Consider the following 113254-nt stretch of genomic DNA (forward strand, 5'->3'; position numbering starts at 1 on the left):
TTCTTTCCTCAGAAGTGCAAACATCCCTGCCCTCTGATGAATGCAGCCCCTTGTGATTTACAGAGAGTGAAGGGCTCCCATGTCATGGAGGCTTTTCAAAAGGTCATTCACTTTTGGGCTGAAATCTGTGTCATGGTAGAATTGCGCTGCAGTGTGGTTAAATGAATTATTCAGACCATAACCTCTGCTGGTTGGTTGAACCAGCTGAAGATTTTTGTGTGCACAGGGCTGGCGTACTTGGGCCCCCATCAGTCTCATCCACCTGGAATGGGAGATTTGTATGTGCTTTAATATTGATATCAGACATCAGGATACACAGAGGAACGGGTGCGAAGAGAGCAGTAATGTTGTAGGCCTGCACTTGTACTGTCCATCTGCGGTATCATTTGTGGAGCAGAGAGGGTGGTGTTGTCATTTGAGTTTGACTTGCACTGCTGATGGTGCAAGGCCACTTGCAGTGCAGTTCCCAGGCCTGTCCCGCTGCTCCCCAGGAAGCAGAAGAACAGTCATCGCCCACACATGCTGGAGTGCGGAGGGGGAGGGTTTTAATTTGATTCAGAATGGACACTTGCCCACATCACACAGGCACAATTGGCCACCTCTCTTCATGCTGGGCTTGGGCAGTGCGTGGCATGGCACATTCCACTGCTGTGCCAGGGGATTGCACAACTTGTGGCTCTGCTGGCTAGCCCACATCTCAAAGGAGCTGAGAGGACCCATTGACTCAGGTTTGTCCTTTACTAAGTATTATTTCCCAATGCATTTATGTAGATGTCCTTCCTCCACATTCCAACCCAGAGAAGTCAGAGGTGTTCAGAGGCTTTGAAAGAAATTTTGGACAGCAAAAATGAGAGGAAATCTCGTGGGTCTAGAAGTTGCCCTTATTTTGCATGTCCTTCCTTGAACTTCTTCATCCTTTGTGATTGCAGCCATGAATCAATCTAGTATTAATTTTAATTAAACTCTGGCTAACTAAGTGTGCCAAGAAGATTAAGGAGCAAAGCACAGGCTATCATTCTGCCAGTGGCTGCTCCCAGTGCAAAACTGACTTTAACAGAGCCATCTGACAGACAGGAAGATCTTTGCAGTAATACCACATGGAAAAGACTCCTTTGACTTGTGTTCTTCACTATTAGAGCAGTGTATACGAACGTCCTATGGGTACTTGTGTCCTTCACTGTATGGTAAGCAATCCACAAATTGCTTTAATCATATGCATCATTGTTGTCTTCCTGATGCCCAGTTTCCCACCTAACAAGTAAGTGTTTGCAGGATCGTCACGGAAGAGAGTTCATCCTAGAGAAGTGGTCCTGGAAGGGAAGTCTGCCTGCCAGTAAGTTATATATTGTAGTATGTAAAGCTGGCAGTCGCTTACACCTCACGGCTCACATGGTGATATGTCCGGAGTCCCTCACCCTGATTTTTCCTGGTGATGTCTTTTGTGCAGATACAGATCTGTCCAAACACAAATTCACAAACACAAAATCAGCTTTTGGCACAGGTGAAGAGACAGTGCAAACCCACTGTGCCCACACCTGGTCACTGGATGAAAACTCCCCTCTGCTTGCAGCCCTAAGCAGCAGGCAGGCCCAATGGAGCAGAACCATGCCTTAAATATCTGCGAAATCAGGTGGCTTTCTGATGTGAAGCCAACTGATTGTTTCCCTGCCAGTCTGTGGCAGTCTTAGGTGTTCCCAAAGCTGGGAGCTTGCCGGCTTTGGGAGCCAGCTCAGGCCATGGAGCAAGGGAAGTGCCACCCCCAGTTAGGGACACAGGCCCTGGCAGTCAGTGCCTGAGCAGGGCAGCCTGGGGAGGCAGAGTTCCCCACCCAGTGTAATCATTTCCCCGCAGTGGAGCCAGGGAGCAGGTTTGACTCCTGAGGCACATGGAGATGGACATCTCCAGTAAAAGGGAAGGAAAATGTGGCTCCAGTCCTCTTGGTGTGAAGTGATCTGGTTTTGCAGAGGAGGTGGGCGCCTGGGTTTGGAGGAAGGATGTTAAGCAGCAGACATTCCTGAGCTGGTTCTGGTGGGGTATCCCTTAGGGTGGTGCCTAGTGACTGAAGGGAGCAGCTTTTGAGCAACCGATATAATGAGTGATGAAAATATAATTGCCAGCTCATTTGGGCATAGTAGCATATTTAGAGAAACTGCCAGACAAACCAAACAAGGCGATTTTATCAGGTGAAATCTTACCCTATTTCTCTGTTACCAGAGGAAAAGATGCTCCCCTGATCTAGCTGAGTTTTTAAATGCAGTGGTGTTTGTTTTCTGCCGGTGCTCACAGTTCCAGTTTGACATAGCACTGCCTGCTCCATGGTGTATTTGGGCTGTGTATGGGTAACACACACCAGTTATTGCCATGGGAGACCAGTATCATTGTTCTTCCTGCTCTTTATCTAAAACTGCATTTTGTTGGTGGTGAAAATGCATTTAATAAGAAAACCAGAAGTGTTACAAAATGGGTGTGGAACATATTGAAGCATGTGAAGAAAGTAAAGAGCAAAGAAAGGGCACAGTCACTGCAAGAAGTACAGATCAAAATCCAAACTGTTCCAGCAGCTCAACTTTTCTTATTCAGAAACTATGATCTTCTAAGCCTGGAATACAAAGGTAGCTTTCTTGGATTCGCTCTAATAGCTGTGGTAGTGGAGACTGCATCTTCCTTTACTTTTGAGCCTTTTATTGCAAGTGGATGACTGTTCCATAGAGGCTGAAATCCAGAGGTGATGTAGGCTAGTGCTGTGTGCTTGATTGCCCTCCTGACCGATATATTTTGTGAATGCTATTGTTGAGTGTGTGTCATAGGTACGCCTGTGCCACATCTGGAGTTATTATCAATAGAAGAAAAGCCTACTTGTGCTGCTGGGTTATATAAAATGGAAAGAGCTTGAAACGCATAGGGTGGTAGCACTGCCATTATCTTTTTAGCTTTATGCTTGTGTGAAGTAGAGATTTAAGATTGCACTTATATCAAAGAGCTCTAGGTATGAATTGAGGATACTGGGTTGAACTTCAGATTGAAGAACATTAAAGTTGCTGAATTTCTGTCTGAAAAGCAACTAATAAAATAAATGTAAGTAATTATGCATTGACTGTAAAGTCTGAACTGTTTGAACAAGAAGAAATCATTTAGCTCAACTCAGTAAGTAAGCGTGTTAATAATGGAAGCTTAAATAGCTTAAATGGAGTGAGGCTTTTTTATTTTTAACTAAACTTGACCTGTTTCTAATCCATCTCCAACTGGCATATGGCAGCAATAACAGTATAATAATAATAATAATAATATAATCCTTGATATGTGTTATAGGCCTGCTAGATTTTGCCACAGTTCACCCTAAAACTCTTTTCTTAGTCCTGCACCTATGAGAGCAGAGATCATGTCATTTCTAATAATTCTAGGCTAGTGACAGAAGTTCTCATTTCCAGTGTATTCCAAAAGAATTTTACTGAGGAGAAAACTTAGAAATAGTAACTCCCATCTTCACAACGCTTTATCAGTGTTAGTAGGGGCTTTCCCATACAAGAATACCTAACTAGTTATTATAAAATAAATGGTAATGGTGTGTTGAATTCTGAATGCCTTTGCAATGAACGCATTGTGTTCAGTGTTATAGTTACCTTGTGGAGGTCTTTTCTACATACCAATTTCAGGACTGGGTCTATTAGTTTTATTCTGGAATGGAGTGAATCAAATAACTGGAAAATATGTGCTCTATTCTGATATATGATATTTAATCTTCTCTAGTATCCTCTGTATTTTATCACTGTTCATCTGGTGCATTTAGGTTTCAACTTGTCCTTCTAGAGACAGATAATGACAGGCTGCTCAAGAATGCTGCATTAGACTTCTCAGTATAGGCTAATTATGGCCCAAATTGAAGGCCATTGATTAATTTTGACTGTGCCTGAAATATGCTCCTGCATTAGCAATGAATTACATACCTGGTAAACCCATGGTGCTGTAGCAACATCTAGAAGTCAGTTCTTTAAGGATAAAGAGTGAGAACAAAACTCCATTTGGCATGGTGGTAACAACAGGTAGTAGTGGTATGATACATGAGAAACAATTTAAGATACTGACGGGCATGCACCAGCATCATGACAACATTCAAGGCAATGTGCTGCACCCAGTGTATCTGCTGCTATGAGCCTCAAGGGTCTCTCTTGTCCTTAGGATGGGTCTTCTAAAATCTTGAGAGCACTCTCTATTGCATGTAGTGTTTCGCACGTTGCTTACGTAGTTTCTTCAAACGAAACAATCAGCCCTCTGCAGTTGGATGTATCACCTTTCACTGCAAATCGGCAGATTTCCATCTGAAAAACTGACTGAACAAGTTTCAAACTCCTGGGCTATACCTGTTCCTTTTCCCTAAAAAGACTGAACACTCTGCTCCATTTGCTGACCACTAAATCTGAAATTAAGATCTAAGAGCCTGAGTATACTAAATGTCATGGTACTTCTTATCAACGCATACCCAAAGCTACTTCTTCATGCCCACTTTAGCCAGATTGTCTGTAATAGTAAGTAGGAAAAAAATTTTGCTCCTTATTTACTAAAATAACGCTGGCAAGAAAATTGTGTTTTGCACAATCACTTCTCAGTCTAAAGCACTTCTAGGCTAAATATATTCTTCTAAGATATGTGCTTTGGGCATCTGTTTTCATGCTGTGTTCTCTCTGCAAGTGGCACAGAAGATGTCTTTCTTTGCCATCACTGCGTGCAGTGTGGGTAGATCTGAGAAGAGAATTCTGCCTGAAGATTTCTGTTGTCTTTTTGTTCACTCGAAGGATATAGCTCTAATTTCTCCCATTTGTAAACAGCACACAAAGTGCAGTCATACGCCTGGCTGGAAATCTCAGTTATACCTCCCAAGCTATTCTAAAAATACAACTCAGGCCTTGCAGTCCCTGAAAATTAAATCCAGTGCTCCAACATGCAGGGTAGCTTAAAAGAGCATGCTTTATCACTTTATCAGTTATTTAACAGTTATCGCCCCGCAATTATTAGCAAGAGAATCACTATTGACAAGGGCTTAGTTCCTTCTAAAATGTTGCCCATTATGTGTTTTATGAGGACATAGGAGCAAAGGTCTCTTCTACTACTATTCTGAGAAGATTTTTAGAATATATGAACAAGTTCTCTCCCTTCTCTTCTTGAAGGAAGGGATGCCTATCCACTCCCTGTGGAAATCATAAGCAACACTAGTTTTATGATAAAAAAATACCGCCTTGTTGTTCAGTTTGATTTTGACAAGTGTCAGTCTTATGCAAAGTTTAATGTCTCACCTTCACTGGTTAACAGTGCGTATTATTCCAAAAAGTTTTGCTCTGTCAGAAATGCTGTATTTGTTTTTAGCATTGCAGTTGGGCTCTTGTCTGCTAGATAAAGTGTTCATTTGTTTACAGTTGTCTAAATGAGGAAAGGTCACAATACAGAGCCATTAAGGTGCCTTTGTAGCCGTGAGCAGCAGAAAGCCTACATAAAAGAGAAAATGATCCTTCCAAGGGTGACAAGTAAGCACTATCTCAGATGCCTGGCCTCTGCCAGTCAGCCTCAGGATGATGAGTCTGTCTTGTAGATACCCATATTTCTAGCACCCGGTATATAGAATGCAAATGCTTTTACCTCCTCCTTTCATTTATTGTGCGATCTCTTAATGCTGCAGCCTTTGTGAAGCAGGGAAGCTGTGCATTCAAACCGCTGCTTCAACCTGGTCAAAGGAAAGCTTGTATTCCTCCTGGTGCACATGGCCTGGACATTTGAAGTTCAGTCTCAAGATGACTTGGTATAGGAAAGATCCATGTTCAAAAGAGTGGGCTTCACATTCTGATCCAGAAAAGCAGTCCAAATAAAAGCAAATAGACCATCCTTTGTTGTTGCTAGTGATAGTGCAGAAGCTGGTCCACTAAGGTGCCTGGGCCCAACAATCTGAACAATAAAAACCAAACTATCCTCACAGAGTACAGAAGTTCTTCCATCTCCCTCTCTTCCCCAGGCTGTCAGCACAGCCTTAGATTTACCTGGCTTGGGTCACAGCCAGCTTGCCCTCATTCAAGCCCTGCTCCTGGCAAGACAGTAGGTAAGCTGATCAACTGCTCCAGCCAACTCCAGCAGCTGAGATCTGAAAGAAAAATACACAGCTGAATGTTGGCCATCTACTTCAAGATCCTCATGGAGGGGGGAGGAAGACGCCTTCCTCAGAGATCATTTCATTGCTCTCTGGCCCCAGTATGTTTTGGTCAGTGATAGCAAAAGTGCCTGATGTCCACATGGACAGTTGGTTTTGCCTGTGGCAAGCAGGAAATTACTAAATCAATTGGTTCAGCCCCTCAAGCTGTAGGTCCTCCTTTCACCTATTGAAACCTATTGAAAAGTTGTGGCTTGTCCATCCCCACCACAGGCTGTGACTGGTTGTGGTGAATGAAAGCTCCTTTTTGAAGAGGAGGACTGATCTGACTTCTGTGGAATTAAGAGATGCTCTGCTTGCTCTCAGGGGCTGTGATGAAACCCTGAGAGGTGTGATGAGACGGACATAAGCTGCACGAGGCCATATTCTACCTTATCCCACCAGAAGGGCAGGTGTTGCAGGTCTGGTTGAATCAGGAGGTCTCTTACGCCAGTCTAGGCACCAGCGCTGGGTCCTGGGTGTGCGTGGGCTTTGTGCTGGGCAAAACTTACTACCTCCTAAGTAACAGTCATGTTTTTAACCTCTTTTCTCCTTTGTTTCTGCCACTGTCCCTGAAAGCAACTGGGCTCTCGGCACCATCCATCAGATGTATTGAGGACTGACTGCAGCACCTATGCTGGGGCTCACCTGAGAGCCCCCAGGAATAGTGGGGTGGTGAGATGCAGATAGCTATGCTTGCTGGGGATTTACAAAAGGCACGTGCAAAGCCTGTTCCATTGTCATCTTTAATAGGGAGTAAAGGTAACCTGACCCCTAGAATGAAACCTGGATTTTCAGTGAAAATATTCACTGGGGCTTCTTATCACTTTAAGTATTTCAACCTGTCTGCAGGTTTTTATACTAACTCTCGTACCTCAAATGTCCCAAGAGGCTTGTTCCATCTGATAAGCCTTTCCTCACAAGAAGCTACATATTTATTTACTGAAAGGAAGACAGCCAGAACTGTTACCAAGCAGATACAAATGCGTGCAGAATTAAGAAGAGACTATTACGACTGATTGTGTAATAGGATGATTGATGGACAGGTAACATTTAGTCAACTGCCTGCTTGGAGAGTTGGAATGGAGAGCACTTTACCCCAGCATTTTCTGAAACATTGAAATCACAGAGGCTGCTTCTGCCAGGTTTATGGATCCCCAAAGTTACTTCTTTAATCTCTCCTCTTTATCACAAAACTGATCTGCCCGGGGAATATAAGTCTTGTTTTTCCTAAGAAAACATGCAGAGCTAATGGGCAGTCACTATTTAAAAGTGCTCAGCATGGAGATGGACAAAACCCAGCCCTTCAATCTGAACCAAGGCGTGAAGTCACTGTTAATTCTTTGCAAAACTTACCACCCACAGAAGCATGGAGGGCTAAAGACTCCAGTCAGGCAAAACTCTTTCTTGGTCATCAAGACCAAGACTGTATTCAAATGAAACATCTATGGGATTTATATTTGTCTGTTCCTCAGCTGGGGCAGCACATGAACAGCATTTCATAAGATGCTGTTAAAGGATATGCCATTTCCTTGTGTTATATATTGGACTCCACATCTTAAAAAACAACACAGGATGAAAAAAAGAAAAAATTGGGGAAGTAAACCATTGCCTCCATACGCAAATGGGAAATAATTTAATTATGAGATGAAACTGCCGTGCAGAACTGCCAAGAGGGCAAACAAATGAGAACTTAAGCAAAGGGAGAAAATTGTCAGTCTTTCAGTGCATAACCATTTTGTTCTGAACAGCTGCAATTATGGAAATGTGCAGAAGACTGTTTCACTGTGATAAATCTGCAGTATGTCAAGCAATATTTGGAGGTTCATATTTAATTACTGTGCCTACATAAATTAAACAGTGGAAAAAGGTTGTCAATGCTGGGTTTTAAAGTAGGGAAGTAGATCCAATGCCAAAAGCAACATGGTTAACATCAGTAACTGAAAGAGAGAATTTCCCTCTAGGCTAGACCTTGTGATAAAGGAGAGATGTCATTTATTATGCACCTTCGAACATGTCTGTCGAGGTTAAGAGGTAAATAAATACCCAGAATGATGATTGTCTGGGTTGGTAATGGTTTTCTCAGCCACATATTTACTCTGAGTACAGTCTTTGTACTCCAGGTTACTCGTAACTCTTGATCACAACTTGTTGGGTTGTTTTGTTTATTTCCCTCTAGAAATCGTTTTAAGGCAAATAACTTGAGAAAATTCCATGCTCCAAAAATGGCCAAGGCAGGACAGAGCTTCAATGAGACCATGTTGTAAAGTGTAACCCAGCCATCTAACTGGTCATTCACCCTATGCCCACAGGCTGTGGCTGTTGGGTAGAAGTGGGTTGCTGTCCAGTGAGCAGCACACCATTTGGCACAGGGAAGCCTGTTTGCCAAAGCAAAACATGGGCTTGCTTGCCCAGGATAAACAAAACAAGGACAGTATGTGCTTTTATTTCAGCATGCACAACTTAGACCAGCAGCGGCATTCATAACCCCTCCATGTGAATGGGGAAGGATGCTCTTGTCACCTTAACATGCTGGCCCAAATGACATAGGGGCAAATGCCAGTCCTGATACTGCTGTGCTCTGCAGCCTTATGTGATATTTTTTTGCCTAAATTGCTCATCTGTAAAATAATCAGAGTATTCTTTCTGCAAGGATTACCTTTGCAAAGTACTTTCAGATGTAATACCAAAAGGGCTATGTAAATACCAAGTAATAAATAATACTAGACACCAGGCAATATCACACTGTAAAATGCAAGATTATTAATCACTGTGCCTGAAAACCCCAAACTGCATTTCTCTCAAGGACACAGGATTTTGTAGGATATATGAATGGGAGCGGTTCCTTAAGAAGATGCTCTGTGTGAAGTGGATTGTGTGCCACGCTCTGCTGCAGTTGTCATGGTGAGTATTCATATTTCCCATAGCAACAGAACCGGTAAATAACTGCATAAAAAGCTGTATTAAGTGACCAGGGCACAAGTTAATTCTCAATTCGGCATCCTTAACTTGAGCACTCTTCTGCAGCTGAAACACTCCACTGAGAAGCAAGCTTTTCCTTTGGTTTGTGACATGTTTCCTCTTCATAGTTTCACTATGATTCACCCACTGGTTGCTACACTGGTGACATTATCTGCACCATGTACGTACTACTCCATGGTGGCTGAATTAACTGAAGATGATGACAGTGCAGCAGACCCACAGTAAGTGCTGGTTTTGTAGCACTTTGTGCAAGTGCTGTCTAGTGCAGGTCACCCGAAGTTCTGCAAGTGAAAGGACTGAAGCTCTACAGGAAACAATGCCCTGCTTGGTTGTTTTTTATTATTTTTAGTTTTGGAGTATTTTTATCTTGTTCTTCCTCAGTTGCAATGATTTGTTATTTTGCAAAACAGCACCACCAGTGTTAAGAGCAGGCAGACGTATTAAATGGACAAGGAAAGGATGGAAACTGGGAGGAACTAGGAGATGTCACTATAATAGCAATGATGCTCCGAAGCAGGACAGGCTTTTGCTTTAGTGAAAAGAGATTTGTTGTAAGCCAGCATTTTCCGAAACAGTGGTTTGCAGTGCTCTGAGAAGCCCTGGGCTCTGCTCTGCAGAACTATGTTTGTATGCTCTGCTAAGTGCAGAATTGGGTACAAAGGTGGACAACATCTGTGAGAAACACTGCAACTTCGCAGAAGTTGGTTAGTGCAAAACAACTAGGAACCAGTTTTCGGGAGGGGATCCAATCCATTTCCTATTTCTGCAAAATGCCCTGACTTTCATGACAATCACATTCATTAGCTCCTCTCTCCAGCCCCAGTCCTTCATTCACAAGCCCTGACCAAAACTGTTCTTGATATTCCTTGTTAGATGAGGAAACTCCAACTGTTTTGCATATTCATTTCCATAGACACAAAAATGTGATCAGTCACTTACAGCTGCACACTAGGAATTGATTTCACCAGGTCAGTCAGGGGCTTGTTTCTACTTATTACGACTGACTTTTACAACACTGCTGGTAGACGCTATCTGTCACATAATACTATTTTCCAGCATCGTAGTTAATTCATTGATGGTGTTCAGCACTTCCCCTGTGCCCAGAAAAACCATGTGCGTTTCTGTGAGTACAGAGTGCAGTAACATCCCACGCAGTTCTGAATATTTTTTGACACATTTCTGTATCATTTAGTGGTGAAACGTGATAAAGTCTTGTAGACTTGTGTTTTAACTTGCTTTTGTTTAGGTATGAGCACAGAGCACAGCATCGACCACACGTGATGCTTTCTATCCACCCTGTTCCCAGTGTGTAATCTCTGTTGAACATCAGGCACTTGTTTTACGCATTCATGAATTTGTTTAGAATTTTTCTGTGTCTTTAAAAAAGGCAGAAGAAAAACAGTGGAAGTTACCCAAGAACCCTATTGACCTTGGTACACTTGGGATGAAGGACACATGTTTTCTTTCTCATATATCCTAAAAGACCATTAAGGGAAGTGTTTCAAGAGCTGTGCACTGGGACCTGTGCTCGAGGCTCCTGTCCTTTTTAGTGTCTGGGTTGCGTTGTCAGTGGTCCCTTGTGACAATCAGGCTGCTCAGTTCTTCAAAGAGCCACTGGCATAGTTTGTGCTTATGAAACTACTGCTTGACATTTATAATCTGGCTGACTGACAAACTATGCCTGGTCTTTCCTTGGTGGTTAAGTACGTGCAACTGTTTGTGGTGAGTGAGTCTGCCTGGTGTCAGATACATGCACAGATATATACGTATTGTTTTTTCAGTCTTTGCCAATCAGGGTGTGGTAGAAGGATGTCAACCCTGTGGTCTTCAAAAGCAAACACCCTGTCTGCTTTCTATTGGGTCCTTCCACAATCCTCAGTAGTCCTGATTTTAATGTCTTCTACAAGCTGCAGTGCTGGGAAAGGACTGCACTGGTCACTTTGCCTTGGAGAGGAAGATTTTATTTTCCTGACAGAGTAAAATTGAGTGATAGCTTCTCTCACCACTCTGTTGCATGTGGTTTTGCAGAGGGAGGTCTCCCCATTAGCAAAGCTGTGCAGGAGCAAGCCATGCTGTGGAAACTGCAGTGCTTGGTGCCTGCAGGTCACAGCCATCCTAATGCCACTCTCCGTCCCAGTTACCCGGTTTCCAAAGGAGATTAGGATGTAGTTGGGAGCCCTCTGGCTGCAGACCAGCCCAGGTAGAGTGAAGGAGAGGAATGTTAGTAGCCAGGACACAGGTATGGATGGAGGCAGCTTCTGTCCCAGCACGGCCTGGTACACCCCGCAACAGAGGTGTCCTCCATCACCAACATGTGTGACTCTGGGGTCTGGTTAGACCCTGGGATATAGTGGGAAGATAAGTGACAAGGACAGCTTCCTGCTGTGTTTAGCTAGGAGCACATTGCTTCTTGCTTGGAGTCAGACATTGCTGATGTTGCCATGATGTTGAAAACTCCATCAGGTGGCAATGTTAACATTACATTTGCTCTGGGTAAAGGCCAGAGAGGAAAAGTGAAGACTTTTCAGTGCAAGGAATAGCTGACCTGCAGAACCACTGTGCATAGGATCAAGTAACTAAGAATGGGCAAGTACCAGGGAGATTTACAGGGTAACCACTTTGTATGAATAAAGCTTAGCATCAGCAGAAGTATAAATAGGAAATATCTATGTTTATCAATGTGGATTTAATATGCTAATTAGTAACAACTGTGATTTATTAGGAGGGATGCACTTGCAGATGATAGACAGTAATTCTGCACTGACTTGCCTGTTCTTCCTCTGTGCTTCAGCGATGGGTGATCCTGCAGCTATTGCCATTTCCCAGTGCTCCCTCTGCCTATTTGTCCTCTGACTGCTGAATTCAGGGTGATTTTGGCCTTTATAATAACTAAGTTTCTATTTTATGTCTCTGTTCATGAGGACACTCAATAGCTGATTATACTAATCAGAGGTGATTATTGCCTGTGCCCACTTAAATCATACTTAAATGCAGTGGCCTGAATTTGTTCTCAGCACAGTCTCCAGAAGATATGAAGCTAGCACCAAAGAAAATTAATCCATAGGTATATTATGCTATGGGATCAAGCTAAAATGTGGTCGAAGAGCTTTAGAGTCAGTGTGTGCTCTCACGGAAGGATATGGGCAGAAGAAGGTAGCCATGTTCTTGTTTGTGAAAGGGTTTTTTTTCCCTCTTCTTTGAGTTAGCCAGAATAACAGATCACAAGAATCCTTACCAGAGAATACTTTATTGCAGTTAAGAGACAACACTTTTTCCTTTCTAAAAATAATAATTATTGTTGAAAGTGTGAGCAGCTACATTAAAAATATTCTTTCACATTTCTCCTGGTCAGAGACCTGACTTGGGCACCTCTCAGCTTTTCAAGTAAATACATTTATCTGTCCATGCTCTTACTCCAGTACAAGGAAATACAAGGCCTTAGATACACACAAAATTTGGACACCAATCTTGGTTCTACAGCAACCATATTAAGCCACTTTATGCAAAATAAAGTGCTAGATGATGGATATTAAAATATTCCAGTTGGTTCTCAAAAGCTTAGGTGGAATTTTGTCCTAAATGGTGATTAACTCATTTATATTCCTAATCCTTTTAAGCAGTTTCATAAAGATTCGAAGTGGCACTCAGAGATGCTGGGTAGAACAGCAAGTAGCTCCTTCCAGCCCACAGGGATGCAAGATTTTATGCTAAGTGGGAAATCCTGTTCACACTGGAGTAAATGTGGTTTTTGCTCTGCCTCTAATGGAGTTTCTATTCCTTTTTCTGCACTTAAATGAGAATGGGATTTTACCCATCTTCTCACATGTTTGTGGTGCAAACCTGAATTTTAATTTTGAGTCTTTTTAAAGGGGAAAATGAAGGTCAAACTGTGTAAGCCCAGAGGACAGGATGAGTCTCCAGAGGGAGAAGGTCTCTAATAGCTGTCAGGTGTTGCTTGAACCAGAGATGTGAGCTCCAGGCAAACAGTGCAGCAGCAATGCCAGCAGTACTCTGGGGTGCTGGAGAAGCTGCTGTGCAGCCTGACTGCAGTTCTTTTACAGGTGGCAGAGTTGTGCCTGGTCAAAGTGCAGTTTCTTCTCCCCAGCACATGCACAGGGGTTGTTCGGCATGAGGAGAAGCTCATAATACCACAGAAAGGAAAACGCACTGCTGTTTCTGAGAGTTTTCAGTAAAACTCTAGAATTCAAACATAGGGATAGATAAGGCATTGCAGGGACAGAATTTCACATCGACAAACTCTTGGGCAGTATATTCTATGTTGCAAGCAAATATGGCTAAAATATTTAAGAAACTTCAACTATATTCTTTACATTAAATCCAATAATTATTTATTCATTTCCCAACTTTGATTTTGTTAAATAACCAAAATATTAATTCAGAGGCAAGGATTTAATTCATGGAAAATTCTGTCCTTGGAGAAGATCAAAGTGAGTCCTGTGGTGTTAAGCACACACCCCTACAGTGCTTGGGTGTGAAAAGTAATGAAGCGTGTGTTTCAGTCAGCCTGTCCCTTCTTAGTGTTCCCATGCATTAACCTAAGCCCCTGCCCGAATATTTTCAGTGCCAGGATCAAGGACCTACGGAGATGTCCACACTGAGGTCTGAAAGGGTAACAAGCAAAGGGATGAGAACACCAGTAGGTTGTGATGGCAGTGCCTGCTCGCTCCTCTGCTACACCAAGGCTACAGCAAAAGACTGAAAGTCTCTTGGGTGATATAAACATGCAAGATAAGTGCGTAGACTGGAACACAAAGGTGAAATGGCCCTGTTTATCAGGCACAATTAAAGTGAATAGAGGATGACTAATGCAGAGGCAGTTTAAAATCTTTACATGACACAGTGTCAAGGCAACCCCATTTTGCAATCCCACCGGCACAATTAATGCTGTGTCACTGCCATGGACAGCATTGGGAATGGGGCTCCCACCGCCTCTCCTGCATGCCTCCACAGTGGGAGCTGGGTGGGCTCCACCACTGCAACCCTCCTCTTGCTGCCACATCTCGGAGCCATAGTGAAACCTGCACAGGACCAGTAAGGGTGGGTTTTCCACTTTGTTGTTTCTAGCTGGTGAAGGGTCTGGAGCACAAGTCTGATGAAGGCTGAGGGGAACTGGGGTTGTTTTGCCTGAAGAAGAGGAGGCGCAGGGGGACTTTATCACTCTACAACTGCCTGAAAGGAAGTTGTAGTGAGGTGGGGGTTAGTCTCTTCTCCAGAGTGACAAGTGAGAGGCACTGGAATAGGTTGCCGAGGGAAGTTGTGAATGCTCCATCCCTGGTGGTGTTCAAGGCCAGGTTGGACAGAGCCTTGGGTGGCATGATTTAGTGTGAGGTGTCCGTGCTCGTGGCAGGGGGGTTGGAACTAGATGATCTTAAGCTCCCTTCCAACCCTAACTATTCTATGACTCTATGACAAGCAGTAACAGCCTCAAGCTGTGCAGGGGAGGTTTACGCAAGATATTAGGAAAAAAATTCTTCCCAAGCAGCTGGTCAGGCATTGGAACAGGCTGCCCAGGGCAGTAGTGGAGTCACCATCCCTGGAAGTGTACAAACCCCTTAGTGGCATGGTTTAGTGGTAGTCATGGCGTAACGGTTGGACTTGATCTTAAAGGTCTTTTCCAACCTAGCTGATTCTATGGTTCTGTTCTCTTTCCTTTTGCTCTGTCATTCCAAGCCTCGCGGTTACTGCTGTGTGAAAAGCAAGAATGTCATGCTGAATTCAAGACGAGGCTGAGGTGTCTGATCCTGTACCGGGGCTGGTTCATGGCTTTGCACTGCCCAAAGCAAACATTTCCTGGCTATGAATTTTTGCAGTATGTCATTTAAAGGCTAGTTTGGACAACCCTTTGCTCTGGATGAAAGATTGTGCATGGGAGTGTGATTCTGCAAAATACAGCCTAAGCTATCCCTGTATTTCTTCATTTAATTGTGTTACTCCTTAATGGTGCCTGCCAGGCTGCAGGATTCTCCAGTCCACTGGGTGAGTGCAGTAGGGACAGGCTGTTTCAGATAGATATGTATAGATCAATATAGAGATAGTGTTATATTCTTTGCTGTTCTTATTTTCTGGCTCAGACCAGTTCTCTCTTGGGTTTATTGCTTCTGGCATGTCTTTGCAGCACAGCATTGTTAAAAGCTAATAATATAAACAAATCTGAGGCTATGCCAACCACTGCCAAGTACAGCTAAAGCTGCCCAAGGCCGCAGCTTGCTGAGCAACGTGTGAATTTTGTTGTGCCAGAAATGACGGTTTCCCCGTTCTTTTTAACTTTTGAAGGATCTTAGTGGAGAGTTTGTTCTTCCAAAGGAGATAATTAAAGCAACTTACATGGAAACTCTTCCAGCATTGCTATAGGAGGAATAGCCCCTGCATTCTCAGCCTGCTGTCTCTACCTGCCAGGGTCTGCAGGGGAGCTGGTTGAAAAACTTGCAGTAATACACAGTTTGAAGTGCAGTTAACACATGAAGTGGCATTTCTGAGTGTTTTGCTTTATTAGAAGAGACTGCTGATGCTGTTTGCTGTGCCTGTCAGGCTCATGGGACAAGGGGTGGCTGTGGAAGTGTCCCAGGTGCGACCTGGCTTGGCAATGCTGGAAAACCCAGCCAGCTGCCAGCACAACCTGGGGCAATGGCTGTGGCACTTGGTGCTTCCAGGGCAACCTGCCCCAGCCCAGCCCCTCTGGAGTCACATCCTGCCTGTGCTGTCCACAGCACTCATCTGTGGGTGCTGGATCTGAAGGGTCTCAGCTGCAGAGTGCGGTGCTACCCTTATTCCTGATCTAATCCCCCAAATGCATACCTGCAGGCTCACCTACATGGTCAATGGCATCCTCTCAGTGACTGGGGTGACAGGGCTGCACTGCGGGCTGCAGAGACCCACCTGAACTCAAGTGAAAAAAAAAAACAGAAATGCTGCATTTGACCCCAGTTTGTACCTTGCCTGAAAGAGGGCAAGAAGGACTTTTTCCCACATGAATGAGGGCAGGGCTGCTGTGTTTCATGTGACAAGGCTGCATGCCTCCAATATGTGCTATAAGTGGGAAAATGGAATTTGCCACTTGTGGCAGTCAGCTCAACCATGCTATTTGCTTTGTCTCCAGTAAGAAAGAAAATAAGAAATACTAACTGCATGCAAAGGTACCCTTTCTCTTGTCTCCATCAGTAGCAGCTGATGTTCCTTAGGGTTATTGCTGTAACAACGTCACTTCCCTTTCCTCAGTGGCATCAGGTTTATATTAAAAACCTCATAGAAAAGCCTTTTGTCCCCTGTCCCCTTTTTGGTTCTGCTTTTATCCCCCGTGCTGTGCTTTGTGGTACTGGCTGAGGGCTGGGAGAAGAACAGGAATTTTGGCTGAACAAAATAGTCAGGAGTCAGGTATACCAGCTGTGGGAGGTGATGTGCTCCCAGAAGGAGCAGATCTCCCAGCATAGGTTGAGGAGCGGCTTTCCAAGAGGAGCTGAGGAGGAAAAAAATATCCCCCCTAAAAAAAATACCCGCCCCCCCCCCAAATTGTAAGTAAGGAGAGCATGTGAGTTTGGAAGGGGGTTACATGATGCAGCTGCCTGCAGCGGCCCAGGGCCTGGGTCAGGGACCCAAGCGATGCCCTCAGTCCCATGCTCCCCAAGACACCCCAACCCTGGCACGAATGTGCTTTCCCCAGCGAGCACTAATCATTTCGCCCCACCCCGGTCCCCTTGGCGGTGCCTTGAGGAGAGGAAGGAGGAGGCTAGAGACCAGCTTGATGCCACAGCTTTTGGTATCTACTGCTTCCAGAAACCCGTGAAGTATGAATTGCATCCTCATCCATCAGCAGTACCTGATGGAAGGGTGAAACTGTGTCCACCCGGAGCTGGGCATGTTGTGGTGGGAACTGGGGACAGAGCAACCCGCTGTCCCTGGAGAGGAGGGAAAATGATTACAGCAGAGAAAGGGGAGAAAAAATGAAGTCGTGTGAGGAAGGAAACAGCAAATGTTAAATCAGTGACTCATGGCATGGGATGACTAATCCCGGCAACGCGCTGCTCATGTCAGGCATGGAATTTGCGCCGAGCGCCTCGTGGGGAGAGCAGGAAGGTTGTGGCACCTTACCGGGGCAGGGAGAAAACGGGAGCACTGGGGCCTGACTACCGGGCAGCCGGGACCGTGCCCCGCTCCGTGAGCGCCCGGGAAAAGCCGGGGAGGTGCGGGACAGGACAGCGGGTGCCGCTGGGCTCCGCGGCCGAGTCCAGCCCCGCGGCCCGGTGCCGGTGCCGGCGCTGACGCCGGTGCCCGCGGAGCGCTGGCTATGACCTACTTCGGTCCGGCCCCTCCCGGCGGACGGCACCGCAGCTCCCCGCGCGACCTGCCCTGCCCGGGCTGCGGGCGCGCGTTCTGCGCGCGTTCTGCGCGCCCTCGGCCCCCGCCCTGATCGCGTTCCCTCCCGAGCTCCACCGGGGCGGGGGGAGCCATGCCCGGGGCGCGCCGCAGGCGGCCGGCGGCTGCCGGTGTCGGCGGGGGGGTGGGAGGAGCGCGCCTGTGCAGTGCCGGGAGGACGGGCTCAGCCCGCCGCGCGTTACACAACCGGCCGCTGCGGGAGCCGAGTTTCACAAGTCCCGCCGCGCCCCCCGGCACCCGCACCCGCCCCGTGCCAGCCCGGCCCCTTGCCCTGCCCGCGCTCCTGCCATGTCTCCTCTGCGCAGAGGGAACCCGGGGCGGGCGGTATCCCCGGCGGCCGGGGGGGCACCGCGCTGCGGCTGGGCATGGCACTGAGAGCGGCTCCGGGACGCGCGTCCTTCCAGGCGGTACGTACGGAACCTCGCGGAGTTCGGGGGGGGGGGGTGTCCGTCATTCGCAGTCCGCGGGGAGCCCCCGCTGCAGGGCCGGGGGCGCGGCACCCTTCACTTATCCCTGCCCTCGCCCAGCACCCGGGGCACGTTCCCGGTTGAGTTTTGGAGAGGGAAACGTGCGGCCGCGACTTGGGTCTTCTGACCCCCCCCCCAAAAAAAAGCCGAACCCGGGCTGCGCGGGGATCGGTCGGTGCGGAGCCAGGCGGGGACCGGCACCGGCGCGCCCCGGCCCCGTGGGTACGGACCAGCTCGGGAATAGCCGGGGACTGGGCACAAATGAGGGCTTCGGGGTGCTTGGGTGGGGGGAACCCGATTTTCTGTAGGCTAACATGGGCCTGAGCGCCGTTTTGTCGTTCTGGCTGGAAGTTCTGTCGTTCTGGGAATGCGTTTGTCTGAAAACGCGGCAAGGAAAAACCTCCTCACAGTCTTGCGCCTAGAGATAGCATCTCAAATCCAGGTTGCAAAGTTACTTCTGCCACCGCGGTTATTGTGTCATTTGAGTTTACAGACCGTTTACATTATAAGCGGGGAATTACGGAGGCTTTGAAAGTCCCCCGTCTGTTTCAGTTGTGTATTTGTGAATGGCAACTCCAAGACTTGGTTCTTAATGGCAGAAATTGCAAACTGATTGATCTGGGTAGCTGGCACTGGAAGCATGGGTCACAGCTGAGCCCTGCGTGATTCATAACTGAGGTGTTATAAGAACTTGTCTTTGTGAAATGCCACAGTCCCTAAAAGCAGGAGGCTCCTGAGCCATCCGCAGAGCTAGTCTCTCCCCAGTGGATTTTGGAGTGCAGCACAGCAGCCCTTTTCTGGGGAGCAGAACCAGCACCTGAGTGCTTGCTGATCCCTCCATGAAGTTGTCTTCTTCAGCAGGGGAGTAGAACCTGGAGATGGTGCACCTGAAATCAAAGCTGTGAAGATGTCCCATGCTCTACCTGCTGTGAGGTGCAGTACCACCCAGGAAGAGAGTGTTATTTATTAATCCAAGTTTATTTTGTCGTGTGCAGTGAAAGCCGTGGCTCTGATTTAACTGATGAGATAAAATGTTCTGGTGTATAGATGGGGAAATGTCATTTTTAGGCAGAATGACGGTGCACCCCTTATGCTGGATTGCTGCTCCCTAATCCCTGGCTCTGGAAATGGGTATTTGCCTTAAAGAGACAGCTAGCTTTTAATGGTTTTGATACGTAGGTTTTACACTCCTCATAGGTTCTTTAAGGCAGCAGATAATGCCAGGAGTATGCAGTGTGAACCCCTTGTACTGAACAGACTTCAGTGTGTGCTGTTTGGGTTGTGATTTTGTGTCATTTTTATAAGCTTCCTATGCTGCAGTGCCTCACCATAGTTATCCAGTCAGAAAAATACGTTTGGATTTGGGGTTTTCTAGATGTTGTATATATAAAAAGGTAATTTTCCTGTAATGTGTTAATCAGAGTAAAGCAGCATGTCAGTGATGCACCGTGGAGGAGCACAGCACCCTGTGCACTGATGCGCCGCAACAACAGCACTAGGGGCTCTGTGGCTAATGAAGTTCTGACAGGCAGTGAGCACGAGTGAGGAGAGGAGGCTCAGGAGCAGAGCCAAAAGTGGAAGTTTGTGTGAAAGGGCACCATTCTATCTCTTGGGCGAAACATGTTTGCTACTGAATCTCTAGATTTTTTGTGGAAGATGTACTAGGAAAAATGCAAATGGCTTTAGGAGTGGTTGCTTGCTGCTCATTTATTCTGTTCATTCGGAGCTGTGGATTAGTTACTTGATCTAGAGGGAAAAGTAAAATTGGCTTGAGATGTTTTGATAAGCTGCAACCTTCAGTGAAATTTTGGCATGTGATGGTATGTGATGGTTCCTGTGCTTTAGCCACTCAGACTATGTCTGTGTTAAATTATTTTGCTGGTTTAAGAAACACTCAAAAATAGCACAGGGTTAAAGATTAAAATTAGCAAATGAGTAGTTCGTAATTAAAGTCTCATGGTGTTGGGAGCAGCATTACATGTCAGAGATACTGATGTTGAATCCAACTTCTGCTCATTAGTAATATCAAAAATTGGTAGCTCAATAGAGCTACCAGTCTAATAGATATTTAGATTTATTTAATTTGGAGCTCAGGCTCGTCTATGCACAGAAGTTGCATTGGTTTGCCCTAAATTATGCAACCTCCCAAGATTCACATGTAATAATCAAAAGGTTTTACTGCCAACATAGCTCAATCCTTCAGGACTGGGGGAATAAGCTGTGTGCCTATACCAGAACAACTGAATGCAGGCTTGTTCTGGAAGAGTTACAGGTTCTAGTGGCTTTAACCAAAATAGTAAAACCTGTAAAAACCAAAATAGCACAGACCAGCCTTTGCTGGTGGAACTAAAATGGTACACCACTTCAGTTCCAAATATCTGTTAATGAAAACAGGCAGGTGCAAAAACTGCACTTACTTGTTTCAATGTGGATGACACCATTCTTCTTTGACATCACTTTGTTCACCTAAGGCCAGGCTCTGCTTGGTGTGCCACGCATCATCCCATGCCCATTGGCACAGCCACAGCCGGTGGGGCTCACCTGCCTGCAGCCGTGTCATGTTTGTCCTGTTCTGCCCAGGGTAGGCTATTTTTCTTCTTTTCCTTACTTCTCTGCTACCTTTGGTGCACAAAGGGTTGTGCAAATTCTTACCATGTGGCCTGTATGCTGAACAGTTCCCCTGGATGGAAGCCCTGCAAAACCCTCTTTATTATCTCTCCAGTCTCACTTGAGCCCAGGTTTTAGGTGAGTTTGAGATAGTGGTGAGGCCTCAACAAGTGCTCTGTGCACAGCTGGGCTTACTGGCTGCACATCTGCTCGGCCTCAGAATCACCAGCTTCAGTCAGACTGCAAAGGTGTGTACAGTGAGGGACTTTGACCTACTTCATATTCCATTATTGGCTTTGGCCTTGTCTACATGGGGAGATTATGCCAATTTAGTTTAAGTCTGTTTTTAAAGTGATTTGATTAACCTGATGTGACCTCATGTAAAGACATTCTTATTTTGGTTCAAATGAACTTCTTTGGGTTCAACCAAAACCTGCACTTAGTCAATGTACACAGAACTGAAATTAGATGTACCTAAACTGAAAGGAGAAATGATGTCTCTAAATAATGACACAACTTTCTCATGAAAGCAGAACCTTCTGTAGAATCTGGAACAGAGTGTAATTACTAACAAACCTGCAGAAGACTGAAAGCTATTCATAGCAAAGTTAAAAAAAAAACCCAAAAAACTAAGAAAACAAGCAAAACATAAATATCTTAGGAAGACAAATGAGAAGTGCCAGTAATCCCAGTCCTGGAATACTGAAAACAGTGGCACAAGGTTTGCAGGGATTGCAGAAGGCTCTCCCAGGGCTCTTCAGCTGCAGAAGAGGGAAGCATTTGTGTCCTGTACATGGAGTCCCAGTGCAGTCTCAAAAATAAAGAGGCAATGCAGGGAACTATAGGCCCTGCTGGTTTGAATGCAGTAGTACACAGTGTCTCATGATGTATTTCGTAAGGAAGAATAATTAGACATGGAAATAATGAGGAAGCAGGCTAAATTACAAGAAGATTTTTATCAAAGATGGATTGTGCTAGACTAATCTACCATCTTTTTTTGTATAGCAGATTATTTAGGTGGGGTAGGGCAGGAATTTAATTTATCTAAAGCCAAGCATTTGATACCATGCACACAGGACATTATTGCTTAAAATAAAGATGGTGATTCAATACAAGAATTGAAAGGTGCAAAAGGAGCTGGCTAAGGAAAAGATACAACAGTGGCAGGTAAATACAATTGTCTGAATGGAGAGAGGTATTCAAAGAAAGTCATTGGGATGGAAACAGATTAGTGCTGTTTCTCCCTCGGGACCAGGCTCTGCTGAATGGAGCCACTCTGACCTGTGGGTAGGGTCTGGGTGTGTGCCCAGGAGCTATGCAGGGTGACACAAAGGTGGGAGGTATTGTCAGTAAGGAGGAGGATCAGATATCATACAAAAGGAATTTAGATGACTTTGTTGATCGGAGCGATAGAAGTAAAATGACATTTAATTGTGCTGAGTGCAAAGTCATGCAAAGTTTTAATCGTGGAGACCAGTAACAAGAACTTCCAGTGTGAAATAGGAGCTGGTCAACTGTCCATGACAGAAGGGAGAGATATGGATGCACTGGCTGGTCAGGAGATACCTGCAAGCAAGCAGTGAGATACAGCTGTGAAGGAGACCAGTGACATCCTTGGATACCAAAGGAAAACAATATGACAGATTCAGGGAAGTGTGGTATCATTGTACAAATCATCATAGAGAGTGTTGGCACAAGGGCTTTCTGTTGCTCATGGAGTAGCCCATTGGCATGTTGCATAGCTCTGGACATGCCAGTCAAGAAAATGTTAAAATTACAGCAGTAAGAGGGCTAGAGGTGTGGTTATACAAATGGACCTTCTATTGTATGGAGTGAGGTTAAAGAGCTTAATTTCTTTAGCTCTGGCCAGATGAATATATGAGAGAACAGGTTACAGTAGGTGTTTTTACACATAGTCAGGACTAAATACGGAGAAGGCAGAAAATCTAAGTCAAAGGATAGCATCTGCACAAAATCAAATTGTCTAAAAGTCAGCCATGAATAAATTTGGATGGGAAATTAGAAGAAAGCTTCTAGCTATCTAAGGATTGGAGTTGTGTAATAGTCTTTCAATTAGGATGGTTTTGAGATAGATCTTGATAATCTCATGAAAGAGATTGTACAATTAAATTAAAGTTCCTGGAGATAGGAAATTAAGTTTGCAGAGTTAGTCCTTTGTCTCCAGTATAGTCGTATTTTTAACGTAAGGGTGAAAGGAGAGCAGACCTGGTTTTGTTTGCACTATTAACCCCATGCATCAAGGCTTCTGCTGTTTTCTTGGGAACCAAGGCAAGAATGAGTTTTCCCTGTTGCTGCAGATTTGGATCTCTTTCTCTCCAATCTTTGCCCTCCTCTCAAGCACTAGAGATTGGAAGTGTGCGCTGCAAAGACTCCTTGTAGCATTAGATGGGCACGGTTGCCTACAGTTTTTTTCTGTATGTTCCCTGGTTTAACCTGTTAGTCAGATTTGGGACCAGAGACACATTTTCCCTTCAGGTTGTGTTGCCAGTAACCATACTGCACTTCATGGTATGTTTTCTGGGATCTGTTGCTGCTGTTGTTTCATGAACTTTGTGTGGATACAAGGATGCACAGTACTAACAGTGCTCTACACCTGCCCTTTTCTGTATCACAATACGGTTTAATCTTTCATGCTTCTGACGTGTATCACAAGTTTGTTGTACAATGTGAGGACCCGTTCTGGGGTTCCTGGTGTATCTCAGCAGGTTGAAGAGATGTCACAAAGTAATAGTGTCATTAATAGTGAAATTTTCGAAGACTGGAGTGTCAGCCTTGATGTTCTCTTTCGACCTGATACAAGTTGCAAAACTGGACTTAAAATCAGCTCTGCTTAGGTGCTGTTCAGAGCCAATTGTGCAGGGTAACCTCTAGAAGAAAGAAGTGATTGCTGACCATTAAGGATTGGTTAGTAACTTTAAAACCATGATTTTGTTCTAGTAAAGTTGAATGTATAATGTGCATCTTATTGCAAAAAAGAGATGAGGAAAAAAAATGACAAGAAGCAAGCAGGCAGGCAAAAAGGAAAACAGCTTGGGTTAGCCTGAAGCAGAGATCACATACCTGCTAAGCTGCCTGAACAGAGAAATTGAAATATGGAAAAATGACAGTGCAGATGAGAATAATACTGAGATGGTAGTGAGGAAGCGTGTTAACCAAACTCCATGGAGCTGTTGAAACACATCGAATCATGAGACTGTGACTTGTATTCTTAGGCAAACACAATTGTATAATTGATTAATTTCCTGTCATTTCTTTAGTGCATAACATGCATAACACTGCAGTAACCAGGAGGCTTGTTAAACATTACAGAGAACACTGTAAAATATGTCTTTGCTTAGGAGGGAGGGAGGGAGGCAGAGCAAGGCCTTGGAGCAATAACTCTGGAGGACTGATACACGCACAAACACATGAGCGGTTGGAAGTGGCCTCCTGTCGCTGGTGGTTGATGAGCATAAGGTGGTTTGCTAGTGATGTGCATGTTCTGGAAATGTTTGAAGAGGTCTCAGTGGCTGATAACTGCCCTGAACACTAGTGCTGCCTGAGCTTTGTGGAGCACATGGAATGGGGACAGCTATGCCACCCTCCCACTGGGTCCCTAACAGCCGGGGATCCCGAGCACTCAGGGAGAGAAAAGGGCTTGGTGTTTCCTGTGCCACTGCTTACATGGCATGGAGGGCTGTGCCACCCTGCACATCACCCTCGATCAGCTTCTGGGACCTCAGTCCTGTAGGACTGCTTCTCAGAGACCTGTTGCATGGAACAGAAACATATGGAATTCTACACTGAGTATCCTGGGCTTGGCCGATAGCTGTGTTGTACCTGCAGCTGGCACCTGCACTGTGCCCTGGCTCTAGGCAGGGATTTAAGCAAACTCCTCTGTTCCCAACAGCACTGTCACGGCGCAGCAAATATGAACACTGGGTCTCTGTCCCCTACAATTAGTGTTCCCTCTCACCTATAGTTAATCTACATATCAGTGTGAGGTGCTTTGTTGAATGCCAGCTATAGGCAGATTGATTAATTGATTGAGTAATAGATAAACACAAAGATATTCGCAGGTATGTTTATTCTTGTTTACAAACTGCCCAAGCTTAGGCAAGATTTCTGAGTATGTAGCAATGGCAGGAATCATACCCATAAAAGTGCTAATCTCTCTTGCTTCATCTGTTCAGCCCACAAACACACACATACACACATGCTTAAATTAAATTAATAAGGTTTGTTTGTTCTCTTCTGGGCTCAGCCTACTTTAATGTTGTTTTAACTCCCCGCACAGTGTGGCACGTTGCTTCAGGACAATAAAGTTTTGATCATAAGCAACCTACTAAGTAAACCTTTTTGGTAAATAAATGAACAATAGATGAGCTGGCAATAGCTCCCATTGCCATTAATTATTTTGCATAGACATGACAACATGATAGGAAGGTTTTCAAGCAATGCAGAAGCTTTATCTGAAGGGGATGAGATGAAGCCCTGGCCCTGATGAAGGCAAAGGTTCAACTTCCATTATCTTCTGCACAGTGAGGACCTCTCAGTGACAAACAGAAGAGCCAAGCAGAAAAATAAATGTCCCTGGTAGTCAGCCCTTGGGTTTAGGCTGTTCAAGGCTCTACTGCACAAACTGCAAACATGTTTTTATGTACAGAGAAGGATGCTGTGTGTTTGGTCCACTGTTGGATTGTCACAGCAAACGCAGCAATTAGAGAGGCTGTAATAGCTGGGGAGGGTTACACCCCTTGCTGAGGAAGTTTGGCTGTAAACCTGTTTGTCCTGTCTCTGAGTGAAATGTACGCTGGCACGATTTACAGTGAATTCAAAATATTCATTCTGATCAAACTGTTTCCAATCAAATTGTAGTAAGTGATGTATTAAGTGTGTGTTGAGTCATGTGTATTAAAAAGGCAGGACTTTGGTTGACTCCTGATATACTGATATATTTACTAAAGATGAGTATCAACAGTTTGCTTTTACTCTCAAGTAGGATAATTTGAATGGCTTCATTTTGGTGCAGGCTTTTAATGGAAGGGGGGCAGTAGGAATTCTTAATAAAACAAACTATTTGTGCTAATCTCAACACCTACATTTTCTATGTAATCTTGCTTATTGCAGAGGGCTGAGCCTTGCCGTTAGCGAAGACTATGTGTCAACATAGAAAGAGCGAGTTACTTTATTTTCTTTCAGTCCTGAGTACTGGGGTTAGCCTCCCATATGGCAGTGGTGATGTGGAGCTGTGTGACTGCAGAGGGAGTATGCATACTGTCCCTTGGGTGCCAGCCCTGGGACGGACAACTCTCATTGCTCATTGTGCTGGAGCATGGACTTATGTGAAGCTAAATCACTTTCTTTTCTGGGGTATCTTCACATCTCTTGAGACTTGGCTCTTCAACTGTAAGACCTCCTGCTGCCTATGTTTCACCAGGCCTGGAGCAGAAGTTTGATATCTGGGGAAGTTTGCACAATTTGGGAATCCTCACTGAAAATTTTGTTACGTGGGGAAATTGTTTCCAATTCAATTTTGGTACTTTCTGGAAGTAATTCAGAGTTTGGAAGGATAGAGTCCCAGAAGAAGGTTGTTAGAGTAGGAGAGTGTATATGATATATATACCAGGGCTGTTCTGCAATAGTCCTGATATACTGTCTGGGAAAGGCAAAGATCCATTGTCTGCAACAGGAGAAGAATAAATGCAGTGGACTAAAGTTGTCACTGAAGCATCTGGAAACAAGAAATGAGGCTGAACCAGGACTTTGTTTTATCCAGGGCACATATTTCAGATCTGGAGCTGAATTCCTCATCTTGGATATATTCATAGTTAGAAAGGCAGCTAGTAGAGCTATCAAGATTTAGAGTGTTAGACTGGTTAGTTTGTTGGTAGTAAGCTGTTGTGACTAGCTCAGAATATCTGTTTTTGCCTGAGGGATGGAAAAAAAGACTAGTGCAAAGAAGAACAACTTCTGTGTTTTGGTTTTTTTGGAAGTAAAGCATATGAATATTAATAAGTGATCCAGCTGGAATAGCATCTTTCTTTAAAATTGTCCTTAGAGATAGTGTACTACATTAACACGGATTTGATTGCATGGTAAGTAAAATTTTATAAATATAAATCATCATCTTATCTCAAAAGCTGCAGTGCTATGAGGAAACTACTCTGGGATTTTCTAACATAGTCCAGTTTGAATTGTTTGAATAAGAAGAGATATCAGTGAATAAATCAGATAATGAGCTGCTTTACATAGAAGGCATAATGCCTGTTTATTATGTATAGAAGTCCTACGAGAGATGAATTGTGAGTTTAATCTTCTTTGGATTGTGTTTGAAATCTACTTTTATGAAGCTTTTCTGACTGTTTCAGAGATTACTGTTCAGACACTTACATAGACTTTGTTTATGTTTGATACACAGCTCTACAAGGTCCTTAGCAGGCAAATGTTCATTTTCTTCGGTTGTTCTTATTTGGTTCCTTGCCTTTGAAGTAAAATCTGTAGCGCTCATAGGTGTTGCCAAAAGTTTTCTTCTGATCTTGTTGCTCTCGTCAGAGCCTGGGAAGCAGTATTATCTCCATGGGTGCACGGTACCAGAAGGAGCAGTAGCACAAATCATCTCTTTTGTCATCAGTATCTTTGACACAACATTGCAGAGCTTTGCAGTTGACCTGAGAGAGACAAAGATTTCTCCCTTGCAGAAATGAAGAGTATGGAGTTTGGAGCCATTGCAATAAATACTTACTGCAATGCTTTTTTTTGTAAGTTCTCATGATAGGTTTTCTGTGAAAAAGAGGATTGCTGGGTGAATAAAATCAGATTAACTAAACATTAGATTTTTCCCTGTAACAGTGCATTTTGACTGACTGTTTACCCATAGACCAGCTATTTTTTGAGCAAAAATGTAGAATTCATTTTTGTGTCTTTTCAGACAAGAATATCATGGTTTACTAGGGAATCATCTCAATCAGCTTTACTAGCAGCTGGTTTTCCTCACAGCTTTGCAACACTTGCAGCAGCTTTAGTAAAAAAGCCATGATGGGGAAACATTGCTGGAAGGATGATATGTAACGCCAGAGTCTGGTGGAGCAGGACTGCTGCTCTGCATAGAGGAAGCAAACATCTGTGAGATATTAAAAACTTTTGACAGGGATAGTAAGATAATTCTTGAGATAATTTCATGTCAAGCTCTGCTCTATCTCCTGCCAGGCTTCCTAAACCCTAGGTCATGAGGTGGAGAAAATCGTGGGTTAATTGTGTCATCCTTCACCTGTAGAAACAGAACTTCCTAATTGCAGTCAATTGCCACTAGACCCAGATAGCTTATTGTCACCCTCCTATTAAAGATGACTGTTTCTGAGACATTAACATTCATGTCAGATCTCAATACGGATCAGAACAGGCTTAAATCATCATCAGGAACAGATGTGAGATACCTAATCAGTTATTTCCTAAGGAAAATGAGTTTGATTGCATGAATAGTTGTAAACATTTCATTCAGCAATTCAGCTACTACGGCAATGGTAAACAAGCTTCTGAGGCTGAGGAGAAGCATTTTGTGGTCCTGTACCTGATTTCTTATTCGTTTAAACTTTTGTGTAGAAGAAAGCAGCTTAGGTACTTGATTACCCTTTGTGACAGCACTGATCATAACCAGGGGCTCCCTCTGAACAGATCCAAACCTGCTTAACCCTAGTAAACACAGCAGCTTCATCCTGGTTTACAACATGCAGCATTTGTCCACAGGGTAAGCACAAATCTGCAGATTTTTCCACTGGGACATGATCACAGCACAGGAATTAATTTTGGCTTTGGTAGCAAGATGACAGCACCAAAATGTCCATCCTCTGCCTCAGTTTTTCACCTGCCCACCTGATGCCAATCTTTGGTGGTGAGCATAGTCCTTGGCTGGGAGCTGAGCCAGGACTGGGTGCTCTGTGCCACTGCCATGAGATTGCTATGCGATAACTCTTCTGGTTCTTTGAAGCTTTGGCTCTATGTACACAATAATTAACAACATGGCTTGAATTTCTTGCTTGTTTTGCACTTCTCACTTCTCGAAAACAGAACTGAATTAAGTTGGAAGAAACTTTAATGTGAAATCAGAATGGGTATAATACTAATTTCTGTGAAGTAGGTAGGAATTTTATTACTGGTCTCTTGCAGAAGGGCTGAAGAGAGGAAAGGAAGGAGGAATTAAGCTTTTCTCTTTTGCCTAATTGCATGTTTTAACTGCTTGAGGTTTGGCTAAACTGTTGTATAGTTTGCTTGTGATTTTTACGAGACAAGCACAAAAGCAGTGCATGAAAGGAGGAGGCTGGGAGTGCTGATGATATGTGCCTCTCGAACATGGTGTGAAATTCTGAGGAACCTGGGACTGCCAGCTAAAGGTCATGGACATTTTTAACTTACGCTGCTGGCTTCATGCTACTGAGTAGATGTTCGCCAGGGAGCTTGCTGGCCTTGGTGGTATTACGTAGTCGGATTATCACAAAAGCAAGCTCCCTTTTTACCCATGTCTTTTTTATGAATGTACATTACACTATGGCTCTTTCCATCAGCTGTTCTTAATGTGTGTTTTCTTAGCCAGCTAAATTTTTTGTGTTAAATACAGTTATGGATGTTGTTACTATATGGGTCCATGGCTTCAGGTGCTTTGGTCACAAAAGCCCTAGGTAATAAATTCATGTTTATCCTAATTCTGGAAAGCACAAATAAATCCCACTATTTTCACCCAAGAACTACACAGATGATTAAAAAAAGAGGCATATGCCAGTGGATCTGGCTAAATGAAGAGCTGAGCTCTCCCATGCTCTTTTCACTCCATTCCAGGTAAGATATGATCTCACACTGCACCCTTATCAGCTGGCCTAGTCTCTTACTTGAGAACGAGGGCCCACAGAAATGTATAGGTACAGATCTACTGTCCTTGTCAGCCACATCCGTACAGCCAGCATTGCTCAGCAGAATGGCAGTATCCATTGCTGCTGCCATTAGCTTACTTAGTAGAGGAGAGTTATCCTTTGGGAGAGATGGGCCCATGTATTTGATTTACTGGTTGTATTGAAGTCTTGATTTTGGCTCATACTAGGAGGATTCTTAGTACTGGGCTCTTGCAGATCTGAAAAGAAGTGTATTTTAAATTCTTTTGCATGCATGCACAATTGTAATCCATCGACAGCATTTAGAGGTCCAGAAAAAAACATATGTCCTGAATTTCAGGAATGCCCGTCCTTGTAGAACATGGCCAGTTATTTGTCCTGTGTTATTCTTCTGCCATCAGTGAGAAATCCACTGCAGTGGGTGACAAGGGACTGTGCGTTTTGCAGCACTGGGCAGAGAGGCTAAAGAGACCAGAGCCTCTTAGAAGGCATGATGCTGTTGGATCCATTCCCTTTCCCCTGAGTGCTTGTGTTTACTCAAATCTGTTTACATGAACATTGTCTGTGAGGAAAACATCTTTTCTGGCCTTAAATAGTTAAAAAAAACTCAACCAAACCTTCAAGAGAATCCCCGAAGCAAGTGGACATTCAGTCACACTGAGTCATATTTTGTTGTTATGGCTGATTATCCATCTGGCCATGCAAATATACTGCAAGGCGGCGGGGGGGGGGGGGGGGGGGGGGGAAGGATGTGTGTGAATAGCTTATCTAAGACAAAATGAGGCCTTCGTGCATAATATGTGAAACAGTAATGACCTAGTACAAAAGCATTCCACCGACTGACATATTTGTAGTCTAAAACCGATAACAAAGTAATAAGAGGGATCTGTGGATGTTTATCTTTTCTTTTCTTCTTTCTGAAGGAAAGTTTTGCTTTTTCATTCTGTTTCTAGTGCATATCAATGGTACCTTGCAGAACGGTGAATATGATTGCAGTTAATTGTTTAAATATGCTTTTATTCCTGAAGCTCTCAAAACAAATAACCATCTTCTGAGGAGCTAGTTGAGAAGTGATGGGAGCAAGATAGTGCAAAAGAGAATATTGGATGTCAAGTTAAAAGTGCTTCAGAGAAGAAAAAGAGAAGTGTGTGTGCTGGGTTTTTTAAAGCAGGAAAGAAAACCACTGATACTGTTAACAATACCTGTAATGTAAATGGCAGCAATTCTTCCTAAGAAAAATTTGTAAGCTTCAATAGTTAAAATCCATCCTTGGTGTAACAGCAATGGAATTACACTTGGATCAACATCTTTTCTGATGCATAAGTCTTCTAGTGTTACTTAATGCAAATACTGCATTGAATGACTTTGTCCAAAATGCATTTGCTGACTCTATTTATCATCTGCCTTCTGCGTAATAAACAAGAAGAGACATCTGTGGAGGAGGTAGCCACAGAAAATACTTTGCATCACAGTGTGCAAGTGGTGCCATTATGAGCTATTCTCAGCTCAAAGAGCTATTCTTTAGCGCAGCTAAAATACAAATGTATATTTGGTATTTGGGACCTTTTGCAGCTGTATTACATGTTTGTAATTTGGGAGGTAAAACAGTGGGTGGAAAAGTGCCACTTCATGACAACTGTGAATGATTTGGGAAATTCTGAGTAATGAGATGAGTTTTTCTCATGATAATGCTCAAGTCTAGCCCTTAATCATATACTTGAAACAAGTGGGCTCAGAGCTTATGAAAGGTGTTTACTTATTCAGCTTTAAGGCACAGGCCAAGAAATAACTTGATCGGATTAGCCGAGTTTGAATAGGAACAGCAGCAAATGAGTGAATCAAATGAGTGTGAACAATGCTGCTGTGCTCTCTATTAGAAAAATACCTGCCAGCTGCCGTTGTAGAGTGTAATCCTGCAAGATGCTGACGCCTCCGGTTTTCATTGCCTGAGGGAGCTGGACCAGGGCACTTGAGGCATGCAGCTCCCATTACTCACCTTAGTCAAACAACGGTTTTTCTCAGAAATCCTTCTTTTCCCTGTTATATAAAGGCTGATTCTTTTCTACCTCCTCTTTCTTGAAAGGCTCTTGACGCTTACAGGGACTGGTGCATTGCTGGTTATTCTCAGCTGCAAGATTACAGAGATGGCAGTGTAAGGTCAGTGGGGCATGAACATGGCTCAGCTGGAGAGCAGATGTGAGCAGATCATTTAAGGAAAGCAGCTGAAATTCTCAGAGCCAAATGAGGATAAGACAGATTTCGAAATGTAAGGTCTTCATTTAAATTCCTTTTGACTTATGTGCGCGTTATACCTGGAATGCTTCAGAATTAAATGCACCAAGAAGGAAAAGAAGTTTCTTACGCTTGAACTTGGACTCATGAAGCCAAAGACATAAAATGAGGTCAGTTAGCTCAGCTACGGTGAATCCTTTGATATTCACTTCACGGATAAGTAGATAAAACTTTAAGCTTGCATGGGAGACTTTGAATTTTAACTACTAAAGCTCTTCTTCATTTTCTCACAGGTCTGTTACAGACTGGACATAAGGAAGCATTTCTTTGCTGAGAGGGTGGTCAAACACTGCAACAGGCTTCCTAGAGAGGTGGGTGATGTCCCAAGCCTGTCAGTGTTTAAGACACATCTGGAAAATGCTTTTAATACCATGCTTCAATTTTATTTTCAGCCCTGAAATGGTCCAGCAGTTGGCCTAGATGATCACTGTAGGTCCCTTCCGACTGAAATACCCTGTTCCCTAACGTAGTTCAGCTGTTCAGAGAGCTTGTGCTGTTCTACTTCTGCTGCAATACCCCTGCAGGTCTCCTCAATGTGCTTTCTTATTTCTTCTGTCTCTGAACCAGAGGTGAGAAGTGGTCTGGCTCTGGAAAATTCATTGCTTTGATGATTTGGTGTTGAGATTTGGGTTGAAGTCAAGAAGCTGAACTCTGGAAAAGGAGCTGAATTCTTCTCTGGTATGGAGAGGCTTTCAATCTGATTCAGACCTATCTCTAATCCTTATGTTGTAGTATTTCCTTTTTTTTGAATAGCTTCCTTATGTATTGAGTTCCAGAAATTCCAGGCTGGTGATACACATGGCAAACAGATTGCAACAGAGAGCAGATTAAATTACTCAGGTCTAGAATTACTGAGGCAGATTTTTTTTTCTTCATATATTGTTTGAAATAGGAGAAGAATCATCCTTATTTTAATTTTTATATTTATATGAAGACATCTGAGATCAAATGATTCTGAGCTGCCCTTCCCTTGGGCAGCCAGTGCTCACTTGAGGAAAAAAACAATGAACTGGTTTTTTTTCTCCTCCTTCATTTGAAACTCAGTTCTTACCAGTGCAGTGTATTTAAGGGAGTTCTTAGACTATAGTCTTAGATGCTTCAGGAAGCTTATTGTAGGAGGGAAGACTTGACTGAATGCCAATAGACAGAGCTAATCGTTGGGACATCTGGATTCACTTCTTAACTCTGCTGTGTGACCTTGGGTCAATGATTTAGGTGGAGCTTTTCCAAAATGTACATTAATTGTAGGTGCTTAAACTGGGTTTCAGCATGATGGAAAATTAGGCTGTAACTTTCAAATTCAGCTTCCCAAAATTGGGACACTTGTAAAATGAGAGAGAGTAAAATGTGTGCCCCTGTTTCCTCACTTGTACAACAAGGATGGATAGCTGTTTATGGAGTGTAACGGGGCTTCCTGATGTAAAAGCATCTGAGGAGAGAAAGGATGACAGTGAGCTGCTTGCAAAGCATCAACAAAGTAGACATTGTTCAGCAGAAATCAAAGGATGCTGAAGCAGAAACCTTCTAAGTCCTCCCACTCTACCAGCCAAAGTGCTCCCCAGACTGTGTAGAGGACCAAGCAGATGTAGGGAAGCACAGACATCACAGAGCCAAAGATAGCCTGCTGTCTGCAGACTGTCTGTACAGCTCCAGCCCACCCAGCTGCCTTCCCATGTGTTGTCCAACAGCAGCAGAGGAGCAGTTGAGTTGCCATTTGTTGGAGCAGAGATCTAGGGACATAGCACTGAGTGTGGACAGGGCAGTATGAGTGTAGCAAGCCACATACTTCCAGGAGACTGATTTGTATGACATGCAGTCAGTCTGTGCATGCCTGGATGTAGAGGCAGCCCTACTGTGCAGGTATGGATCAACTATGCTAAATGTCTGGTCAGGTGATGAAAGAGTCCTGATTGCATCAGGCTGCTTTCATTAAACAGGTTAGGGAGTTGGTAGACTCCTCTGGCTTTCATGGGTGATAGGAGTATGCGTCACTTTCACAGGCACATCCTGACTCCAAGATGGACTGTGGTTGCTGTTGGGCTTTGAAGTGAGCTGGTGTACGTTCACAGGGCAATGGGCCAAGTCATACACAGCATTTTTCTCCTTATTGGAGCAGAGCAGTTAGGAAGTGTGGTCCTGGAACCATCTAGGACCTACTTCTGAAGCAGTTGAAGGCCCTGCTTTTACTGTGCAAGGCAAGCGGTCCTCAGGCCTTATGTCTGGTTTTGCATTGTGAGTTCATCCTCTAGCACAAGCAAACACAAAGCACAAATGCTTATCTCCTCATCTGTACCTTTCTCAAGCACTGAAATACATTTTATAATCAAGAGTGAGAGAGGCAAAGAAGAAACAGAAAAAAATATTGTTTGAGGAGAAAAAGAACAGCTAAGGACATGAATGCTACTATTGCCGCTTTCAATGAACTGGTAGTTACTGGGATGCTCTTTTGCTGGGAAAATTAGAGAAGAAGGTATTTAGTTTAGTTAGCTGATTTTATTTCTTGTCTAATAATTACATTGATTCTGTGCACAGGGAGAACATAGGGCATAAAAGTAGGTAGTTTAATGGCACTTAAAGTTTATGTAGCTGTCTGCTTGGGATGAGTTTCATCTATAGTAGGTAGCAAAGAATTACAAAAGGGATTTCAGGGTAACACATCCAAAAAGACTGCTTTGATGTCCTAGTGTCTACATAGTTGCCAAAACAAAATCCAAAACTGAAAAAGGACCCAATGACTTCACTCAATGCCATAAATACAGTTGATGAAAGCTGTGTCCTCTTGGCGGGAGTAACACGCAGCACCACCTAAGGAGAAGCTCCAGCTGGTGGTCCCTGAAAACCACGCACAGGGTGTCAGGGTTCCCAGCACGCACTCCATAGCACAGAAGCTAATGCCGTCAAGTCAGCAGAGAGTGTTGGTTTCCTTTAAAATTGTTCCAAGCTGTTTGCTCTGATAGTGTTGAAGCTACTCTAATGAAACCCTGAAATTAGCCAGAATTTCAGCAGTGGGGTTATGATCAGTTACTGTCGCTATTGTTTAAGCTGCAGAATCAATAGCTTTGGGAGGTGTTTTTCACTTGTTAAGCCACTCTTTTCATTGCTGAAATTTATTGGGTTAACCTTCCCACACACACACACCCCATCCTTTGTGATTTGCCAGAGAAGTGAATATGATAGAAAGTGGCCTGAGGCATGAGAGGGAGCTCTGCTCATCTTCCCTTCGCATGCACCCAGCAGGAACAGTTCCTGAACTTCCATCAGCAGGAGGTGAGTGGTGCAAGAGTCATCCTGAATGTCACCGCTGCTTTCCTTGGTAGAAAATGCTCGCAGTGTTTCATTGCGAAGTGTTTATATATGTGTGTCTGTGCACTCACCAAAACACACATGCATTTGTGCCATCAGGACCAGCCATAAGCAGAGCTTTAAAAGGGTTCTTACTTTCTGGCAATGTTTGAGAATGTTGGGTTGAAAAGACTTCTGGCTGTTAGATTTCAGCATTGCTGCCTCCTCTTCAACTCTGTGTGCCTTTCCTGGATATAGTTCCCCAGCTTAACTTGTGCTGAAGTGTTAACTGAGAACAAACAGCCTTTGCTCCCACCTACATGGGGGAAAATTGTTATTATTTGAGGATACTTTTTTGGCTCTACATCTGACTGAGTCAGGTGCTGATAGGTTAGATACCATCATTTCACACTGCAACACACATTTACCTGTCCTGTAGTAACTCAACAGCTACAAGTGAACACATGTATTCATCCAAAACTGCAGAAGTCTGCAGTGTTATTTGCATGTGCAGTTTTATCCTACCCTGCTTGTGCCAGAAGTATGGTTTTGTGCTGCTGAGGGGTGTGAATCAGCAGTTCTGCCTTTTGCCATGTTTTGAGAATTTTAAGGGCTATTAGACAAATTGATAGAATTAATTAAATGCATGCCCATGTAACAGAAACCCTGGGGACATTTTAAATAATATTCTACACTGTTGTGTCTTTACCATGCAAGGTTCAGTAATTTGCTGGAACAGAACAAACCCAGCCAGCTATTTTCTCCAGAATCTGACAAAAATCCTAGAGAACAAAATGTTCCAGTATCATCTTTTCAAGTGTCTGATAGTTTTTAATCCTTTTTCTCATTTTTTTTTTTGCCAGAAAACAGCAAATGTTGGTTAAAAAAAAAACAAAACAAAACAACAAATAAACCAAAACAGCAACCCAACAAGAAAACCAGCACACCATTGTTCCTTCCTGGTTCTTTCATATTTCATTCCTGTGCTGAATCACAGTGTTCTGATGCAGCCTTTTTTGTGGTGTAATTGTTTTCCATAATCCATTTTCTTTGGGTATCTCTTAGCTTCTGTCTTGAAGCTGTTAACTGCTGTAATGAATGCAGTCATAAATCTGTCACAGGTAACAAGCTAAATTTAGGGCTCAATAAACGAGGTAGGTGAGTGCATCGCGATGCAATAGTTACAATAGTGGCACAAAAAGTCCACTTCTCACAGATTAACAGAAAAGGGCTATTTGGTTCACTCACTCACTCACCATTGTTACCCATGTTCCAATAAACAGATGCTGTGTGAAAATATAGGTACAGTCAGGCCCTAAAGACTGCAGGAGTGTGTTAGCTGCCACAGACAAGTGTACTGTGCTGGACCATTTCCCTCAGCAGAGATGTAGGGTGGTGTTTCTGTAAGAGATGTAGCTGCACAGCTCCACCACTGAACTTGGGGGGGATCCCAGGTCTTCCAGAGGATCTGAAGCTGAAATTAGGAACTATCAGGCAGGACAGGACATAGTGCTCATGGGCCTGGACCAAGGGGGTGTGAGAGCCGGCTGTGTTGAAGACACTCATCTGATCCCCACCAGCATGTGTTTGAGTGTGTCCTCAAACAGAGTTTGGCAGTCATGCATGCCTCAGGCCTGGACAATCCAGAAGTTCCCACAAGTAAATGGCTGATTGATTGTCGATACTGAGATCATGTAACAGGTGTTTTTTAATTTTGAGACGGGGAAAGTGAAGGGCACGTAGAAGAAAAAGCAATGGAAAGGTGAAGGCAGATGACATAAGAAACAACAAGGTAGAAAGAAACCACATTCAAGAAAGATCCAGTTCTCTGAACTGCAAACCAATGGATGTTAAGTGAGGGGGATAAGTCAAAGAAGAGCAGGAAAGAGTGAAGAACAACAGAAGGCAAGGCAGGGCAAGGAAAGGAGAGGGTGAAATGCAAGCAGAAAAAGACTAAGAAAGCAGATGCGACTCCTTTGCATCTGTTTCAGTCTTTGCATTTCTGTGTCATGGTTTCATGCTGAGCTGTGCTGCAGTGGTGGCTGCTCAGTGTAAGAGAAAGACTTTTGCAGTGGAGGGTTGTGGGAGCTGCTCCTGTGGCTGTCCTCCATGCTCTGGGTGAATGGCTCAGCGGTGGGTGGCACAGCATAGGCAGCAGGACTTCAGTGCTCCTGTGCCTGAACAGAGGTGGTGATCCCTTCTGTGCTAAACAGCCCCAAGGATGCAGTGGCACTATTTGGTTTTTCAAATGTCATTTCCATTAGCATCTTGTAATTGAATCAGTAGCACTTTACTGAAGAGGTTAAATTCTGCCTTTTAAAAATTAAATCAGGGTTTAGCTGTCAACCAGAGTCATGCTCTCCTATTGCCTCAAGAAGAATGAAACATCCGCATATTGACATATAAACCGTATTGCTGGAGAATGCATTAACTCTCTTATTTATGACTGCGTTGTGCCACAAAGTCCTGCATCTTGTAATTGAGGGCTCTCTGTTGAATTCGTTGCATGTAAAATCTGTGGAAATTATTAGCACAATACATTTCCATAATTAAATTATTTTCTACAGTGTAGATTTGAAGACTCCCTAACTGCTGTACACTGCTCAAATGGAAAATGTTAGGAAAATTTAAATGCAAGCACAACAAAGTTTTCATGCATAGAGAATATTTTTGATTAGACCAGTGGATATAGTTGGGAAAACCAATCGAATCAGCTGTGTTCAGGGACCCTTTTTAGGTAACCAAATAAGTTTTATTTGTTGCTGGCTACAAAGAATTGTGCAAAATTACATTCATAGAGTGATCTTTGCCTTGTCATCAGTGACATAACCAAATACTTAAAATAAAAGCTATAATGAAGCATTTGTAGAAACTGTTGGTTTCAGGGGATAATTCTTACTAATATGATGCTACATTACGGGTTATCCTAAGGTAATGTTAATATTTTAATGATTTGTAGCAAGCCAATAAATAAACATTGTCTTTAGTCAAAAGCTGCAGTTTTAGATTGCTCCTGAAGTCAGACAATTCTGGGGGAAAAAAAAAAAAAAAGTAATAATTTCCCTTTCTTATTCTCTTTTCAGTAACAAATGTGCCAGGATATTGCAGGTAGCAATATTACTATTAGCTGTGTGTCTGAGAAGTCCGTTTGTCTTGTTAAGGCTGTCATACTGTATTACCCTTTCTGTAACCCTGGAAACAACTTCAAATCTGTGATATTTGAAAAGTCTGAAGTATAGCTTGCCCCTAAAATGCTATGTTTTTTGAGACTCCCTGTACCAGGGAAGAAAAAGTCTTTTCCCATTGCACAGGGCATTAAGCAATGATGGATGTGCATTTCTTTGTGAGGAAGCTGATCCTCACCTCTTGTAGGTGGGGTGAAAAACAATACACAGCACTGACAAGTGTCCTCTCTCTTCACCTGCCCATAGAGTTCAGGAATCCTTCTCTCTAAGTGTTGCACGAGAGGATTTTCAGGAGGCAATAAATAAATTTTGATCCCTCTGGTTAATACAGTTAAGGTCAAAGAGATTTCATCTGGAGCTATTTAAAATACTCTTAACATGCAGACATACTGCTGTCAGTAGTGCTAAGTGCCTTATCTGGCTGAGGAGTGTATACAACCCTTATGAAACTATTCTTAAGTATTCTGGTTACTATATTTAGCTCTGGCTCATAACAAGACAAAAAGCACTTAGCTAAATGTAGTCCTGAAGTGCTTAATCCAGTTAAGAATATTTTGTCCTTAGGTGTCTCCTACTAAGACTTTTTGTAGCTCACCATCCTGCTGCATCATGCAAAAAGCTTCTCTGTGTGTTTGAGCCTGTGAATGTTTTTATGGCAATTTATTCTGTTAAGGCCTCAAAATCTGGTGTTGACTCAGGACATCTCTTATGTTCATTAAGGGTGTCCTACTGGGACAGAACAGGGATGCCTTATTCCTCTGCCACTTGCACCTCACATGAACCAGACTGCAGCAGGATGTGATAGCTGCTGCTAGAGACTGGAGAATCTGGTCTTCGTTTCCCAGTTTAGACTGGGTGAGCATTAGCTAGCCTGTTGCTTCTCAGTGATCAAATAGCTTACTTCAGCTTACTGCTATTCAGACTGGCTGGGAAGGCAGCCACCTGTACAAGGCAGGAAACCTGTCAGGCTTCCCTGGAGTTTTCAGTTGTCAGACAGCCTATGGACAAGACAGTGTGAAGGTTTCTGCATAATGCTTTGCACTCAAAGCTCAGGAAGAATCCTTTTGTTTGGTGGAACTTTTGCAACTTAAGCCCATATAGAAAAAAAGTTTCCTGAAAAACTGTGTTAGATCTGTTTGTGTATTCACAAGCATTTATAATTTAGCACATCGCTGTAAAAAGTTACTTCCTTATACCTACATATCTCTGAAATTCTTACAAGTTATCGAAACATCTGTATGCGTCATTCTTCTAGAGGAGAAACAACTGGATGATTTTGATAAAACAGCACTGACATGAGCAGCAGTGACTAAGACAAACACCTTGCTTCTATGACAGCTCAATAGGGTAGCAAATAAGATCACACGCTTCTTTTGAACTGGGATAAAAGCTTGTAGCTTGAGCAGCGTATGATGGCTGTGAGAACAGGAGCACAGCAGATCCACCAAGTTTAAACTTGCTACCCAGATGTTGTTTTCGGTTGCAGCTTCACTGAATTCATCAGTTGGGTGAGATTTCCCCTGAAGTTCACGTTCCCAACTGCATTTTTTACTGATTGACTTACTGCTGGAACACATTAGGTATTTTATATGTTACTCTAGTACTTCTTTCGTGTCTGAGATTCAGACCTCTTACAGGTAACTTCCATATTACTGTCTGCAATGGCAAGATTATGCTTTATCTGAGCCCTTATTTTTCTGAGCAAATGGACCAGCATAATTTCATTCAGCTGCCATGAGTAGGAGTGAGCAGGAATTGGGCCTGTTGTCTCATGTTACTCATGTAAACCTTCCCTACAAAGCACTCTCACTGTATCACTACTGGGGATCTGTGTTGTTCTTGGTGCTTAGTGGCTGCCCCACAATGTCAGCCCCTACCCTGTCCCAGCTGCCCTTTCCAGCACGCATGCCCAGTGTGTGTCTCTTGCCATGCTTCTTCAGCCATCTTCTCATGTTTCATAGAATCCTAGAATGGTTTGGGTTTGAAGGGACCTTAAGGATCCTCCAGTTCCAGCCGCCTGCCGTGTGCAGGGACACCTTCCATTAGACCAGGTTGCTCCAAGCCCTGTCCAACCTGGCCTGGAACAACAAATAGCTGTTTCCTTCCCTTCGAGGCATTTTCACTAGTTGGAGAAATGAACAAGCTCTTGCTAGTGCTTTAGATGATCAGAAATGTGGGGGTATTTTTTCTCATTCACAATGGTTACAAATATGTAATTCACGTGGTTGCAACGAGTTTTTTGCAGTGTTTTGAGCTGATGTTGGAATTAATGGGAACAGGATAAATAGCCATGAACCTGGGCTCAGAACAGGGAGGGCATTAAAAACTTGTTAAGTCTGGAAGCCCAGCACTCGGCTGTTGTTGAAGATATTACTGTCAGTCATGGACACTCTGGTTTCATTTGTGTCTTTCCTGAGAATGAGGCTCATCTGAAGCCAAACAAGTTTCAACAGTGATGGTTTCAGAGAGATGAGCACTGCGATGTGGGTATAATCGGTTCAGGGTGTTCATTAATAACTGCTTAAAGCACAAACAAAAAGGAGAGGTGTGTGTCCTGTAAGTAGTAAACCTTAATGGAAGGCCTTGAGTCTATCTACAGTCTATCATCTCAAAGGAGGAAATACGAGATACATGTATCATACTTGATGGTTTTCATAGCACACATGCCCAGTAAACTGCCATATTTTGGAAGGATTCTGATCAATCCTCAGTGGCGCCAGGTCAGTAGGACCATTCCTCTACCCTGCTGGGCTACATGGCTTTTTGGGCGCAAGAGGTCAAGCTGGCCTTCCCAGGCTTCTTCTGCAGCAGCAGGCATGGAAACAGAGCAAGGACCCTCAGAACATGGTACAGCTCCCAATCCGGGAGGCTTTTCTGAGCATTCACCATTTATACTCTAGCATGTCTCATTTACGGTGGTAGACTTTTTCAACTTAAAGTGATTGCTTCTCTCTAGGCTAAGTCTTGCATGCAGCAGTGTTTTAACTGGATTTGCTTTTCTTTCCAGGGTTAATTTTTCTCCGTCTCTATTTACATGGTGATAAGAAGTGCTAATCCCACTCCGTCAGTCTGGACTGATGAACCTGAGGAATAGAACTGGTAATTTCTAATTTGGCTTGTAGCTTTCAGTGACTCAGGCAGTAATTGAGAGCCATTCCCTCCCCATGGAGTGCTTTCATACTTTGGGACAAAAGAAGTCATGCTTTCTTCTGCCCAGGTCATCTGCTGAGAGGGAGATCCTTGCCCTGGAGCAGGAAAGGAGGGTAAATTTTTGTAGCTTTTACTGTGAGCAGCATCTTTGACTTCCTATAAGTTATGGGTGGTTTTATAGCCACCAAGTTGTTTGAGCTTGGAAAAGTCTTAAAGCAGGGAAAAACATTCAGATGTGCACATTGAAAAATGTCCCTTGGGAGGGTTTTGCCAGTGAAAGCGCTACCTAGGGATGGAGACATATTGGTTCTGATGCCAGGATCAGGTGCAGTTTCCTCTTTGGAGGTGTCTGAAGGGGATGCAACCCAGCAGAGCTGACCTGGGCAACATGTCATGGAGTGATGGCAGCTGCCTTGCCTGCATCTGCCTGACTTCCTATCCCTTGGACTTAGCCCATCTGGGTCACAGAAAGCAAGTCACCAGTGGAGAAGTTACCCTCATATTGGATTTTCCATCATTTCCCGGGGCTTGAGAGTACGGTGTCCTTCCTGGGAGTTGTTGCCCACTGTTCACCTTACCTGTGCTGCAGAAACAGGTAAAGAAGATAAAGAGTGGCCCACAATGACTGTTGTGGTGCAGGAGCCCAGGGAACCCAGGTCACATTCCTTTCTTCCCTTGGTTAGTGCCAGGTGACTTGTTGACAAGTTTCAACTTCAGGTCTTGCATATGAATCCCAGTGGTTGAACACAGTTCAGATGTGGTGAAGTCCCACCAGTGCAAGCAGCAGTCATTGGCTGCGGGATGCTTTGGATGAACCTGTCTATCACATCACAGCTTAGATGTCCTTACTGTAGCCTGCTGTTGCCTAATACTAATCCTTTGGGGGATTAGCACAGTTTCCTTACTCCTCCTATGCCCTTCCACTGAGAAAGAAATCTCAGATGCTTTTCAAGTATTGCAGTGCTTGAAATCAACCAGCAGCCTGTTTGATTTCCCAAAACAGGACCAAACACAGTGCTGCCTGGTACAGACATCAGAGTCAAATCAGCTCTCACATTTGCAAGGGAGATGCTTATTCCTGTGCAAAGCTCAGTGCTTCCTCAGGGTTCCTCTTCATTTGGCAGCGGGAGTGCAAAGGCAATCTGAGAGGCTGCTGGCTTTTAGCTCTTTCCCTCTGAGGTCGCTCGTATTTTAGCTGTATGTTTGGGGGTACAGCAGTGGTTTCACTTCTCAAGACTCAGTAGCTGGCAGAAGCAGGAAACTACATAACAAGATTGGAGTTTGGGAAAGGGAAGATTGAAACATTTAGTAGGTCATAAAGTACAAGCCAGTAAGCTCCATATTCTGACATCTGCAAAAAGATCAGGGAATATGTCTCAGTAAGTACTTCTGTCCTTTCCTTCCAGAGCTCTGTGTTGTGTAAACGAACTGATGGATGAAGATGAGAAGGACAGGGCAAAGAGGTATGAAGGGGATGCACAGAGCACTGAGAGTGGAAGCTCCTCCCAGGGAGAATTGTAAATGCTGTGTTGTCCAGTGCTTAAAAAACTGCTCGGGACTACTGATGTCAGAGGCAAAACCCCCATACAGTTTATAGGCTGCATGTAGCAGACCACAAACAACATAATTAAGTCATCATCTTCAAGCTCCATATAGTGTGTTTGGCCACCCGTGTGATGGCTTAATCAGCTGAGTGTTCTTTATATTACATAGTTGAGCCCTCAGAATCTCATGGTATCTTGTGGCTATTTATTATCTTGATGCAGGATTCCTGACTGCTGGTTTTATTGGCATCATGCAGTGCTGCCCACCTGGGGCAGAGTTCCCTGTGAAACTTAGAGAGCAGTCCTGCTTTAGCACAAGTATGAGTTAGTCTCCCTTCAGAGAAGCATTTGGCTGAGTTCTAATTAGTCATTGTACCCAAGTACCAAAACAGAGATGGCTGTGAACATAAATGCTGGATCTTAGAACCTCCAAATGCCAACCTAAATATGAATGGAAATGCTTTCTGCATACCACACTTGGTCTAGATCGCAAGAAGCATGTATCATCATGAATACACTTCTCTTCATGTCAGAAAATTAATTACTACTGGAAGAGGTTGTAAGAAAACAGGGTTACCTCAGATATAAGCATTGGAAAAAAACGTTTTGGAAGAAACCTAGTGGATTTACTTTCCTCTTTATTGTTTTCAATGGAGGAGAAAACCCTAATAAAACATTCTTAAATTGTATTAATTCAAGCTGTGGTTTCTGCAGCCAGACTCTTGACATTCCTGGTTTCATATATCATAGCAGCAGATCTTCAAAGCCAGATAGAAGGGCATGTGCTTGACTTTTTTCTGTAGTCAAGTTGTTTCTGCACAGTATTGTCTCTTGATAAGCTACTTTTGCAAGTACAAATCAGGGAGCAAGGAATCATTCACATTTTGACCTTTATACCTTATATAGTTTGTACTCACTGCCAAACAAAAGCTCATAAAAATGAGATTGGCAAAACATGAGCACGTAGATGCCAGGACTTCTCTTACTGGAAGAATTTTGCCCGTAACACCTTCACCTCATTACCATGCTTTTGAAACAATGTAAGGATGCAGTCTTGCTCAAGTGAATATAAATCATATTTGTTACCTCCAGATGTTCCCTGCTGATGGTGAGTTCAGTCCTGCTGTAAGGCCCTGAGCACCAGCGAGGCATTTAATGCCTAAGCCTAATTTTAAACAAATGAGCAGTCCCAATGGAGTTAGGTTCTTGTATTTAAAGCATTTTGCTGGGGCAGGGCCGTTTGCCTCTCCCTGGCTCGAGCTGTATGTCCTTCATTTTACTTAGCAGCATTTTTGTTTCTGTCATCCAGGGCATCACGCAACAAATCTGAAAAGAAGAGGAGAGACCAGTTCAATGTCCTCATTAAAGAGCTTTGCACGATGCTGCAGGGCCATGGCCACCCTCTCAAGATGGACAAGTCCACAATACTGCAGAGGACCATCGATTTCTTACAGAAACAGAAAGGTACTGGAGGGCTCAGGCCTGCTTCTGTTGAAGGTGCTCGCTCTGCATCTGCCCGGTGGCCAGATTCCACTCAGACGAAAACTCCTTTTTCCCAATCATCTAAGACCTTCAGAGAGGACATGAACTTAAGCGCAGGGCAGAATAAGGCACAACAGTTGGCCTCAGGAAATGAGCTAGGTTTGAATACAGCAATGATGAGTTAAGCATAGATACACTTGAAAAGATGCTTTTTAATGTAGTGACATTGCTCCATTTCCCTTGCTGGCTTTTGCATCCCCTGGCACGCTTTGTACACTTTCAAACAGAGCATAAGGGAAGAAGAGCAGAGGAACAGCACACACTACAAAAGCCAGGGGAGAGGAGGCTCTGTGCACTCTTACCAGGTCTCCTCTTGTAGAAGATGTCTGGGTGCAGCCTGTCCTACTGCTTGGGCACTCCTGGATACCCAGTGATGCCCAGCTACTCTGAAATTAGCCCACTGACCTTGCATTTGAAGGATTTCTTCAGAACACCCAAAATGTCTCCTCTTCCTTTTCTTGATTTCTAATGCATTTGTATCACATTGGCATGGAAAATGACTGTTGCACACAAGAAGGCTTTGTGTGGAGAATGAGCTGAGGATGATTCCTCTGAAAACCTCTTAAAAGAAATCTAGTGTTACTTGATACAAAAAAAAAAAACAAACCCCAAGTAGCATGAGTCATGTTGCTTTTTTGATGTTTTCTCTTTAAGAAATCACAGCACAGACAGAAGCCTGTGAGATTAGACAAGACTGGAAGCCTTCATTTCTTAGCAACGAGGAGTTCACCCAGTTGATGTTAGAGGTAAGAAGAAATTAAAGCTGCATAGATTAGTGAGAAGTAATCAGGTCAGTGGAGTAGTTCAGAGACATATAGCTCCTTTTCCCCTTTTCAGGTCCCAGTGGTAATATTACTGATTTCTACTCTGCTGGCACATATAATGCAAACCTGTCAGACCAATGTTGTGCTAAATGATTTGCAGACACAGAGTTAAAAATATGATTGCTTCCCCTTAAAATAAACAGCTTTTCATTTAGGAATTAAGACCAGTGTGGCCCAGATTTGGCCTGGTGAGAGAGGAAAAAGAGAATTGCCCTTCTCAGAAGAGCCGCAAGAGCTAGCAGTTTCAGCACAAACTTGAAAGGACCTAAAGAAAGCAGAGCAGCTCTCTTCCTCCACATCCCATTAGCCAGGCAGCATTTACTTTGCTGCCTTTGCTGCTGCTAGCTGTGCGGTGCTGTACTTGTGATGTGAATGCTCTGTCTTTTGATTGAGTTGCCTTAAAGTGCATCCAGGAGAACAGCTCTGATACTCTCACTTCTAAAATGCTTAGCTGATCTAGAAACACCCTGTGAGCCTACCTTTTCCTTTCCTTAAGGATGCAGCTTTGAGTTTGTGCTGTGTGCTCCTCCAGCAAGGACATCTCCTACCCTGCGTGGGCAGCTGTTGTTCATTGCCCCACCAACATAAGGGTGTATTCTGGGCTGAGCTGGGAGGTGCTGCAGTCTTAGTTATTCCTTTTCATCAGGATGTCATGACTCACCTCCCTGGAAAAGTCTGTTCATTCTTTCTGGGAATTTCTCTCACCAAACAAGCTAGCTTGTTCCAGCTGAATCAAAACAACCCCCCCCACCCCCCAACTCCCCCCACCCCTTAGAAGTAGCTGAGTAGAGAGAGCCCTTTAATAACTTTGCTTGCTGGACCATGTTAGACCATTGTCCAGCTTACTTAAAATCAGTGGGTTTTTTTCCAGAGAGGGCTTCTTTTTCAGCAAAGGTGGAGTATGACTGAGGTGGGGAAGATGGTGAATACTCCATTTTTGCCTCCTTGTAGCTTAGCTGCAGAGCACCCTAACAGCGTCTTTAGAAGAGTTGGCTTTATGCATGGTGTTGAACAGAGTTTAAACCTCCCAGATCTTGGTACATGTTAGAGAAGAACAGGGACAGACACTAGGTGTAAGAAGATGATGGGAAGAATAGGGTGAACACCCAAAGAGGAAGGCACATGCAGTGACTTAAAAGGGACAGAGAACTCTGACTCTGGGAAAGAAAACATTGTGAATAAGAAAGGGAAAACAAAACAAACTTTAAAACTGTTGTGTCACTCCCTAACAAATGAGTGCTTTAAGCAAAATAGAGCAGGCCTTAGATCTTGTCCAAAATTGTCCATAAATTACTAAAAATACAGTATTGTATATTTTTTCTGTCTCTGCTTATCCATTCATCCATCCATCCATCCACACACAATGCTGGGTTTGTCGTGATGATATCTAACATCTCCTTATGGTTAACTATTGTGTAATCCAGAACACATAATGAAGGGACTGAAGTCACTGGGATTATGTGGGTGTAGAAATTCTGGCCACCATTGTCTTGCTTCATGTTAAATGAATAGTCACTGGGTGAAAAGTACAAGTCAATTGAATATTAATGAGCAAATAAGTGTATAGGAATGTTGAATTAGCATGTGCAATTTTTATTTTTCCATATTGAACAATTGCTTCCATCATTGATTTATGTTAGTTTTAGGCTGTTAGAAGCATCATCAAAGAATAAATCATATTTTAAGTTGTTCCCTTGCATAATTCTTTGAATTTGGTTTTCTTTTTTGCTTGCCTTCATCGCTAGGCACTAGATGGCTTTCTCATTGCTCTTACCACAGATGGGATTATTATTTATGTATCTGATAGTGTTTCATCTCTGCTTGGACACTTACCGGTAAGTTCTGACAGCACAATATGTTGAAGAACCATTCCCCTGATTAACGCAGCCCCGTCACTGCACCAAGAATCTCTTAGAGAGTTTCTTAAGTTCCTGTGAGCAAGAGTCACCTTTCAGGGTTAGCTAAAAAAACCCCAAACCTGTGCAAAGTCACAGTACTCAGAGCTCACCGCTTGGCTGCACGTCTGAAGCACGGTCCGGGTGGTGTTTATCCCACCAGGTATATGGAAAATCTTATGTTTATGAAATCCGTGCATGCGGAAGCTCCTCTCAGATAACTTCAAGGTTATTTCAGGACTGATTCTGTGTTCTTCTAATGACATTGGGGTTTTCTACTTTGAGCCCATGGTCTTTAGTCACAAGTATGTGGCCTCAGAGTTTTCTAGAACTTGTAGAATCAGCTGGCTGTTGGGTGTAGAAATTTCTGCTGGCCCCTCAAAAACAGTTTCTATCTTTTCTGGTGCCAAGCATGAGGTCCACATGATGCTACATGAGGGCAAATCTGAGCACACAGTTTGAACCCGGCTGAGTGTCCCGGTGTGCAAAGAACAGAAACGGGATAAAATTTTAGTAGAGCCCCTTTACTCAGGATGTGTGGGCTGCTCAGCACTGAGACGCTTTGCAGGTCAAGCTGATTTTGCCAGATGTTCAGCCTAGAAGACATATGGAAGACGTGAGGAGGAGGTCTCCCACTTCTGTATCATGCTATCAAAGGGAAATGTTTCACAATTTCATTTTGATATGATATTTGTCATTGTGTTGTATTCCCATGGTACAAGGGTTTCTTTGCTATCTTGCATCTGGCTGAACAGAAGGGCAGCCTCTGGGATCCCTTCAACCTTTTATAAATAGATAGCAACCCTGGGTAAAATAACCTAAGTGTTATAGTCTGCCCTAGATCCACCTGCAGATTGCCTGGGCTTCCTTGTCTTAAGCAGCCACGCTAGACAGGCAGCATCTGTGCTGTGCTGTGGGATGAAAAGGCATGTGCTTCTGTCAGGCTGTACTGCTGAACATGACAAAGCATTCTTTTGTATCAGTCAGATTTGGTGGACCAAAATATATTAAACTTTCTGCCTGAGCGGGAGCAGAGCGAGGTGTACAAGCTCCTTTCTCCACATGTGCTCATGACAGATCCTGTTGCAGCTGATTTTCTAAACGGTAAGCACAGCTCTTGTCTGTCTGTCAGGGAAATTTGCCAAAGGCAAACAGCTCCTAGGGAGCCTGTACAGGGCTCTCCAGCTATTTAATTCTCCTGCCTGCCACTTCTGCTTTGCTGCAGTTAGTATTTTTAGGGTTTAATACCAACGCTGCTACATGCTCCCAGTACTTGGTCTTTGATTTGAGCAATCTTTGTTTTACTGTCTGCTTAGCACCATAGGACAGTGAAGTTGCCCCCATTAGATGCTTTTTTCCAGGGCAGGATGCTGGTCTGAGCCTGTGAAAGGAGTGAGGGGCCTGGGGGAAGGAAAAGGGTAGGAAAAATCCCAAAGGGTTTTGGCAGAGTCTTTGCTCCTTAGGAAACTTGCATGTCCTGGGACACCTGAGAAACCCTATATGTAATAAAATCAACAGCCTTCCCATCTGAACAGTCCATATGGATCTCTGCTGCTGCTTATTGTCTCACCCTCAAAATGTCCCTTTACCCCAGAAAACACCCCCAGCACCAGAGCAGGCACCAGCGCCTTCCTAACACCCACGATTCACAAGCCTGTACTGGGGTCCGCCTTTCCCCATGGGTTCTCCATGGCCGGGCAGTGCTAGCCTCCTCTCTTTGCTGCCCTGTAAGCATCATGGGCACTAGGCAGCCCTTCTGCTGGTGCTCTGCCCTGAGGTTGGTTTCCTTCTGGTTTAAGCCTTAACAGAAAGGCTTAAGGTGACTTCAGTGCCCTTTGGATCTGGGTCCTGCTGAGCAGTGCCAGAGCAGGGTATGTAGTATAGCTTAACAGCTTTGCGTGAAATTGTGTGTACATGAAATCAGGGGAAAATACCACTGACCAATATTGCCAGGGCTTCATGCCCAGCATAGTGGAGTGGCTACAAAGCCGTAGGAGAAAGGGTGAGAATAGATTTCTTTTGGCAGAACCAGCTGATCATTGCTCCTGGTAGTTATACATTTACTTATGGGTATCAAGAGCATCCCAGCAGGGTGTGCTCAGATACTGCAGCAGCAGGGCTGGTATAAGCACCTAGTTAGATTTGATATATGGAGTGTGCTGAAGTGCTGATTTCTAGTAACATTGTGTATTTCTCTCTCATTTCAGCAGAGAAACAAATAGAATTTTGTTGTCATTTAGCAAGAGGCAGCTTAGATCCAAATGAACCCCTGATGTATGAATATGTGAAATTTGTAGTGGATTTTAAATATTTTACTCATGGTAAGTTCCTGCTCCAGCCTACCTTTACCTCTCTCTCTCCCCTTTAAATTGTACATTAATCTGCAGCCTCCTAGAGGCCTTGTTTCAGCTGAAAATGCCCCATGATCAGCAGGGATGGAATGAGCTGTGGTTATGTTGGAGATGTTTTTCATACAAAAGTGGTGGGGAGGCTATTGGTCAGAAGAGCGAACTCTTCTGCATGCTGTGCTTAAAAAAGCGGTACCAGATTGATCCTATCTCCATTTGACCCACTGCCAATTGTAAAGCAGCCTACTCATTCAAATAACCGGTAAAATGTTCTATTCTGATTCACTTGTGGCAGTCAAATGATGCTTTTAAAAGATTAAATAGTTAGAAAAACCTGTAGAATCTTGAATCATGCAAATGCTGAGCTGGAGAAGGGCTGACAAGGAGACTGTAACTGCATACTTAACTGCTCAGAACTGTCTTATGATGCTTCCCTGCAAGCCAGGGGTAGGTGGTTACCGCTGTGTAACTTGGAGCCAAAAGGGTCAGTGCTTCAAATAACATCAGTGTGTACTGGTGTGGCATCACCTTGTGGGTAGGAGGAGTCTGTTGCTTGGGTTTCATCAGTCATTGTACCTGCCTTAACATGAAAAGAAAGCTCTCCTTCCTCTTCTTAAATAAATTGTCTGGTTGTGTCTAGTGCCTACACCCTCCTGTAATGGCTTTGAGTCAGCTATTGCACGAGCTTTCAGGTCAGCCACAGAGGAGCAGATTTGCCTCGTAGCAACTGTTCGTCTTGTCACACCACAGTTCTTAAAGGTGAGAGCTCTGTGACTGTGTTGTCCCTTTCATGTGGGGATGGGCTGGTGCTGGTACCATGAGCCATGTGCTTGGCAGTTGCGATAGCAGATGTGTTGCGGCATCCTCTCAGGAGTACGCTCAGCAGCATAGGTTGTGTGTGCAGAGGGCTGGTAAATGAGGACCCCACTGTGTCTGGAGTGGACAACAGAAGTGTGTGTTTTGGAATGACAAGACATAAAGCGGGAGCTGCTTTCGAGAGGAAGGATGGTTCTGCAATGGTGTGCCTCAGATCTGCGAGCTCAGGAAGCACCAGAACAAGGTGACCAGCTAAACCACTTGAAAAGCTGCAGCATTTAAAGAAATATATTGCACTGCTCCTTTGTGTAAGGCCACCTGCTTCTTGGAACACTGAGCACCCTGTTTCATGGACTCTTTCTGCTGGTCTGTGAGTGTCCTGTGGTGCAGTGCAGTGATGACAAGGATAACAACCATAGGTGCTTCTTGCTCAGAAGGGCATTAGCCAGCTCAGTTTAAAGCTGAACCTGGTGCTGTCATCCATATTCAGATACCAGTGTTTACAAAAAGTGGGGAATTTTGCCAACAAAAGATGAGGCCTTTGGACTATTTATCCTATCTCTGAGATTCAGTCTAGGGTAAATTATTCAACCACTTTTTATCAGTTTATGCATCTATAAAACTAGGCTTATACATTCCTAAGGGGAAAATAAGTGAAGTGCTTTAAAAACACTGTACTTTGCTAGGGTTTGTTTTAGCAACAAGATGCTTGCTTGGTCTTGCTAGAGGTCTCCTTTTGTCATGTCGCAGAATTAAATGCTTGAATGTGCCGACTGTTTTGCAGGAGCTCTGCAATGTTGAAGAGCCGTGTGAAGAATTTACATCGAGGCATAGTTTGGAATGGAAGTTTTTATTCTTGGACCACAGGTAAGAGATTTAGTCACTGACAAATGAACAAACTGTAGTTTAAAATAGAAAACTTTGCCTGGGATTCCAAGTAGAATAACTAAAAAAGCAACTGAGTAAGTAACAATATCTTGAACTTACTTATTAGCATCCTTAAGTACTTTGCTCTTTTCCGTATTTTAGACAGGTAACAAACCATATAAAATGGTGGGAAAATGTCTAACTTCTCCAAGATATTAAGTCATTGAAACTGAGCAGTGTGGGTCCTGTTCCTTGTATTGGTTTGGCTCCTCTGTTTTCCAGCTACAGCTTCCAGGAACCCTTTTAAATCTTTTGCTTTGTCAATAAGCTTTTATTTTCATCTTCATAAATGACCAAGCAGGTTATAAAGATAAAAGAAAAAAAACAGTGAATTAGAAGATTTAATTGCAGATTTGGTTTCAACAAATTAAACTGATGCATATGCTGAGGCAGAGTTTGTGACAGCCCTGGATGTGAGCGGTGAGCCCAGACCCAATGGTGAGCAGGGGATCATGTGGGATGTCTCCTTTAATCAGCTATTCAAACCTCTCTCAGTACAGTCTGCAGGATGCTGTGAAATGTTGTTGGGTATTTTGCTGTTTCTTGCTTACTTGCATCAACTCACATTGCCTGACACTGAGGTGGGTCATGAGGAGGGGCAGGTGGTAGTGATCTTTTTCTCTTCTGCACTGTGGTCCTTTCCTTATTTTCCCTTCATTTATTACAAGACTGCATGTAAAAGGCTTTCTGAAGGCTGTGCATTCCCATTTGCAGAGAGAGTTGCAGGTTTCAAGGCTGGAACTTTAAACTAACACCACACTTCTAAGTTGTTCCATAAGCAAGGCAGCTCCTTGTCTAATGACAGATGAGGAGCATTTTGTGGTTGCTTTCTCATTTAGAGAATTCTGGCAAAAGACAGGAAAGCATAATACTTTCCTGATCAGCTTAAATGTTTATCTGATGTGCATCTGAAAGACATTACTGTCCTGAATATAAGCATGTCATTAAAGATAGGAGAGACACTGGCCCATTCTACCAAAGAGACAGCAAGGAAGGACACTTTAACAAATACACATATTATCATCATTAGCAGAAATCTAGGTCACGTGAGGAAAAGGAACACAGTACTCCGAGAAGTTATTTGAATAAATAAAGCTGTATTGTAATAAATAAATAAATAAATAAAGCAGAGACCACTGTGTTCTAAGCGCACTGTGTTTCAAGAGATTTGCCCTCAGAGACCGTGCATGTCTGGCTTTTCCAGGAGCCCTTGTACTGCGACAATGGAGCTCCTGCTCAGACCTTGATCCCCCTGGGGCTGCTGTGGAGCAGATCCCTGGCTGTCCTTGGCCATTTCCCATTTGATGCCAGACTGCCCACAGCTGTGGGGAAGATGGAGTTTATAGACCTGTCTGGGCTCTCTTTGGTTGAATAATCTGTGCCCACTGTGTTTCTCAAGAGTACAAATGTGGAGCTGGGTTGCTTGCTTGTCAGCCAAGACAGGAGGATTTCCCACATTAATATCCAGAAGACTGAGGACTGATCCGTCCAAATCCAAATGTACTTACAGTTAAATAATTTTTTGCTCATATTCTTAGCCACTTTATGGCATCCACCTTCCTTAAGAGGGTCACTCGACGCACCAAGAGGATGCCAGACGAGAAGCGCATTTGATAGGCAGGGGCACCTTCAGTCTGCCCTGGTTTTGAATCGTCAACCATTTCGCTAACACACCGCTGCCTGGCAGGGGAGCCTCATGCTGTCAGCACAGCCAGCAGCCAAAACGAATAGGTGGAACCAAACAAGTCCTGCCTCACCAAGTGTGGTGCTTGAACTAGTGCAAGCAGGAGCATACCTGAGAACTAAGGAACTGCTGATATAGGGAACAGTGGCAAAAATAGTGGTTTTCTGCTCACATTTCAGTGTTGTTTCATAATTATAAACTAGCAGGCTCCAGAAAAGGCTGTGCACAAGCTCAATGTTGTTAGGACACCTGCTTAAAACAAAATAAATCTCATCCTTTGCCTAGAAAACGGAGAATCTAGAACTGACAGCAGAATAGTGAGGGAGGTCATTGCAATGTATCTGAATACTTCATCAGTTCCTTCTCTACCTGCATAGAAATAGCAGTCCTCAAAATCAGCCCCATGCCTATTCTTATCTTTACTGCCAGCACAGAAACATTCTTGCTGGTTATAATTTCCCAAGCTTTTCCATGGGAACAATTACTTTTTCTTTTACCCAAGCTGGTCCTTCACTGCAGCTCGCTTTCTTCTGCAGTTACTACGCAGATGACATTTACATCCAACCTACTGAATAATTTTACTCGAGCTCCAAGTTACAGTGCACATGAACAGCCATAGCGTTTCTCAAGCTGTGTGTCTCACAAGCATGCTTAATGAATTGAGTCACTTGCATACGTACATGCCTTTCTTTACGCCCACATAATGAATAGGCTGTGAAACAGTAAACACACACCTTTTCATTTTCTCAATTTTTACCTCCCTCTTGCTGTCTTTTTTTTGCTTGTATATGAAAATCCACTCCTGATTTCCCTGCCAAGTGAATATATGAGGGGGGTTTGGTTGCTAATGTCGCAGCGTATCTGCCAGGATGTCAAAGTGTCAGGTTTTGTGCTCACTCCCTGCCCTTTGCTTCCCTTCTAGGGCTCCACCTATTATAGGATATTTACCCTTTGAGGTTCTGGGAACATCAGGGTATGATTACTACCACGCAGATGACCTGGAGCTTCTTGCTAGGTGCCATGAACACTGTAAGTTCCTCTCCCTCTGTAGCGTGCCTGTCTTTGATCTCATTTGTCATTTATGCAAAACCCTTTACTGTCATCACAAAAAGCATCTTTATCTGGGGTGCGAGGGAATTCGCTCTTCCTGTCACAGACTGTTGTAGCTGACAAGTCTGAATCCCTGCAGAATTCACCCAGAGCAGGAGCTGTTTGTGCAGGTTTCCCAGACTGGCAGATGCCGTGTTTGAGCACAGGTTGTCTGAGAGTGAAATAAGATTAATAGATGGGCAGTCAGCGCTTTCCACACTCTGCCCTCAGTTTGTGAGGCAGCCTCAAACCCTGGCAGTTTTGTTGGTTGTCGCAGCTCATGAGTTCTGTTCTCCTGGGTCCAGAGTCGGCCAGGAGGCTCGGCTCACCAAAATGCCTATGAAAACAGCATTTGGACCGTCTGCCTATGCAGTTAGATGTTGCGAACCTCGCTTACTGTTAGTAAAATGCCTCTGGAGATTCATAGTATTTTTTCACTGAATCATAGAATAGTTAGCATTGGAAAGGACCTTAAGATCATCAAGTTCCAACCCCCCTGCCATGGGCAGGGACACCTCACACTAAACCATCCCACACAAGGCTCTGTCCAACCTGGCCTTGAACGCTGGTGGGGATGGAGCATTCACAACCTCCCTGGGCAACCCATTCCAGTGCCTCACAACCCTGACAGGAAAGAATTTCTTCCTTATATCCAATCTAAACTTCCCCTGTGTAAGTTTGAACCCGTTACCCCTTGTCCTGTCACTACAGTCCCTAATGAAGGGACTGTAATTTTTAAATACCAAAGTGCTGGATACAGATTCCCTGTGTGTGAACTGTTGGTTGACCTGAAAGTAAAGCAGAAAAGTTCAGTTCAGGCTGCTGTGTGAACACCAGAGAATGACCAAAGTTCACCTTTGTGTAAGGTGAAGTACCATGACTTACAAGTGCCCAGGAGGAGCCAGGCCAGAAGGAGCACTTAGCCTGGGTACTGCAGCAGTGTAGCCTGCTGCTGAAGAACCATGTCCTGCTGACCAGCTGGAGTAGATGTGAAGGGCAAAAAGTGATAGCAGACAGGTTCTACTAGTAACCAGGGTGCTGTTTCTACCAGATGAGCTTGTGAGATGCTTTATCCCTGAGACAGTATTTTTCCATTTTATTACACTCACTTCACACTCAGATATCAAGCCAGAATTAGGTCTGTCATCCGGGTGGTTTGCATTGCCAAGCACTGAAATGAAACTACACACTTTGTAAAATGCACCTAGGTAATGAGATATTTTGCTAAGAAATATTGCTTATAGGTATCCTGTTGGGCAAACTCTCCATGTGTTTGTATATCTGCTATCTGTATGAAAGGATTTTTGTCAAAAGAAAAGAAGGACACCCCAGAGAGTGGAGAAAGTGGGATGCTGTAACTGCTCCGAGATGCAGAGCAGTGTGATGCAGGGACACTGAGAAACTCTGCAGCCCCCCAGCATGCTGGAGTTAGAGATGCTGCTTTGTCTCTGAGTTGCAAACCACCTCCATCTCTACCACTTACACATAAGATGCTAAAGGACCTAGTAGAGAATGGAGAAAATTACTACTTCTTTAAATGTCAAGTTTCCCTACTCCACTTCCCTGCCAGCTTTCATGCCCTGTTGAGGCAGAGCGCTGGTACAGAATAAGTGGTGGGGAAGTGGGTTGCACGGTTGAGAGCATACAGGAAGCTGTGAAAAGGGCCAGACACAGGTTGCATCAAGTGCAGCAAGTGTGTAGATGGGAATATTAAAGGAAAATTTTAATTGCTCTCAAGTACAGTACTTTTGAGTGCCGTTAGCTTTAAAGACTGTTCAGATGGGAGTGAGTTACTTAACCAGACGATGTCCTTGGTTTGTTGTAGACAAAAAAAAAGTTTGATGTAGACACTAACTATATTGAGAGTGGGGTCAGATCATTCAGCAGAGACTCTTTTTAGCGATTTATATTCTACATCTCTGCTAGCCATGGATCTCCTCTTACATACTAAAAGACGATTTGCACAACACACCTGAAGGAAAGGTTCCTTTAATCTTATTGTGCAGGGGACAAAACAAGGTGCTGGCACAGTGACTTATAGAAGTTGCTTCAGGAAATCTCTGCCTGCCTGGGTGCTGAGTGATCCCAGCACAGTGCGTTAGCCCAAAGATCTTCACTAAGTGCTTCATATAAAGCCCATCACTGTTAATGGCATTGCTAAAGGACTTAGTCCTGATATTTAACAAAGTAGAGGTGTGCAGGTGAGTAAAAATACTTGGGTTAGTGTGGTTTGATAAGTTCCTCTTTGTGAGGTTGACCACTCTGGGCAGGCATCTTGCCTACTGTGAAGTGAAATGGGTTTGCGCAAACCACATTTTATTTTGCATTAATTATGGGTATTTTAGGTGCGCAAATTTTGTTTTGCACTCCGAGCAATCTGGAAACAATGAATGTGGTTATTTAATGTAGTTCTCATTATTTTCTAGTTGTATTACACCGCTTGAATTTTTTCTGGGCATACTCTGATGATATGTACCAAGTCTGGTATTGCTGGGTCATTTCTTGGAAGAAAACTCTCAGTTAAACTGCTAAAACTCCACTATCTTGTTGTTTTATGCCATTATTATGAACCTGGCTTCAAGCCCCCAGTCTTTAAAATGCATTTTTATATACTTGTGAAAGGCCAATAATTTGTTCAGTTAATGTTATTTATGCTTATTGCAGAGGATCCATGAATAAGTTATAAAAATACAGCTAGTTATAGAGTTATGCCAATTATTAGTGATTAGAACAATCTAAAAATAGCAAAGTGCACTTTTGGAAATCAGTAGCAGAAAAGAACCCAAATAAAACCTCAGTACGCGGCTGTGTATCATCTGCTGTGTTTATAAAGGCATTTCAGTGCAGTAGCAGACTGCAGCAGGAGTATGGGACCGAGTGGGTTTTCTAACCACCTTTGCACCATGAAATTCCTGTTTGCTATAAATGGCTTTCTTTTTTATTTTAACAGTGATGCAGTTTGGAAAAGGAAAGTCCTGTTACTATCGGTTCCTGACCAAAGGCCAGCAGTGGATATGGCTGCAGACACACTACTACATCACCTACCACCAGTGGAATTCTAAACCCGAGTTCATCGTTTGCACTCACCTAGTAGTTAGGTAGGAGCAGGCACCAAACACTTCACAATGTATGTCACATGTGCTCGTGCATTATTTTTTCTAGTTCTGTTTTGTGTTAGCCAAGTATTTGCTGTGCATATTGCCACACTAAGGTGGTATGTAAATCTATAAAGCTATTACTACAGGGAACATGTGTTTTTATTACTCCTTTATTCTTTTTTGGCAATCAGGCCAAAAACCTGGAAGCTTTGGCCAAGTCTATCAGTGTGTTGTATTCCCCTTTTCCCTAGCCATGACATGGCCATAGGAAGAATTAAAGCTGTTAAGAATTAGGTGGCTTTATGGGCATGAATGGGACCATACATCTCCTACAAAACCTTTTGATCAGAGCTTTAAATATTTATAATTGAAATGCTCTGCTGTCTTGCTAGCCTTATTCCTCGCCTGAAACTCAGCCCTGGATCCCCCCCTAGTGGGAAGCTGGTTGTGTTCGACTGCAAGCCCGAGCTGGAAGGCGATGTGTGTGTGGGATGCTCTGTGATGCGTGCCTTCTGTAGGGGAATCTGCTTGGTTACCACTGTCATCTCAAAAAAGATTGTGTTAAGAGTGGGAATGTATTTACTGAAGGGCTGGAAAAAATAGTGGCATACTGGTTTGTTCTGTTAACTTGAGTAAACATATTGCTCACTGTGTCTTTCTTTACTGTCAGGAATCACTGCAAATCTTTTTCTGGTCCCCCTTTTTCTTGTCAATCATCTGAAAGAACAAAAACTGGGAAACTGAGATTCTTCTCTATATTGCAAAACACAGACTGAGAACACCTTACACCACTAACAGGTGTAAGTGATGAGAGCTGGTGTGCTGATATAAAGTGCTATCATAATAGAAACATAGAGTCATAGAATGGTTTGGGTTGGAAGGGACCTTAAAGCTCATCCAGTTCCAACCCCCTGCCACAGGCAGGGACACCTTCCACTAGACCAGGTTGCTTCAAGCCCCGTCCAGCCTGGCCTTGAACACTGCCAGGGATGGGGCAGCCACAGCTTCTCTGGGCACCCTGTGCGAGCGCCTCAGCACCCTCACAGGGAAGAGCTTCTGCCTAATATCTAATCTGAGTCTCCCCTTTGTCAGTTTAGAGCCATCACCCATTGTCCTTTCTCTATACGCAAATTGTAAGCACATGTTAAACAGAGAGATTGTTTCTGAGTTGCAGCTTCAGGGAATTGGGCTTCACTGTAAGGTCTGAATTTATTGTGCATGGTTTCTTCTTTCTGCTTCCAGTGCCTCTTAAACCTAGTGATACCATTCTAAATTGATTTTGAAATTCAGTATTGTGTCATATAGTTAAGATTTAGAATATTTTATTGAAGCACACAAATTAAAACATGCTTTCAGGAGAATTCATTACCTATAATGGTATAAGTGAGTTCAGCAACTTCTCTTGCCTCCAGCAAAGGTTATGGCTCATTAATATTTTAGCATCCTAAATTCTGGCACCTTTCCACGCTCATGTTCCACATGCACTTAGAGAGTCTTTAAAACATCCTCTCCAATTTGTCCCAATAGTGAATCATGTGGCATTGTTTACTTTAAATGTTTTATTGTATAAGAGAAAAAAATGCTAAAGAAAGCAAACACACATTTTTAAATCCACATTCCTGGGCATTCCTGCACCTGGGTAGCCATCGGTTTGTATTCAGAGCTTCCGTGGGACCATGGGATGTTAACATACCCATTTTCTAATGCTGCAGGTTAGAAAATAAATGTATCTTTGCTATGGTAGTTTACCTGCACAGAAGCTGTAGGACTGTTTTTCTGCCTGATGATGGAAAATGGGAATATCCTTTATCAGAAAAATTGTACTGAAGACAAAGCACCCATTCTGTCTCCAGTAACCAAGTGCACTTTGCTTTTAGATTAGTTTTCCTTGAAGGCACCCATGGCTAAACTTTGCAGAGGAATGTCTACTTTTGTGCTTGGAACGATTAGTGCAATTAACCATATAGGCTCTGCAGTCCTGGGTGCAGTGGGACTGAGAACACTGCCCTGTTGGCTTTAATCGATGGATATTCAGCATGTGTTAGTCAGTTACAGACTGCAAGGCTGTATGATGATGTTCCTCTAAGCACCTTGTGTATGAGAGAGGGGGAGTCTGTGTGCGCTGTGAAAGCTCCATGGTGATCTGTATGGTAGGATACTTACCATAAAATAGATGATATCCAGATTGAAAAAAAATGGATTTTAATTTCTATTTACTTTTTTTTAGTTATGCAGAAGTTCGAGCTGAAAGGCGGCGAGATCTTGGCCTTGAGGAGTCATCAATTGAACTGGCATCCTCTTCTCTAAAGGTACCATGTCCCTTCACAGTTGAATGAGTAGGTGTTTAAACCAAACTGAGTAATCACTTACCAGTCTTGGAAAATACCTGCTCTTTCTTCTCCTTCTCCCAAGTCTTCAGTTGGGTTATGACCAAGGCAGACCCTGAGAAGGTTTCTATTGCATGTCTTTAAACATCTTGATTCAGGCATATAACTGCAAATTCAGCTATTCTGCTATTCATTACCTTTCTGAGGCTGTTACCCACACAAGAGGTTAAATCACCTCAGTTCAGAAGCAGAAAAGCAGAGCTGGAGGAGGCTAGATCGCTGTACTTGTCACCATTCACATGGCACAGAGGATCTGGGTGCAGGGCAGCACCGCAGAGCACCTGGTTTGTTAATGCCAGCTCACCACTGATACTCAGGTGAAGATTGGAAGTGAAGGGTAAACACTTATTCTAGATTTCAGCTCTGTTTACACCACTGGGCAGGATCACATCCTTGTGACCAGAGTAATAAACTTCCATGGCTTGCATCAGACTGGCATCCCAACACACCTGCCCAATTCACAAGGGCATTTAATTACTTTTACATTCTTCCTCTCGGTAGTTTACAAAGACCAGTAAATGCATTTTCAAGTGGATTGATGTGCAATTATAATTCCCTTAGCCTCATTGCTCTCCAGACATTATTTTATAGAAGCTTTATGGGATGTATAGGGGAAGCTGTCCCAGAGACCTTTTGCACTTGAGCAAGGACCGTCTTGCAAAAAGCTACTTCTCTGTCACCACAGCACACTTCCAAGTCTTATTCCCCTTTCTATGTGATGGCTGAGATATTTTTCTGCAGACCTGAAGCTGAATCTTTTGATGTAAGGCAGGTGGAGGAGAGGCACAGTGATTGCTCCCACTGCTTCTGGAGGGGAGTGGGAGGTTGGGAGCTCCCAGTGTGCCACGGGCAAGAAATCATAGAATCATAGAATGGTTAGGGTTGGAAAGGACCTCAAGATCATCCAGTTCCAACCCCCCTGCCATGGGCAGGGACACCTCACACTAAACCATCTCACCCAAGGCTTCATCCAACCTGGCCTTGAACACCGCCAGGGATGGAGCACTCACAACCTCCCTGGGCAACCGATTCCAGTGTCTCACCACCCTAACAGGAAAGAATTTCCTCCTTATATCCAATCTAAACTTCCCCTGTTCAAGTTTTAACCCGTTACCCCTTGTCCTGTCACTACAGTCCCTGACAAAGAGTCCCTCCCCAGCATCCCTATAGGCCCCCTTCAGGTACTGGAAGGCTGCTATGAGGTCTCCACGCAGCCTTCTCTTCTCCAGGCTGAAAAGCCCCAACTTCCTCAGCCTGTCTTCATACGGGAGGTGCTCCAGTCAGACAGCCTTGAAGAAATGGGGCAGAAGGAAGCCAGCTGTAAAAGCATAAGGATACCTGAAGGCTTTAGGGTGAACACTGAGAGGCAGACCGCATACTGGGCAGGGGGTTGGTGGTGTGGTGCTGCAGTGCTGGCCCTTTACACACCCAGCCTGTTATTTCCTATGCAAACAAGCGGTCAGCGAGGTGGAGGACCCCTCCCGCACTGACGATCTCACCACTTGTGCTTCACTCCCGCAGAGCCACAGCAGCTACCTGGACGTGGGGCAGTGCGGCAGCAGCCAGGATGCCAGCCGGGAGGGAGTGTCGCTGTCGTCCCACAGCTCCCGGCGCTCCTCACACACCGCTCTCTCCGACTCCACGTGTAGGTGCCAGCGCAGCCGGGGGCAGGTCACCTCCAAAACACAGGGCTTGACTTTGGGAGTGCTCCACTCAAGGCAGGAGCGGGGTGCTCAGTGTGTCCGGGACCAGCATAGCTTGTTACACTGTGCTGTAAGAAGCACGGTATGGCAGCGAGGTGACCGCAGTGCCCGTGCAGGGCCATGGGTAGAAGCCGCCACAGGGCTTTTCTTGAAATTTTCTTGAAATATTTGGGTTGGAAGGGACCCTAAACCTCATCCAGTTCCAACCTCTGCCATGGGCAGGGACCCCTTCCACTGGAGCAGTTTGCTCCAAGCCCCTGTGTCCAGCCTGGCCTTGAACACTGCCAGGGATGGGGCAGCCACAGCTTCTCTGGGCACCCTGTGCCAGCGCCTCAGCACCCTCACAGGGAAGAATTTTTTCCCAATATCTAATCTAAATCTATCCTCTTTCATCTCAAAGCTCATCCCCCCCTCATCCTATAACTATGTGTCCTTGTAAAAAGTCCCTCTCCAGATTTCCTTTAGGCCCCTTTAGGTACTGGAAGGATGCTGTAAAGCCACAGCACCTTGCCAGGGGAAGAGTGGGAAAGCTCATTTCAAGACACCCATGGAGGGAAGGCTGAAATGTGGTGTTAGTATCAAAAGGAAACCTTTTGAGACAGGCAGGGAGCCAGAGGGGCCACAGAGGGGCAGTTTGGGGACCCAGTTTGGAAGCTTTGTCGCTGCTCATCTGTGTCCTTGGAGTTCAGGCTCAGCCAGGGTACCCAGGCACAGGTCTGCAGCATCATAGCAAACTGCATCTTTTCCAGCCACGTCATCCATGCGACACACGGACACCAGCACTCCCACCCGCCTGTCAGTGCCGGGGGGGCAGGCGGAGAAGGCAGCCCTGCGGCTGGCATCAGCTGGAAGCGCTCAGGTCAGTGTTCCCAGCAAGTAATAGCTGTTATCATGTCATAAAGAAATGAGCTTGACAAACCTTAAGCTTGCCCTCAGAGAGACTGGATTCCCAGAGCACAGGGCTGTGGGGAATGCTGCTGGCCAGCAGAGCCAGTGGAGAGCTGCCAGAGCCTCCTCTGCTGCCTCCTTTTGGGTTTCGGTTTGCTCCTCCAGGCCAAACACCTTCTCACGCCACGAGTGTGGGATTTGTACATGTGAAATGGCATTTATCCAAAAAATGAATGCTGACACGGAGGAGGGCATGAGGGAGCTTAAATTCTCCCTTCAGACTCATCCTCGGATCAACACGTGGAGTTGTCCAATTCCCTCTACCCATTACCAATGTGAGCTGGTATCGCACCAGCTCTGCATCAGAGGTGCTATGGACCTACAGTAAGGCAAAGTTTTCATTTCTAGGCCATAGCAACTCCTCCAGCCCCTGGTGAACAGCTCCCTCAGCCGCCGGTGGCTCAGCTGGCAGCCCCCTCTCAGCACGCTGTGATGGTACGTGGTCTATTTCTGTTCAACACCGGTGTGGTCGGTCAGTGGGGCAGACCTGGTGGCTCCAGTTCATGGTTCTCACTCCCTTGATGGCTCGTCCCAGGATGGGGACAAGGTTTCATTGCCCTTTTTGTTGCTGCTACTGAGGTTTACCTGAAACCAAATTATTACAGCTGGAGACAGAGCAGGTAGGAGAGCCGAGGAGATAGCTCAGGAGGTTTACACTTGTCAGAACCACTGGAGGCTGCTGAAGGCTCATCTCTGAATGGGTGGCTACTAAGTACAGGCTGATATGATAATGAAGAGCTTTACTGCCCTGGTAGAGGAAGGGGATGTCACAGAAGGTTTGAGTTAGGCCAGAAAAAGAAATATGTGGGAGTCACAAGCTGTAACTGTGAGGCCCATCTTCACAGAGCTTTGAGGTCAATGTAGTGAACATTCAGACTGTAATACATGGATTGAAGGTGGCCAGCATAGGTTTGAAGGATGGATCCCAGGATGGGATGCAATGAAACTTGGTCCTGGCATTTGTCAAATATAATAGCAGCCCAACTGAAAGCCATCCTGGAGGTCTGGGAAGGGTTTGTATGCATTGTCTACCACAAAACATAAGTGGTCCAAAATCAGCAGGGAGTCACTATAAAGGGACAGGAAGTCCGATGTGTGGACCCTATATCTGTGCAGGAATTTAATAGGCCAAGGTCTGGAGTGAGGCAATGAGTATGAGCCAGTTGTGCTGCTGCTCTGGAAGTACAGTGACGCTTTGGTTAAATATGCAGTTGCCATTTTTTGTATCATATTTTCTATGGCAAAAGCTGAAAATCAGTTTTTTTTCTGAAGCCCACATCACTATGAACATGAGTAGCAGGACTGGTTCCACCCCACGATCTTGTTCTCTGTTCCATGCAGCCAGTGTACCATTTCCCAACCCAGCTGGGGATGATGCATCAGCTGAAAGAGCAGCTGGAGGAGAGGACTCGCATACTGCAAGCTGACATCAAGACACAGCAAGAAGAGCTTCATGTCATCAAGGAGCAGCTCCAGCTCGTGCAGGACTCCAACCTGCAGGTACCCACTGCACCCAGGGTTCTCAAACCCACAAACCATTTGCTTTTCCTTTGAGCAGATCAGTAACAAGATTGTCAGCGGAAAACACGTTTAGAAATGAGCTCTGGATAAATTGGTAGTTTGGTCTCTGATGTGGGAGTAGTATCTCCCGAGAGATGAGCAGTGTCAGTTTCTGCTTAAGTACTGAGTCAGTAATTTTCATGATTTAGGAAAAACTCATCTCAAGCTAATCCAAATTTCCTCCTGTGCAAAGAGCTTGGAGGTTTGGTGGCTGGTTAATGCTGCTGGACCCCATTGCATTCCTGCAAAACGTAACAGGCATAATGAAGCTGGAATGGTCGTGGCTCTGAACAAGTATTTAGGCACAAGCTAACATTTGATTTTCTGTTATTGATGGCTGACGTTGCCCCTGGATTTAGAGATGCTGGTGTCCCTGCCCATGGCAGGGGGATTGGAACTAGATGACCTTAAGTTCCTTTCCAAGCCTAACCATTCGGTGATTCTAAGATGCTATGTTGCTGCTGCAGTGTTACATATGCTGACAGAGACAGTCTGGGAGCTGGGCCGTTACCTCCCAGGCAGCACAAGCACCATATGAGCTGCGACAACTCCATTGTGTGTTTCTCTTATTTGAAGATGCTGATGCAGCAGCCGATCCCCATAGTCTTTAACAACCTGCAACACCCAAACCCCAGGAGGCCGCCACCAGGGACACCCAGGCAGACAACAGCCAAGAAGTCACAGCAACAAGGCCTTACAGGGATGAAGCACTACTGCAGCACCCTCCTGCCCTCACCGCGCCAGTTCCTCAGGGACCCCTGCAGCACGGCTGCCCAGGTCACTCTCTGCTCTGTTGTCTCCATATTACCCCCTTCCTGGCTCTTACACACTTGTCTACTGTGTCCCCCCTCTCCATGGTCCATGGAGAGGACCAAACCGCACATCTCCTCTGTGCTGGTTTTACTCTGTAGCCTCCAGTACAAAATTTGTCATTCAACTGTAAAAATAAACCCCAAGCAGCCTAAAAGCATTAAGCCTTGGGGACCCCTGGAGCCATCCTGGTGATTGGAGAGGAACTGAGTGAGAGATTTGGGCTCTGATTCGCTTCTCTGTGTGACTGCAGCATGATGCTGGTTCATAGCCAGTGAGTGGAGTGACTTCATAGCGTGGGGAAGTAGCTATAATTATAGAAGTTTAATTTTCTTCTGCTCGAGAAGTCTTGGAAGGCAGGTTTGAAAACCAAGTTTGTCATCACTAGATCTAAACCCACTGCATAGATGGTCACATCTCTTTGGGAAAGAACTGAGGTGTCTAAAAGCAAAAAAAAGACCAAATCTACTGCTTTAAAGAGAAGATGAGACTCTTTGTTTGGGGACTTCCTTGGAAGCTGTTATTTTAGCCTTCTATTAGGGAGCTGTAAAAGCTCACATGGGTATCTATGTCTTCGTTTCAGGTACAGCAGCAGCAGCACCTAGTGAGAGGAAACCAAACCCAGCAAACACGTCCGCCGGGGCAGACGAGCATTTCAGTGCCCCTCTACAACAACCCCGTGGTGTTGTCACAAACACATCCCATTACAGTGGCTGCACAGATGCCAGCTGATGGCAGCGAAAGGCAACTGCAGTCTGACTACAGCCAGGACAGGAGCCTCAGGTGTGAGCACAGCCCTGCTGGGACCATCCTGATGGCAGTGACAGAAAGTGGCAGTACCTGGGCAGCAGGGAGGGCAGGCACATCTGGGTTTGGGGGTGATGGACTCTGGGTGCCACAGCAGGACCATAGGGATGTTCCCTCCTGCAGACATCTGGGTTAGTGGTGAGCCCACTGTGCATGCAAGCAGGGTGCTGTGCACACCGTGCTGTACCCTCAGCGGCCTGAAATCCTTCTCTCCATATTTCCATAAATTGTCCATGTAGCTCAGTAACCTTTGGACACCTCCTGCTGTCAGAGGGAGGGAAAAGGATAAAATAGTAGGGCCAGCTTTTCCCAAACCTGTGTGTGCTTGCTCTGAAGTGTCTTTTCTCCAGCCAGGGCAAGTGCTGTGCCAAAGCCATTTTTCTTTTATACAATGCTGGAAACACTCTGTAAAACGTATACAAGTGCCCAAACTATTCAACCAGATTTCAGGGAGGTATCTGCAGACACTGCCTTCAGGATCTGGCTGTTTCAAAATACTGTGTAAGGAAACAAGATGAACTCTGGAGGTTTAACCTTCTATAAGACATACCTTTTTTCATGCATAAAAGATTTAGCAAGTTTCAGCTCAGCTCTGTGAGTGCATCAGACAAGGTGATAATAGCGTCCTATTTCATTAGCCTTTTCTTTCAAGGTGAGGGTTTGCATATTTTCAGGGAGGATTTTCAGAGACTTGTTTCTAGGGACAGACAGCCAGGTGTTTGGACCTCTCCCTTCCCTGACCATCCTGTTTTCCTTCCACTGTAGGATGCTGTTGGACCAGTCTATCCAAGCCATGATGCCTGCCACCAATGGCAGTGGCCAGTCCATGCAGAGCAGTGCCAGCAGGCAGCAAGGAAAGTGAGTGAGTCCTTGGTGTCCCTTGTTTTCATGCACTGTTTTAGCAGGGCACCTTTAGCACTGAAAAGTATTTTGAAGAGCTTGTACGTGGTCATGCAAACACAAAGTCTTGGTGTTAAAAGGAACAAAAGCTCATTTGGTTAGGAGAAAAGTAATGAGAATATTTTTAATTACAAAGAACTATGTGATAACTAAAATGCTTTGTAAAAAGGGATGGGGTGCTAAGCATTTTCTAGCTTTTGCAAAGCCTAAACTGCCTAATCAAGTTATAGAGATGTAAAGCCTTAAAATATCTTAATGTTCTGCAGTTCCAGTCCATGCTTGATGGAGAGGGGGAAATCCAGGGCCTGCTATCACTGCTGTCACAAACCCTGCTCTGGCTGGGTTCTTGCAGCACCCGGGCTCCCCAGGGTTCTCATGTCTGATTTTCCTCCTCGTGACAGATTCGTTGCAGAGCAGCAGATCTTGCCTCCTCCAGTACAGATGCAACCGGTTACCTGTAGCACTGTCCGACCTCCAGCCCCGTCGCCTGTTTTCTCCCCGTCCCTGATGATCCCACATGCCAGCTTCACGTCCCACCAGGCAAACACACCGGTTCATCTCCACCAATGGCCACAGCAGCAGGTGCAGCAGCACCGTCTCTACCTTCAGGTAATGGAGCTGGAACATGTTCCTGAGGGTGCACAGGGGTGGCTTTTGGGGTTGGGTTGGGGTTTTATTTTGAAGGAGTGGGGCTTCCCTGGCTAATCAAACCTGCTCAGTGCACTTCCACATCCTTCATTCTCATTGCATCTGTGTGTACCCCAGTGCTCAGCCTTTCCAGGCTGCCTCTGCACTTGTTCAGGGCCACAGTTTCCAACGAACTCATTTATCACTTAGTGTACAGAATACCCATTTTAGTCAAACACAGTGGGAATCCTGCTGTAGATGTGAAACGTGATGAAGGATAAGCTCTTTTGAAAACAGGCCTCCTGCTGTTATGTCTCAGCATAACAGGGGTTTTGTCAGTTGCCATCACTGCTTTCTCTTAATAAACGGGTGTTTTACAACACAAATCTCTGGAGAAGGTGATTTTGATTTTCCAAAGCACAGCTTCATCAGTGCATGGCAAACTAATGCTGCCAAGAAGAGGGTTTGTTGAGTGCGCTGCAATACACTCTCCAGCACTTGCCTGGTTGGTGGAATAAGTTATGGTCTTTCAGGCAAAGATGATTGATAGAAAACAAAGCAGGAGCTGAGAGCAGCCGTGCAACAGGACTGGATTTAGAGTAAGAAATGAATTGCCAGCAAATGTGGGCATGAGCCATCCCAGCCTTGGGTACACTGAAGTCCTGAGGACTAGTGATACAGGCAGCAGAATGATGATGCTGGGGAAGATAAACAGCTGCAGGGCAACAGAAAACCAGGCTTTGGGGCCACAGTGCTTTTAAGTGTGAGTTTGGGGTACCAGCCATGGGACCATGGACAAGGTCACTTTACAACCTCTTAACTGGTTGCCTGAAGATCCTTCCTATGGAAGATGGAAGTTGTATGTCCTGCAGATTTCTACCTCGTGTCCAAGTAGCCTTTGAAGTTCTCCATTCCTGCTTGGCTCCCCATGGGGCTGGTTGGTAGGATAGATTTGTCCTGCTTCCACTCCATACTCTCCAGGCATTGTTAGTCATGCTGATAGCACCAGCATCCCAAGCTGCTTGTCCACAGCATATACCCTTGATGGGTAGAGGTTACCTTTAGGACTTGGTCCTCACATCCTGGTTATGAGCCTTAGCATCAGCTCCACAGCAAGAAAGAGAGTGGATGGGTGATAGGGCAGGTCTGACCTGCCCTGTTTGTGTCTCCTGGCAGATGCAAGGTCCTGAGCTGGTGCCTGGGGGTGCACAGCGCATTCTGCAGCCACCCCACGCACCGCAGCAGAACCCCCTGAGCTACTTCCTGCACCCTCCGCAGCAGAGCCGCCACACGCAGGGCCAAGCCTCTGACCTGCCCGAGATGCAGCTGCCCTGAGCACCAGGTGGGATGCAGGGAGCACCCTTGGCTGCAGCCGCCGCACCCTGGAGCGCACAGAAGGAGCACGACACTGTCGGAGCAACAGGATGGGTGAGGCCGGGCCCCGCAGGGAAGGTGGTGGCTGGAGGGACCAGTCCCCACCAGGGATGGTGCTCCAGGGCACCTCATCTGTTGGGATTCATACATGATGCTGCTCCGGCAGCCGTATGTGCCCTTGCCCAGCACCACAGAATGACTGGAAGTCAATGGCTTTCTGGCTGCAGAGAGGTTATTTATTGGGTCGCCATGAAGATTGCTTTGCAATGGAGAAAAATCCTTTTCCATTCAGGACTTCAATGCTAAAAGTCACTGTGAATTTTAAGCCCAGCGTTTGGAGCACACACACAGACTGCAGCGGTCTGCAGGATGCCCTGGGATTACCATGTATATAACTCGTTTCGCTGTAGTAGGTCCATTGTGGATTCCCCCCCCCCCCCCCCTTTTTTCTATACCTCAGTCCCGCAATTTTTTGTTTTCCAGGAGATTGGATAATGCTGCTAATTTACGTAACACCACTTTTGCCTGAATTTCTTACTGTTGTTATACCAGCTCACACCGCAGCTAGTAAGATACTTGTCATGTTTTATTTTGGTTAATGAGTGCGGATAAATTTATATGGTTTTTACTCCCTGTAGCCAGGTATTTTTCGGGTTACAAAGAATCCTTACTCGTTCTTTTATTGGTTGCTTTGTTTCTAGTGATGTAGTTGTATGTGTTTCTATAAATGAAAACAAACAAGCAAGCATAGAACAGCCTGTGACGGCAAACTTTGTGGTTTTGCTAGATCATGTTTCCATTTGGCCAACCTAAGAGAATCACAAGGACACAAGAGATGTTCCGAGTCCATAGGGTCAGCAATAAATTGTATTTTTGTAAATCGTCACTTTTAAACTATAAGTTTCTATTTATGAATTGAAAACAACAGCAGTTTATTCCTCAGTGGGTGCGTGGTTTGGTGTCCCTACTCTTTGTGTCTTTACAAAGACAAAATGAAAATGTATGTTATGAGGTGTTTGTAGCTGAATACTTCGGGTACTGTTGGCCCAGACGTAGGAGATAGATTACTATAAGCTTTGCAAGAAACTGGCTAGTTAGGACCAGGTCTATCTAACAGCTAAGCTCCATCTGGCAGTCAGAGCAAGGTTTGGGGCCGGGTGAGTTCGTAACTTGTCAAATCCAAGCAAAGCGTGCTTTTTTTTTCCTTTTTTTTGTGTCTGTTTGCTTTTCGGGGGGGAGGGGGGGTTGTTTTTTGTTTATTTGGTTGGGGTTTTGGCATTTGTTTGCTTCTTATCTTGTGCAAGCCGCTTTCTTGGCTCTTGGCACCCCCACAGCAGCTGGTCACTGGTACTCACTGATAGAGCAGCCTTTGGCATGAACAGCCCAAGCAGCAGGGGGGAAGTGGGAAAGTTAGCGTGAAGAAACCTGGACATAGCTAACAGTACATAGCTAAAGATCTCCGATGCTGTAGGATACAGCTCTGTCTACAACTCGCTTCTTGGCTTTAGGGCTAGGTGTGAGTGCGGGGGCTCAGTGGCAGGGGGACAGAAAAACCTGAGTGTTTCAAAGAGGTTGCAGCAGCCCGAGCTTCCCAGCAAGCTCAGGAGCTGAAACAGTGACAGCCTCAGGCCTTGGCTCTTAAAGCCCAAGTCCTGGGGAGAACCAAGGGTCCTTTGTGCCCCAGCATCATATGGGGGGCTGCAGCAAGGGCCAGCACGCAGCCTTTGAGGTAGGAAAGCATTTATCTATATTCTTAAAGCACTGTTACTTTTAGGGTCTCCCCTCCCATCCTAGGACAGTAAAACTGCTCATGAGGTTAGGGCAGGAGGAGTTGTTATATTTTGAGGGATTGTTTTGGGGTTTTTTCCTTCCCTCTGACCTTGGCACATAATGTTTGTTAGTGGTGAAGCACACGCATTTAGGGCTCCACTGTTGTGCACAATTTGCAGCCCAGTGTGGCTGGCAGGAGGGAAAGGCCATGCATCTGCCCATTAAACCTCCATCACCCCAACACACTACCATGGCTGTTCCACAGTGTCCCATCACAGTACAGGAGCCCAGACATGGTAAGTGTCAATCAATCAGTGGTGGTGGTGGTAGTCTGGGGCTTGGTAGCCAAGGCAAGTAGTTTGCTGGCATTGCTGTGGCTTTGAGAGCAAGCCAAGTCCAACAAAAGCAGGTTGGGAAGGGGTTTGGGGGGGAGGTGGGTGTGCCGGATGGGGCAGTGCATGGACACAGCCCTTCTGATGGCAGTTCTGGGCTGCATAGACAGGGAGGGAGGGAGGGGGGATGTGGGGTGGTACTGGCACCCCTGCTCGCAGCCTCCCAGCACAGAGCACAGGAGGTTTGCAGGATGTTTACATGTTAGATTGGCCTTGCTAAAATAAGAGACCTAAAATGCACTTTATCATGGTGTCCCCCCCACCCCTATTCGCAGTGCCCACCCCAGCCACTAACCCAGCTGCTGGCCAGCAGTGGGTGGCTGCTCGGTCCCAGGCACTGCCTCTCGGGTAGAGCTGTGTTTCCCAGACATGCTCCAAAGGACAAAATCCCGTAGTCCCGTTTTGGGGTTTGCTTGGTCCCTGCTTGGTGTGCCTCCAGGCTGGGGGGAGGCTGAGTCAGGGCCGTGGGGTTTTTGCCTTTTATTGTCACTTATTCTCAAAGAAATAGATGAATAAATAAATATTCAGGTTGATTTGTATTTGTTTACCTCAGTGTTAGCGATGACCTGTGTTTTTGTGACCCATTTGGAATTGAGGGTTGCTGGTGGGTTTGGTGCTTACAAGAACACAGATGTGTGACTTGTTGCTGACGAGCAGTGGGTGGGAAAGTGACTGATGCCACCTGTGTCAGGTTTGGGCTCCAGTGTCAGTGTCAACCTATTAGTCATTAATGTTCTGAGGCTTTCTAGTAGACAAGCACCTATATACTATATTTCTCTATATAGATATACAGATAGATGTATTTTTAATACACACATTATGTGCATGTATGTGTATATCTATATAAAAATACATATATATAGGCCACACAATTCCAGACCTCTGAAAACACAGGCAGCTTTAATAAATAAAAAGTCTTGCACTTTTAGCATATTTGTACATATAAGCTAAAGCCTGGTGGGTATAATCAGGCTAGTTTGACAAACACAGTGAAAAGTTACTGTATATATTGTATATACTCCATATAAAAGAAAATAAGGAAAAAATCTTAGTATAAATCTTGTTTTATTTTATATGATGTCAAATATAGATACCTTTATAAATGTTACTATTCTTAAAAGTATTTTGTAATGGGAAAAAAAGGAAGTGTCTTATGAAGATGAAAAGTAAAGATTTTATTCTTGTCTTGAACCTATGTCCCTGCACAGCTCCATTGAATGGGAACCCGTGCATTCTGACGAGCTTTAAACAGATTGTACATAGCATTAAAAAAAAAAAAAAAAAAAAAGAAAAGAAAGGAAAAAAAAAAGGAAGAAATAAAATAATACTTGTAAGAGCTCTTACACAACGTGTCCTGTTGTTATTCCCTGGGTCCACTGGGGATCAGGAGCTGCAGGTGTATGAACAAGTGAAAGGATGTGGCTTAAGACAGAGGCTGGGATTTCAAGTGCCAGAAGCAATAGGTCAATACATAAATCAGAAAGAAAAAGGCGTCAGAGCCAGTGTAGACATGTCTGTGCACTGTAAATGTTTTAATTTGGATGCAAATAATGAGTAACAGGACTCTTTCTGGGCTAACTCACTTGCTGTCATGGCACTGAAGCTGACTTGACTGTACCCAAGGCTAAACTAGTCCCCAGGTATCAAAACCTGGGTCTCCTCTTTGTTGTCCCTCCACTTGTGGGGAGGCTGGCATCCTAGCATGGCTTTTTGCTTAGCCCTTGCTTTGGAAAACACTGACTAAACTTTAACATGGCTTTAACATGACCAGTGCTCTTGAAGGAACGTCAGAAACAGCCCATCCTGAGAAATAATAGTGTCTCAAATATAGATTTTTATTTTTATTTTCTTAAGGGAAACAAATTTGTAACACCCCATTTGTCTTACAGTACTTCAACACACAATACATGGTATAAAAGCCAACCTGCCAACACAAACCTGTGTTGTCTTCTTGGTAAAGTGACAAAGCTATCGCAGAAGAAAAGACAAAATAGCCTATTTTTCTGGAAACAAATTGGAATATGACTTTTTGTTTTAGTCCAACTGCAATCACAATCAAGACCCCTGTATGGTACAACTAGATGAGCAAGTTCTAACAAAAATCAACACACAGCTACTTTTGAGTCACTATGGCAGCAAACTCTTCTAAAAATACATTATTTTCTAGCCATTAGAGTGATGAACAAGGCTGTTGCTTTAGGAATGGATGGAAACACAGAGAGCTTTTTCTAAATCACATGGCAGGGACCACTTTAATGACCTGGGAAATGTTACTGGTTGAGTTACAAGCAGTTCTCCCCACCATGGTAGAAAGCGCTCATATTTTTATTACTATTAGTTGAGCTGTTCCCTTACCTCATGCATCCAAGTGCTCAACTCGGCGCACAAAGAGGTCAAGCAGACTCTTGGACCACTAAGGGAACACTGCAAGTCTGCTGGTCACCCCCTGGGCTAACAATTACATCTGACAAAAGGCACCTTACATGCACAATGATGCTAGGAATGGCCTACGCAGTAGGAAGGACTGTGCAGCATGAGCTAACAGCCACTGAGGAGGTTTGAGGGTAAAAAAACATGGCACAGCTGCCAAGTCGCACTGGTGATACTGCAGCAGGTGGTGCAATTTTAAAACCGTATAAACAGCATCCCTAGTTTTAGCAATCTTGATCCTACCATCCTACCTACAACTCTGTTGTACTGAATGCACATTCATTTATCACCTAAGACTGAACCTCCCAGAAAAATAAAACAATTCCATGGAAATGGTTAGAGAAAAAGCAGCACAGATACGTGAAATGGCACATCAGTACTCACTTAACCACACTGCTTCCTGCTTGTGAATGAACTGCTCAAAGTTCAAAAAGCACTTTGAAAAATTTCCAAGTTACAATCTGAATGGAAAGTCATCGTTTCCCCACCCCCCAGGAAATAGCTGAGTAATTCTGGGGCAGACACTCTGCACCCACCAGACTCCCTGCCGGCACTTCTGCTTAACTCCTGCTACACGTGGCAGCTGCCCTGCCACAGAACTGTGCACACTGACAGTCGCCCCATGCAGTTGGATGTGAATCTGGGCTCATCTTTGCATCACCAGGAACTTCAGATGGCCAAAGCACTGTATCACACAGGAATTGCTGTCCCTGAAAGTGACTTAAAGTCAAGGGCTTTAAAGTCAAGGCATCACCCTTTAAAGCCCTGACAGGGCTTTAAAGTAAGTCAAGTCAAGGCATCACCCTTTGGGACTGAAGAGAGGGGAAAATTGCTCTCGCCTTCCCAATCCCAGCTAAACTGGGTAATAAATACATGCAAGCTTAGCTCCACGATAGGAAAGGAGCTAGCCCCTAACTCCAGATTTACACAGTCACAAGCAAAGCACAATATTATGGCACACTGTGGAAGCAGCCCAGCACACACATCTCTGAGTCACGCTTTTAGGAAAGAGCTGGTGTTTGCTACATTAGACCTCCCCAAAGGATCGGCCATGATCTATAGGCTCCAGAAGGAAGAATCTGCCAGTCAGGCAGTAGCCCAAGTGCCACCACCCTGCTGGAAGCAACCTCACTCCATCCTTGCCGAGGCTGGATGCCTGGCCACTCTGACTACTCTGGCTGGATCAACCTGCAGCTGTATCACAGTAACAGTGAAAGGACATTAACCTTTTTGAGAAAAAAATACACAAATTGAACAGAAAATCCACACAGTTAAAAGTCAGTGTTCCCCTACATAAGCTAACTTCTCACCCTAAAATCTATTTATTTTTTAATATATTTATGCTGGTAATCTCTATACATAGATATGATGGCTGACAAGAGCTACTACACAAGTGGTAATGACCCTACAGTCTCTCAGACTGACACTAATAGAAAACAGTATTTTAAAAAGGTGCTCAGTTCTGCACAACCAAACCAAGTCACGTCACAAGGCCACTGTATTTTCCAGGTTCCTTCAGTACAGTCTTATGTACTTAGAAACACAACATCTTGGCTCTCAAGAAAGAAACGTTACTGAGTTTCATATCTCTGTGCTACCTTGCTTAGCAAATAGTTCATAGCTTTACTTGAAATTAACAACATCCCTCATAAACCTTCAAAAGCTTTTTGGATGGCAGCTGCAGCTATCCTCACGGGGCTCCATTAATTTTGGCACAGCTATTTGCAAAAGAATTCACTGAACAAACCTTATCTATGTCCTGGACTAGAACAACATCACCTGCTTTGTATTTCTAAAACATTACGAAAACAGTGAGTAAACACATTTTAAAAGTAACACAGTGTTGCCCTACTTTGCCTCAGAAACAAATCCATACGAATGGATAAATTAGTTTTTTCTATTTTATGCATAAAAATACAAATCAGCATTATATTGTACCAAGTGTTAATTATTTTGTGAAGGCTTCTGAAAAAACCTTCCTCATTTCTCACATACATATATGATATAGTTTTTGGAGTTACTGTTCATTCAATAAAACTTTATTTTACATTAATACCTGAGAGTATGGGGAAGAGTAGAAGAAATAACTCACAAATACATTGCTCCTGGTCAAAACTGTATTCTTTAGAAGCAGCATGGGAACTTCAACACCAATTGCAATGTTGGTATTTCATCAAGTGCTTGTAACACAAGTCAGAATTTCGTTTTATTCTTCATTCATATTAGTATTGCAAGAAAAGCATCAGTGAAGGACACCATTCCCACCCTGCTGCTTTACAGAACACATGCACAGTATAAAAATAATGCTGCTCTGCAGAGAAGGATTGTCATACAGGCTTTAGAAACAGCCTTTCTTAACTAGTTTAGCAGACTGTCCCAGTTTATTTTGTTGTTGTTAAAATAATACAAGCTCTTCCCCTCTTTCTTTAAACCCACTCTAGCACCAGCTACCACAGGTTCAAGGCCAACCTTTATCAGCATTAATGCTGGCAGAGCTTGCCTGCTGTGTAATTTTTTACACATTAAAAATGTCGTCAGATTCCAGAAGATATTCTCGTTGCTGTGAATCATGCAGATAGAGAGAAAACATTACAGCTGCAATAATCCACAGAGCTCCAGAAAAGAAAGAATAATTATTAGACTGAGGTATGGACTCAAGGTATGCAAAGAAGCAATTGCAATGTGTCCCATTAGCAGTTCAATAGTCAGCATTCAGCTCACCATGAAGCAGCTAAAGATGGTCTGTGCTTGGGCTTTCCAAACACAAGCAAAACTATACATTTCATCAACACGCTCCTCAGAAGCCAACAATGGCTCCTCTTGGAAGATGAATGGCAACCACCACATGGTCAGACATATTTAGCCATCGCTTCCCTTTGATTTCAACAATCTATACTAGCTTTTGCATACATGTGCAGGCTGGCTAACCAAACAAGCCTCCATCCTTTTCACCTGTATTGTAGAAAGACTGGTATGAAAGTGGGAAAGAAAACTCACATACAGGCTAATCTAGAAGAGCAGGAAAGCAGTTGTTGCAAAAACTGAGATGTGGGCTGGGAGAATGCAGTCTACAAACTGCTGACAAGAGGCTGGAATCTGCAAGAGTCCAGAAGCATCAGTAACACCAAAGCAGAGGAACTGAGAGCTGGCCAACTTTCTTCTCAAACCTCATGCTCCTGTGCCTACCATAGCATCTATTCTTAGTCTTCACCCTGCTTTGATCCCAGTCCACATGCAGGTTTGGAAATAACGAATTAAACTAACCTGGAAGACAACCTCTAAGCTGTCAATACTCCTTTTAAGTAAAAATGGCTGGAAGTCATTCCTTTTATCACAGTAATAGAAATTGTTGAGAGCACACACTCTAACAGCTGTCATTCAGACAGGTCTGCAACAGGTCACAGCCAGTATTTCCAAGCAATGTTGCATATTTTAATAACATGGTAAAGACAGTTTATCATTCAGTCCTTTCTTAGAGTGAAACTTACGAACAATGCAAAAAAGTGATTGTGCTTTAGACTATTTTTATTTACATTACATACCAGCAATCTGATATTTAAAGCTAACTCTTCAAACTCCATTCCCTGTGTAAACACCAGACACAATTTCCATAGCAACAACCTTCATTTGTAAGCGCTTTATGTGGTTAATTCAGTCAAAGGTAAAGAAAATTACATTCTGGTCCTTGCTTTAAGCTGTAAATTTTTAGCACTCTCTATTTTAGCTTTTATGTCAAGAGGTTTCTCGAAAAATCTCACAAAGGCTGGCTCATTAAGTAAGGATGCCAGAATCTGTTCAAAGGCAAAAGACCATTCATGGTTCCCTCTTAAACTCTGGGCTCTACTGCCTGCAGTCTGCTCAGAGCTGCTTTCCTCCTGCCCTTCTCTGGGGATTTCAGCAGGCACCTCCATAATGGCTACTGGACTTTTGACCGGTGATGTAGGACTCTGCAGTCTTCTCACAGCTTCTTCCATTTTCAGCAGGAGGCTGGTAACCACTGCTATAGCCCGATATAACAGTTCCTCCTCAGGATCCCCATGGAACAGATTGTACAGAGTTTTGGAAAACTGGATGAACTGAGACTACAGAGAGATACAGAGGAGACTATTAAGAGAACAGCAACACAACAGTCCTGTTTCACTGCACACTGCGATCTTAGTCCTGTGCCTGCTGCTGCTAGGCACCTGGATCTTCTGACAATATGGGTGTGGAACAGCCCTGATAAACCTAAGTGTGTCTGGAAGTCCCTCTCTTCATAAGCTTACAATTACAGCACTTTAAAAAAAACACAGTCTAATGATTAATGTGAAGGTCTGAAATATAAGGGATCCTATAAATCCTTTAGAAAACTATTAAATGAACATAACATATAAACAGCACTCAAAACCAGACTTAAATAAGACTCAGAGAGTTTACCTGATTCATTCTTGGCAAATCCTTAATGTTTTCTTCTTTTTTAAGAAGTTCATCTTGCCATTGCTTCAGATATGCCTGAATATCAACCTTGCCCTTCCCTACTTGACAAAAAGAGAAAAACAAAAACTAAAACAAAAGAAGTGAGCAAACAAGAACTAAAAGCTTCCCATGAGGGATAATAAAGAACTGGAATCCCCAATGTCACTCCTTCTCAGCAGAGTGGTGAGGCCAGGGACTTAACAGGATCAGAGTTTACATTACCCCTTTGCTCTCCAGGCCTATACTTATAAAGTGTACAATGTTAATGCTACACCAGAGGTGATGTTACTCAGTGTCACTATACACTTTCCCGGCTCTACTCCCACAACACACGCAGTTGCCAAATGTCTCCAGGATTCTTTACCTTTTTCTGGGCTGCTCTTCAAAGAATCACTTTCAAGAGTATCCTCAATGGACGAAACTACCATTTATGAGGAGAAAAAGAAGAAAGAGTTATTTATTTGAGAAAGTAGGACCAAAAATTCCTTTAATCAAAAAATCCTTCCTTAAGGAGCAAGATGCTCACTATCCCCTACATTCTCAAAACAGATTAGGACAAGAAAAAAAAACACATGGTAAAATTTATATACCTTCTATAAAAACCGAAGCCACCACAAGGCTGGAGATCACAAAAAACCTGCCATCAGTTATATCAAGTAAATATCTTCATAATGTTCATGGCCCTTGTCCTGAGTAGTGGTAAGAACAGTAACCCATGTATTACAGATAAGGTATTTTTGAATAGTTTAAAAAAAAAAAAAACAAAAAAAGATCTGTCTCCCAAAGAAGTAAAACCACAAACTTTCCAGAGTATTTTATCAATTCCAGAAACCTAGACATCACAAAACTTCTTTCAGCTTACTTGGTTTAAAATGGAAACAATAGATTTTGAAATGCTTGCTACGTGCCTCAGAATAATTGTAGATTTGGATATTTTATTTCTTGAGGTAGCAAATACATCAATATTTGCCTTGACTGCAAAAGTGAAATGGACTTAACTTCAAAAACCACTGCAATAGTTGCATGCTATGCTGAAAAATGCTGAACAGATACACCCACCTATTTCCTATTTCCTATTTCCAACAGCTGTGGCCTTTGAATTCAATCATCAGACCAGCTATCCGCAAATTCTGTGCTACTTCATGAAAACTACCTACAGAAGATCTTCACAGGGTGTTCTGGTTAGCAGTGGCACAATCTACTGGATTCTCCAGTTTTCAGAAGAGAGCTCTCCATTTTCACCATGAGATCATTAATAGGTTCCTTCCAATATTCTGCAGGCAAAGCCTCACACTCTGGAGCTTACCACTGAGCTGGCTGAAGTGGATCAGTTCTTCCTTTGAAAGATCACCACCTTTGGAAGGGCTCAGGGATTCTACTTCAGTAAAAGCTGCAACAAATGGATGAATAAAGTGGGCTTGGGGCTTCAAAGCATTACCAAAGCAGTGATAAAAAGCAAAAGCTTTGTACAGACTATGAAGACTATGGTCACTATGAAGAGAAATGGTGTTGGAGCAGATTAAGTCCTTCTCAAAGAATACATGATTCTAGAAGAAATACACATATGTATTACAACGATTAGACTGTACTGTAGCCAGGACTGCTGACAAAAGGAAGAAAAGTAAAGCTAAGGGAAAAAAAACATGCAAAGATCTTAAAAGCCAGGAACAGCCCTCCCCAAATGCCAGCACCTCTCACTTACCTGGAGGTATATGCAACTTAAAAAGAAGCTTGAGTTTGTCAGTGAAGCTTCTGTTATACATGATATCTGTTTGAGGAAAGAAGCAAGACAGGCTGTTCAAATGAACCAAACTTTAAAACACTCTCTTAACCTAAATAAATACAACCAAGGGTAGCTGGAACTGGACATGTGTCCTACCTCACATGGACTATAATTAGAGATTAAGCTCAAAGGAAGGCAGTCTCACCTGCATCTGAGCCTGGGGTTTGCCTACACTGAGGAAAAAACACTTATAGTATCTATGACTTACTAAAATTAAACCACAGCACCAAAAAAAAAAAAAGGATAGCACTAATGTCTTCTGATTACATTCTCTTAAATTTTTGTTTCCTGAACAATACAAATTTGGAAACAAGATGAAAGGAACAGAGCGGTAAGTCAAGAAAACTTTCAGTTCCCCAGAGATAAAAAGCACTGGTCATCCTGCACGATATGTGTACAAGATGGCTTGGTATGAGGAAGCATTTATCATCTACCAAACAGGCTGGGCAATGAGATCATGCCATTTTCTAACTGTCTGATATTTGGTGATAAAACCATATTTAAATTTAAACTCAAATAGGAGATTATTCTCCGGGGGATTAACGTCTCAGGAAAGATACTAGCTTGTAAAGCCTTGTGTTAGCTAGTCACAGAATCATAGAATAATTAGGGTCTCATGGTAAAACACAAACACAGAAAGCACAGTTCCATAATATAAAGCCCTCATCATTTACCTCAATAGTGTAGCTCCCACTCGCAAGCTTATCAATACACTTGTGAGCAGTCTGTTTGCCATTTAAGTGATCTTTGCCTTTAATGTCACATGATAAAAATCAGACTGTTTGACCCTAAATTCAGAGGCCACTTTCCTTAAGCTCTATATATAGTGTATGGAAGGTGATACACCCCAGGACTACTCCCAGGATGGAGTTCCCTTGTGAATGTGCTACATGTATGTGTTGTTCTCATACCAAGAACACAGGCAAATTGTTTGAAGTTTATAAGGCCATCAGAGCTCTCATCCATCAGTCTGAATGTCCACAATGCAAGTGAGTCTCTGTTTGCACAGTGTGACCAGGGGCTCAAGAGATGACAGAGAACCCTGAATTGCTGGCAATCAATCCGATACTGCTCCAGATATGGTAGGCTGGCATCATGATGTTGCAAGACAGGACTATTTACATTCCAGTAACACGAAAGAAAGTGCTCCCTCTACAAACGAAAGACAAAATGTTAGATTTTATTAAACAAGAACTCTCTCTGGGTAAAAGATGTGGGAAGTTAACTATGTAATTTGATTTAAAGCTGGCATGTAAAACACAGACTGAATATAGCTTTTATCTCAATTTGTTAAAACTATTTCACACCCACAACACAGTCCACCATTAAGATTGATGTTTGGTAAGTGAAGAAAATGGCACATTACCTTGAATAATTCATAAAGCTCTTCAAGATCACTAGGACTGAATTTTACATCCTGGGACACAACACGTAGCTGAAACAAAATTAAGAGAAAATTAATTAATGAGTCTTGCCTTTCTGGAATAAGCCCGTAGAATAAAGTTATGAGAGACTTAACCTTACACCAAAAGACACTTGAATATTTCAGGTTTTGGCACATTACAATTAGGAGTAAGAATAAAACTTCTTTCTAAAAACAATCGGAAGATTATACAGTGAAAGAAATTCTCCCAAAACAAGGGAGCTTAATGCAAGTCACGTTACTTGCATACATGGAGCCTACACTATGAAACCCAGGAGATAAAACTCAATTATTTATAATGATAGAACATATAACTTCCTTTATAATGGGCAAATCACTGTTCAGCTCTCAACAGTGAAGCTGAATTGTCATTTTTTTAGATAATAATAAAAAAAATAGCTTTTTAAAACAAAGTTTTAGCTACAAGACTAGGTTCTATCTTCACATTGTGTTTTGTAAAATGAAATACAAGTTATGTTAGCACAACTAACAGCATTTAATATCAGTCATACTGATTTACTAGAGAAACAAGCACTGCTCGTTAAATAGACAAGTATTATCATCTGATTTTGGAAATGAGCCACTGAAGAAAACAGGTAAACAAAGGAAGCACCTTGCAACCTCCACCTTCATTCAGGAGTATGAACTTAAAAGGATGATATCGGTAGCTGAAGAGCTACCACAGAATGCAAGCATTACCAGCCATCCACACATACCACAGATAAAAAGCAACCCTTTTTGAATGCAGCATGATATCCTCTTCAGTGATTGATTCCCAGATTCAGGTGATCAATCGTTTTACTGTATAGCAGTGTGGACATTTCACAGTGTCCTAAGCCTCTAAGAGAAATGCATTAACAATTTCACAAGAGCAGACAAAAAATTTAGGTCAGTCTGTTCCAGTCAATGCTAAGTGTCAGAGATATACCAGCCTTTAGAAGTTGTCTGTGATGGTGTTACTTGTAATGAGAGCAGAAAGTCATGCTGTGATTCACAGACTGAAAACATCACAGGCTAAACCTCAGTTAACAGATGCCCTGCAGACGTGAGGGCTTTCAGTGTAGAAAATTATATACTTGGCCCTGATAAATGCAGCTCTTCTAATTTTCCAAAAGTGAACAAATTTTATCAAAGGGAAGGGTTTAGCTCTTCCAAGTCACTCACCACATTCTGTTTGGTTGTAGCTTCTAACGCCTGGATCACATAAAGCCTGTTCCTGCAACGCATGCTCTCAACATCTTCATACCGAATATCACCGTATCTCTAAGAAGAAAAGCATCGCTCCATGAACTGCTGTTGCTAGACACATATAAGCAGATATTTTTATCTTTCTTGCAGCTAAATTCAATACAGGTATGACACAAAGGAAGATTCCAGAAACTCCAAGCAAAAAAATCACTTACTAGAGGTCCAACATTCTCCCTAAACAGTGTAACTTTTCAAAGGACAAGTGTTTCAAAGAGCGATGGAGAAAGAAACTAGAGTAGTTCACTGTGTGGGAAGACAAAAGAAGGGATTTTATCACACATCGGTTCTACATCCAACTCTGCTACTGAATGGTGACTACTGCTGCAGGATAGTAAATTCTAAGACGTGTATGTTGTCAGGCCTTGAAGTTCACTCTAGTGAACTTTAGATATTAGCTGAAGTAATGTGTGAACCGTTTCTAGCTACCCCTGCAATTTCTGAAGGACAGAGAAAGTGTCTGAACATTGGAGCAGAATAAATGTATTTTATTTAAAGAAAATTAGGGTGCAGAGAAACCCTATAATGAGCTGAAGCTTTTGCAGATGCTCTTTTGTTCAGGAGTTTAAAGATTGGACATTTACCAAGGATGATCTGGGTGTATGATGGACAGGGAGCTAAACTGGATGACCTGTGGACTGGATGACCTTCCAGAACTGTATTTCTATGTTCCTGTGAAGACCACTACAGCATACTTCTGACTTGGAACAAAGAGGAAACAGAGAGAAATCGCATCTCTGAGTCATAACTCATTCACTTGTCTGGCTTCTGGGCACTGATATCGCGCAATGGCCTCAATAAGAATATAAACAAGATGTATAATCTAACTGTCAATTAGTGTGATGTGATAAAATGATACATGTTCTTCCATTCACCAATTAAACATGACTTCTTCATATCTGATTAGATTGCCAAAGAATACATCTTGCATTATGCCTCAGTCATAAAGGCATGAAAATGAACATAATTTTAAAATTCACTTTATCTCATTTATCTTATGAATAACCAGGCGAAGCAAAATTATCACAAAGAACATTTCTGTTCACTTATTCACAGTTTGTAACTAGACCTATCTGGAGAATGACAATTCTCCATTGCAGCAATCTTCCCATTTCGAAATTTATTTCCACAGTGATATGAAGTAAAACTCTTTCCCAAAACAGAATTGTGTTGAAATTATCTGTCTGTTCAAAATGGGAAGCAGGAAATTGACTCTCACTTTGTATCAGCAGTTCCCAAACAAAGGGTTGTGACACTGGCACTGAAGAAATTCAGTTTTAACTGAAGATCAAAATTTGCATCCAAAAAAGGGGCTCTGAGATAGAAATGGGGATATGGGAACAGAAAAGGGCTGTCAACTCGGAAGGGGGAGATTCAGGTTCTAGGATCTGCCCAAATCAAAGTTCAAAAGCCGTATCAAATCAGAGGCTATTGTTTTGGTCCAGTCACCTGCCTGCGAAGGCAGAGGAAGAAGAAAGTGAGTTTCTTTTGTTCTGTCTTTCAGTAATGATTCCACCTCTGTGAAAGCTTCAGCTTAAACTTCAGATGCAATATAGAAGCACTTCATTATTTACCATCTCTGTTCATTATTCTGCAAGTATTCATTTTCACTATGACAAGAAAGACTCATAACAGTTTGCAACTCTTCTTTTAAGAATCTTAAAGTATTTTAAAAGCATCCTTCTTCAATATACATTCCTGTGAAACAATACTGACAGTAGAGGCACAGACTTTTTGTATGACTAGTCCAATGTCTTTAGACACTCCAAGACACTTGAATGTCTGATTCTTTTCTTTGTCCATTCCACTAAAGGCAAAGCCCTCTTCTCAGTAAAAATCAAAAGAGACAGTTCCTAAGGCATATACATTACAGTTAGTTAATTTTTTCTACATCAGTTCAGGTGGGCTGAGCAGAAACCTATCTACAAATGGATTAATACCCTGATACAAATCACGACAAGGAAGGAAATGCCTCATAAAAATCTGAGGACAAAAGGAGAAGCTAGAGCTATTTCCTCCCCCATGCACAGCTGCAAAGCTAGACACTGCAGAAATCAAACTTGCAGACTGAAAGTGCTAAAAGATTGTAACAGGTCTTCCTCACAAACACGTCTCTAAACAAGCCACTTAACCCGTACAATAAACTACTCAAGTATAGAGTTTCGTGCATGAGTTATGTCAATGTTACCACTATCTGCAGTGTGCAGTAATAAGACTCAAATTACTAAATGCAAGGAATGTTTCTGCTGTACCTTGTCATTTAGTTGACATACTAAAATTGAATGAGGGATGGCAGACCTGTGATGAACTTAGGGAATGCCACTTAGGACAGCTTCGCAAGCACATTCCAGGCAGTCAAAAAAACCCAAAACAACCCAAAACCAAACCTATCTCACAAATTACAAGGTTTTCAGGGAGGCTCAGCAAAATATGGAGCCAAATTTCTACCAATCTAGACAGATTTTCTGCTCCCGTTGTACAAGGCAGCTGCACTATCTTTAAGTAGCCCATGCTAGGGGGCTATATAAACATACTTAGTGTTTATATACACTGCATGGGATGCAAAAACATACCCACAAGAACACATACTTCGTTTGACTCTCGGATCAAATCAGTAATGTCCACTTTTGGATGGTCACTCTTTGTATCGCTGAGGTTGGAGCCCTGCTGCACAGCTGGAGGCAAAGGACTGTCTTTGTTAGTGACACTGTCAAAGAATCTGCACAAAGCAAACACACAAGAAATCAGCAGGAATCTATTTTTCACAACAAAACAGCAACATCAGCATCTACTGAAGAAGAGTGCAGAGAATGAGAAATATCAAAGAATATCAGCATGAGTAGCACAGATATGCTGTAATGGTAACAAACAAACATGGGAGCTGCCTAGCCAGAGAATATTGTACAGCTTCTAGCCTTGGGAGTTTTTAAGACCCAGCTAGACAATAACATGGCTGATGTGACCCAGTGCTAGCAGTAATCCTCTTATGAGTAGGAAGACACACCAAAGACTTGCCAAGGTCCCTTCCACTAAGCATTCCTCTAAACCACCTAGCAAGCTTGTACTGTATAACTGGGAAAAAGAAAAAGGGGCTTGTCCTGAACCGTGACCAAGGAAATCTTAATTCCCTCAGATGTATAATCCAAGTCATACCTGATCTATCCATTATTCCTACATAACCAGCCTTAACACATCCATTGGGCAAGGTGGCCAATTCCTTTGCCAATATAAAGGAACACATATCTTCAGACTGATAGATTCCTTTTTCTTGAGGAGAGGCAAACTACTGTAATCATCTTTTAAATGCTGCAGGCTGGGTTAACTGTGCAACAGAAGTATGACAGACAGACACAGTGGTGAAAGCAGGAGTTCAAAAGGAGTTCATAATAATCAACAAAATCTTGGGTGTCAAGTGGAAACAGCAGCTTGTTTAGTTCAAGTGAAAATTAACATTTCACCACACTTTTAGATTTTAAATGTTAATATATTTGAACTGTGTGAATAGGCTCTTAATGTTAGCTTTTTAAAGTGCTAATTATTTAAATGAATACAGATAGGTTTTACAATAAACACCAGGCTGCATGACCTCTTATAAAAAAAATTCATTTCCTCATAAATTATGTAGCTCCTACCCTATTCAAACATACAGCATTTAAAAGTCTCACTAAAAGGATTATAAGTTCTTAACAGTCACAACTTGGTGACTTCTACAGCACAGTCATTTTGCTGTTTTACTACTTCATGATACACAATCACACAGAATTTAGGTAGGTAGTGAAGCAACAACCATGCAAGCTTTCTTGCAATATGTCAGTTTAAAATGCACTTTATGTGGCATATTTGAATGTATTCTTCAAATTCTAATACAAAACAAACATCTGGTCACGATTGTCCTCATCGCTTTTTTTTTTTTTTTTCTTATTTCTGTTTTAAGCCATTAGCAACAGAGAAGACAGCAGCCTAAACTACAAGAACTGACCTGAAGAATATGTTGGAGGTAAGCTGATGCCTGAACTGTCTGGAACAGTCTTAGTGTGCTTATTACTTCATCAATAAGGAAAGCCACCTTATATAAATGATACAAATTCCAGGCAAAAATCACATTGCTTTTCCTTTAAAATACACAAAATGGCAATAGTTTTATAAGAACTTTAATGAAGGATGGGATTTTCAGAGGATCCAGTAACACCTTCCTGTCAACCCTTCCAGAATTTTAGCCCTAGATAAATATGTAACTCCACTGAAGCCTTTGGAAATCTTGGCCAGATGTCATGATTCATCTATTTGCACTTACAGCAGCTGCTACACAGCAGATAGGAATAATAGGTACACTGATACCTGTTGAGAACAGTGACTGCTTCTGCATCATCCTTACACATCAGCAGCTTCTCCATGTTGTATTCCAGCACTGCAAGTCCCAGCTGCAAGATTGCTTTTATTCCATCATAGAAGAAACAGTCCACCACATTGACTGCACTTTCAATAGGCAGCACACTGATAAAAAGGGTAAGGAACCAGGAGAGAGAGACCGAGGAGAAAAAAGTCATGTCCGTCATGTGGTCTGTCAACTGAGGCAGATGAACCCTGATGAGCTCCTCAAACACTGCCTGATCTACCAAGGCACCTGCAGGGAAAGGATAACAAAACCACCACCCAAATCTTAAAACAGAGAAGCATACTTTTCTCAGAACACTAGCCTGAAATAAAGCCCCTGTCCTAATCCAACTTCACTGTAAAAGCAAAGACAGGCCTCGCTGCATAGAACCATTGTCTTCATCCCTGTGTGGAAGCTATGCACTCTATGCATGGGTCCAGAGCCTTGCTGCAAGCTGTAAAGTGTGTTAGCACTTCTGTGGGTACATGGCTGTTTACGATAATTCTCCTGACAGCCAGTACACCCTCTCTGCAATTAGAGAGAAATTTCACATTCAATTTTCTTATAGCACATACATCTGCAAGTACTGAGTATGAGATCAAAGACTAAATCTCAAGCTGGAGTAACCTTTTCCTTTATTTAAGCTAAGTTTTGAATAACTAGTATGATTTGCAGTTTTAATTTCAACAAACCAGTATAATGGTCTAACTGCCTACTTCCTGAGTAGTTACACTTAAAGTAATGAAGTAATCTGAAAACTGTATCTACTCCTGCTTAAGGAGGACTCAGGACAATCTCTGTAATCTGCATTTTCTACTTCACAATACTGAACCAAATTCAATGGTTTCTCTCCAGTGTTCAGCCTTCAGCCCATTCCTTACAGTTGTTCTTACTAAATTATCATTTACACTCAATTCTAGGTAGATAAAAAGAGATGGATGTTACCAATGATTCGACGATTGAAATAATCAGGTAGCATCCTTTCACACACAGCAACCAAAAGCCAGAATGCTTCTTCTTCTTTCGCATACAGCAGAAGTACTGATGTCAAAATATTCATTGCCTGTAATATTTAAGCACGAAAAGAAGCATTCACAAGGAAAGCTGGTCAAAACACAACTGTTGTCATTTGTTAAAATTTGTATTTTTGAAAGCACTTTACAGCATGTTTTTAGAGCGCTAGGATAACCTACCGCCATATCCAGTATAAGACTTTTACCTCTATATTATTAAATACACAACATAATATTTAAACTACATAAAAATATTTTTAATTGCTACATGTCTAGTAAGACTACACAGACATAGATTAAGTGCACGTGACAGAATTTATCAACAAATTTAAGTACAATGTAAAAACTTATGTAGTGGGATGAAATAAAGCAAAGGAAGTGAAGCACTGAGCAAGAAACCATTATGTATTTATGTGCCTGACTTTATGAGGTGCTACTATACCACCAGCATGAGCTAATATTTAGACAACCAGCACTAAGAGTCTCAAAACTGCTGTACCTGACAATATCCAATCTGGGGATTCCTGTATGCATAAGCTGTAAGAACTCTCCTGAGAGCAGAAATTCCTGTGTCACTTTGAAAAGCAGGATGCTCAGGTAAGGAGCGACGTAAATCTCTTTCAATTTCATCAGTAGCTAAAGTGCATGTTCCTAAGGACTTTTCCACCAACTCAGTGTAATATCCAGGGTTGGATGCCATATCATTTACAGCACCTGCCAATATATTGTATTGCACAGTATTAGAGGAGAATAGGAAAGTATCGACATGACTGTCTGCAATTTGTATGAAAAATTTTGGTAACTACTGAAGTACCTCATGAATCTCCAGATGTTACTGCAGTAATGTATCAGAGTAATTCTACTGAAATTAATGGAATTACTCTGAAATGGATCAGAAAAGCAAAATAAAATAAACCTTGAAAGAAATCTAAATCACTTTCCATTATAAAGTTTATTTTGACTTACTTTTTTGTTTCGCTGGGGGAGGGGGAGCTTCCTTTCACCTACAATTTTGCCCACGTTTTCTGGCAAACACAATACCTTTCCATTTGTAGAGCTGGGAACAGATTAGAAAAACTAGGCAAAGGACTGATATTTACCTAACTGATTCCATAATTTTTATGTCAACACCTTCTGAGACAAGAGATAATTGGTCTGGTAAGAGAAGCATAGATGCCTATGTAAATGCTCAAGGAACACTAGTAAAAATAAACCTATGTTCACATACTCTCAAAAGGAACTACCATACAGTATGCTGAATGAAGAGTACAAAATGCACTTCTTACGATAAAGAGATCCTCTGGAACAGCAGCAAGCTCTGCCCAGGGGAGCACAGTGAGTACAGCTAGCAGATAAGGTCCTGAGCGGCTCCTCAAAATCTGCAGCTTGATTTCTGAATCTGACACAGGCTTCCTGCATGATCCTGTTCAAGTCAATGGCTACCACTTCTCTAAATGTTTCAGTGAATGGGAATAGAAAGAGCACAGAGGTGCTGTAAAACAGTGTCTTAATTCCCTGGGCCTCCATTTCCTCAAGTTAAGTGCTCTGACACAGGTGTGTTCTACAGAAGAAAGCCACAAAAGCACACTCAGAGCTTGGCCAAGAGATCTCACATGTATAAGAAAGTCTACAATTCCTCTATATCTCACTCTTGAAAGCAAGTGAAACCACATAGCAAAGACCTGCTGTTAACGGGGACCAAACTGCCAGGAAAATGTGGGGGGTGTTTAATTAAATGGTACCGCTTTAAGAAAACTTAAAACAACTGAAACACAGTCCCACAAAAATGCTTATCTTGTTAGCAAGTAAAGGTGCTTTGCTGAAATGAACTATCCCCTGGAACAACATGTATTCTTATTTTTCTGTTGAGCTTGTCACAGAAGCAGCTGATGCAGGTTTGAGTAAGCGCAAACCAAAATAATACACAAAATTATTCTCTTCATCATTTTAAGTGTCTGTCTTGAAAAAGATCTGAATAAATTCCCAGAGGAAAGAGAATTTTTTTGGTCAGACAGAAGAGCACTTCTTGTCAGACTGCATTAGGTCAGTAAGTAGGACATCCTCATAGTAGAGTCCACAAAATGAATCAATTATACTTGCTAAGCAATACCTGAGAAGAGTAGCCAGAGTTCTCCTCTTAATGCCTCTGGGATCCCCCTCACAACAAGGTCTCGAGTCTTCTTAGTTCGAAACATACTGACACCATGTCCCCGTTCGACAAAGAGGATGTTCCAGGACTGTTCTTTCATTTTTTCTTTCAACTACGGAAAGCAGAAGACAACAAGCATTAAGTACCAGAAGATTCTCTCCAGGTTTCAAGGAACAGAATCAAATTTTGCTCTCATTTATAGTCATATAAACTGGAAATGACAGCACTGGCATCCATATGAAATGAATGCTGATACAAATCAGAGCAAATTCTAACCTGTGCATATTATACGTTTGGCATACAATACAATCTGCTACATGACTTAGTATTCTTTAATGTTCTTAGCATTCTTTAAAGTATATTTAATATATTAGTAATTTTATTTTATAAATTCTAATTAAATTAGAATGTCTATACCAGATCAGATGAAGGGTAACTCTAATCCAGCATCCCATCTGACAGAAACCAACAGCAACTGCCACAGGACAGTAAGGTCAAGGGCACATCTGCAAAATCCTCCCATGTCCTCTGGAAAACAGAGGCACAGGCACCTCCTGAGGCAGTGTCTCTGAGTTCAACAGCATGCAGCAGATTTTTCCCTGCAAATTGCTTTCTCAACCCACAGAAATCTGCTGCCTTCTAATTTCACCTGAAGCCGCCTTGTTGCTGTCTTAAGAGAGCAAACAATCACTCCCTTTCACCTTTTTCAGCCACTCCTAAATCCAACTTTTCATTATTTCCCACTTGAGAATGATTTCAACAGATAAACAGCAATAGCTGTAGGTAAGCTAGATTTTCATTTTACCTATGTGTAATGGTTATTGTTCACTATTCTGCTTTCTTTTCTTTTTGAAATCAACAGGTAGACAGCCCCATTTGTTACCTCTAGACTGAACCATTTGTAGCTTGGGCATCACAAAATGACATAATTACCAAGGGACCACCAAGTACTAGGCATTTAAAGCGAGTGAGTGAACAGTGATACAGCAGTAAGACAGCTAACCAGTGCAGGATGCAACTGTGCAGACAAATTCTGCCTTCAGTTTTCCTGAGGCATTCCAAAAATGCATCGCCAGTGTAATGGATAAGAAAATTCAATATTTGATATAATTACAACAGAAAATCAGAAGTACATTAAAACTTCCTCTTGCACGACTTTTCCAGCTATCTCCATGCAAATATATATATACACATACGTTTGTATGATACATACATATAAACAAATCTGCTCGTTGTAACTTGGGCCAATTTTAAAATATCCCATTTTTTGTAGCTGCTTTGTGATAAACAGCATAACATTTCTTGGTTAAGGATAAATCAATAGAAGAAAAAATATGAAATTGAATTAAAGCATGTATAAAAGACAACCAGAAGGTTCAGATTGCTTATGTGTGGATGGCAGGTTTCTCTTTTGGAACTAGATGATCTTAAAGTCCTTTCCAACCCTAACCATTCTACGACTCTACAATTCTATAAGAAAAAGTATCTGGCCATGATGATGCAATAAAACCAAGCAAGTGATTACCTGAAAAGTCAACTCACTGTCACAGCACCTGCTTAATTACTCTGATAAATTAATTTATTTCATTTTCAACATGTCTATGAACTGTTCTTTGCTAACATCAATGAAAAATGTACTAACTCTGGTATAGGTGAAGTAATATCCCACAGAAGCTCTACAGGCAAAACAGGTTGCATCTTTTTTTTTTGATTCATCATGCTTCACTGCATTATGTTAGTCGACAGATTTGAATCAGAATGGCTACAAATGCTAGAAAGCACACAGAGGGATGACATGTGTCATGGTTTAAGCCCAGCCGGTAACTCAGAAACACGCAGCCGCTCACTCGCTCCCCCTCCTTCTTCCCTCTCCCCGCTCCCAAAGGGATGGGAAGGAGAATTGAAGGAATGTAAATCCCACAGATTGAGATAAGAACAGTCCAGTAACTAAGGTATAACACAAACCCACTACTACTACCACCAATAATAATAATGACAAGGGAAATAACAAGGGGAGAGAATATGAAACTAAAAGGGGAAAAGGAAAAGAAAACAATAACCAGAAACGATGCACAATACAATTGCTCACCACCCAGTGGCTGATACCCAGCCCCACCTGAGCAGCGATATGGGTCTTCCAGGTAACTCCCCCCAGTTTATACCCTGGGCATGACATGCTGTGGTATGGAATACCCCTTTGGCTAGTTTGGGTCAGGTGTCCTGTCACTGCTTCCTTCCGGCTTCCCACGCCCCTCCTCACTGGCAGAGCATGAGACTGAAAAGTCCTTGATCAGAGTAAGTGTTACTCAGCAACAACTAAAAACATTGGTGTGTTGTCAGTGTTGTCCTCAGACTAAAGTTGAAAACACAGAACTGCACCAGCTACCAAGAATGAGAAAAAATAACTGTTATAGCTGAACCCAGGACAGTATGATATCAGTGTCATTATTCTCCCAGTGTGTCAAACTTTCCTCAATTTACATGAGCTCTAAATAGCACCAGAAGAGAATCAAAAATCAACAAATTTTGCAGGAGAATGAAGTCTAGTTGGATTAAGGAGGGAAACTAATAGCTGAAAACACTTATACCCATATAGGTTTTACCTGTAATCAAATATTTATCAACCAGATAGAATCATTTTACAAACTAGCAATTTTTGACAGCACAGAAGCTAACAGTTTGTGCATCTGAACGTCAGCAGGACCAGCCATAGAACTAAAACCTGCTTCACAAAATGAAAACTGGCAAAAACTCAGACAAAATTGAAGTTACAGGCATTTTACCTGCAGAGTAGAACGTGGCAGAGATAGCAGAAGCAGTGAAATAGATCCTTTGTGAAGTATAAGATTACTAATAAACTATTGATTATGCACCTAAAATGCAACTCAATTTCTCTGAAGCAAAGCAACTGATGATCAGGTGCTTCAACTCACACGAGGCTCCAGGGCTGAGACAGGGTGAAAACTGCCACTGTATTTTCCGTGCATGCAGAAGATTTAGCATTGTTATAGCAGCTAAAGGTGCTGAAAGGAAAAGTAGATTTTGTCTACTTTTGTTCAACATGCTATAACAGCAGAACTTAAAAACCTGGATTCCTTTTTTCCTGCCCAAAGGGTGTTTATTTTCTGATATTGCTAACAGTAAAAATTCCATTACCTTCATTTACCCAGTTCTGCTGAAAGACTTAACTTTAAAATAAAACCTGTCTTCTTGCACACACTATGAAGAAGCAAAAATAAAGATGTCCTACTGCAAAAAAAACAATTAAAGAAACGTTCTCCAGAGCATAACTTTGTTAGACAGAAGTGCAAAAGAATGCAGCAGAGAAGAAATTAAGTCAATTCTCCTTGCTCCCAAAGAGTTTGTAGTGACTTTGTTATCTTGACAGTTTAGATAGATATGAAACATGCTCACTATCTTAAAACAAACAGCCAGCTCTTCCCTGAGGGGTGGAAGAGCAGGAAGAATTAGCTCCATGAAAATAACGCATATCGTTATTAAACAAGATGAGCAGAAAATTGAATGGAGGCATGAAGAAGCACCCTGTGGACTCCAAATACATCTCAAACACATATAAAAGAAGACTGGCAAAGCTCCAGGGGAAACCAGCACCTTTGCTGGAATACATTTTGAATATACTTCAGTCCCTTCCAATTAGATTCCAAAAACTGTTGGCCATTTTATCTCTTTACCATTTTAGAGTCTAGATTCTCAGCATCCTGAGGATGGTAGACAGTCATTAGGGCTTCTGTACTGACAGTTTTGCTGTTATCTTTCTGACTCATCTTTGATGGTCCCACATCAAAATCCTTAGGGCTTTCAGAGGCAGAACTAGGCACAACCTTGACAGAAAAAGAAAATTAGTGTTAAGTGGTAATCTTCATAATCTTCAAGCAGCACTGACACCAGAAACTGTTTCGTTTCTACACCAGCAGTGTTTATTATATTACGCTACAGATACTACATGCAGATTTCAAAAAATAAATGAAAAACGGCAATCCCGGCCCTGCAGGGATGGGCTTTCAGGACTCTGCAATTGAACGATGCACTTTGCATGCTTTGCCTCTTACAGCTTCCACTTTAGAGGCTACTCCAGACGATTTTTTAACTTTTTTTTTTTTTTCCAGGGAAGAGATACAGCAACTATAATAAGTAATGCTTGTTAGGGATATTTTGTCATTACTTTCTTATTTCTCATGCATGAAATTATACAGATTTCTTCATATCTAGAAACAACCTTACGATCAATCTATCAACTTTCTAAGTCAAACAGTAAGCTGGCAAAACCAACACAGCTACACATAATTTTACATCAGACTGGTGGACTTTTGTTTTAATGTGAAAGGTCTAAAGGCAATAAATGGGAACATGATTTTTTTAAAGGTAAAAAATAAAAGATTTAGACAACTTGAAATCTAGAGGTTCAGCAGACATTGTTATCCATCCTGTGTCTAGGTTCAGGCTTAAATATAAATGTACTGCATTACACAGTGAAACGCTGACAATACATAAACTCTTAGTAAGACTATACAACCTTATTCCTAGGAACAGGTACTAAGAAATCAGAATTAGCAGAGCAGTTACCTCTGTATTTATGACGTGTTGTGGACTTGAAGTTGCATTGCATTTCATTCTGAGCTTTCCCACAAGCTGCTCAAAATCTCTAACCTCTGTGAAACGAAAAGCTGTTTTTCCTTTGGTACTAATGCTGACTCCTCTGTTGGCTGGATCTGCCTTATCCACCCCTGTGACCTACAGAAGCAAGGACACATAAATTAGGCAAGAAATTTTACCAGCTTACTTCTGAAAGAGAAAACCTGTTAAAAATACATGTGTACATGAAACAGTAATATGAAGCACCACACAGGTAGAATTAGTAACACTAAAGTTCAGTGGTCTGGAGCTGGTTTAGCAGAAGGTACTAAGTATTATGATAGGTATTTTTGAGAGTACGAAAAATCTTTGAGAATGTTTTCCCGGCTAATCTTATTTGCAAATCTTGCCTCCTTCTACCTGAAGAAGCTGTTACTTTTTGTTCTTACCATCTGCAATCTGACAAAACACAGCTTTTGCAAGTAATCAAATAAAACAAGTTTCACAAGAATGACTTTCTATTGAGAATACCCTTTCAAAGACAGCTGTCATAATACATGATAGCTGGAGTTGATTTTAATTGCCATGATGGAACAGTTACAGATTAGAACAGCTAATACACTTTAATAATACAAGTGAGACTATCATGAACAGCTAGACTGACTGCCACTGCTGATGTTTTTTCAATACTATAGGTAAAACACAAAATACCACTGAAATAAACTAACTCTGCAGTACTGTAGAACAAACAGTGAAGGCCTGACAACCCACAAGAGTAAATTTAGAGTCAGCTCCTTTAACACAGGCTCTCATTGTTTTTCACAGGTTATGGAAGTCTCTGTTGTTTGCAGGCCTATTTATAGACAATAAAATAAACTGCTCTACCTTGGGGGGGAACGCCATATGCATTGTTGAAATTAGCTCAGCTCACCACCCTGTTTCAGGCAGTACGTACACAGAGTATGTAGAGCAATTACAGAACCTGGTTAATTTTTAGGGCATTGTAAAATACATCTGGGGACTGATGAAAAGCTTTTAAGACTGGAAAACTGGAAAGAGGCAATGTCCCAGATCACATGAATTCAAGAAACGGACAAAAAAGCATGGGTTGTTTCTTTTTTTCCAAAAGTTATTCCACAGTATAGCTACAATACAGAAACAGGAATGCTTTACAACATGTGTCCTTTACAATATGGTCCTTATTCAGTCTGTTGACACTACCAACTGTAATGGCATTGATACTTGTTCACTGATGACTGTCCATTGAATTTCCTATAGACTTTTGAGCAGACAGCACTAAACTGCTGCATAAAGAACTGTGCTACTGAGATAAGAAAGAGACATGGCAGAAGGATTACTAATCTTCAAGATCCTTTACCCTTTCCAATTTTTTATCTTGAGTACCTCTCATTAACTCAATTTGAAGAATTAAGCATAAGTTTTTTCATTAAAAAAACCCCCAAACAAACAAGGTATTAAAATACTTGGATTCTGTACGCAGATACAGAAATCAGAGTAAATAGAAAATGGAAAGAGAATACAGGGAACAAAGCAGTTCTATAAACCTACAAATGGGATTCCTACATGCAGTATCCAAGGAAGGGGAAAATATATAATGTAAAGCAAGCTGATTCTAATAAAAAATCTGTTAAACTGGCATTAAACTACACAAGCGCAAAACTACTGTTATAACTGGCTCGGACTCTGCATTACCTCTCTTACTGGAATGATTACACTGCACAGGCTGCCATCCTGGCTAGCAAAGCAGATGTAGTTTTCTGAAATGCACATTTTCCCATGGGTGCTGTAGTGACTGAAAGGAACCCATAAGAAGCACTCATGAACTTCCTTCAAGGTCTCTTCTTTGGGTAGCCTGAAGAATGCACTAAACTGCTCACTGTGGGCACGGCTCTCTAGGCCTCTAGATTAAAAGCAAAACAAAAAACAGCATAGGAGAGAGAAAAGAAGAAATAAGTAAGTTTAAAATGTCTTTACAAATACAAAAGTTAAAAACCCCTTGTGAAAAGATAGTAAAACACCATGAGCTCCCATAAACTGTGGGGTCCATCTGGAGGGTTCAGTGTTTTGCTTTAAAAGGCAACAAAGGGCAGGACCACATCTATCTAAACACACCCATGTATATATATATATATAAACAGAAATAGATTTGAATGTTCTTACACAATAAATCATTTGCTGAATCAGGGCCTAGAGGTAGTGCAGAAAAACAAACATACAGCCTAATCTGCTGTGCTTCCTACCCATCAGATAGTCCTTTTAAACCTAACACAATTTTGGCTAAAACTACTATAAATCCTGTAGCTTAAGACCAACTCCCAAGGTCTGATCACTGCCTGCCTTCACATTGTTACTGCAGAGTAACAATAAATTACAAGGCTTCACATTGCTTTGATTCCAAATTTTAATGAGACATTTGTTTAAGAGAACACCAGTTTTGCTGACATTTACATTATCTCCTTGAAACAAGGATTCTCTTCCCCTTTGCCTAAAAAAGTACTGGGCCCAGATCAGTACACTCTTAGGTAATGTATTACCTCTTGGTTATCTGCAGGGGGTCATGAAGGACTACGTCATTTTCAAATGTCTCCTTGTCAAACAGTCTCCTTACAGCATAGTTTGCCAGCTGCTCCATGAGAAGGAACGTTTCACTGATATGTAAAAACATGGAAAAATAATGATCTTCCCCACGGGAGCACACATGAATGCTCTCTGTCAGAATGACATTGGAAGTCTTCTCAAGTTTTGATATTTCATCCCAGGAGATAATAAGTTTCACTGAAAATACAAATACAAGCAGATGTAAGTAACTTCTCACTAACTGTTACCCTTGTATTAAGAAAAATTGTAGTTGACAGCACTAATAAAATATAATTAAGCAATATCATTAAATGATAACACACTTGGAAAGGGCTACAAACCAACAAGCAAAAGAACGCTCTCCACAATAAAATAATTCCATTAGAAAGAATTTCATAAAAAGGAAAACATTAAAGACATACCACGTATGAAAATACAAAGTTCACATGACTTCTTCTTTGCTCTTATCTGAAAGTGCAAATTGCAAGCAAACACCATCATATAAGCCACCCCACTTCAACAGTTTACCAGTAGGGCTTCTTAAAGTACGTTGATCATGTACTGGCATTTAGAGGAACCATGCCCATTAGCTAGGACATTTCCTAACACAAATGAAAATTAGCTTAGAAAGGATCCTACTTTCTTTATGCTAATTTTTACATAAATAAAGTTACAGCTCACACTAACAGAGGCATTTCAAACAAAAAAAGATATCTGCAATTATCACCAGTGCACCCATGTGGATTAAGTCTGTGTGTGAAGAAATAAAAGCAATCTTCAAGAGCCTGATCTAATACGCAATGTGAACTAAAGATGATAGACAACTTTTTGTTACAGCCAACTTCTCTCTGTCTGCCTTCTCTCTGAAGCTTATATAGAGGGAGAAAACTAATGGACTTTGTGTAGTAAGTTACACAATGTATTCCTTTCCATAAGTATTTGATGTTTGCAGTTTTTTCTACTCTGTGTTGACATCTGCTCCATATGGACATAGGAAGAGTTCTTCCAAATCTGAAAGATAAACAGTAGAATGTGAAGGGACTAGGTTTAGCATCAAGGCCTGCTTACCTTCTGCTCCCAGCAAAAAAGAGTAAAAGCTAAGGAAGTTGGTACTAAGATAAAGCCACCCTTGGCAGGGCACTCTGCCCTTCCAGTAACTGCATGAGTAATAGGTCACCAACTTCTCCTGCTCTGGTAATCCAAAACACCTTTCAAACTTCATAAGACCTTCACGAAACTTCTCAGGATCTTCTTCTTTTACAAAAGAACCTTTTCCCTCTTCAGCAATCAAACCCTAAAACAGAAGAACCAAGTACTTTATATGTGCATCCACCCAGGTCGGTACCATATATGCACCTTCACACACACAGTGTAGCATTTTCCTAACAGGATTGTAAGTTTTAGAACAGGAAGAATAGTCTGAGGACTAAAACACATGCCACAAACCAAATGTGCTATTTAAGACTCATCCACCAAATTTCCCACACAACTTAGGCAAGATACACATTCCCCAGTCTCTTGTCTGAAACAGATGTATTTTCTTCCCTGAATTATAAGAATTCGTGGGCTAAATATTTAGCATATATAAAGTGAAATGTTGCACCTTCACAAAAACATACCATATGCTTTCCAGGCCCTATTAAAATTATGATGAAATAATTTATCAGCAGTTTTAGACCACTGTTTAAAGGCATCTTGTGTATCATTTATCAAGAAGAGTTTATGTCAAACAACCTTAACTGTGGGGCAGATGAACAGGAACAATGAAATGTGTTGAAGTTAACAGCTACATACTACTCAATCACAAGTATTTAGCATTATGATGCTGTCCTTTGATATTGTAAAAAGGACACATTACTCATACATGTTTAGAGGAAAAATAAATAGCTGGCCTTTCCCAGTTATCTCATGTGCCTATTACTTACTCTTATCTTCCCCTGGACAAAGCTCGTAATATCTTCGTTTGAATCAAATACTGATAAAGTCTTCATTACATTCTGTTCTAACCAGTCCCAGTGTTCTGTTATTTCTTCTCTGCTAGATCCTGATTGAAAAAGAGTGTTAGTATTACTTAAAATTAGAACAGACTTTAATTATTTCACTGAAAATAATAATCAAGGGAATACTTACCAAATTCCTGATTCACAGAGTAATATAGATACACATTGTCCAACTCTTGCATACACTAAAAACATATTTGGTGTACACTGAAAATGTGCATTGCTCTGTTTTTATCTTCAAGCCCTTTATGCAGTTATATTTCTAGCCTATACCTCCAGAAGCATCTTAGCTTTATCAACATTGCTGGGCTCAGCAATGAAGCCTGACCTGGAAAGACAGCTCAGCAGTACCTCCTCAACAGGAATGGCAAAGCATTGCTAGACAGTCTCAGTCTAATCATCTAGAAGGTGGGAAATGTGAAATTAAACTCATGAGACTAAGAAGAAAATTAAATCTGGGCCTTTAATATCTTCAGCTTTGATTGCTGGCCCACAGCTTCCAGAGCAGAACTCCAGGACTTAGACCTGCTGCGCAAAATCCCTCCCAACACGTGTAAGAATGTAAAGCCCACATCACCATAGCCTTGAAGGCAGCAAAGATTTCTCGTTGGATACTTAAAACAACCATCTATGCTCCTTACAACAAACAACCAATTGGTGCTTACTTGTGCTCAGTATAAGTCACAGTTTTATCTCATTCTCTATCAAGTCACTTTTTAACTGTATTTCCAACCAAAGCTTAGGTAACCACCATTCAGGAAGCAATGTCATCCTACCTACTATAAACTTCTGCTTATGCTGTAATTCCAAGCATCCCATGGTGCAAGAGGAGGAATGACTTAAAACACCTGTTAACAACGACCATAAGGAATGTAGAAAACATCAAACCAAGATAAAATTCAGTGTTCTAAAAATATATATCCTGCATTTTCAAACACCTCAGAGAAAAGAAAACCGTGTCACTTTACCTACTTTACACTGATTTTCATTTAGGTTTCACTGCAACTATAGAGCAAGGAAAAAACTTCTCTCACCTAAACCTTCCAGAAATACATTAAGAGTACTCATTTACTTTAAACACAAATGAACACTCTTACCCACTAGCTACTTCTGTAATTAAAGAACTGTGCTAGGCCAACTTCAAAATTCTTATGATAATTCATTTTTCTCTTTTAACATAATTACAAATTATGCAAGTGGTAATAGGTAAAAGGCAGAGATGCTACTAGTGAAACAGCAGTAGAAGCCCAGCAAAACCAATCTGAGACTAAGTCAATCCCTAAAGACAGGTGGCTCCCCATCAGATCGGAGACAGCAAGAGAGAAAGAGAGGGACAGAATTTGCATAGGCTTGGATAAAGGCATTCTAGAATATAAATGAATTGATAGCTTCATTCTCCACAGGAATGCTCACAAATAAAATCAGTCAGTGTAATCACACACTATCAATACCCCTAAGCAAGAACACACCTTTAATAATTTCTTTTTTCTTAATTTACTTTGACAGAGTAATTAAACAACTTTCAATGGACTCCACAGAATTAGTTAAAGTTGCCTTGGGAATGAATAGAAATTGTTCTAAATATAGTTAAACAGTTATACTGCACTACACAGAGTGGATTTGCAACAACACTTTAAAAAATTATGTGAAGAGTAATTAACATAGCAATTAAATTGAAAACTAATTGTTTTTCTCAGATTAGACATGTAGACCAATTATTGAATCATAGTACAAATCAGAGGCACAGAAGTGACACAGTAAAGATTAAACATTTTAATAAATATTTAAATGATTTGGGAGTACTGCTTCAGATCTTTAATATCTAATAGTAAGAACAAAATGTAGTCTTTTCAATTTCTTCATAGGAGGAACAATCTGGTTCTGAACACAGAGTACAACTACAGTATGTAGCCTTTTGTTGTAAAGTATCCTTACGCAGCACAGAACTGATATCAATTCAGTTCTAAGGTGAAGATAACATTTTCGTATTTTCCCAAGGCCTGACCATTAGAATTCCCCAGAGCGTATTTCCAACATACTTATCAAAGTACCTTTTTGACAGCCTGTCACCACCACTTCTGACTTTCTCTGAAGCAGTTCCAAAATTTTATTTACTGCCAATTCACAAATTGCTCAAATTCTATCAACTTTATAAGGCTGCCCTTTTAAAGTGACATGTACTGAATGACATGAAATCACTACTAAACTGTTCTCTCACTGACTACTGCCCTTCAAAGAAGTCCTTGCAGAACGTGAACAGGAACAGATTAGCATTACTGCATGAGATGTGTAAGTTATTAACTAAACACCTAAAAGAACAAATTTGCATTCTGAAATTAGCCAGCTGGATAAAGAAAGGCAGCAAGAGGCACAATTTTTCATTTAGGGTGAAGCAATGAAGATTCATAATAAAGTGCTAACAGCAAAATCCAACGTAACAACAGCACAGCACTCACCAGTGGAATTATTCATGCATGTAAGCATTTGCAGAATGGTGGATTTCCTGCAAAGCTCCTATTTTGCCAGAGGCAATTAAAAAGAAGGCCTGGAGCCTGGAGAAGTCTAGATGGAGTCTTGTTTCTTTAAAAAACACTACTGATTCAAAAAATCAAAACATGGAAAAATTAACTAAAATATATGGCTCTTTTTCACTGTAATTATAGATGCTCATGGCATTGGGGTTGGAACTAAATGATCTTTAAGGTCCCTTCCAACCCAAACCATTCTATGATTCTATGTTTATAGTGTTTTCAAAAAGCCTTAGAACTAGATTAATTCCACAACAGTGACTTTTTAGCATTAGACCACATGACAGTATTATTTCAATATAAAGACAAGACCATGCCCTAGAAGTAAAATCAGTGATGCATGTAAAGAATAAAAGCATTCTTTCAACTTCTGGAATGGACGTCTCTTTGGATACCTAGTAGTTAAGCAGCCTCTATAAAGGAATTCAGATTTCATTTTCAGGAAAAGCTGAAAAACTTAAAACTAAAAACAAAAACAAAAGACAACAAAACAAACCCATGCATGGCAGCAAAAGCATGCTCTTGGAAAAAAACACATACTCCCCTCCCAAGGTCAACTTTCTGTCCTATTTCATACCGACTAATGAGGAAAAGAAAGAACTTTCTTACACTACGAGAGCAACAGATATGAGGAATAATCCAGTTCTGACCATGACTGGGAACCTGGCTATTTTTAAAAAGCAAAGATAGAGTAGAAAAAATAAATAAAATTAGGATAAATAGCTGCTGTTACTCCTACCTACAGCACATGTAGCATTCTCAAGAGTTAACTTATCCCTATCATTCTAAACTGTGCCAAGTTAGACATGCGGCTTACAGAGGAAAAGATTATATTACTGTTATCCTAAAAGAGTACCAAGGCTTTAGTACCTGCAGCAAGTAGGCAACAGGAAGTTGTAATAGATATAGATATATTCTGAAAACCTGGAACCACACACTCAATCTCAGGTTTGCAAATGATTTTAAATCACTTAGAGGTCACGAGAATGAATAATGATGTGAGAAAATTAACCTAAAACCAGATCATAGTACATACCACAGGCAATGGACCAGTAAACTTGGGAGTCTGGTGTCTGATGCAAAATGCGAAACGGGGCGACTTTCGATGTAGAATCCAACACCGCATCTAATGTTCCCACAATCAGACCTGTTGTGTTCAAGAAAACATATACAGCATAGTGAAACTAAGGTTTTGAAACGTACACTCACTTCTAATTTCTTTCTTAGTGAATAGGAATGATACCCAAATAAGGACTAATGAACTCTGGAGGAAATAAGCACAAACAGGTAAAGCAAAAAGTGCTCCAAGAGGAACCTCTTTGTGACATGATGGTATTTTGATCCATTAAAAGACATTATAAATACAAAACGAGGATGAAGTTTATTGATATGACCCCCTTGGAAGCAATAGCCATGTAGTATGGTAAATCACAGGCCAATCTGAAATGTAACAGTAGTTCCCAGCCTTCAATGAGCACAAGCAGTAACTGAACTACCTCTTAATCATTTACTGTTGTTGTTTTCCAGTCACAGGAAACAGCTCTCACAAGAGACTAATTCAATTATGTCATTTTTTCATGAAAATCCCACCATTTTTACATGAGAACACGGTATCACACTTTCTGTACACACAAAAGTTTTGCTGCTCATACCACACTAGACTTAGAAAATGCCTGCCATCCTTGACAACGAATGACATTAGATTTAGATCATTTCAAATGCATCTCTCAAAAGTTATTTCAGAATTTTTAGGTTGCCTTCTGGTACTTTTTGTTCCACCTTCTTTCCATTAACGCCCTCTCAAATTCTAAAAACTAACCACTGTGAGAGAATACAAGAAAGCAAAGTAAGACAAAATTGAGAAGCCCAGACAATCACCCTCAGAACAGTTTTCCATGATACACGCTCAGCATAAAGCCTGTATGACTACCTTGCCATAGTTATTCAAGCTTCAGAATGCTTTTGCTTCTCTTCAAAAAGCCTGAAGTAATGAAAAACACAAAAAGCCCCGGAAGACCAGTACACTACATCAATCAAAACCACTATCTTATCAACAGTCCCACTAGACAACACTGCTTTGTCTACAAATGTGATATAGACTACAGGACTGCACCTAAGCCGATAAATTCTCAGTACATTACAAACTAATTCTAAGGCTGTGGCCACCGGCATATTGTGAGGAATCAGCAGAGTCTCATCGTCTTACCCTAGTCCTGGAAGTGCTCTATGAGCAGTGAGTTTTTTGAACACTATGTTATCAAGCAGGGTTTCCATAACTACGTGTTGTTGGGTGTTTCTCAGCAAGCACTCCTTTTTATTGCTCCTTCCCATTTTAGGAAATCAAGAAACATGTTCCCTCAGGCAAGTATGACCACAGCTTGAGGGGTTTGCTGGCACTCTGCTGACTCCATTCACACAAGCCCCCTGAAGAATGACTCATTTTCAGGGTTGCAGAAATTTAAAATTCACCTGTATAATGACAAGGATATTAACTGTAAAATAAAGGAGTAACTAACAAAAGGATCAGTAACTGCTCAGCCTAGACACTAGCACTATCTCCATAAGGGAGGCAAGGGTTAAAAACAGCTCCAATAATTGCTAATCCTTCACCAATGAAATGCAATACATGTTGCTCTCAAACAATCAATTTTAGGGATAAGCTACCTGAGGTCATTTACTCTCATCCCTGCTCAAAGCTAGATCCCCTAGTTTCTACTAGGGATTCCACTTAAATCCTTCTCTTGCCTCATTCAGGGAATGAATTCAGCTGTGGATATAGAAGGTGATGCACATTTACAGGGCAAAAGGGCTCTGCTTTTAGAAAACAATTTCTGGTTTATAGCTGCATGAGTAGAACTACTGGGAAATACCACTGATGCTTAAATAAATAGGGTAAAATACCTTAGAAAATAAAATAAAGGGCAACGAAGCCAGAATAGCTTTGAAACAAGGCTGTGTCTCTCAGAAGTCTCTAAAACACTTGGTTAGCAAAATACCAAAATTAGCTCAAGAGATATGCACCAAAATACATCAGCAATGAATTTTGCTCTCAGTTGTACCAATTAATGGCAACTGCTACATGAAAATAACTGCCCAGCATTTTACTGTTTGGGGGCAACACCACTTTCTTCTTCTATATTTATTTCACCAAGCACCCCCTGTAAGAGAGTATCAGGTTCAACATCAGCTTAAGAACCTGAATGTGCACAGGTCCATGGGACCTGATGAAATCCATCCACAGGTCCTGAAGGAGCTGGCAAATCAAGTTACTAAGCCACTGGCCATCATATTTGAAAAATCATGGCGGTCAGGTGAGGTTCCTGATGACTGGAAAAAGGGAAATATAACCCCCATTTTCAAGAAAGGGAAAATGGAAGACCCGGGGAATTACAGACCAGTCAGTCTCACCTCTGTGCCTGGCAAAATCTTGGAGCACATTCTCCTGGAATGCATGCTAAGGCACATGAAAAACAACAAGGTGCTTGGTGACAGCCAGCATGGCTTCACTAAGGGGAAGCCCTGTCTAACCAATTTGGTGGCCTTCTATGATGGGGCTATGGAACTGAGGGACAGTGGTAGAGCAGCTGGTGTCATCTACCTGGACTTGTGCAAAGCGTTCGACACTGTCCCGCATGACATTAATGCGTAATAGTGCCTTTGAGGTCAATAATTAATTATATTAAAACTGGATTAGACAGCCACCTGATTTGCTATATTAGAAGTGTTAAGGGACATAAAATATTTATAGGACTGTAAGAGTTCCTTACAAACCAAAATGTTCTATTGGCACAACACTGGTCAGCCCCATTACACTATGGATTTTGGAAATAGACACTTTGATGTATAGTTGAGTTCTCGCTTTTAGTTTATTTATATCATCATAAAAAGGAGCTGTTTGAAAGTCCTGTAAAAGCTTTCCCCGAGTGGCAACAATACAGCTTCATTTTGGCAACAACTGCTCACTTCTACAACCTGAAGAATTCAAAGGCTAATCAGAGCAGAACCAAAAGGGGAAAAATACTGTAAGCTAAGTAAGTCTGTGACAGATAGCTGTGGTGGGTTAACCTTGGCTGGACAAGCTTACTGAGCTGCTCTATCACTCCCCTCCTCAGCTGGACCAGGGCAGGGGAGGAATATAAGGAAAGGCCTGTGTGTTCAGATAAGAACAAGGAAAGATCGCTCACCAATTACTGTCACAGGCAAAACAGACTCAGCTTGGGGAACTGAAAATTAATTTATTGCCAATCAAATCAGAGTAGGATAATGAGAAATAAAGCCAAATCTGAAAAACCCTTCACCCACCCCACCCCCCCCCCCCTTCTTCCCAGGCTCAACTTCACCTCCAATTTTCTCTACCTCCTCCTCTCCAGCAGCACAGTGGGACACGGAGTGGGGTTGCAGTCAGTTCCTCACACCTTGTTTCTGCTCCTCCTTCCTCCCAAGGGGAGGACTTTGCACACTCTTCCCCTGCTCCAGCATGGGATCCCTCCGACAGGAGACAGTCCTCCATGAACTTCTCCAACAAGAGCCGTTCCCACAGGCTGTAGTTCATGAACGGCTCCAGCGTGGGTCCCTCCCATAGCGTGCACTTCCTCAGGAACACACTGCTCCAGTGTGGGGTAAAGAGCTAAAACCATTTACAGGCATTCTCCTAAGCTTTCTGCTTAGGTACATGAAAAGACTCCATAGAATCCTACAGAGGACATCTCACAGCAAGAAAGCGTACAGCAACCTTAAGAGAGGTTTTTAATAGCTAGGTCATGGCAACTAAAATGTTCAGGTTCGAAGAAATATAAATATGAAGAATAAAAATCATGAACTTCAAATGACTGTTTAGGGGGTTTTGTACCATTAAGTCAACCTGTTAATAAGGCATGAATTAAAAAGAAAAATAAATCTTGAAGGCAATGTGATTCCTGCGAGGAATATAACCAATAGGAATAGCACATGAAATGTACAGATTTACTACAAAACCAAAACCTGCTGTATAATTAAGCAAAGACAAATTCAGGTATCCCAGCTACAACTGAAATGGTCTGCAATTTCATCAAAACCTTTAAAAGAAAGATCAAAAGATGCAGGTCAGTTGAAACCAGATCTACCAGAGTAACAAAGCAGATGCTATGTAACTTCCACAAAGGCTTCTCTGGCACAGGATACAGAATCAGGGGAGAAACACACACCAGAGCGAACTGTTGCCAAATTACAACAATGCAGGAGGCCGAAACTGTAAATCCCTACCACAGCAAATATTTATTCACAGAGACAGGATAAAGCTTCCTCCCATAACAGCAAATAGTTTTACAGAGCATTTGGGTTCAGTTTTAACTAGACAAACTAAGATACAAATACACACCATACAAACCAAGAAAAGCCATTGTCTCTGTGTATTTGATTTAAAACACACGCATGCTAACTTTTGAGTAAGACCCTGTTTTTCTGCTTCCTCAAATTAAGCACAGAAGTGTGGTTTGGGGATTTTTTTCTTAATTTTATTTCCCAAGTGAACTTGACCTCATGACTAAGAAACCTCAGATTAATGAAATACTGAGCACGGGCTGAGATGCAAAGGTTCTTAGTCAACTGAGACGTAAAACAGGTTAACTAAGCCTCCAGTGAATAAAAGATTTAATATCCATTTACAGCAACTCAAGTACATTATGGTCAGTGGCTATGACTCAGGTAAAACAACTCCTTAAGCTTAGGTGTGTATCCAAGCCCTTATGTGTCAATCTATCTGGCCTATCTGTGGCGATAAAGATATCCTTAAAAGAAGGTAAAATTATAAGCAATAGCTGCCACAGGAAATCCAGGACTTTAAGAGTCAGGGGTTTTCCCTACCTTTCCAAGTGCAGCATATGCAACAGGCAGGGAAGACTACTTCCAACCATGCATTTCATTTAAAGTTTTTGTCTTCTCATAGTTTTTCTCAAGCAGAAAGAGGCAAATTGTAACAACAGAAGCAGAAATTAAGTATTTTGACTGAATTTCAGTGAAAGATTGGTATTTTATGACATCAAATACCCACTCGTATAACTACTCCCAGAATACCCGCCTACTAGCCAAAGTCCTGTCTAAACTATCACTGAAGCAACATCCTTGTGACTAACATGCCTAATCTCACTAGACCTTGGTTACGGCACGCGCATCCATATAAAGCTAAGCAGGCACACATCTGCAGGAAGAGAGCCAAGGCTAAGCAAAACCAGCACAAGGTATTTCTGTCCATTTTCATCTACACTGGCCAACCCAGAACTATGCTGTCTGTGGACACAAGCTATAGGAGCAAACTGTATCATGCACAGATCACAAATTGGTCATGCTGTAACAGTCAGTCCAGAGAGGTCATACAAACAAATTCAACTGCAGCCTTCTGTCTAAACAGAAGGATAGCACCAGAATTCCCAGCCTTCCTTCAGGGAAGTTTCTCTGATGTCATCTATTTTTAACCCTTGGTCTGCACCTTCTCGAGCTATTGTCTGCTTCTCAAAACTTCACATCTCCCCTCCTTAAAGTCTATCCAACTTAAAGGAGCCCAACCAAGTGTACTCATCTATTCTTGAGAATTCTTTGCTAACTGCTTCCTCAGCTTTACTGCTATTCAAACCCTGAAGCACTGCTCATCTTCCAATTCCTGTCCTGAGGCATTGTTCCTCCCTTCCCTGAAGACTTAAGTCATACACTGCTATCTGCCTCTTTCACTGGTACCTCCCCTGTCCCTCAATGCTGCCAGTTACCTCTAGCCTCAAACCTCACCAGCTGAAAAATGCTGTTCAGGAGAGTAAGAGTTTACCTGGCATGTTTGTGATGACCTCCTAAGAGAATAGCTGCTCACGGGATTTTCTTCTAAAGCAAGCACTAATTTTCTTGAGTGACACATAGCAACATAAAATTTAAATCACGCATAGCAAATTATGCTTGCTTGTACCTAGAGGGTTTGAATATTTCCAAACCTGCTAACACAAATGTAACTGCATTATTTCCAATTTCCTTGTTATTCTTTCTTAATTACAATTTTAATCCAGTAACATCTCACTCTTCTTGCTTCTGTCCAGTGAAAAACATAACTTGTACAGATGAAATCTGTACAAATCTAACTTTATGAGAAAAGCTACAGAAATAAAATGTGCCATGACACATTAAAAAAGCATACTACAGGAACCGTCCCATTTGTGGTTTTCCATGCTGTCAAATGCCATCAAGGACAAAAGACTAGTGATAGAAGCCTCACCTTCAACAAAAACCAAAGGGCACTAGAAGGGCCCAGCTATCTATTCAGCTGTAAGCCTAGGAGGATGTTTTAAAATAAATACCTAATTGGAGGTCTCATTCTTTCACTTTAGTCATAGTTCTTACATGAATTTTATCACACAGAAAGACAACCTTCATACCACCTCAGCTTCCCTGGCTTACAAAAATACCAGGCCAGAGACTGGCCCACCTAGACTTCCAAGGTTGCAAAATATCACCCTTGGTTCCAAGATGAAGCCTAGCATTATCTATCTATAATAGTTTGATAGGCCTAAAAGAGAATCTGGGATTTTGTGATTTCTTCTTTTTACACGTAACTTGTGCCCTCCAAGTGGTTCAGAGGTCAATGAAGAAAGCCCCACCTCTAGCTGGGAGGAATATTTCTACATCTGAAATTCATCACCCAAAAATTGGGACTTTGTGTTTTCATCCAGTAGAATAGATAAGTGTTTCAACAAGATAATTATGCCTCATGTTTAACACAGCTTGCTTTATGATGACGCAACTAGAGAGAGCCTTGAAAACCCAAAGAGATGCAACTGATGCAAAACACTCCAGAATCATATTCCGTTCAGAAATAACTTTATTCTGCTTCCCTGTGGCATTTCTCCTTGACAGGGTCAATGACAGATGCCACCAGACTATGAAGGAGTCAGTTCTCATCTGAATAGCTACCACAACAGAAGTCTCAGTGGTAGCTGGAGTCCCTGCAGTGCACAATGATACAGAGAGAGAAGAATTAAAAATAGAAACTCAGCTCCATACCTTTAAGTTCTCATGAAATAAAGTTTATCACACAGTGGTCAATGCCCTGTCACTTTCCTGACCCACCTTTCCTGACAAGCTCCATCAAATCATATGCTTGTCACTAAAATAACCAACCAGAAATGCCTGAGCAGGAGCTCATTTCAAGCAGCCACAGATGAAAGCAGGAAAAGGGATGTGGAATGAGCACCTTGCCAAAGTAAGGCAGACACATCATTTCTTCCATGTGTCCTCTTCCAACAAGCTGCAAATCTAACCCTGCCAAGTGTCCCTTGGTGCAAAGGGCTGTTAAGGCAGAACCAAGTGTTGGGCTGCACTGATCTCAGCTCCACGTTCCACCCACCCAAAGGCAGCAGCCAGCCCAGCCCAGTCAGCTGCCCCAGCCCTGGCAGGATGTACATCCCACCAAGATCTTCTGCCCCCAGGAGCACCTGCAGGCCCCATCCCATACGGAGTGTGGTGGAAACTTAATCAACCCTTCATTTTTCCCGGTGGGATGTCCTGAAGTGCCTCTCCCATGCAAGAAAACGGGGGGTGAGTGGAAGAGGAGAACTACACGAGAAACCCCATGAAGGTCAACGGCTCCAAAACTCGGGCAGGCCTGCCCCTCCCTCCCGTCCCCTCCGGACCGAGGATCCCAGGGGCAGTGATCAGCCATCCCCCCCTTTCAGCCTTTCCTCCGGCCCCTTCTCTCTCCCACCCCTGACAGTCCGCGCCTGAGGCGGCCCCGCCCCGCCCCCGAGCCGAGCCGAGCCGAGGGGAGACCGTGCCCTGGCCCCGGGGGGCAGTACCTGCCAGCCCGCCTCCGCCCTCCTCGCCGTAGCCCCGCCGCCTCTGCAGCACGAAATATTGGTTGGAGCGCTCCTGCACCCACAGCTTGAGGGCATTTTTCAGCAGCACCTCCTCAGGCTTCAGCCACATCGTGGCGGCCACCTCACTCCCCACCGCCGCTGCCGCCGCCCATGCCCGCCGGGCCGCCCTGCCTCCTGCTCCACGCACACAGTCCGGCGGCCAAACGCCGCCACCGGCAGGAGGACCGCGGGAGGGGCGCCCTACCCCGAGGCATGCTGGTAGCTGAAGTCCTTACCGCCGGCTGGCCGCGCAGTGCGGCTGCCTCAGGACTACAGCTCCCGTCGGGCCTTGCGCAGCCGCCCGGCCGTGGCCCAGGTGGCAGCCCGTGTCCGGCCGTCCCGGGCAGCTGAGCTGGGGGCTGTGCAGACGCAGGTGGCAGGCTCCGGGGCTCGGCCGCGGCCAGGGAGGCGGGTGGGAGTTGTGTCTGCTCCTGCTCCGCAGGCTGCGGCAGCTCCGCTGTACCTGTCCGAGGCCGCAGCGCACTCGGGCCTCTGCGAATCCTCCAGTGTGTCCGTAAAGTGCCTTCATGAAGCGGGTTGGACGCTTTTTTGTCCTCACGGCCACAGGGAGCAGTCCCATTGTCAATTTTAGACCAAAAAGTTCGCTTAGCCGAGAACTTCCGTGTTTTATGTTTGCACTCCTGCCAGCACTGAGCCTGCTGCTGCAGCAGGAGCCTGGTGCAGAGAACAGCTCGGGGAAAACCTGCCACCCAAGACAGGAAACCATGACCAGCACCTCCAGCTCACTGGGCCCAGCACCTGTCCCCGCACCACACACAGGCCACAGCAGGAGCGAAAGAGTGGTCTGACCAGCTGCAGGAGCAGACACATGGTCAACGTTGCCTGTTTACCCTTCACATCATAAAAGCATGATCTGCCTCATTGCTTCCATCACCCAGCACTATCCAGCGCTACTTTGGAGTAGAGTTAGACACTCAGGTTACTCTTAACAGGAGCTTGGCTGATGGTCTCACTATTTTCATGGTTTGTCTGCAAGATCTTTGGCATTTGTCCTCAGCAATGAGCTATTCAAGATTATTTGCAATCTGACCTTACTAGAAAAGGAAAATGAATTAAAATGAATTACTGTGTTAGGTAGCATGCAGTAACTAACACAGATAAAACATTAATGAGACAAGGCAAACGACAAACATATAGCAGTGCATTGCTCTTTATGGGGTAGGCAGTGTTTTCATTCCTTCCACCTAAAGTGACTCAGAGTAACAGACTTCAGCAGGTTCATGGAGATTTACCAGCTGAACTGAGAGCAGTTCTTGCATGGATGCTGCTCTTACAAGAGTGTTCCCAGACAGAGTGTTTGCCATTTAATTTTCCCCAGTTAGCCATGCCCTTGGATATAGGAAATATCTATTAAGGACCTAACACAGGTCTTCTGATGCTAATTGTAAGGAGAGATGCCCTTGGCATTTCCAACCCAGAGCTTGGCTTTTGGCATCTCACACATACTGGACATGTTAGGACACATGTTGCTTTCTTATGTGAAGATTTAAACTTCTGTAACTGGATAACAATTTAACAGTAAAATGATACTGCTTGGAAAATGCCTCATTTGTTTTCCTCTCCCTTGGTTCAAGGTCTTGAATGTCTTTTTTCCAATTCCCTCAGGCACTGTATTTTTAACCAAATACTACTAAAATGCAAAGAGTGCCCTGCTGTCAGCTTGGATGAATTTATTTATAGGCACTTAAACTCTTTCTTAATTAGTGCACAATCATCCTACAGTCTAATCAATGCATTCTACAGCATCCATTTAGTGCTGTGGAATTTTTCTCACTGCATTAATAAAGACTTCCTAGAAACGGTAAATTACATCCCGCAAGTAACCATAGCCAAGATTATATAAATAAATAGCTAGATAAGTAAATTTTGGCTTCAGTCTACACAACCAACAGTTGAAAACCAGTGCAGGAAATTACATAGCTGTTAATTCACAGTAGGTGAACACTGCAGTTTGATTTCAAGTTTCCCTTAGAGTCAAAATTAAATTGCCAAAGCCAAGAGATTTTCTTTCATCTATTCTAAAACACCAGCCATTTCAGCCCTGTAGGAGTGGAACTTACCCAAATCTACACAGGAAAAACATCAGTCTAAACCCAGCTGAAAAGGCAGGGCTACCTTCTGAGCTGGTATCTGTTAAACACAGAATGACACTACGTTGAATCACACAGCCAACATAGATGTGTATATTTCTTCTGTCCAACTGTTAGGTCATTTGACAAGTGCAGATCTTTCCATGTAAAGATGGAGACAGAATAAGTCTCTCCATTTTATGGGAAAAGTCCAACTGCCCTTTTGACTCCAACTGCATTTATATGTTTGCAGCCTCTCATAACAAGTCCTGCTTTTCCCTTGAGCAAAAATCTCAGCTGTAACTACATTTCTCGAGGGACACCTGAAAATTTTTCTCATATTTTTCCAATATGAGAAGATGGTATTATTATGGTTTGGGATTTAAAATAAAATCCCACTGTTGTAAAGCCTGGTTGACAAGAAAGCACAGCAATCCAGCACGAGGTGACAAGGCTTCCCCTCCTGCGGGGATAAATCTTTCCTAGTTCCCCCTTGGAGAACATGCAAGCATTTGAGTGAAGTGTCTAGATTAGAGCTTTCCTGGGGGAGAGAGAAATGACAGCAGGGAGCAAACACTTGGAGATGATGATGGAACCTGTTCTGCTTTCTCTTTAGGGCAGAATAACTGATGCATCTGTGTGACTCAATGGGAGTATTAACAGAGCCAAGAGGCACACATTTCAGAAACTGTTGTCACTCGTGGGCACCTAATTTCCAGTGTCTTACAGTGTATATATAGCAAACTCCAACTATTGCACAATAACAGCAAGTTTGCATGGAACAAACCGACATCCAGGCACATTTCTGTTTGCCTCTTGCTTAGAGGAAAAAGTATATCATGCCACAGTGCTCTAAGCAGGGTCAGCTGCAGACAGCTGCTATCCATGGAAACTTGGAAATACAAAGTGCAAGTGGAGCTTTGAAATTTCTTTAAAGTAGGTAAAACTGTCACAATGTTCTCAAAGGTGAAAACCTCAGCAGAGTTCAGTGAAATAAGACAGTGGCTGTTTTTCCCCAAAGTCAGACAGCAAGTCCCAAGTTCAGTATCACAGACTGCATGCGTGAAATTTGCACACTTTCATTTTCAAACAAAACCCTTGCAAAGCCAATATTGACAACTAAATCCGCACACACAAGAACATGGCAGACTCACACATTAAGCTGCAAAACCAGAGAAGCATTACATTCTTCGGCCTAGCAGTAGCTCAAATGCTATTCAGGTACAAATGTTGTTGCATGTATTCCCTTAGCA

The 113254-nt window shown here is 42.8% G+C and overlaps 2 protein-coding genes across 12 annotated transcripts; one reads left to right on the forward strand and one right to left on the reverse strand.

Annotated features, from left to right (window-relative positions):
* The first annotated feature begins 17691 nt into the window (after positions 1 to 17691).
* PASD1 (PAS domain containing repressor 1) lies at positions 17692 to 71225 on the forward strand. 7 transcript variants are annotated; one of them, XM_065689944.1, is made up of 24 exons: positions 17692 to 17949; positions 32024 to 32101; positions 32358 to 32468; positions 41265 to 41356; positions 42814 to 42870; positions 44261 to 44415; positions 45148 to 45239; positions 47063 to 47152; positions 48196 to 48316; positions 49420 to 49533; positions 50201 to 50319; positions 51161 to 51243; positions 53910 to 54016; positions 57027 to 57174; positions 59402 to 59483; positions 61083 to 61206; positions 62014 to 62123; positions 62561 to 62647; positions 63554 to 63712; positions 64349 to 64549; positions 65166 to 65365; positions 66155 to 66247; positions 66691 to 66898; positions 68093 to 71225. In XM_065689944.1, exons 5-24 carry the CDS (start codon positions 42839 to 42841, stop codon positions 68249 to 68251), a joined length of 2484 nt encoding a protein of 827 aa, XP_065546016.1. In that variant the 5' UTR covers positions 17692 to 17949; positions 32024 to 32101; positions 32358 to 32468; positions 41265 to 41356; positions 42814 to 42838; the 3' UTR covers positions 68252 to 71225. The 7 variants fall into 7 exon arrangements, with proteins under 7 accessions (XP_065546016.1, XP_065546015.1, XP_065546019.1 ...); XM_065689943.1 differs by lacking the exon at positions 32358 to 32468; XM_065689947.1 differs by lacking the exon at positions 32358 to 32468 and having other exon boundaries at positions 49423 to 49533.
* Positions 71226 to 72266: 1041 nt separating this feature from the next.
* On the reverse strand, positions 72267 to 110092 carry TBC1D8B (TBC1 domain family member 8B). 5 transcript variants are annotated; one of them, XM_065689941.1, is made up of 21 exons: positions 109852 to 110092; positions 102081 to 102191; positions 98442 to 98560; positions 97585 to 97810; positions 96474 to 96714; positions 95632 to 95839; positions 93910 to 94077; positions 93018 to 93167; positions 89287 to 89437; positions 87676 to 87890; positions 87109 to 87226; positions 86127 to 86412; positions 84378 to 84507; positions 81708 to 81806; positions 80487 to 80555; positions 80032 to 80272; positions 79040 to 79105; positions 78644 to 78727; positions 77702 to 77758; positions 77299 to 77396; positions 72267 to 76964 (listed from the first exon to the last, which is right to left on the reverse strand). In XM_065689941.1, the coding sequence occupies exons 1-21, from the start codon at positions 109979 to 109981 to the stop codon at positions 76554 to 76556; spliced, it is 3378 nt and encodes a 1125-aa protein (XP_065546013.1). In that variant the 5' UTR covers positions 109982 to 110092; the 3' UTR covers positions 72267 to 76553. The 5 variants fall into 5 exon arrangements, with proteins under 5 accessions (XP_065546013.1, XP_065546012.1, XP_065546010.1 ...); XM_065689940.1 differs by having other exon boundaries at positions 77299 to 77399; XM_065689938.1 differs by lacking the exon at positions 109852 to 110092 and adding an exon at positions 105401 to 105696 and having other exon boundaries at positions 77299 to 77399.
* Between the last annotated feature and the right edge of the window lie 3162 nt (positions 110093 to 113254).

This window comes from Lathamus discolor, chromosome 9 (assembly GCF_037157495.1).
Source record: "Lathamus discolor isolate bLatDis1 chromosome 9, bLatDis1.hap1, whole genome shotgun sequence".
NCBI classification, from domain to species: domain Eukaryota; kingdom Metazoa; phylum Chordata; class Aves; order Psittaciformes; family Psittacidae; genus Lathamus; species Lathamus discolor.

What these genes read in the sequence shown, in the direction of transcription:
- PASD1 (XM_065689944.1), top strand. Translation starts at nt 42,839, where the DNA reads ATGGATGAAGATGAGAAGGACAGGGCAAAGAG. An exon ending in TGCAGCTGATTTTCTAAACG is followed by an intron (nt 48,317 to 49,419) that starts GTAAGCACAGCT and finishes CTCTCATTTCAG; the next exon opens with CAGAGAAACAAATAGAATTT. An exon ending in CATCAGCTGGAAGCGCTCAG is followed by an intron (nt 62,124 to 62,560) that starts GTCAGTGTTCCC and finishes TTTCATTTCTAG; the next exon opens with GCCATAGCAACTCCTCCAGC.
- TBC1D8B (XM_065689938.1), bottom strand. Translation starts at nt 105,596, where the DNA reads ATGAACTACAGCCTGTGGGAACGGCTCTTGTTGGAGAAGTTCATGGAG. An exon ending in AACACGTCATAAATACAGAG is followed by an intron (nt 93,168 to 93,909) that starts GTAACTGCTCTG and finishes TTTTCTGTCAAG; the next exon opens with GTTGTGCCTAGTTCTGCCTC. An exon ending in ATTTGCCAAGAATGAATCAG is followed by an intron (nt 76,965 to 77,298) that starts GTAAACTCTCTG and finishes ATCTCTCTGTAG; the next exon opens with TCTCAGTTCATCCAGTTTTC.